Source organism: Acomys russatus, chromosome 12 (genome assembly GCF_903995435.1).
Source record: "Acomys russatus chromosome 12, mAcoRus1.1, whole genome shotgun sequence".
NCBI classification, from domain to species: Eukaryota; Metazoa; Chordata; class Mammalia; order Rodentia; family Muridae; genus Acomys; species Acomys russatus.
This window is the reverse complement of record NC_067148.1, coordinates 61947-174419: the sequence shown is the minus strand read 5'-3', so window position 1 is coordinate 174419 and position 112473 is coordinate 61947. Positions and strand designations below refer to the sequence as shown.

Here is a 112473-nt window from a genome sequence, read left to right as displayed (position 1 = left end):
ACCTTTCACTTAGGACTTCATTTACAAGGCCCCTTTCCCCCCAGTGAGACCTTTCAAAGTGTAAACTTCCTTAATGAAGAAAAGGTATTTTGTGGTGTGTGTGTGTGTGTGTGTGTGTGTGTGTGTGTGTGTGTGTGTGTGTGTGTGTGTGTGTATGGGTATATTTGACTGATAACTCCTGGCAAATGTTTGCTGAATGAATGAATCCTCTTCAGACACAGTGGACTTGATACCTGCCCTCATTTCTGACACAATGCATACTAAGGATCAACTAGGGGAAAGACATTTATCGCAAGCGCTTTCTCAAGTAATAATTTAACACTTTTAATTAACACTTCCTTATGTCTGTCTGCTAATCTTTCTTCCTTCCCTCTATCCTTCACTACCTCTCTCCTTCCCCAGCTTCACTTTCCTTTCTTCTTTAGGTTCTTGGGGGTGTTAAAGGCACCGATAACAAGGAGCCAACACAGAGATGTTTCAAGGCAAAAATTTATTTTTACAACCACGCCAGATTTACACTCTCCTCAAAAGTAGGAGAATGAAAGCAGCCCAGACTCGAAGCAGCAAATGCTTTTTATGGCAAATGATTAAGTGATTAAACAAACAAACAGAATTTTGGAGTTATTTTTTATGACCATAGGAAAGGCACATGATATGGGTAGACACTTAAAATACCATGAAACATTTTATGGTCAGTCAATTCTTTGAACAATGGAAACAATTTCCAACATGTAATTAGCAAGATTATTGAGGAAGAACAAGGCAAAAACAAAACAAAACAAAAAAATCAAAATCAAGGTAACCTCTTGCCAAAGATATGATCAAAGTCTAACACTGTTTAACTAAAAGGAAAAACGGAGTCAGCTGTTCCTTAACAGGGGGCTGGAATCCTAGGCTTTGGCCATGCAGACATTCTACCACTAAGCTACATTACTTGCTCATATTTGCTATTTTTCTAGCTATGCTTTATTTACTTTAGTTCCATGTCCTAAGTTTCAATAAAGTATACATTTTGGTGATTTCCAGTAATTGTACAATCATTTGCAGCCATCATCAAATTCTAAGGACATTTCATAATTTCTAGAAGAAACTTGTCATTCCCCTTCCTGCCTTTAACACCGACAACGGCTAACATGATTTGTGTCTATAGATTTACGCTTTTGGATAGTTCATATAAATGGATCATAGAATAAGATTTTTGAACTGTCATCTTGCACTTAGAATGTGCAAGTGTACTTTGCCTCTTCTTATCAACTCATGTTTATCACTGAATCCTATTAAACAATTTTTGTATCCATTTGCCAGGCATGGACACTTGGCTTATTGTGAATCATATTGCTACAGTGTTCAGAGAAACAGTGGTGCTGTGGTGGGAGAAGCAGAATAATTTTAAGATATTAAGCTGCAGAATAGGAAGATGGTGAAAGGGTTCCCAAAACAAGAAATGTTAGGAAGGCAGCGTGCACACACACACACACACACACACACACACACACACACACACACACACACACCCCACAAGAATGCTGCCTCAGTCCCCCACCCTTAGCGCTTTCATCAGAAACCCTGTAAAATGTCCTTAACATCAACTAACCAACCTAGGGAAACTGACTTCAGACTGTGACTTCCAGATTTTAACAATACATTTGTTGTTGTTTTAGAGATTATGTGGTATGTTTTTTTTTTCCTACAGAAGTGACATATACCTTTATTTATTAACCAAAATTTGAGTTCTACATGTACTGAAATCTATTTTTTGATGTTAAAATTTTTCTTAATTTAGAAGCTGTACAAACATGGGTAGTGGGCCAGATTTGGCCTGTGGTTGTAGTTTTAAAATGTCCTAAATCAAGGCCAGGTATGGTGCCCCACTCCTTTAATCCTACCACTCTATGACTTTGAAGCCAGCCTGCTCTACATACAGAGTTCCAGGCCAACCATGATTACCTAGTAAGATCATGTCTTAAAAATAAAGAAAGGAAACACAACAATTAAATGACCACATTGTATAAAATTCTTAAGAAGTAAAAAAAAAGAAAGAAAAAATATGAATATCTAAATTGTATGGTACCAATTAATTCATCTATGACCAAATAAATAATATATAATGAGCATGGCTTTTTACACTGTTTCAAAATTAAAATACTATTAGTGTAATTCACTATAAATGAATGCAACAAACCAGAAAAAGAAAATATGAACAGTTCCAATAGATATATGAAAAAATGCTATTTAAAGCTCTTCTTATTGATAAGCTTTTATAAATTATTATTAAACTTTTTAAATATTTTAATAGTGGCTTATCATAAGGTATAGCAACAAACTCTATTTGCATATTTATATTAGTGATAAATAAGCAGTATCACCCATCCCTGTGATGACGTTTTTAGCCATAACCCATACTTAATTATTTTCTTGATTGCAAATTCCCTTTCTTTTTTCAAAAGAGATGGTAGTACAATATGTGAAAGCATATTAGGTGCTCAATACATATTCACTCTATGAGTTCTCATTAGTGATGGTTAACTTGGTTGGGCCATTACCCAACATAAGGTCAAACATTTTGGATATTTCTGCCAGGGTATTTTTCCGTGAGATTAACATTTCATTCAGTGAACTTGGAGTAAAGCAGATTGACTGTTCTAATGTAGGTGGGGCTTATCTAATTGGAGGAGAAACATGAGTGATGGGACTAAAGGCATGTACCAGCATGCCCGGCCCCCAGCTAGTTCTTTAACTGCAATTTCAAGGTAATTGTCATTTATTTACTCATTTATAAACTGTTGTTTCTTCCATATTCAGACAAGCCCGTTAGACTGTAAAAAGAATGGTCTTTGTAGTCAAGATGCCTGGTGTATAAGGGAGAGTCTACAGGCAACCACTGCAAAGTATGGTGACTATATAACAAAGAATCAGAGGTGCTACATTCCTGAGATGATTTGGACAAAGTAGAATGGATCCTAGCTTCCACACAAAGGGAAAAACATACCAAGGCAGGAAGGAAACAAACATTGGGTGGACAATGATAGGGTTCATGATAATAAGTGATAAGAGATTTGACTAACAACAGAGGCAGAGGCCAGATGAAGGCAACTCTTGCATGTCTTATTAGAATGAGATCTGGCTGCAACTGAGTGCATAGTCATTCCAAAATAAAAACAGCTTAAAGGACAGAGAAAGGAATTTGTATTTTAAGACAGAGTCTTGCTGTCTTCCACCTTAACATGTAGCCCAGACTGGCCTTGAACTCCTGGCCATCTTCTTGTGTCAACCTCTGGAATATCAGCAGATTTCAAGAATCAAGTGCCCAGACTCTCCTTTTTCTACTCATAGATAATAACTGGTACAAAATAGACCTTTAAACTAAAGGCAGTTTTATTATAAAAATTTTTAAATGTGCTATAAAAGACAGTCATGGGAATACTGCATAAGAAGAAATACTCTGAGGTGAACAGTCACCAGTAGATTTTACATTGTTTGTAAAATTAATACTTAAAAATAACCTTTACAGTTAAGAAGTGTCTTCAAAGCACCATCATTTGAATAGAAGATATTTTGCATATCATAGTTCATCTTTAGTCTGTAATTAAGAAGAAAAATGTTATGAGCCACTAAAAATCTTAGGAATCAAGAATGCTCATAGCAGATAATTATTTTTTCCTAAAGAGAGAGGAAGGGGGAAAAAAAAAAAAACCAACCAAGTTTCTTTTAGGTGTTTTAAAGGCTCAGGACCACACTCAGATCTTAAATAACCAGGGGTCTGTGTCACACTGCACCCTGTGTAATGAATACTATGTATAAAGGGATGGGGTAGGCAGACATGCCACTCTCATTCAAAGTTCTAGCAGTTTGTGAAAGATACTGATTTGGTACCTACTCTTTCAAAATCACATGAGATAAAAGGGAAATAAAACTTCCCCATTTCATACAAAGCCAAAACAATGTGACTCTAGTGACTTTATGGCTCTTACTGCACAGAAATGGACTAGCATAGATGATATATCCCTTAGGGGATAGTGAGTTAGTAGCAAATCATTTCTCATAAAAGAAAGACAAACTTGTAAACAACTAAAATTCCTACTTATGGACTGTCACGGTGTACAGAGTCCCAACAGGCTGATAATAAGTTACCAAATTTTAACAAGCATTGAGGATCCCTGCATATTTCACAGACAGTGAGTAAGTATATTCACTGGTGCTGTCACAGTACTGGAGCCAGAAAGCTAGTCTTGTTACCTTTCTCCTATGGCATGTGCAAGGAAAGAGGTCATCCTCCGTCTGTGGCTCTACCCTCTTCATACCCTCTCGAATTTGGGGCTCACTCACTTGTAAATTGGCATAGCCCTGTTAAACAGCAATACAAAAGAATTCCTTAAGCAATGCTTTAAATATACTCAGCAAATGAGACACCCTGGAACTTACAAGTAAAGCAATCATTTAATGTATATGTACCTTTAGTGTCTTCCATATCCATTCTAAGGGCCTGATACAGGGTTCCTGATTGTGCTGTGAATATTGGCTATCAATTCCTAATATATCCCTTATTAGTGTGTGTGTGTGCGTGTGTGTGCGTGTGTGTGCGTGTGTGCGTGCGTGTGTGTGCGTGCGTGTGTGTGTGTGCGTGTGTGTGTGTGTGCGCGCGTGTGTGTGTGCGTGTGTGTGCGTGTGTGTGTGCGTGTGTGCATGTGTGTGTGTGTGTGCGTGTGTGTGTGTGTGCGTGTTGCATATGTTGATGTGTAGATGCCAGAGGTGGATCTCATATGTCTGTCTTAGTCAGTCTCCACACTATTTTTAGAGACAGAGTTTCTCACTAACTGAATAGATTGGCTGGCCTTGAGCCTCAGGGATTACAGGTAAGTTCTGCCAAAAATGGATCTCTACAGGATGTTGGGATTCTATCTTGTCTTCTTAGGCTTTCGCCGTAAGCACGTAACACATCCAACTATCTGCTTAGCCCTATCTTGTTTTACATTTTTGAGACAGGGTGTCACTATAGTTGGCCTATTGGTAAGTAGATCACACTAGCACCAAACTTGCAGCAATCCTTTGTCTTTAACTCCTGAGTGATAAGATTACAGGTTTGTGTCACTATATCTAGCATATTTACATTTTAAAAACATTGTTGTCTTTTAAATTATGTGTCTGAGTGTGGATATGTACATGAGTCTGGATAACAGCAGAGGCCAAAGGTATCAGATACCCTGAAGCTAGAATTACAAGCAATTCTGAGTGCCCTAACATGGGTGGTAGGGACTGAATTCAGGTTCTCTGCAGGATCAGTATACACTCTTAACTGGTAAGCTGTATCTGCACCTTAATATCTCAAATTCATATAAGTAAATATTTCATAATATCTGCCTTCATCTTTAAGTGTAAATGATGTTGCCCCAAATCCTCCCTATAAGGAGAACAGAGCCTGCTTCTTCTTTCCCCACTAAGGCTGCATGATTCTGAGTCACCACCTTTCTTGATTATATTCTTTTTCTGCAATGAGTATGATACTAGGCATGGCTGCTGCACATTAGCTAAGTAAATGACACAACACAATGGATCTTTAGCTGTTCAGATGATAATTCCCCTAGTCTAGTTCATTCACTTTACATAGCTTACTCTCTGTATCCCTTCACCACCTTCTAGGAAAAATTATAAAATAGATGAATACAAATCAGAGGCAGAGCAACTTTGCTCTATAGCAGAGCCCAAGATATATTTGATATCTGTAGGTCTGAGACAAGAATCTTAACTTAGCTCTATTATATCATCATCAACATCATCACCAAATAATTTAATTATGTATTCTTTTAAAAAGATAAACCTTTTAAATCATCAGATATGTTGGGGTTATAATTTATAAATTTTTGGTTCATAAAAATAATTTTCAAGAAAAGGCATGAGTTATTTGGGGCCAAAAGGCTGATTATACTTTGCATTTTTTAAAATTAAAGCTTTTTTCATACTTTTATTGATTGCCTCAGTAACCAGTACTGCCAAGCAGTCCCCCCATGCAAGTACTCAGCAGGTCCAATCCTGCTTAGCTCCCAGAATAAATGAGCCTGGGCTTGTTTGAGGACAGTATGACCATAGACCCCAAGGAGGACATAGCCTTTTCCTACCCAAGTTTGACTTACTTTCCATACATACAGTCTAGCCCCAAAATCCAGGCCCTGAGGCCTAATATCAACACTTTTCACTTGATGTTGTCTTGTTCTTGGTATTCAACTTTTTCCCCCCTCACAGTGCTAGGAACTGAATCCAATGCTCATGCATACCACATATATGTGCCACAGTTAAGCTACATCCCATACCCCAAATACTTATTACTTAGTAAATGAGCCTAAGTTTTACCAAAGTGGTATATATATGTCCTTTATTAATAAAGTTTTAGAAATTTTTATGTAAATTATTGTTTGCCTGTAACATGTCTAGTCACAAGTAATATGAGGTGCATGAGTGTGTGTGTGTGTGTGTGTGTGTGTGTGTGTGTGTGTGTGTGAGAGAGAGAGAGAGAGAGAGAGAATACTAACCTGGAAAAGTTTGAAGTAATAACAGAATATATCATCACCCATTAGATTATTTCTTGCAAATTCTTGCCCTGCTTTTGCTATCTTCTTTGCCTAAAAGAATTAAACAAGCACACAAAACCCTTTAATGGAACATTTTTTTCTCTTGCAGACACATGCAGACCTTCAGACTATATTGTTAGATGACACAGAAAACATATCCTTGAGCAAAAACCCATACCCTTATGTGGCAAAAGGTGCATTTCACATAGCATATTTGTTCAGCTCAGAGAGGTTTGCAAGTACAAGTTGCCAAGTTGCCATCTGTAAGTACAAGTCTTAGAGATAAGCCTCTCTGAAGAGAGGAGTTAGACCCAAGCAAAGTAACAACAACTTATCAACTACACAGAATATGGAGCGTTGCATGCTCTCTATTCAGTTTTTAGCAGACACTTAGTTTCAATCCTAACTTCAATGAATAATTCGTTGTTTTATTCTACAGTAGTTACTGACATCTATTGCCAGATAGGTACTGCTTATGCCAACAGCCAAACTGACTGAAAGAAAAAACACAACCAAAGCCAGAGTTTAGTAGAGAGGTCAGCTAATCTATAATGTTGTTGTTATGTTCACCTTGAGGGGAACTGCATGCTATCCTTGCTCAGGTAGCATCGCATGCACAGGTAAAAGGTCCATCTGAACACAGGTATTCAGGGATGTTTCCAATACTCCTGTGTAAGAGCAAACTGTCCAGAGACTGACCTTACCTCTGCATCATGATCTTTTGCCCACTTAAGCTTTTCTAGCAGATCGCTCAGGTTGCTCTTGATTGGAATGTAGTGTTTCCAAGGCTGCAGCTCATTGTAAAAGTGTTCATAGTAGATGGAGTCCTGCTTCAGGACCACACTGTCGCCCACCAGGAGATAGGGCAAGCGGTATGCTGCCACAGTGCCATCAATATTTATTTGGTACTTGTGCTGCAAAATAGGAGTGTATAAGAGCCTTCATTAATTTCGCATTTTTACTCATTTTTCTTTCCCTTTCTATGCACAATTTTGCCTCCTCAGACAGATTTTCCCTTTCTATTAAAACTGAATAAATATTCTTATTATATACTGTATTGACATAGAGCTAAAGGTTTATTTGATATAGTCCCAGATTTTCCATACACAGCTACACATCTAACACTGAAATAGCTAGCAAATTAATAACATGGATGTCCTAATGCTACAGCATAAAGGAAGATAGACTTGTAGCTTTGTAAGTCCTCTGCTTCCTTATTGATATAAATGTGCAGGTAATATCAGCAATTCTATGCCATGTCAACAGTATTTTTAAAATATTACATGGCTACACATATATCTTAAGGGAATTAGTAATCTCTGGGGTGAGAATATCTGTGAATAATACTGTAGAAATCAGTAGCCGCAGATGTGAACAATTCAACATGCAAGAATAGAGTCAGTGATATAATATTGCCCTTGTGTCTGAGAGATGGCTCAAGCAGTAAAGTGCTTGCCATGCAAGCATTAGGGCCTGAATTTGGGGAGTGTGAGGAGTGTGGGGAGTGTGGGGAGTGTGGGGAGTGTGGGGAGTGTGGGGAGTGAGGAGTGTGGGGAGTGTGCGGAGTGTGGGGAGTGTGGGGAGTGTGCGGAGGTGGGGGAGTGTGGGGAGGTGGTGAGTGTGAGGAGTGTGGGGAGTTGTTGAGGAGTGTGGGGAGTGTGAGGAGTGTGGGGAGTGTGAGGAATGTGGGGAGTGTGGGGAGTGTGAGGAGTGTGGGGAGTGTGGGGAGTGTGAGGAGTGTGAGGAGTGTGGGGAGTGTGGGGAGTGTGGGGAGTGTGGGAAGTGTGAGGAGTTGTCGGGGAGTGTGGGGGAGTGTAAGGATGTGAGGACGTGTGGGGAAAGAGTGGCTGGGGAGTGTGAGGAGCAGGTGAGGAAGTGGGGGAGTGTGGATGAGAGTGTGGGGAGTTGTGGGGATGGTGAGTGTAGAGTGTGAGGAGTGTGGGGAGTGTGAGAGTGGAGGAGCAGGAGTGTGGGGAGTGTGGGAGGGTGGTTGGATGTGTGGTGTGTGAGTGTGGGGAGTGTGCGGAGTGTGCGGAGTGTGGGGAGTGTGAGGAGTGTGGGGAGAGTGTGGGGAGTGTGGGGAGTGTGGAGAGTGTGAGGAGTGTGGGGAGTGTGGGGAGTGTGAGGAATGTGGGGAGTGTGAGGAGTGTGGGGAGTGTGAGGAGTGTGGGGAGTGTGAGGAGTGTGAGGAGTGTGGGGAGTGTGGGGAGTGTAAGGAGTGTGGGAGGGAGTGTGCGGAGTGTGGGGAGTGTGCAGAGTGTGGGGAGTGTGAGGAGTGTGGGGAGTGTGAGGAGTGTGGGGAGTGTGGGGAGTGTGGGGAGTGTGGGGAGTGTGGGGAGTGTGAGAGTTGAGGAGTGTGCGGAGTGTGGGGAGTGTGAGGAGTGTGGGGAGTGTGGGGAGTGTGAGGAGTGTGGGGAGTGTGAGGAGTGTGGGGAGTGTGCAGAGTGTGGGGAGTGTGAGGAGTGTGGGGAGTGTGGGGAGTGTGAGGAGTGTGGGGAGTGTGGGGAGTGTGAGGAGTGTGGGGAGTGTGGGGAGTGTAAGGAGTGTGGGGAGTGTGGGGAGTGTGAGGAGTGTGCGGAATGTGCGGAGTGTGAGGAGTGTGGGGAGTGTGGGGAGTGTGGGGAGTGTGGGGAGTGTGGGGAGTGTGGGGAGTGTGGGGAGTGTGCGGAGTGTGGGGAGTGTGAGGAATGTGAGGAGTGTGCGGAGTGTGGGGAGTGTGAGGAGTGTGGGGAGTGTGGGGAGTGTGGGGAGTGTGAGGAGTGTGGGGAGTGTGGGGAGTGTAAGGAGTGTGGGGAGTGTGGGGAGTGTGCGGAGAGTGGGGAGGCCACCCCTGCTTGAAGAGGAGTTGTAGGGAGGAGGGTCATTCCATAGAAAACATGAAGGTTTTCTACCCAAGGTGCAGCAAAGCATCTGTCATGCCCACAAGGCCCAGGCACCACATCTGGACGGGTTTCAAGTCATTCTTCAGAAGAATGCCTGATAAGAAACACCGTTTTCATATCTTATTGTACTGTATGATTTTTGGGATGAAGTGTTGCTAAAATAACTTATATAGACTTACTAATTAAAAATAAGATTTGAGCAAACACTTTTATCTTAGGGGTTATCTGGAAAAATTAAAGCTTTTTCCAGGCTCTGAAATCCCACAATGCCATTCACTATCAGTGCTGTTGGTGAACCCAGATTCAGGCTGCTGCTTCAGGACTCTCAGGTATTAATTGTGTTTTATAATACTTGTCCATCCTCTGTAACTTGTAGACTTCAGTTTCCTTTCCCCAAAGTGCTATTTATATATAAATTGGAAAGCAGAGATGGATGGGCATAGGTGATATCATACCTTGAAGAAATCAAAAAATGAAATGTGTTTCACGATGGGCCCATACAGGCTCTCATCATGTTTAAAGAAGAAGAAATTGGTGAAAGCAGCATCGATGAGCTCTGGGTGTTTCCTACTAAGCTTTACCAGCTCTAGTCTTTCTTTGCGACTGTCTCGGCCTCTCCAGACAGCTGTGGAGTTCTTACTTTCCCAGGGAGGCCCTGTGTTAGCTTGCACCGACATCATATCCAGACTTACTCTAGAAGACAGAAAACGGAACATGTCTTCCTCCCAAACCATCAATTCATGAAAGCAGATGGAAAAGAACTCACCAAAGAGAGCAAACCAAGGCTCGGGGTCAACCCTGACCATCTCTCACCGGCCCATCGTTTCTAGAACAGAGTCAGTCAGGTCATATGTAGGCATCACAATATCCTTGGAATCTGTGGAGCCACACCAGGAAAAGATCGGCTGGATGTTGGAATTGGATTTCTTTTTTTCCAAAGGCCAGTCTCCCAAATTAACAAAAAACTCCACATCTGGCATCCTCACCTAGAGGTGGAGATAACAAGAACTTATTCACAGCCTTGCATTGCACACAAACATATATTTATCAGTTACCATTAGCAGTTGGAATTAGGTATGATGGTAATGATTGTGAGGCTCAGACAGGATGATCATGGGTGGGATGCCAGTGTGCTAGTGAAGATAATGCTAGTCAAGTCTACATGGTGAGTACAGGGCCAATGTGAGCAGGACACTGCTTCAAAATATGGAAAAGGGGATCTGTGAATATATATATATATATATACACACATATATACATATATATCATTAAGTATGCTAATTTAACAAAATTAGCCATTGCACAAACAAAAGGCGCCAATCTTTCCAACTTTGTTTGTTTGTTTTTTAAGACAGCCTTTCTCTGTGTAGCCCTGGCTGTCCTAGACTTGCTTTGTAGACCAGGCTGGCCTCGAACTCACATCAATCCACCTGCCTCTTAGTGCTGGGATTAAAGGCGTGCACCACCATGCCGGTTTCTCTTCAGATTGTATAAATCTTTCACCTTTCTAAATTTAGAAAGTGACAATCATTTTGGGTTAAGCCAGAAACCTTTAAGAATATAGTCATGTGGATAAGTACCCTCAGTTTACTTTCTGAGGTGTCCAAGTTGGCCCTCAGACTTAACATAAAACCAAGAAACTGAAAAAACTCATTTCTATTATTCTAATACTGCCAAGAGACTCTAATGAGATCACAGAGAGTTAGGGAGGAAAGAAAGGTAGAGAGAAGGAGGGAGGGACTATTGTTGGGAAATATAACACTTGGGGCTTTAGCCTTGTGTTCTTGTTAATGAGCCAGAGGCATTTTCTTTCCATGTGTGGTATTGCTATAGATTGACTTATTTTTTCCTCAAAATATAGATATGTTTAAGTCCAAAACCCTATGTCTTAAAGTGACCTTATTTGGAAATCAGTCATTGCTGATATAATTAGTTAAGATGAGGCCACACAAGAATGGGCGGTGGGGTTGTTAATCCAATATGATTGGCATCTTTGGAAAAAGAGAGGAAAGGTGACAGGAGGAGGCCCAGAGACACAGATTCTTGAGGGCAGAAGGTCATGTGACAAGGAGGCAGAGATTAGAGAGACAATGCTGTGAAAAAAAGGAGCACCAAGAATATAGGACCACCAGAAGCCAGGAAGAGGCAGGGAAGGATGCTGCCAGAATCTTAGTAGTGTGACTCTTCCAATACTTTGATTTCAGATTAGTGGCCTCCAGAATCATGCTCTCTTGTTTTAAGGCACTATAGCAGCCTTTAATATCTAATACGTATACCGGGGGGGGGGGGGCTTTAGAATAGCAACATAGAAGGCACCAGAATACAATGCTTAATATTGATGTTAATGATGTTTGAAACAATGAACTATAAAACCTAGATTGACATTGTCCATCATAATGCAGAAAAAATATACTAACCTTCCTAGTCAATGAAAGTAGTATGGCATCCATGAAAATCCTGAAGCCAACATGCTCACCGTGAGTCTTGACATAAATCTAAAAGAGAATTTGACATTTACTATATGTGTAAAATCCTTGGTAGATGTTGCTGCGGAAAGGCTTGCCAAAAGATGTACATAGAATGATGTTTAACAAAAGTAGTCAGATGTAACCAAATGGTCAAAACACTACAGAGTCCAGAAAACAAGCAAACTTCAATCATATTGTACCTTATTGTCCTTTAAGGTATAGTGACAAAGGCTCTGCCTCTGTCCAAATCGTTTTGGGATTTCTGCTGCAATCTTTTTAGGATCAACAGTAGGGAAATGTGACAGATCTTTCTGAATCTGAGTGATCGTTTCTGGACAGTTCATCTCCCATAGCCAGGCTGCACTGTCTTCCAAAGGGCAGTCACAGTTCTCATGGTAAACTGGTCCTATTCACATATAAACAGCAGTACACCACAGTGGTGAATATTTCACATAACAAATTAATCATAATAAACAAATGCTCCATGAACTTCAATCATTCTTCTATCATGTCAGCTCTTCTTCCTATATTTTTCTATTCTGGTCCACTCTGCATAGGTGCAAAACAAGTCAATGGGTAGTAATATATGTTCTATGTAGATATAATTCATTACTCTTGATAATTCCTGTACCTAGGAATAATCATGGGGCTGGAGAAATGGCTTAGCAGTTAAGGGTGCTTGTTGCTCTGGCAGAGGACCCGTGCTATATTCCCAGGACCTACAACCACCTATAACTTCATGCATGGGGATCCAATACCACTCTGGCCTCTGTGATACCTGCACATGTATGAGCATACACCCATTATAGGCACACACACACACACACACACAAATTAATTTTAAAAAATTAAATCCTTAGAAACAGTAACAAAATATTGGTAAAAAAGCGAGGAATCTATATGTCTTGAAGGATAAAAGTGATATGAATTACTATTTTACTGGTTTATTATAAAAACAAGTTCTTTGGATATCTATGGGCTGGAGAGATGGCCCAGCTATTAAAGGCTAAGCTCACAAGCAAAAATATAATGTACTTCTCTCAATGGGTAAGCCATTGCTAGTAACAACACAAGTAAACAAAGGACTCCAATACTGCTTTTTCTTTTCTTTTTAGAAAAAGAAATATAAAAAGAAGTATAAAGAAGCAAAGGTAATCCCAAAAACTTGTGATCTCGTTAATATCACAATGAATTATATACATTTATAAAAATAATGTTAGCATAATAAGAATCTGAATTGTTACTGTGTTATTCCTTTCTGATACCCTCAGATTCCAATCTGATCCAGCCAACAGATGACAATGAAATTTAGAAACATTTTAATGCTTTGCAGGTTGGATTGTACCATTGGAATCCCAGTGGAATGCAAGAAAAGAATTTAGACTATTAAAAAAATCTGTAATTTTCTTGTGGTTCTGTCTCACTATACAAAGGGTAAAATGTTGACCTTGTATCACATAGTTCTCTTTTCACCCTGATGAGAGAAATCTCTGTAACAGTGGCATGGAAATGATAACCAAACCAATGGTCAATCCATTTTTCCGCTTCAAGCTACCTGGCTGGCCTGGAGCTTACAACATAGACTAGGCTGGCCTCAAACTCATACAGGTCACTTACTTCTGTACCTCCTCAGAGCACTGGGATTAAAGACATATGCCACCACACCTTGCAATCTTACTGAGGATTATAAATTACTTAATTAGTTCATTCACACAAGAATTAACTATGACTACACATCTAACTTGACTATTCTCATTTGTTTATTTTTCTGTTATTTTTATTTTCTGTATACAGGTGTATTGCTTCCATGCATGTCCTGTGGTGCCTTTGGAGGCCAGAAAGGAGTGTCAAAAAGGAGTTACAGACAGTGCTAGGAACCAAACCCATGTCCTTTGGAAAAGCAGCCAGTGTTCTTAACCACTGAGCCCTGATAATTCATTCACTCATTCTTCCTTCCTTCCTTCCTTTCTTCTTCTTCTTCTTCTTCTGTTTTTAAAATGTGCATCAGTGGTTTGCCTGCATGTATGTGTGTACGAGTATGTCAGATCTTGGAGTTACAGACAGTTGTCAGCTGCCATGTGGGTGCTGGGAATTAAACCTGGGTCCTCCAGAAGAGCAGTCAGTGTTGCTAACCACTGAGTCATCTCTCCAGCCCCTGATTAATTCTTCTTTAAAATTAAGACTTGCATACATACACACAAAATGAATAAAAAGTCTGAAGTAGTACAACATAGAGGAGAGAGTGGCTATAATAGTAAGTATGATTTTTTGAGAATTTGTTTCAATTTCATATGTGCATATACACACATCAATTACTATTTATAAACATAAATGTGTGTTATATCTCTTATTGTAAGCTGTTCCAAAAAGTTTATAAAAGCTTGTTGTAAATTATGCATTAAAAACTTCTCTAATGACAATACATTATTATAAATTATGTATGTGTGTGTATATATATATATATATATATATATATATGCACATGTGAATGCAGGTGCCTGTGGAATACAGGTATTCTCTTCCCTGAAATTCAACAGCTACCTGACATGGGTGCTAGGAGCCAAACTCTCATTCTTTGCAAGAGCAGCATGTGTTCTTCACTGCCAAACATTTCTCTAGCTTTTTTTTTTTTTTTTTTTTTTCTTTTTTTTTTTTTATTCTTTTTTTTTTTTTTTTTTTTTTGAATTTTCGAGACAGGGTTTCTCTGTGTAGCCTTGGCTATCCTGGACTCACTCTGTAGACCAGGCTGACCTCGAACTCACAGCGATCCGCCTGCCTCTGCCTCCCGAGTGCTGGGATTAAAGGCGTGCGCCACCACGCCCGGCTTCTCTAGCTTTTTAATTTAATCATTCTTACTGATGCATCTTCAGGAAACAACTTCTCAAGAAATATTTCTTGGTCTTTAGTGAATTATAATGACCATGTGCATAATCAATGTCTCCCCTTTGCCAGGCCTCCTAATTTAGCTTTCAATAAGAGAAACATCTAGTTTTTTTCTTTTAGTGAAAAAATTATGCTACTTTTTTTTTTTTATAAAATTCTTATTGATGTGTTTTTGTATTCAAATCCTATTGTAAAGTTTTGTTTTAAAATACCTCTTAAAACATAAGGAGACTTGGCGACATGTTGACCATGGTGTTTGACCTCTATCTTCAGACTTCTGTAGCTTGCATACATTCTGTATCTCACTATGAAAGATCCATCCTTTCGATCTAAAACCTGGACACCAACTCGAGTGAACTGTTCATCAGGTGCTGATATTTTAACTTGGAATGCTTTTTCACCTGGAGAAGATATAAACCTGTTATGGGAAGCAATGAGATATGAGGGTTATTTTAAGCAAATGTAAACTATTTATTCTCATCAACTTGTAAAGGTTGAGTATTTTCTTACATACTTCTTTTAATGTTTTTTTATGTTTGCTTGCTTCTCTCTTAGGCTTTTAGTACCAGAACCAATATGATGGAATAAAGATAAAAAAGAAGATAATAATAACATAAAATATTTTCATTAGACACTTGCCAAGAGATACATTAAGGGTCCCCATCTACTTGGCATACAAATAAGAACACTATTCCTATCAGCCTGCTTCTAATTCATGTTCAACACATCTGACAATTTGTCATTTGTTAAATGTTTACTTGAACGATGACCTTATTTTGAAAAATTGCTCTTAATGGCTCAAAAGAAAATTCAGTATTCTGGGGCTAGGGAGATAGCTCAGAGGTTAAGAGCAATTATTGTCATATAAAAGACTTAGTTTAGTTCTTTGTACCCACTGTCCCCAAAGCTCACAACTACCTGCAGTTCCATATGGAGGAGATCCAATGCCCTCTTCTGGCTTCCTCCAGGACATGGACTCATGTGTTAGTATATAGCCCCACCCACAGGGTTTCTCTGTGTAGCCTTGGCTGTCCTGTACTCGCTTTGTGGACCAGGCTTGAACTCAGAGTCGGGCCTCTACCTCCCAAGTGTTGGGATTAAGGGCGTGTGGTGCCACGCCCGGCTTAATTAAACTATTATTACAAATAAATATACCAGTACTTCAAATTATATTTCGCTATGGAAAAATCAAAATGATTAGTCTGCCATATTAGCAACACAAGTGTTTTGGACTGAGTATTCCTGCACTTGGGATATGTTTAGTTTTTCCAGTTGTACTATTTTTCTTGAAACAGCTTGTGGCATAGCACTGAAAAATAACAGAGATTTGTTTAGCCTTGATTCCAATCTAAGTAGCTAAGAAGAGTTGTCGTTATAGCAATATTATTTATACTACACTGAATACGTATTTCGGAATTACTTTTAAAGTTACAGAGAAAAAATGATTTGTAAGGGGAAGCCTATTATAACCAGATTTAGACAGCACTCAAAAGTTCTGGAATGTAAACATCTGGAGAAAAGACGAGTCTGGAATAGATAAAGGTGAAGGACAAAAACAAAACAAATAACAACAACAGGGGAAAATGTAATTTTAAACCACGATCTCAAATTGTTGAGGAGTCATTTCTCTACTTACTGTTCCCCTGAAGTATCCACCGCCCGAATGTAGAAGTAGCGTGCAGGCAGAACTATGTCTGCTTTCAGCCCAGGTCCCCATATTTCGCTCCTTTCTGGGCTCAGTCTCCTCTCTCCGCTGGTCTGGGCAAGTGCTGGCACAGTCCCCACAAAAAGGAAGGCAAGCAGCGAAATGCTGAACATTTACAAGACCGAGTCTCGAAAGATCCACGGATAAATGCCAAGGTGCTAAGTGGACAGAGCTAGCCTGGGTAGGTAGAGGCACGGTGGTCAGTCCTAGCAGCAATCAAGGTCCCTAAAGGGTGTTTGGAGTCTCCGCTGTGCCCAACAAAGTCACAATCCTAACGCTGGCAAGTCCAGGCGAAGGATGCCACTCGTTCTGCTGAATTGATTAAGAACAGAAGCTCCTCTTTCTTCAGACAATAACTTGTGCTATTCTTGCCCCTTGAGCATCACTTTGGGGACGAATCCGTGGCAGGTTCCAGCCAAGGTGAGAGGTGAAGGATTGGCCTGCGCGGAGGCCTGGCTTAGTAAGGTCTTCTGCTAGTGGATGAGTGGGTCAGAGTGGACACGCGTCCTAGGCCCTCGGCTCCCTGGGATATGTAGTCCACCATAGGACTAGCGGAAATCCTGCCAGGGGTCCACCCCCACTACTTTTTCTTCTTCTATTTCTTTCTTTCTTTTTTAACTTTGGATCACGGCCTTTGGGCAACGCTTAAATACTACAGTTGCGCAACTGCCATATCTGGAGTCACAGCTAAGATTTCCCAACATATTTTGTCAACGGAATCCACCGCAACTGCAAATGGCAAGTATATATTAAACGATGAAAGAAAGGCCGATGTTGTCAATGATATCCAATCACAAGGTCCCGGCGCTGTCCTTGTTGTTTAATGGGACAAAAGACTCTGGACCTTGGGTAGGAGGCGTGAGGACACCTATCTGGTGTTGCCTTCCAGCACCTAAGTTCCAGGACACAAGGGAACAGAGGTATTCCCCAGCAGGGGGCCGGGCCCAGGGGCAGTCCTGCGCCCCGCCTCTCCGTAGTGCTGTCACAGCCTCCTTGCAGGCCCACCCGGGAAGGATCTGGGTAGAGCTGAGTCTCTAAGGAGGAAGAGGTGTAAGGGATAGAATTACTGGAACAAAACTCGGCTTGGGGATGCATCTGTGGGTACCCCTGTACCCTCTCCAGGAGTGGGTGTCCACGCTGCGCTCGCAGGCCCCAGACACCCGGCCTGTGGTGGCCATCCTCCCCGCGTCCCGGCCGGGGAGGTCAGGTCAAGAGGAGTCATAGGCTCTGCCCTCCCTCTACAGGGTAAGGGGCGTGGAAAACACAGACATCCCCCTCCTAGCCCCCCAATCCCCGTCCGCCCTGTTTGGAGAGCTAAAGTCGGCCTGGTTGTGAGCCACGGCCTGGGAATTCTTTTTTTTTTTTTTTTTTTACATCCCCTACCCCCCGACCACCACCACCGCCGCTACTGTCATTATAGGTGACTTCAGCTCATCCATCCGGGCCTCCCCTCCCAGCTCCCGGGCTGTCACTGGCAGCGGGCTACCTGGCCTTCCGGCCCCACCGGGTTGGAAGCAGCACCCTGGGCCTGCGCGCTCCCCCTCGTGGCAAACCTTTTCTTCCGGCTTGGAGCGAGGGAGCTGGCCGGGAGGAGCCAAGGAGGATTTAGCTGGCCTTGTCCCGTGAGGACTGGAGACTCCCAGGTCTGGGTTGGCCACCTTGGGGCAGGAGCAGGGGTGGGGTGGGGTGGGGGTCGGGGACACAGGAAATCGGTGCGTCTGCATTTGCACTCGCAATGCCACTACGCTCCCGGGTCTCCTCTACCTGCACCACTGTCACCTTCAGATGGCCTCGGAGCCTCCAAAGAGGGGCAGTGGGAAGTCTCCTGGCTTCCTACAGCTTGAGCTCCAAGAGCGCACCCTGCTCCGCAGGAATCCAATACTAGCAGGTAGGCCTCCCAGAGTGGGACTGCTCTACTCCATCAGGCAAGGGCGCTGATAGAAAATGGGGGGCCCAGCTGCTGTCTTAGCCTTTCTTATCGATCCTCGGCAAAACACTTTTCTGTTCTGTGTCTCAGTTGCTTTCTATAGGCAATATTAATTATACTATTGTGATATGTGGAAGGCTTTACTGAGATTTTATAAGATGTCTAGTTCACTACTGAACGCGGCATACTTAGGCATGTAGACATGTAAAACACTTAACCTGAAAAAAATATAACTCAGGTGATCAGTATTGGGTTTGCAAATGGTATGTTTATTTGACAGAACTGATCATTTCAATGACTTTCACAAGTCATTTCTCCAGTGCTGTCCTGTAAGCTTGGGGTTCAAATTGCTTGTGAGATACTGTGAATAATACAGTTTGGCACTGAGCTGTATTCTTGCAAGCCTTCTCATTACCAAGTCTTAATCAAAATGAGAGGGAACAATTACAATAATGCCTGGCGCAATGTAGGCATCTAAAAAGTATTTGTTGTACCTGGCTTCTTCTACAAAGGCTGGGCCTTAGAATGCAATTTTCAGGAAAACTAGACTTTCAGGAGGAAGCCACTTGTGTGTACACACACACACACACACACACACACACACACACAGTTTCTCTGTGGTACACAAAGAGACAACCTTTCTTGTGCTACACAGATAAACAACCTTTTTTTTTTGTTGTTGTTCAGAAAGAAAGGCTCCCAAGTATGGACAGGGCACCTGGCCTAGTTAGAATAGCAAGGAAAACTTCTCCAGAAAGTAACCTTTGAAAGATGGTGAGAATGAATTACTGAGTGGCTGGGGGCTGGAAGACAGCATTAAGAAAACCAAAAAATAATGTGGAAGAACAGAGAGGGTCTGTGGGTGAGGTGGCACAAAAGAGATAGATTTTAGGCTAGTTAAGGAATTGGCCTTATGCTCCAAGAGCAGAGGGCTTTAGGCAGGGGATTTCTACGAGCATATACGTACAACAGACTTTGCTATCTGCTGTCTTTTCAGGGATCAGACTAGAAAGGAGAGTTCAAAGGATGGGTGGCATGAAATTATAAACATAAAGAAGAAAGAAGATACACATTGCAGATGCCTTCAGGCTCAGCGGTGGGCAATCAGCCAACCCTTCAGACCTCCGTTTTTCCTGAGATGCTATTGCAGCTTACTAGAATAGTCTATCTATGTCTGTAACGGTTGTATTTCAAGTAATTATGCTTTCCTCATTTTAAGAAAGCAGGCTCTGAATGAAGTCCTAAGGGTACCATAGGCGAAGCACCTTTGACTTTAATTGAAAAGGGACGTAGATGTGGGTCAGTTATGGTGTGGAAAGAAGAAAAATGCTAGCATGTGTTCTCGGTAATTAGTTAACATTTTCTGTGAAATAACTTTCTGATACTGTTGATGCCTTTCATTTTGAGTGACAATTGCTGTAAAATATATCTTCAGGTGGATAGCAGTTAGTTTGTTTTTTTAAAGCTAAAATGAGAACAAAGATTATTCTTGTAGAGTGACCATTGCTTAAACAAAACAAAACTAAACCAGAATCAGATGTTTCCATGTTTTATTAATCAAGTCATATCTTTTATTCTTTTTTCAATTTTAATTTTATTAATTTATGCAGATTACAACCCAATTGTTATCTTATCACTTGTATCCTCTTGTTTCTCCTTCCCTCCCGCTTTCATCCTATTCCCCTCCCCTATATCTTTCATTCTTAAAAGAGGCTGTTTTCCTTATCTATTTTATTTGTTTAGCTTTGGTTATTTGAGCTAGGGTTTTGTCCAAGGTGTACTACTGGCTGGCTTACAACTAGCTTTGTAATTTAGTCCAGACTCCATCTTGCAGCAGCCTTCTTGTTTCTGCCTCCTGAGTCCTGGGATTACAGAAATAGCCTACCATATTCTGTTTTGCCTATACTTTTTTTCTTTCTGCATGTTCCAAATGAGCATAAAATTGTCAAACTGTGATACATATTGCTGGTCCCACAGCCAAAATTGTATTCAAGTTGAGAAAGTTAGTGATGGTGCATTGTGATCTACAGAGGGAAGGGCTGTGATGTACTGACTTTGTCCCCTGTGCCAGCTGACCATCTGTTATCCTTTCACACCCAACTACAGACACATTTGTGCTCCTCCACCACACAGACAGGAAGGGGGAAATGGAGAATCAGAGAAGTGCAGTCTGCAGAGAAGACCAGTGTGGTCTACAAACTTCATATATTGTACTTCTCTTTGTGTTTTCCTCCACCATCACCATCACACCACAGAACGAGGAAAAAGGAGAAAACTCAGACATTATCTGTAGACACACTAAGACTTCCTTACCAAAAAGTATTCTAAATGCAGGTACCACCTTTGTTGATATGTCCATCCTTTGACCCACAATTAACTGCAGATGAGGGAAAAAAAAAAACCTACTGAAGTTGTGAGGAGAATTCATTGCTGATAGAAATGTGAACTTACTTGGCACAGATGGAGTCCCTTCGTAGATGTGTATATCCTTAAATTCCATTGATGATGTACATAGCCTTTACCCCTTTTGAGATGCTGGAGATTCACCTGTACATCATCATATCTGTTTTTTAGAGACTCAGCCATAAGCTTATGCCACTCGATACTTATATGATTGTTATTAAGAAAATCATAACCCATGATTACTTTTATGTCTAATGTTTAAAGTAAGCAAATGACAAGATATATTAATACCTAAAAGTCAAAAGGACCCCCATGGGTGGGTAGTCTCTCATGCACTGCTTGGTCACTGGAGCCTGGAAAGGCCTTTCTTGCCCTTTCTAGCACCTGCTTTGGTTTCCTGTGGTGGTATGCTTCGCTGAGGACTTGCTTCTTTGTAAGGCTCTAGCTTCTTTGAATGCCGTTAGTAGCTATTTGAACTTTACTGTTTTCTTCCTCAGTGGAATCAGGTTAGACTTGCAGCCCAGTTTTCCCTGAGACTGATCAAAAGTTAATGACAGCATCTTTAAATTGTAAATTTTATTCGTTGTACATGATATTATCACCATGTATATTTTATCCCTACATACATTTTTTACCACCTTGTCAGTGTAGTACTTTAGGCAATATTAATTAGGCTTAATTCACATGGCACAACTCACTCATTACAATTACACTTCAGTGGCTTTTTAGGATACTCTCTAAGTTGGAAGTTTACTAAACTCCTGTTTTAGTTATAGAATATTTTCATTATTTTAAAGAAAAAGCTCATCATTCTGAACCTTCCATCTCAAGGCAAGTTATACCATCCTTTGTAGACTTATCTCTCTTGGAGATTTTGTGTAAAATTGGACTCTTAAGGGATCAGTTCCTTTGTGACTGGCTTCTTCAGTAGCATGTTTCCAAATTTCATTCACGTGGTATCAGAATCAGTTGTTCTTTTTATTGCAAAGTAGTAGTTCACCAAATGCATATGTCACTTTTATCCATTAGTCAGTTGCAAGGCTTTGGTTATTTTCACTTTTTGCCATTATGAGTACTGCTGCTATTTATGGGCATGGTTTAATGTTTTTAATATGTATCCACAAGAGAAAATTTCAGACTATAAGGTAAGTGTTGAAATGCATGAAAACTGCTCTGTAAGCCCACCAGATCATTTTATCTCTAATAGAATCTTATGAAGGATCTGATTTTCTTCACACTTCCCAACACTCACTGTTGCCTGTGTCTTGTTATTATAGACATCTTCGTGGGTATGAGTTGGTAAACCACTGTGGTTTTGATTTGTGTTTCCATAGTAACTAATGATGATGAACTTCTTTTCATGCACTCATTGTTCATCTCTGTAATGTCTTTACAGATGTGACTTCCTCCTTTTCAACTGGGTAATTTCTATTTTCTTCTCATATTTTGTTTTAAACTAATTCTTGTGTGTTCATGAGCGTGTGTGTGTGTTCTGTATATGTGTATGCAGATGTACATTCATGTGTGTACATGTGTGTGGAGGTCAGAGGTCAATATTGGATGTATTCCTCATTACTCTTATTTTTAAAAATAAGGTCTCTCACTGCACCTGAAACTCACTGACTTGCTCAGACTGTTGGCCAGCAAGACTAGGGATGCTCCTGCCTCTTCTTTCACAGAGCTTGTGTTTTGGTACACCCAGCTTTTTATTTATTTGTTTTTAGTGTGGACACTGGAGATCAAGCTTGGGTCTTCATATTTACATGGTATACACTTAGCCAACTAAGCCATATTCCCTATCTCCTAAGCTAACTTTTGATATAAGATGGATGGCTAGTGATCATAACTCAGGATGTATGGTCATAAAATCAATATGCATTGAGTGCAGTTTTATAAATCATAATTTAGTATAAAGTTTACTGTCCTTCATCATTGTATTAACAGTCAGCCTTTCTCCTCTCTCTTTCCTTAGGATAACATTTGTCAACTCTCAAGGTTGTATAGAATGCTGTAAGCATTTGCTAAAGTTTTTTTTTTCCAAAAGAGAGAGAGGACTGTGGCTTCTTCTTAGGAACAGAGTCATCTGTAGTTGCTTTCAATGCCTAACATTGCAGAAGTTGGAAGATCCACTGATTCTGGACATGGCGAGCAGAAATCAGAGAACGAGTCCTCAGAAGAGGGTCTACAAGGTGCTGTACAATCTTTCTGCACAAGTGCCTCGGGAGCACGTGTGGGCCCCAGAGGAGATGGGCATTATCCTGCAAGTTGTCCAGTGACTCATACTCGGGAAAAAATTTATGCCATCTGTTCAGACTACGCCTTTCTCAACCAGGCAACCTCAATCTACAAAACTCCCAACCCAGCCCAGTCTTCTGGCCGCCCTCATAATACCTCGCTTTCTGCTGGAAATAGCTCAAGATATATTGGTATCTCAACTAATACATCAGAAATAATCTATAATGAAGAAAATAGCTTGGAAAACTTATCCACCAACCTGGGCAAGCTACCTCTAGCATGGGAAATTGATAAATCTGAGTTTGATGGGGTGACTACAAATTTGAAACACAAATCAGGTAAGAGGGACCTATGAAGTTTACAAGTGACAACAATCAGGAAACAAATGCCATCTATTGCTAAATCTTGCAATGAAATGTTTTCTATTGCTGAACAAGGAGCATTGGTACAATCTTGTCTGTTGGTGTAGTGTTTCTTCTTTCTTCCTTCCTTTCTTTCTTTCTTTCTTTCTTTCTTTCTTTCTTTCTTTCTTTCTTTTCTTTTCTTCTTTTCTTTTCTCCTTTCTTTCTTTCTTCTTTTCTTTCTTTTCTTTCTTTCTTTCTTTCTTTCTTTCTTTCTTTCTTTCTTTCTTTCTTTCTTTCTTTCTTTCTTTCTTACCATAGTTAGTCTGTGACTGTGTTGCCCACAGAAACTTCTAATCTTATGTGTGAATTTAAAGGGCTGTGAAAATCAAAAAGAATGAAATCTAAGTATTAAAGATAAGGAAACAATAGTTTAGAAAAGGCTATTGACATGGCTAGATTAATACTGTTATTTTATAGTTTTGTAGGGACATGTCACGTTTTCTAATGTAGGAGATATTAAGACATTATTGCATTGAAAAATTTGAAAGCAAAAACAACATGTTTTGATGAAAATCTTGATTTTTTTTTGTTGCTACAGTTTTATAGAATATTAACTGAAGAAAGATCTCTTTTCTTTCAAAGATCTCTTTTCTAAACTGTATTTTAAACTCCATTTTATTGCTCACATGTATATGTTTATAAGGACCTGTTTATATTTCTTTCCAAATTGATACTTATTCCAAATTTTAAAAGAAAAAATTCTTTGCTATCTCCTTACTCTGTTTACAATGATAGGTCTAAAACTTCCAGATGGCAAGGAAGTTCATTGTTCAGTTAGACCTGGCATTGATGTATTTTTGTGAAGGCAAACTTAAAAAACACTTGTCCTAAATAAGTTGATGATATGAACAGAGACAGAACAAGGTCATAAAGCATTCAAATTGCTTTAAATTTTGGACAACAGTGAACCCATAATTATAGAATTCTTTGTCATATCAAAATTTTATCAAGATTACTTAAGGATTCAACATATAATGAAACTTTCTATATATAAGATTTAGTATATATAATATATAAGCATATAAATATATATTTATATTTAGAATTTTATATAATATAATATTTTATATAATATAGAAATAGAAATAAGAATGGTTATATATAGATTTGGAAATATATGTTCATTACTATTACAGAAATATGAAAGGAAATTCTAAATCACTGGGAATAAAAGCAAACATTATCTTTTAATGACTACTTAAACAATGATAACAGCCAAATTTGAGCACCAGAAAGGCCTCTATCTACATAGAATAGCCTGTGTCCTCACAATGTAAGAGGATGGCATCACTTAGGGTGCAGTGTACTGGAGTGCTCTTGACTTAGAAGTTTACAAGTGAAAACAATCAGAAAACAAAAACATACTTTTCACTTTCCTAGAGTTAACAGTAATGCAGGGATTACATAAAGTAGGTGCCACTATTCTAATTGCATAGGTGAAGAAATTGAGGCTTAGAGGGGATAAATCTCCTGCCCAAAGTTGCACAGCCAGATAGATCAAGGATTATTTTACTGGTAGTCATTCTGATGGTTTTATAAAGACCTCTGAACTCCTGTTTGTGCCTTTCTGAAGCCAGTTGTTCCAGAGACTGTTGTGTGAATGCATAATCCTTAGAGGACTGGAACGTTTTGTTTGTGTCAGTGTTTATGTGCAATGTCTTTTTAAAAAAATATTTTGCTATAGGCTTGAGAATTAGTGCTATTCAGGTCTCTTAAAACAAGCTGGGGAGTGCGTTCTACCATTTTCTGTGGGTGTGTAGTAAGATGTAAAAATTTCTAAGTATAATAATTATGGAATTGTCTTACTGAAAATTTTGCTATCTCCTTTGGGGGCCTGAAGGTGTACTTTTCCTCTAGAATCTATTGGTAGAGTCTTTAGTGATGATTCATTCTTCACTCTTGGTCCTTTTTGCCCAACCATGCCCCTAAATGATGCAGGAACGTTTTTCAGTTGCTGGTCACTGGACTGAGGAATGAGTGTTAATTACCTTGCTATGTGTTGAAATTGACCAAAATTAAGTGTTCTTTCCTTTCTGGCCTTTCCTTAAAATGTGCTGCCCTTGTGGAAGTCTCCAGAATAGCACCCTGTCACTGTGTTTGCTGCCTTGGTAGAAAACAGCCTCCCGATGCACTCTACTCTCCATGTTGACATTTTAAAATTGTGGGTTGAAGCTCTGTTCCTAGGAACACTCACATTTGTAATCTTTATGCTTCCTTCAAGAACTGACCCCCGTTAGTCAGGCGTGATGGCAGTTATCTGAAATCCCAATACTGTGGAGGCTGAAGCAGAAGCACCGTGCATTTGAAGATAGCCTGAAATACATAGTAATCTCCAGGCTAACCCACACCACATGAGGAAACCTTACTGGGAGAAAAATGTTCCTTTTACTAATATGGAATGTATTTCAGGACCTTATTATGAAAACTGCTTTGATATTGACATGGTTGTCCCAGGTTTCTTTTGATGTTTGTGTGGTATGTCCTTTTCCATTCTTTACTTTTAGATCTAGAAATTACATTGCTTTACAGCTTCTGTTTCTCACTTGCAGAGACTTGGTATCTTCATTTATTACTAGAGCACTTTACATCATCTAGCACAGTTATAATATCTACTTCAAAACCTTTGCAGATTTCAAAATCTGGCTTAAGGTAGTAGTTGGCCTTATCTTTCCTTGAAGGTGACTCATTTTTTAGTTTTCTTCACATGCTATATTGTTTTTTAATGTATCCTGGATATTAGGACTGTTGTATCATCTCTGGTATATTACCCCAACAAGCAAGCAAGCAAGCAGATGGCAGGCAGGCAGGTAGGCAAACAAGCAAGTGAACTAGCTAGCTGGCTTTCCCTCTCTTTTCTCTTCTCTCTTCCTTCTCTTCCCCCCTCTCTGTCTCTCTGTCTGTCTCTGTCTCTATCTCTCATCTTCCCCCCATTGGTTGAACTGAAATTACAAGCTCTCTTTTAAAGAGAGTTCTGTTGTTGGGTTGGGCCCATTATCCCTGGCTGTGTAGGTTGGGGTCTACTTTGTGCATATATGGTCCCGGTCTTAGCACAAGATTTGGGCCTCTCATTCTTTGACAACTTTCCTATTTTCAGGTTCCTTCCTACCTCATTGGATGGTGCTTGGTGCCCAGAACTCTGTCATGTGCTTCTGTAAGGAAAAGCAATGGTGGATCTTCTTCCTTTCCTATCTCCCTCCCTTCTCTTTTTTCTGGAGACAGACCTCTGGCTATGTACTCCAGCTTGCCTTTTAATTCTTTTTATTTAAATCTATTTTATTTTTACTTGATGTGTATGGGTGTTTTGCTTGCATGATGTCTATACACTATGTACATGCCTCATATTCTTAGAGGCCAGAAGAGCATGATGGGTCCTCTGGAGCTGAGTTATAGATGGTTATCTATCATGTGGGTTCTGGGAGCTGAGCCAAAGTACTCTGAAAGATCAACTAGTGCTCTTAACTCTGGAACCATCTCTTCAGCCCCCAGCCTATAATTCTTAACCTCCCTGCTTCAATTTCTTGAATTCTAGCACTACAGGTGCATGCCACTGCACTAGTTCTGAGTTTTCATTTTTCTTTCTTTATATTTTTCTCTGAATAGCAGGATAGTGTGTGTGTGTGTGTGTGTGTGTGTCTGTGTGTGTGTGTGTGTGTGTGTGTGTGTGTTTTATTGGGGAGGTCCACGTAAGTATTTAATGGGTAGGGTTGGAAAAAATGATTGAGGGGTGGTGTAGAACAATGGAAAAAGTCACTGTGATCGAGTGACATGACAGAAGTATGAGGGGCTACTTTTGTATGCTGTGCTGTGATCTAGCTTCCACTTTCTTCCTTAAAGTTCAGTGACATGTCAGCTATAGAACCAGATCTGCTTGTAACATTATGGAGGTCTCTGCTTACATGCAATGTGTTTGCTCATTTAGTTCAGGGAGAATCACAGCAACATACACACCAAAAGCAGCACAGGGACAAATTCACAGAGCTCAGTGAGGAGTGACAGCAATCTGGGCCCACTGAAGCCACAGACTTTGATGTTTCATTAGTCTCACAACTTTCAGTGGCTGGGAAAAGAGGCAGAAGAGGGATCCCCAAGGAAAGTCACTTTTCTGTCTTCTCTCTGAGATTCGTTTTAACAGAGAGGGAATCTAGCCCAGTGAGATTTAGTTCACATTGGCAAGTGGTTGTTAAGCTCTGAAACATTTTGTGTTCTCTGTGTCTATATAGACATATAAAGAATAAACAGGAGGGGAAATTGTGTTCATTGTTTTAATGCTTTACAGATGCCCCTTGTGTGGCAGGATTTCCTGAGTCTTAGCTGGCTGGAGAAGCTACATGGCTATTGTTTATGGCACTGAAATAGATCTCATGATATGAGTCTGTAAGCAGGCATGTACATAATCTGTGTTTGATAATCAAAAATAAAATATTAGCCTCAATTAATTTACACATGAGATTTGATTATTTCATTTAAAATAGGTGATGTCAGGAAGATATTAGTGTAGCTGAAATGAATGTTAACATTTTAACAAAACAGCTTTAGGTATTATTAATATTTTAATATGCATATGTTAAGTGGATAAAACATCAACATGGTTCAGAAATGAATAAATACATCAAAATTAAACAAGATAAATGCTCCCTCCCGGTTTTGCCTTCTTTTGCCCACTTTCCATATCTCTCCTTCCCCAGTACGCAGTCATTTTCTGTCTTTGGAAAGCTCGTGTTTATGTGTGTGTGTGTGGGGGGCGCAGGGTATACACAGAAGGCGCCATGTTTTGCATTCTGGTTCCTAGTGCAGTGTTTTATTTTAATAATGTAGCACATGCTTCACTCTACATTCCTTTCAAGTCCCTGGGGCCTAGAGTTGTTATTGGACAAAATGTTATCATGCTGGATCCAGTGTTGTAATAGAACTATGTTAATGTGGGTTTTATTGTTTTATATGAAGGATTCATTTTGAGGAAAGTGGTCTACTTTATTCTTTCCTGTTCATAAGTTGAAATTGTAGATGTCACTAAAGATTTTGTATTGGTTATTTTAACTAGTTCTAAGATGCTCGCTCTGGACTTGGATATCTTGATTTGGGTGGTTCAAAATTTTTTTTAATTCTCTTCTTGCTTTCTCTCTCGAAGTCCAGAAGTCACAGGCATTACTTTGGGATGTTTGCAAATACTAAATTTTCAGAATGCATGGCAGTTTCTCTCTACTTCTGTTGTAATGTATGACATGGTAGCTTAGTCTATTTGAGCAGTTTTCTGCTTTATTCCTTTGTTCTTTAGGCAATGCAAAGAAACAAATTTCCAAGAAAAAAACTTCAGATAAGAAAGGGCGACATCAGAGGGAGTGTCCCCACCATTCTCCTCTTGAGGATGTTAAACAGCGGAAAGTGTTAGACCTCAGACGATGGTACGTGGCCATGTCAGCTTTTACTATCCAGTCTTAAAAATACATAATGTGACATTAATTTTGCTGAGTATAGGTTAATAAATTCTATTTATTATGAATACCTTTAGTTTCACAATTGTGTCTAAATACTCCAGGTATATCTCAGATTTTGGAAGTAGACTGAGCTCCACCAGCCCTAGCCAATCAGTCTTATTTTGTGATTCCCTTCTAGTGGTAAGCTATATTGAATGATACTTAAATTTGGTATAATAGTTTCTCTGGTTGTTCTGTGTTGAAGAATTCTCTAGTAAGTGACTGGTAAAATTCATCATGTATCTGCTTGTTTATCATGGCCCATGAATCTCAACTTGGAACCTTCAGCTTTCTCTTTTTGACTCTCTCTTTCTGGAGGATTTTGTGATTTTCTTTTACAACGTTAGTGACAATTCTGTTCTGAGGTTTCCTGCCCAGGGGTTCATGTGGATGTAGTGGGTGATAAAGGGATGTGCTTTTGGTCTGAGTAGAGGAATCTCTGAACCTCTCAACATGAGGGCAAAAGGGTTTTCTTTGTCTCTTCAGTATTTCAGAAGTTTCAAATGATCCTGTGCCCACTCAAATAGGAATTCACATAGAAATTTGAGTGGTTAGTATTAGAATTTATATATCAATAAGTTCTTTCTTGGTTTGAGTAAGATGTGTGTTAGTAGGTCACTAGCCATAATGTAGCTTTTTTTTTTTTTTTTTTTTACAAAACAGATGATTTTTCTCTCATGGATTTTTTTATGTGTTTAATTAGTAGGAAATATTTTAAACAAATGATTTTATACTGCATTAAAGTTTGTACTATGGTCATATTTAAGTCACTTATAAGATACATATTTCTGTTCTGCATATTTTGTATTCATTCAAGGGAAGGAAACTGTTTGCTTTCTCAGGTACTGCATAAGCCGACCACAATACAAGACTTCATGTGGTATCTCCTCATTGATTTCTTGTTGGAATTTCTTATACAGCCTAATGGGATCTGGAAAGTAAGTATGCCAGGTTACTGCTATCACTAAACTCCATCTCTGAAAGTGTTTGAAGGAAACCAAGTGTGGTGGTGCACACCTTTAATCCTAGCACTGAGGAGGCAGAGGCAGGCAGATCTCTGTGAGTTTGAAGTCAGGTTAGTCTACCTAGTGAGTTCTAGGACATCTAGGGCTCCATAGTGAGACCTTGTCTCAAGAAGCCAGTATGTGTGTGTGTGTGTGTGTGTGTGTGTGTGTGTATGTATGTATGTATGTATGTATGTATGTATATATATATATATATATATATTGCTTGTTTGTTTGTTTGAAGGTACCTTTTGTAATGGAATACTCTGAGAGTAGATTATAAGTGTTTTAGGTTAAAATATTTGCATGTATTCTTTTCAATCAAATAAATAAAATATATCGCTAAACTGTTTTCAAGCTAACACTGAGGGATTGGGTTTGAGTATGATTGGAACTGTGAAATTAAAGGAAGTGTTTTTTTTTTAATAGTCTCCCACCTATTACACAAGAAGACGCATTACATATTTTGGGCTTCCAACCCCCATTTGAAGAGATTAGGTTTGGCCCTTTCACTGGAAATACAACACTCATGAGGTACGGAGCTGCCACTTAGAGACAACACCTTATTTCTAATTCTGTGAAGTGATAATGCTGTGGTGTTGTGGACAGTAAAAGACAGACATTGGTGCTGGGTTCCAGGCTCCCTTAGATGTGCCATGTGTGGGCTGTGCTTAGGTTTCTGTACAATTAAAACAGTGGCCCATCTGTGATATGAAACTATTGCTATGAGCAAATCTTCTTATTTTCAGATGGTTTAGACAAATTAATGACCACTTCCATGTGAAAGGATGCTCTTATATTCTATACAAGCCTCACGGGAAGAACAAAACAGCTGGAGAAACTGGTAGGTGAAAATGAACACACACACACACACACACACACACACACACACACATACACACACACACACGTCCAAGTCCAAGCTTAGCTATAGTGTTTCCTGGAACACCAAGTAAACTCTCAACAGTTTGATGTTTTCATACCTCTTTATCTAAGAGGAAAATCATGATAGTAATATGTAGGGTACTTTCAGTATACAGTTCAATATTTTTACCCCTTCTGATATTTCTATTTAGATGTTAGAATTTTAAGGCATGTTGTAAAAACTGCTCTTAACACACTGATTGTATTGTTTTAGGACCTCATTATGTATGTGTACACATGAGAGTAAAACTTCTAGGAAAAAGCATGAAATTTGAAGCTCATTTTAAAACAGAGTGAAAACATTTGAGGACATGTAATGCTGGATTGGCATCAAATGATGACAAAAAATAACATGGTAACAAACTGTGAAGTGACAACATCCTAGTGTAAAACATTCTTGCTTTTAACAGACATATTAGGGAAGTTTGTCTTAAAGATTATTTGTTATATACTAGTTGAATTGTTTTTATTGTTTAATGATTTCAACTTTTAAATGGTCACAATAAACTTTGAATTTTATGGAGTAGACAGCTATAAGGTTCTGTTAAAGAGGAAACTTTTCTGACTTTCCTTGAAATGGAAGACTTTATTCAAGATTTTTGCAATAGAGTATTATGATAGGGATTATGTTTAGCCTTAACTTCAAAGACGATAAAGGTGAATGGAGTGACAGATGGGTGATAAATTCAAAAGTTTGTAGGACATCAAGAAACTATGGGTAGGCACATAAATTTAACAACATTCTCAAAATATAAAAATATAAGTAATAAAATGCAGCAAAATGACTCCAGAGAGCTGGTTTAGTATTCATAATTTTAAGATTTTTTTTTTTTTTACCAACTGTGTTGTCCATTTTGTTTTGGAGCATAATTTCATTAGAGATTTTAGTGTAAGCATCTCTAGAACAACAGTACTTGGTTTACTTTCCAATGGTCTAGTTCCTTCTGTTCTCCATGATGTATTTGTAAAATGAGTGGATGGATGTGAATGTTGTTTTGCAGTTTCCTGATGGACTAAGATGTGTTAGGATGTTTGGCACTGGGAGCCTCTGATTTCCTTTACTTCTGTGTGCACTTCCGTACACGTATGCCCAGCTTTATTTGTAGATTGGAATAAACTCTTTTCCTTTACAAGCTTTAAAAATTAAATTTGTAAAAAATTACATTTATTCGTGTATTTATTTCATGTTTGATCACAGAATGACCTGGTTAGTTTTCTCCTTTCACCATTTGGGTCCTGGGGATCAGACTCAAACCAGAGGGCTTGGCAGCAGGTACCATTACCTCCTGAACCATCCTTCTGACAGCCCCATTTTATTCAAAGGAAAGGTCATGGTTTCTTCAAATAAAGTTTAACAACATATTTTACGAATTTTGTTTCTTTCTCTTCTCTATCAGTGCTCTCCCCAACCTCCTGCCCCTTTTGTAGCCTGGCCCCATTTCTGAAATGTCCCTGGACAGTTTAGCCCCAGAATCCTATTACTATCTATTGGCCTTCGGTATGTGTTACCATGTGTTTCATCTTTTTAAAGTATGTCTTGCTCTGTGCCCACAGAAACCATAGCAAGTAGCCTTTTGATTCCATCTATGATGTACATCACCAATAGTTATACTCAGGTGGGTGGAGCATTGGTATTATGCATCTCTCCCTCATCTTGTCCATACTTTGTCTTGTAGAAGAAAGAGTTGCGAAGAAGGGATTTCTTCTTCAGTGGTTTCTGGGATATTCAATGGTTAAAACCATGCCAGATAGTATTGCTTATTTAACAAATACTCTGAACCACACCATTTCCCCCGTCTGTTTAGACAGATCTTCACAAAGGACTTTCAGTGTTCTTGGGAACTGCATATGCTGTACTTAGTAACTTTTTGGTGCTTAGTGATGAACTCAGTACAACTGGGCCCTCAGTAGTAACTGTAAATGGAGCTCTTTATAGATTTTTTTTTAACCCTGGAGATTATAAGAAAATTTAACAGCACATATTTAAGACTGCACATATTTTTCTGAGACTTGATTGATCACACTGAAAGCTTACACTAAATGTTGACAACAGTAGTTGTCCAGAGTCAGAGTACTGACTCATGTTGCAGTGTCAAGGTTCACTTACAAATTTAATTTAGGCTCAGGAATTTATTTATTTTTATGTTAGTGTGTTCACTACTTTGCTTAACACAATACCAACCTCTACTTTCCTCTACATATATCACACATATTTTCCCCTTGACCACAGTTATCAGTAGTCTGTAGTCCTGAGCACATCTATATTAAATCATGTTTCTCTCACCTCCAGTATTCTTCCAAGTCATATTAAACAGTTGTTTTTAACCTGCAGTGTGGCTACGCCCCGTTCCATCTTAGAAGCTCTCTAGGCTTGTGTACAGATAGAACTCCATAGTACTGATATCATGTGAAATGAATATAGAGTGGACTGTCATTGCTGCCCTCATGTGCCTGCTGTATTTAAAAGGCATCAAGTGGGAAGGGGCCTTGCAGGACAAGATATGCTGCTTGATTACTTATCATAGGTCCAGAATCTTCCTCTTACTTTCAATGTATATAGATGTATTCTCAGTTATCTTCTAGAGTTATCTAAGGGTCTTCTGCAGAAGGACAAGTTCATACTAAACCAAATCAAAGAATGTAAAGTGCTGACAGTTTATTGGAGTGAGAGTTATAATGCCAAAAGGGCCCGAATCCCATTGGCATCAAGTTGTCCACTCCTTTCAACTCTGACCCTAATTCTTATAGCTTTGTTTACATTCTGTCTGTCCATTGTACAGCTATGGAGATGGTTGTTATGTGACTTGGGTTTTAGGTTTTTAGGTGCCTTCTGGTATAGGGGTATACTGTGAACCTAGTTTCACTCAACAACATATATGTCTTCTTATCATAGATCATTTCCTTGGGTAACTACCTTATGATTAAATGCAGAACTGGTTTTTTTTTTTTTTAGAAGGTGATCTTTTCTCTGATTTTGTCCTGAAATTGTAGGGGTGTCTGACTGTAGGCTTTCTCTGTTATACCCCCATGTTCTTAACTAGTGGCGTGATGTTTCCAAGTATGTTCCCCTGCAGATTTGCCTCCCCTTATGCCCTTTCCTTTGTCTAGATTGCTGAAACCCCATCTCTTCATCAATGTATCGTCCATCTTTAATGCTACCCTTTCTTGACTCCTCTGATTTCTATACCTTTTGGTGACACTGTACTTTTATACCTGCACATTAGCTGTTTCATCTTCCATGCTAGAACTTGTCTTGTTCCCATATGGTATCTAATAGAGTTACTAGGTACTCATGAGTTACATTAAAATCTCCACGTACTCTAAACTAGCTGCTTTCAAAATACTGTCTCTGGATGTATCACCTGGTAACTTGTTAGAAATGCAAACTATTAGTTCCCAACCATAGAATTAAAAGGCATCTACTCAGACTGGGCTCCAGCCAGACCTATTGACATCTTTACAAAGTGGTATCCAGCCTCTTTACTAAGAGTTTGGTTGTGCATTAACAGAGACACAGTCATTTTCTAATTGTGCTCAGCTAAGACCTGAGGATTCTGCAGAAAGGCTTTGGAGGGAAAGGGAGAGGGTGAACAGAATTCCTTATACACCTCTTTTTTCTTTTCTTTTTTTTCTTTTTGGCTACAGCAGCTCTGCTTTAAAAATAAATTTGCTGATCTTGAAATCATCTGTAGAATGTTATGTACCTTGGAAAAACAAGAAAAAACCACCCTGTTATTAGAAATCATGTATATAGCCAGACAGTGGTGGTGCACACCTTTTATCTCAGCACTTGAGAGGCAGAAGCAGGCAAATCTCTATGGATTCAAGGCTAGCCTCATCTACAGAGGGAGTTCTGGGACACCCAAGACACACAGAGAAATACTGTATCCGAAGAAAAAGAGAAGAAATCCTTTATAAATACTATATATCATATTTAATAACCTAGAAACATGGTTCCATAGAAGGAAACCCACATCATGGTTTCTGGAAAACTAGGATATGGTAAAGGAGTGTTTTCAGCAGACAAAATTATGTGAGTTCCAAGGAGAGCAGACTTTGTTATGCATCTCCTCTGGCCCTAGAATCCTGAATATATTATAGAGCATAAAAGTAGTTACCACACTAATGAAGTTTTGTGTTACATTTATAAGGAAAGCCCTTTTCTCTCTCTCTCTCTCTCTCTCTCTCTCTCTCTCTCTCTCTCTCTCTCTCTCTCTCTCTGTCTCTCTCTCTCTGTCTCTCTCTCTCTCTCTCTCTCTTCTTTTGTCTTTCTCTCTCTCTTTTTTTTTTTTTTTTTTTTTGAGACATTGTTTCTCTGTGTAGCTTTGGCTGTCCTGGAACTTTCACTGTAGATACTGTAGATCAGGGTGACCTGGAATTTACAGAAATCTGCCTGCCTTGGCCTCCTAATTGCTGGGATTAAAGGCATGTGCCACCACTGATGGTAAAAAGCTCTTTTATTCAATATGTCTGGGTTGCCACACATATTGGTTTAGTGCCTGTAGTCCTGGCACTCAGGAGGCTGAGGCAGCAGGACTTCTCTAAGGACAAGACCAACTGATGCTTCATGTTGTGTTTAACTCTAGCCTGAATTACAGAGGTATGGCTCTGTCTGTGGCCACGCCTCTCTGCATGAGCCCAATCTTGTCTCATCTCAGAATCAGGGTCTGGCCTGGTTAGAACTTGGGAGACAGAGTGAGACTCTTGTCTCAAAAAATATAGTAAGTTATCAGAACTTACACTGTACACTCACTGGTAAAGTGCCTCTTATGACTAAAGGCTTCAAGTTCATGAATTATTGCAAAACTATAGCTTCAGTTAACAGAGAAAGCTTAATTTAAACTTAAAAAATTTCTGGAGTTTTTCAAAAGCAATGATAGTTATAGACATTGTTTCACAACATTTTAGTATACAAAGAGTAACGTTACAGATTTTATCTTAGTTTACCATCTGGAAGCTATTTATGATCATGTTTGTTAATGGAAATGAAAGACCGTGCTGAATTTATTTCTAAAAATTCTTCATCTAATCTGCCAAGGGGGTCAGCTTTTCAAGTGTGAGGGAATACAACTGAAACCTACAGAATGGCTGATTATTATTAGTCTTTGAAAAGTAGATATTTTAGTAGAGAGGGCTCCTTATCTGTGCTGATCTGCCCAGAAGTGAAAATCTATGTGGAATGCCTTGATGGAACTTCAGAGTAGAAACCAGAAACATTAACAAGTACAGAGTCCTCACCACAACTCCTTGTAGGGCAGTCAATCTGCCTCTGGGGAGCTGCTGCAGACACTGCCTGGCAGAACTTGGTAGCCAGAAGCTATTTTCAGTGTTCAGTAAGTCCAGCACTGTGAACAGCCAGTGCAAGCTTTCAGTTCTTTTTAGGGTTTCCAATTTTAATGGACTACTTGTTAATGAATAATTTAATTTCTTCCAGGAATGCAAGTTAATGAAACCTCAGTTAATGGCTTTGAGTGCTGATAAAAACTTGTTTCTTATGCTAGTACTTTGGAAATCACATGACAACTATTACAGTGATAGGCAACAGATGAGGAGAAACAGTTCAGCTGCTGCCTGACTGCAAAGCTTCTGTCTTTGATCTGTGTCGTGTGTGTAGAAAGCTGCTTGTCTTACTTAGAGTTTCTATTGATGAGATGAAATCCATGACCAGAGTAACTTAGGGAGGCATTTGGCTGATGTGTCCTGGATCACAGTTCACTGAGAGAATCCCAAGTGGGAACTCAAAAAGGGCAAGAACCTGAAGGTAGGAGTGAATGTAAATGCCATAAAGGAAGACTACTTCCTGGCCTGTTCCCCATGGCTCTCTCAGATTGCTTTTTAATAGAACCCAGAACCACCAGCCCAGGGGTGGCACCACCCACAATGGCCTGACCCTTCCCACATCAATCACTAATTAAGAAAATGCTCTACAGGCTTGCCTGCAGCCAGATCTTATGGTGGCATTTTTCTAAATTGAAGCTCCCTCCTCTCAGATGACTATACCTTGTGTCAGCTTGACATGAAATGAGCCAGCACAATGAAAACGTGTGTTATTGTGTGGCAGGTATGGTTTTTTTTTGCAGCTTGTTTTTATTTATATGCATTAATAAGCTTTAAGTTGGATGTACATGCTACATATAGACACCGGAATGTCTACAATTTAATTTCAAGTTTCTTCTGTAAATCTTCTATAGACTTTGTTTATATGTGTAGAGTTTGTAGATGTGCTTCACTTGGGAATGCTTCACTTGGGAATGCTCATTTAGAATCTGGTAATGACAGTTGTCCACAACTAGAAAAGTTAAGACTGTGATTATGTACAGTTACTGGACTTTACACACCTATTGAATTTCTTAGATAACATGGTGTATTTTTAGAAAGTTCTAGTAAGCAAGGACATATTTCACTACTAAGTTTATCTAAAACTAAAAGTAAATTCATTCTCAGCCCCTCATCAAAACTCAAAATGTCAGTGTATTCCAAATTGTGTCTTTTCTGTTTTCCAGCTCTTAACTAGTCCTCTGTGTAAAATGCAGACTTTGCTTTGTGACCCTCAGTTTGTCTGGCTTTGTCTTTCTAGCTCCAGGGGCCTTGTCAAAGTTGACCCGAGGACTGAAAGACGAGTCACTGGCTTATATCTATCATTGCCAAAATCATTATTTTTGTCCAATTGGCTTTGAAGCAACCCCTGTTAAAGCTAATAAAGCATTCAGGTAAGCATTTCCATACTTGATAAGGGCACTTCACTAGGAAAGTATGTTATATAAAGTGCTTTTGGCAATTAAACAAATTCTAGGCTCTTAGAGATTGCGGAGCTTGGTAATATGTTTTGTTCACACTGAGTATGCATATGTATTGCAGGACTGATTGCACTGAAAGCTGTTGTTCAGTCATTGTATGAGAGTGCCATCTGAAGTAGCACTTGTATAACTACTTTATAGATGCTGGGGCCTTCATATGTTATCCCCACTGTCCTCTCCATTGTCCTCCATTACATGCTCATGTCTCAGGAGCTACAACTGAGTACATTAAAAGCACTTTCTGTGCTCATAATGAAGAAGAGGGATTTGTCAAGGTTTTTCTTCAAGGAAAGTCAGGGCCATTTTTATCTCATGGTTAAATTTGCCTCTTCCTTTTCTAATCTGGTTTCTCTTTTTCTTTCTTCTTTTTAAATTATTATTATTGTTGTTATTATTATTATTATTTGGTTTTTCGAGACAGGGTTTCTCTGTGTAGACTTGGCTGTCCTGGACTTGCTTTGCAGACCAGGCCTTGGTTTCTGCTTCTTGAACAACATGTTTTCACACATACATGAACAAAACAAGGGTGCTGAGTTTGAATGTTACTCTTTCTCTTTACCAAGTTCCTTCTTGAGGGAGCTGAAAACAGAGGTTATTGTTAGCAACAGATGAAAATGAAAGCCTGTCTCACTCCACTGATTTTCTGGTTGAGTCACACTTGGCTTGGTGGGCTTGGTGACTGAGGAGGATGAAAAGATTGCTGGCCCTTGGAAGTTCTCTCTTCAGTAAGGGCCCAGAGTCTGGCTGGAGACATGGCTTAGCCTTTAGCGTAGTAGGGTTTTTATGTCCTGGAAGCCATGGGTCACTACAGACCCACTCAAGAGACCTTGGATGTGGTGCCTTAGGGAACCTGAACCAGGTGAGCAGAAACTGGAGGATTCAGGAGGCTGAATACTGCTTGTGTATGAGGAACAAGAATAACACTGCTCTTTCTCTCCAACTCCTGATGTGCTCTGTCCATTTTCTGAAGTGAGGAGGGCCCTGGTGCACTATTATGATTCAAAGCTATGATTTGACTTTCCTTCAGGTGCCTACCAAATGTAAAACACTCTTTGACTTGCACAGCTCCATTCTTTTGATAGTTGGATTTCACCAGTGAATGCCTGTGCCTATGAACCACCTGAATCTTTCTTAAATCCCCAGGCTCATTTCCTGACTCAAATTACATGAGGGATGGGACTGGAACATTGTATGTTTAAAATCATCATCTTCACCTCTGATCCAATGGGGTTAAATGTTGAAACATTTGTAATTCTAGGTTTTGAATATGGAAGTAACTAAGGTTTAAACCTAATTCCAGGATTTCTTGAATGACCCAAACCTAAATGCTGGTATCCATTCTAGATTAACAAAGCCATATTTGAGTTTTAGTGTATGTTAGTTGAAACAGCATAACAGCATAATGCGGGGAGTGAATGCCATTTACTAAGCTGACTGTGAATGTATTTTCTGTTTAGCAGGGGCCCTCTATCACCACAAGAAGTAGAATATTGGATTTTAATTGGCGAGTCAAGTAGAAAACATCCTTCCATCCACTGTAAAAGGTATGTTTCAGTAGCTTTTATTTTTTTCTTTAAGTAGAGTAATATTTCCTTCACTGAAAGCACAGATCAAAATTGTGTAACTAGGTGCATGTAGATAAATGTGCACAGCTGTGTGGCCATTACTCAGTCATAGTGCAGCCCATTCACAGAAAGTTCTGCTATGTTCTATTTCTCTCCAGCCCCACAGACAGTCTGTTGTACTTTCCCAAAACCACAGATGTGCCTTTCCTGTTTTGGAATTCTAGGAAAATGAAACTCTATTTTTTTTTTTTTGTCTGCTTTTCCTTTTAAGTAACATATTAAGATTTTTTTTCTCTAAAAATATTTAGAATTGGTTCAATTTTGCGAAAATTCTTGATGCACTTTTAATTTTAAAAATCTTGCCTGCCACTGGTGATGCATGCCTTTAATCCCAGCACTTGGGAGGCAGAGGCAGATGGATCTCTATGAGTTCAAGGCCAGACTGGTCTACAGAGTTAGTTCCAGGACAACCAAGACTACACAGAGAAACTGTTTCAAAGTACCAAAATAAATAAATAAATAAATAAATAAATAAATAAACAAACAAATAAAGCCTCTTTAGAGGCTTACCAGGTATAGGTGCTTGCATGCAGGCCTGATGATCTGAGTTTTATCCATGAATCCACATGGTAGAAGGTGAGAACCAGTTCCTGATAATTATCCTCCAAACACCACACATACACTATGGCACCTCCATCCACCTGCCTGTCCTTTCTCTCCCTGTCTGTCTCTTTTTCTCTCCCTTTCTTCCCTTCTCTGTCTTCTCCCTCATCTGTGCATACACACAGACTGATACAATCTCTAGAATTCATGGTTTAGTTTAGAGAGAATTGATATCATTATGACTTGGGATCTTGAAATGGCAAATTGGTCAATGAGGCAAAAGCATCCTGTGAACCAAGGGATTCAAGGCCAGCTTATGCAACATTTAAAAATCCAGCTCCACACCCCCTACCAAGATAATAAATAGACTTGATTATAATAGTGTGGCATGCCACTGCTTTAGCCTGCAAGATATCATCTGATAGGTTACTATGTAATAGAAACCAATTATAAACTGAGAACATTGAAAGTATTTGGATATCCCCAACTGTAACACACACAAAAGAAGCTTTTAAAAGCTAGTCTAGCATGGTGGCGCATGCATTTAATCCCAGCACTCGGGAGGCAGAGGCAGGCGGATCGCTGTGAGTTCGAGGCCAGCCTGGTCTACAAAGTGAGTCCAGGACAGCCAAGACTACACAGAGAGACCCTGTCTCGGAAAAAAAAATTAGTCTATGGATCAATGCTGACCTAGGAGAATAATCAGCAATTACTGCTGTGATATATTGTAGCAGCTTACTCTTGGAAAAAGTTTTATTACACTGGTACTTTGGATCCAAATATAGAAAACTGTTCTTTTTCTTATGATAGATGGGCAGATATTGTCACTGATCTAAACACTCAAAATCCAGAATTCTTAGATATCAGACATCTGGAGAGGGGGCTGCAGTTCCGTAAAACAAAGAAGGTAAGAACATTACTACATTGGAAGCCACTACCCAAATGACTAAAATGCAGTATTTTATTAATACTCCTGATGTGGTAAATAACAGAAACACAGTTCAAACTACCTTAGTGAAAAACTTAAACTTTAAACTCGTAGCCAAGGAGTCATAAGGAAATGATACCCTGTACTGCAGGGATGGCAGAAGCCAAGTGGCTCAGAATGCTAACTATTCTTATATTGGCTGTGTTGTATTCAGTGCTTTTTCCCAATATTAATTTCTTGCATACTAACTTTCAATTTATGACTTATATTTAGGCCTAGATTGAGACTTACCTGCCTTTGCTGAATTCTAGTCTTGGCCCAACTTGGGTAAATTATGGTCAGAAGGCAGAGCCATGTGTTCAAGCATGACTGCAGAAACAAGTTCTCAGAAGCAGATATTATATAGATTGAGTAGGCAACCTTTTTTTTTTTGTCTTAACACAGTGATAAAAGAATAAATGAAGCTGGGTGTGGTGGCACATTGCCTATAATCTCAGCCTAGGTGAGAAGATAATGACTTTCTTGCTACCCTACGTAAGCTATAGAGATTATGTCTGAAAAATATTTTTGTATACACACACACACATACACACACACACACACACACAATATGAGTATTTTAAAAGAAGGTGAGGAAAGAAAATAGACCACATACACAGAAAAGGAAAAGCATGACCTTAGTGTATGAGTCAGGTGTATGGGGCCATGACTGTGCTGAGTCTAGGCTGTGGAGAGGCTCATGGGACAGGAGTGCTCTGGTCCCTAAGGGCTTTGATACACTGTAAAGGAAAAAGTGAGTATGATAGTATGCTCTGAGTAGTGTTTTCAGACATGTGAAAGGATAACACCGTTACCCCAAGGGAGTCAATAAATTATTTTTTCTTTATTGTTTTCATCTTTTTTTTTTTTTTTTTTTTTGCTTCTCAGGTTGGAGGAAATTTGCATTGCATCATAGCATTCCAGAGACTCAGTTGGCAAAGATTTGGCTTTTGGAACTTTCCATTTGGAACCATTACACAAGAATCACAACCTCCCACACATGTCCAGGGAATTGCCAAATCTGAGAGTGAGGACAATATCTCTAAGAAGCAGCACGGACGCCTCGGCAGGTCCTTCAGTGCTAGTTTCCACCAGGACTCAGCATGGAAGAAGATGTCTAGCATCCATGAGAGAAGGAACAGTGGCTACTGCAGCTACAGTGATTACAATGGCAATGACTGACCATGCTGGAAACTGAACCACTGTTGTCACCCACACAGCTGTTATGTAAAGGACTGCATTAAGACTTCATATGGTTTTATAAAATCTATCAATAGGAACAGATCTTGTGGTACAAAGCATAACCTGTAGTTCTCTAGTAAATAAGCCTACATGGGATTACAATGGATGGTTTCCAATACTCAGGCAGGTAAACAAAGATTACTGCCCTTTTAAAGTTAAAAGTAGATAAGCAATCTGGACAATGAGTTTCACAAAATCCAACAAAATAGTAACTGCTTCAAAGCAAATACACAAAGGCATTTAACAGTATCAAAACTTGAACTACTTAAGCATGAAGTGATTTATTGAAGCTTGATTCCTAGTCATTTATTACAGTTACTTTGATTCCTAAGATCAATTTGCAAGGCACCATCTGCCCTTAAAAAATGGGGGCTGTCAAGTTCTAGTTTTTTGCTTATAGTTAAAGCTCATTTAAAGTGATCTTGCTTGTCTGGTTGTTGTTTCAGAGCTGGCAGTATCCATCTCACCTCTTTGCTTTCCTTAATAACTGTCTCAGGATTCTTGACAAAGAAGCAGAAAAATACTCAATAACCTGACCTTTTCTATAGGTGCAGATGGGTGACTTAGGGCACTGATTCTGATACGCTGAGTTGGCACATGGCTGTGAAATAGTTATGCAAAAACTAGGTCTTGAATGATGTCTGCAGGTCTAGAACAAACCTTGCTTTATGCATATAGTTACAGAGCACTTGGAATCCAGAGTTTCTATCTACATGGTAATATGTGCAGTGAGATCTGATACTTAATTTGTCTCTTAATGGAGTAATGTGTATTATGCAGTACTGAAGACATGTTGGCAATGTCCAGCTCAGTGTGAGGACAACTCTCTGTATTATCAACTCTGAGTTCTTTCCTTTTGTGAAACATTCAAACAGTTGGTTGTCTGAAGCACGTGTTAAATATTTCAGAAGTGTGAATTCAATATTCAAGCTTCTCTTTAGCTGCTGTTGTTTTATTTTTGCCAAGGTGTGACTTCTATGATGTTTTCTTTCGTGTAATAGGCTCATTCCAGGATTCAAATCAGTAACGTGGTGATTACAAGGTGCTGAGAATGTTGGAATATTGCAATACACCTCAAAGAGAAGTTTCAGATTTTTATTTTTAAAAATCTTTTGTTTTTTCTCTTGAATTTTATATGTGTATCCACTCATACATGTTCAGCATACAGCATATATATAAAAAATGGTCCTATTTCTGAAGAGATTATTTAGCTTGAATGCAAGGGACTAAAAGACTTGAAGGTTGTTGATTTGTTACTTCATACTGGAGCTTTTTAAATGGTTTCATTAAATAAAGTTTTGTTTTCTACTTTTAATTATGAACGTTAATGTCTATGTTTTAGTTAGGATGTTTCCTCAAAACTGTGTGAAGCATATGATAATTTGTTAATTCTATATAATTAGTGTCACAAGAAATATCTTGCAACTTTTATAATCAATGAAACAAATGTGAAAGTTCACTGACTTCTATTCCAATTCTTGCTATTTCACCAGCGCTTGCATACTGATTCTCTAGAACTTCATTACAGGATATGGAAAAATTTTCATATTAGTTTGAAGAAAGTGAGGTTGCAAATTTTGTGATCAAGTGTGTTTTCAATGTAAACTGTTTTTAAAATAACTTTAAAGAAATAGGCTTGAAGAGCTAAGAAGAAAAAAATCCAAATGGAAAATAAAATATAAACCTTAAGAGCAAAATGACAGTTGGGAAAACAGGAAGAGTTTATTTCCTACATACCAATTATATGCTTTATAAAAATACTGACTAACATGTGATCACTTAAAACTTCTGCTTACAAATTAAAAAGTTACTTAGAGCACAGAATTCTTGAATTCACTGGGAGGTTTTTTTTTTTGTTATTGTTGTTTTTTTTTTTTGGAGAGGGCACATGGGGGTATGTAGATAAGAAAGTATGCATATTTACTTTAGAAAACTATTTAATATTCCAGCTCTATTTGATTTGTTAGTCAACCCTTCTTAGAAATACTCATAGACTTTTAAAAAATGAATGATAATGATTGTCTCTGAGATTACTGGCTGTCTCACCTGTGAGATTATGTCTTTTGGTAGTGGTTTTCAAGAACAGATATACTAATGAGTATAGTATTTAGAATAGTGGTTAGGGGAAGGAAAGCTCTTTATATCCTATAATTATTATTTTGAACATTTGTTAGTTGATTAGCTTATAGTGTTTGTTAAATTGAAAAGAGTAAATATGTCAACTATAGACTCCTTGGTTGCTATTCTTCCAAAAGCATTTCATATTCAAAATGTACTGCTCTGGCTTTAAAAGCATGCCTAGTACTCAAATAGGCACACTGGCAATTTTTTTTTCTGGCTCTCAGAAATTTAAAAAATCCCTTAATTATTCCTTTACTCACAATAACACCAGTTACAGGGCTATATCCCATCATATTAAACAAGTGTAGCAACTGTAATGTTTTCCAATGCTTTGCTTCAGGCATGGGATGAGTGTAGGCAACTGCTCCAAGATCTACGGTACTATTTAACTCAGTTTCACTCTTAGCAGTTCTACTCTGCCAATCTTTCACTTAAAATTAAAACAAAAATCCTGCTCTTAACACCATCAGTTACTAGATGTTTTCATGTGAAAACTCAGTGCAACCTCAGAAGTTGGTGGTATTGACATGTGCCAGCTAAAATTGAGGCTTTCACTGATGAAGCATCTTGCCTAGGATTACAGAGAATATTGCTTTGCTAGAACTTTCATAATAAAATACTGGGTTGCTTAAAAACAAGTGTTTCTTCTCCTCCTCCTCCTTCGTCTTCTTTCTTTCCCCTCATGTTCGGTAGGCCAAGACAAAATCTTGGCAAGTTTGGTTTCTTGTCTCTTAGACTTGCAGATGGTCACCCCTTTTGTCCTCCCATGGCCTTTCTTTTATTCATGGGCATCCTTGGAGTTTGTGTTCCAACTCCTTCTTTATATAAGGATAGCAGTTATACTGGCTTTAATGCTACTTTGATAGTCTCTCAGTGTGCATCTATATGGCGATAGGAATCAAATCTGTGAACTTAGCGTGTCTGAATGTTTGTGGTCTCTCACTGATCATGACTATGTTAAACACAATGGTTTTGCTAAGTACCCCCAAATGGCCTTATTATTATGAAAGTCACTTTCTAAACATCACTTTGGCTAAGGCACATTCTAAAGTACTTGGAATTATGTATTCAACATGTGCATTTTGAATTCAACATGAATTCTGACCTGAATTCCATGGTCCAGATAAGATATGCCTGACCTCTAATCCAAATATTTTCCACAGGAGACAAAATGTTCTGGAGAGCATCAAACAAGAGACTTAAGAGGCCATTTAAGCAACATTTATGAACTTCTACAAGTGCTACATGTACTACAAATAAGGGATGTAACAGTCATCAGTATTGATACTGATTTCAAAAAATTATAGTCTACTGATGGAAGTGATAAAAACTAAGTAGGCAATTATATTGCCCTAAGTAAAATACAACTGTACTAAAATGAAAAATTCATAATTTTACACCCTGAGGAAATGCTAAAGGTACTTTGTGAGACTTATGCCCAGTGGAAAATAAGATGAGACTAAGACAAGTAAACATGGCTATTGTAAACCATCTGTTTGGACATATATGTTTTTGCTAAAATTTGATTTCGTATACACTTCTGTTGCAAATGATTCTTTTAAGAAATTATCTACTTTTATTCCCTCTTTTTTCTCAGACAGGCCGTGTGGGTCACTACTTGTAATATCCCTGCCTGTCTCCTAGATGCTAATGACACCAAGTCTGGCTACCTTACTTCTTATGGATCTTTTTACTGGGTTTGAATATAATTCTAATACTGTACATCAAATCTGAACAACTATATGCTGTGTGCTTTGCACACAAACTCTGCTCAGTAAAATATTGTTCTTTTTAACTTTTTCCAGATGATGGGACAGAATATCTGAAGACACGTGATCTCCACAGTGCTAATCAAAGGCTTAGGGCTGGATTTGATTTAGCATGAGCGTATTTGGTCTTTCCTAGACCTACTCTGCCAAAAGTCATTTCTTACTATAGCAGTGCAATTCTAAGTTTCAGATGCTGGAGGAAAATCAAAGCTAAACACTGCGTTGTGCTGCCACCTAGTTACTGCATGTTGTAACATCACCTTTCTCTTCTTTTCTCGTCTAACCCAAAACCTGGCATCAAATCTGCAAAGCTGGAGGGGAAATGGGGCGACTGATAGTGAAAATGCACAGAGGGGACATCGCTCCATTAAGAAAGCCAAATACCTTTTATGCCTAACAGCAAGCCGAATAGAATCACTGAATGAAAATTGGGTCGCAACCCTGCACTGACTTCCGGAGTGCTCTGGCGCAGGATTTATATGTCAAGTGTCAACGCGGGACTCCTAAACCTCACATTCAGTTAGACGAAGGCCAAGAGGTTTCCTTTCGTGTGGTCAGCAGGAGGTTGGCGGCTAGCATCGCCGGCACAGTTCTTCTTTTAGGCATGCCAACATTTAACTGAAGGGTTACTGCTCCTCCTACCGCCGCCACGTTTACAGCGCGCCTTTCTTCCGGGAGGCCAGGTCCGCTCCGGAAGTGACAGCGGGGTGACTGGTGTTTTTCTTTCATGCCCCTCCTTGTAGACGCGGTTCCGGCTGGAAAGCGGTGGGCTCTGCGTGAGTGGAGCGGCTCTTTCCGCTTGCGGTTGAGGCTCTGCCCGGGCGGCTCCGCGCGCCTGGGCCATGGGAGTTCAGGGGCTCTGGAAGCTGCTGGAGTGCTCCGGCCGCCCAGTCAGCCCGGAGGCGCTGGAGGGCAAGGTGCTGGCCGTGGGTATCCTTAACGCAGCGCCGGTGCGTGGCACGAGTGCCTGCACGATGCCTAGGGCAGACCCTCGCGTTTTACTTCTCACTGCAGAGTGGCTTCTGCCGAAGAGAATAAGGAAATTTAGATAATAAAATTTGGAATAGCGTTGCGCTCTGTAGTACTGTAAATCTGAGAACTTATTCTGTGTGGGCGGTCAGCGTAGAGAGAACAAGGTACTGAATTCCGAGGTACTGCCTGTGAATAGTTAACTCTTGGGGTTTTTGTTTTGTTTTGTTTTTTTGTTTTTTTTTGGAATAAAAATTAATATGGTGTATAGTGAATTTGTCTCCTCCAGCTCCTGTGATGAATGCTTAATTTTCTGTCTTTGGAGTTATTTTGTTTTGTTTATGTGATAGTAATTATGAAATTTTGTTATTTTCATTTGTTCCACGACTTTTTTTTCTGTGTAGCCTTGGCTGTCCTGTACTTGCTTTGTAGACCAGACTGGCCTCGAACTCACTGAGATCTACTTGCCTTAGCCTCTGAGTGCTGGGATTACAGGCGTTCATAACGCCTTTTCGCCCGGTTTCCAGGACTCCTTTTACGATGCCTCTTTCATCTCAGAAGCCGGAGGTACCTTTGCACTATTTTTTTTTTTTTTAATGAGAGCTAGAGAGATTCGTAAATAATTGTTGAGGGTGCATGCGTGCTTGTGAGTGAAGGGGTCATACCATGGTATTCTGTAAAGTATAGTAAAGAGGCCACTGATGAATCAGTTATTTACTGTGTACCCAGCTTATAAATAAAGGAGAACGTATACTTTTGGAGAAATCACGTTTTATGGCAAATACACCAATGACAAAAAATAAAAATTTGTCTTAGCAGTTTTTACACGTGGTACAGTAAGTTGGGTAACCCGAAGAGCTTTGTAAACGCACCCTAGTGGTCTATCGTTGTCACTGCAATGTAGGGAATGTTGAATTATTTGTTCTTTAATTTTTAGTGAGGAAATTCTTAAGTTTTCATCAAAGGGTTTCAGCTTAGTCCTGGTAGAGCACTTTCTGAGGGTGTATGAGACGCCAGAATTCCATCTCCATCTTTGAGAAAAACTACTGCTGATAACACCATCAAGGATTTAAGTTATTTTCTCTTCCAGCACCTATAAAGAATTAGGAAATTAAGCGTTTTATCATTCAGGCATGGTGGGGAAAGTAAGCCATGTAGATAATCTACAAATGGCTGAGTCTCATTTAGGGTTTAGAGTTATTTTTATGAGGTTATTAAGCTTTTCTGAAATAATGGGTCCTTTAAGTAAAGTGTGAAGGATTCAGCATACAATCACATATGTGTAATGTACTTATCCAATTACTTCTGTAACAATCTTCTATATTAATATTATAACATACTGATAATTAATATATTATCAATGAGAGGATTATGATATCTGAATTAGGTGTTTTTGTTCTGTTTGCTACTACGGAGCTCATCCACAATTATTTAATGCTTATTAACTTACAACTTTCTCCAAATAAACTGTTTGGGTTTTAGACTATGTAGATAGCTGAGTGTCCTATTTAAACAGTTTATGTCTGTGTCAATAATTTAAGAAATGATGGTTTTGTGTTTTTGTTTTTTCTTACAGACCTTAACATACAATAATGCATTACCAGTATCAGGGAGATAATACACTAAATGAGCACATACCAATATGGATTAACATAGCTTTTAGTCACACTCCTCCAGGACTAAGGAAAGTTCCCTTGTGTTCTCAAATATTATTGAGTCTTTGAGTTTTAGCTGTAAAGCAAGCCTTGACTTTGCTTCAGACTTTAACTTTTCTAGCTCTTCAAGAATTTAGTTTTGTCCCATGTGTGATGAAGTTTGATGAATCAAACTGTGTAAAACTTTCAGCCTGTCTGATTTTATGTTTTGTTTTTTTGTTTTTTCCTAAGAATTTCATGTTGGAACTCTCAACCTTCCACAAGAAGTGATAAGCCATGGTTAATTTAAATGTGAAAAGGGATTAATTACTTCAATGTGATTAATGTTTCAGGAATATGGGGTTTAATCTTTTCTTAGAAGCTTTAGGTCCTAGACTCACAGATAGCAGAGTTAAGAGCTATCTTAACTCTGATATTGGGTTTCTCTCAGTTATAAAGGGTAATACAGAGCTGACTGGTGGAGCAGGGGCAGCTGTCAGGGTAATACAGAGCTGACTGGTGGAGCAGGGGCAGCTGTCAGGGTAATACAGAGCTGACTGGTGGAGCAGGGGTGGCTGTCAGGGTAATACAGAGCTGACTGGTGGAGCAGGGGCAGCTGTCAGGGTAATACAGAGCTGACTGGTGGAGCAGGGGTGGCTGTCAGGGTAATACAGAGCTGACTGGTGGAGCAGGGGCAGCTGCCAGGGTAATACAGAGCTGACTGGTGGAGCAGGGGCGGCTGTCAGGGTAATACAGAGCTGACTGGTGGAGCAGGGGCAGCTGTCAGGGTAATACAGAGCTGACTGGTGGAGCAGGGGTGGCTGTCAGGGTAATACAGAGCTGACTGGTGGAGCAGGGGCGGCTGTCAGGGTAATACAGAGCTGACTGGTGGAGCAGGGGCGGCTGTCAGGGTAATACAGAGATGACTGGTGGAGCAGGGGCGGCTGTCAGGGTAATACAGAGCTGACTGGTGGAGCAGGGGCGGCTGTCAGGGTAATACAGAGCTGACTGGTGGAGCAGGGGCGGCTGTCAGGGTAATACAGAGCTGACTGGTGGAGCAGGGGCAGCTGTCAGGGTAATACAGAGCTCACTGGTGGAGCAGGGGTGGCTGTCAGGGTAATACAGAGCTGACTGGTGGAGCAGGGGCAGCTGTCAGGGTAATACAGAGCTCACTGGTGGAGCAGGGGTGGCTGTCAGGGTAATACAGAGCTGACTTGTGGGGCAAGGGCAGCTGTCAGGGTAATACAGAGCTGACTGGTGGAGCACTTCGTCTAAGATGGATGCTGGTTCTGATCACTTTTGTCTGACACATGCCATCATGATTCCCTCCTTTCATGTGAGCTGTTGTAACATTCTTTAAAACTACGTTCCTTGCAGTTGATTCTTTGCATGTCTTCTAAAGTCTTAAGTCATTTCGGAAGCTATATATCATCATTCAACCCCTCCCCACTCCCTCCGCCCCTCCACGCCAGAAGAGAAAACCTTCGTAGAAGTGGCTCTGTATTTGCTGCTCTTTCTATCAGGTTTCTCCTTGAATACTTTGATCATACCAGCCCTGTTCTTGATATAGGCCTTCTATAACTGAAGTGCCAAACCCACGATCACTCTTCTGTCCTTTTTTCTTGACACTAAATGAAGTTTCAATTCTTTTATTGTCAGTTTTCCTTTTAGAATATGTGCATCTAAATATGTGAATCACTGTGGGTGTATTTGTCTTGTTCAAAAATGTATTGTTTGATGCATCTCTCTAGGGTCTTGGATATACTTTTTTGCATGGGAACACTCTAATATATAGCAATAAATATGTTTCTTTTGTCGACTTGGCCTAAGAGTCATCTGAGGAGGGGGCGTCAAATGAGGAAATACCTCCATAGGATCAGGCAAGGGTGTAGGGCATTTTCTTAATTACTGATTCATGGGGGAGTATTGAAGGATATTATTGAATTATTATTTTAGTGAAATCAGTGGTTTTGCTTTAACCAGCTTTATACCCAAATAACCACACAGAGAGACCAGGATCTATTTAATTAGCCTATAGTACAGTGCTGTACAATAATTACTCCATCTTAAACCTTAATGGTAGAATACTTTCCTCCCATTCTGATTTCCCACTTTATACTTGTTTTTAAATCATATCCTAGGTCGAGTTCATTTCTCCTGATGTTTTCTGGTCTTCTTTTGGCTTCATCCTCTCCTTCCTCCTCTTTTTCCTCCCCTCACTGGGTCAGGATGTCCCACTCTATTCTCTGTGTTATTGCTCAGCATGGGTTAGTTTGTTTTATTGGCACCACAGAGAACAAATGGTGACATGTTTACACAAACTGAAACAGGAGATACTTAGGATAAACATCACAATGCAATGTCTGGATTGATTCAGATAGCGAGGTAGAGAAATCAGCATTTGAATGAATAGGGGCAAACTGTACAGAGTCCACAAGAACATTATGCCAGCAGGGGAGGGCCCAGTCTATTGTGTGCCATCCCTGGGCTGGTGGTACTGGGTTCTATTAGCAGGCTGATTGAGCTGTGAGGAGAAAGACGCTAAACAGCACCCTTCCATGGCCTCTGCATCAGCTCCTGCCTCTAGGTTTCTGCCCTGTGTGAGTTATTGCCTTGATGTTCCTCAGTGATGCACTGGCATTTGGAAGTGTAAATCACATAAACTCCTCCTCAACTTGCTTTTCGTCATGGTGTTCTATCACAGCAGTAGAAACCCTAGCTAAGATAATAAATATTGCCCTAGTACACAAATTTACAGGTAACTTTGTGGTAGTGATAGACAATGTACATACTTTTAAAAAATAATATATATTGTCTGTAATATGTTAAGCCTTATAGAGGGAATGCATTGCAAACAGAAGTGATTTACATAAACATGGTTACTCACAAGCTTTGTGTTTCCTCTATTGGACAGTATACTCCATAAAGGTACACACTTTTGTTGAGTGATAGATGCTCATATTTCTGCCATATACATCTCAGAAAGGGGAAGCCCTCCTCCCTTTTCATCTGACCCCAGCCTATCAAGTGTCATTTGGACTGCCTGCATCCTCTTCCTCTGTGGACTGGTAAGGCCACCCCACCAGGGGAAAAGTGATCGATGAGTGGGTACCAGAGTCCAAGTCAGAGGTAGGCCCTACTCCCTATATTAGGGGACCCAGAAGGGGACTGTGCTGCCCATCAACTACATCTGAGCAGGGTGTCTAGGTCTTCTACATGCATGGTTCTTGGTTGGTGCCTCTCCCCTCCCGGTCCTGAGGACTAGGGCAAGGGGGAAGGGGGAAAGAGGGAGGGAGGGAGCTTTAATCAGGATGTAAAGTGAATAAATTAAAAACATATATAGAAAGAGGTCAACTCAATATTATGACATGGGAAGAAATCCATATTTTTTAATTTTGAAAATTAATTTTAAATATTCCTATTATAGAATGTCACATTAAAATAGATATCCTTGCTGGAAAAGAAATCATACGTCTCATAGAGGTATAGTTCTGGAAGTGCTAATTGAGGCCAGGGAAATATCACATAATTTGAGACTCAGTAGGACACAGTGAAGTCCTTTGTGGTAGGAAGGAGCTGAGTAGTTTCTAACATTAGGAATGTAGTGGCTTAACATGTGACGGGATATGAGCACAGGATAGATCATTTACAGATTTTTTTAGGTCATGAAGGATCTGTGTGTGTTATCTTAAAGGCAATGAGAAACATCAAAAAGTTCTTCTTAAAAGATGTCTTGGCAAACCTCAGTGTACTTTTAGGTCTGGTAAGCCTACAGGCGTCATGTACCTATAATAGCTAACAAGTTCGGTCAAATTCCAGAAATGTGTGATACTTTCCCTAACATTCTCTATAGAACCTTGACTTTTTGTTTGTTTGTTTGTTTTTGAGACAGAATTGCATTTGCTGTGTAGTCCAGGCTGGATTGTAACCCACAGTCCTCCTGAGTCTTGAGATTACAGTTGCATGTCACCAGTCTTGCTTAACTTGTTTGTTTTGGAATGCTAACACCTGAAGCCAGGGCTTTGTGCATAATATGTAAGTAATCTGCTCCATCTCCAGGTTTGGTGGGAGGACTTTCTTTTTAAAGAAGGCATTTTCATTACAAAATCCTTTAAATTTTTTTGTTAGTATTTAAAATAGTAGGTTTCCTTGACATATTCTGATATGTATGTCATTGTACTTTGTTCGTATTTTCTACCTTCTTCCAACCTCCTTTTCCCTCCCAAATACTATTTTCATGTCATCATACATACATATGTGTGTAAACTCATACAAATGTTAAATTTAGATTAGGCATATGAAGAGGTTATCTTTGCCATTAGAGTTTTCAAGGGGTGCATCTGTCCATGATTTTAAGGTTCAGTATGTGAAAGTAGTGAGGAACCAAAGAAAAGCTAGCTGACTTGGGGTAGATTGTATCATGGCCAGTTGTGTGTCAACTTCACACAAATGATGGTGTGTTCAGTCAGTGTCTTGGATATTAAAATTTTGAGGATGAAGTTGGGAATTCCAAACTGTTTTCCTTTACTGGTTCTCTCAGATATTAGTATTTGGCTAAACCAAGCACTTAAAGGAGTCCGAGATCGCCATGGGAATGCGATAGAAAATGCTCATCTTCTCACGTTGTTCCACCGGCTCTGCAAACTCTTGTTTTTTCGTATTCGCCCTATTTTTGTCTTTGATGGTGAAGCACCACTGCTAAAGAAACAGACCCTGGTAAATATCATCTGATTTTATTTTCTCTTTTGACATCATTAGCAATTTTATTATTGTGAAATTGAGTTGCAACATTTTTCCTTCCTCTTTCTTTCTCTAAACCTTTTCATATTATCCCTTGCAGTCTTCTTCAAATTCTTGGCCTCTTTTCCCCTGAATTGTTATTCCATGCATAAATGTATATGCATATGGATATATTTTTAGACTATAATACCTGTTCAGTCTGTATAAGTATGCCTGTATGTACGTTTTCTTTTTTCATTTTGGGAAGGCGCCATTCAGCACAGGGTTTCTCTGTGTAGCTCTGGATGTTCTGGAACTCACGCTGTAGACCAGGCTGTCCTCCAACTCAAAGATCCACCTGTCTTTGCCTACCGAGTACTGGATTAAAGGTATGTGCCACCACTGTCTTGCTTTTATTTATGTTTTCAATGAGAAGTTTTGCCATGTAACCAATTAATTACAGTTGTTTTTTAAAAACTTATCTTTAATAGTTTGTTTATTTTATTTTATTTTTTGAGACAGGGTGTTTCTATGAAGCCTTGGCTGGCTTGAAACTCCCTACGTATAACCAGGTTGGCCCTGAACTCACAGAGATCTACCTGCTTCTACCTGTGATTAATAGCATAGGCCACCATGCCAAGCTTATAACAGTTTCTCTTTTAAAAACATTTACATGTGTCTATAATACATGTAATGATCAAATTTAACTATTAACTGAAACTACTAGAATTCTTAAAATAGTTTCTTTAGAGTATCTGCTTAGGTTGGCCTAGGCTGCTGTTGCTCATTAAGGACCACCTACTTAAGAGGTGTCTCTCTGAAAGTGCATTTGAGGTTCTTTGGTGACAGGGAAATACAGTGAATAAATCCTCCAAGAAAGTACTTTCAGAACAACAACAAAGACCACTTGACCAGACTATCCTCTAAAATGCATTCCACAGAGCAGCACTGTCTCTGTGAAATTGTCCACTCAGCTAGACAACTATTAGAATGTCATTTATACATGCTAAGGATTTCTTCTAATATTATCTTGAATTTGGGGGGACAGAATTATATATGTGTACTGCATTTTTGTGTTATTTTAAGTTGATTTTGGAATAATTTGTATAAAGTTTAGATTCTTGGTGATATTAAAGTATATTTACAAGAAACTGACAATAAGCTAATAACTTATCAGATATGCTGTGTATAGGTGATATTTAGGCAAGTGCTCTGTGTGTCCTGTACAACCCAAAACTTGATGATGGTTATTGACAGCACTAAGAAGGAAACACTAGAACAGCTGTTGTCACTAACGTCAGATGGTGGAATGTTCTTAGGAGACCATCGTCAGAGTTGAAACCCCCCACACGCTTCATTTTCTTAGGCAAAGAGAAGGCAGAAGAAGGATTCTGCATTCATTGACTCAAGAAGAACTACAGAGAAGCTTCTCAAAACCTTTCTGAAGAGACAGGCTCTGAAAACTGCCTTCAGAAGCAAAAGGTGAGTGGTGCGCAGTGGCTGCAGACACTTACTGGCCTCTGCTAGTCTCTCTGTTTGCCTCAAATAGGAGGAAGTCAGGAGAGGGGTAAGCCACTGGACTTGGGGTGTGGAATTCTCACATTTCTTCCCCTTTTAATTAACTAGTTTACTGCTTTTTTTTTTTTTTCTTTTCCGTTTTGTTTTCGAGACAGAGTTTCTCTGTGTAGTCCCTTGGACTCGCCTTGTAGACCAGGCTGGCCTTGAACACACAGGGATCTGCCTGCCTCTACCTCCCGAGTTCTGAAATTAAAGGTGTGCACCACCATGCTAGGCTTTATATATATATATATATATATATATATATATATTTTTTTTTTTTTTTTTTTAAGCGTTCTAGGGAATTGAACACAGGGCCTCACATGCTGTGGTAGGCACTCTACTATGTGGCTCACTGCTTTAGAAAGCTTTCTTTTCCCCTCCACGTGGTTGTTAGCTGTGACGAGAGACTCAGGCTAGGAGGGGTTGGGCACTGTCCTTGAGCTGGGTTTGTATAGCTGGTGGGAAAAGAGGAATGACTCAAAATGCATTTCATATGATTTTGTTGAAAGTTATGTATTCTTTCCAGAAATGAAGCACTACCCAGTCTTACTCAAGTTCAAAGAGAGGATGACATGTATGTTTTGCCACCTTTACAAGAGGAAGAAAAACATAGGTAAATGTTTAACTGCTAAGGAATATCACTTCAGGGGCTGGGCAAATGGCTTAGTAGGACAGGGCTTGCCACTCAAGTATGAGGAGCCAAATTATATCACCAGCACCCACATGAAAAGCTGTGCATACTGGCACCAAATGCTTGTAATCTCAGCATTAGGGAGACCTCTAGGGCTTCTTGACCAAGGTATTCCTTATCTGCACTGAGATTTTTTTCTTTAATATTTCTGTCTTCTAGGATGACTGTCCATCCATATGGACTATCTATGTTCAAACTCCTATTTTTTAAAATTACATATTTAAACTAACTTACAAAGTACTGTGTTTTGAACACCTTTAAAAAAAGATTTATTTGTTTAATGTATATATAAGTGCTCTATCTACATGCATACCTACATGCCAGAAGAAGGCATCAGATCCTAGTATAAAGATGGTAGTGAGCCAACATGAGGTTTCTGGGAATTGAACTCAGAACCTCTGAAAGAGCAGACAGTACTCTTAACCACTAAGCCATCTCTCCAGTACCCTAGTACTAAGTTTCTATATGATTCTTTTTTTTTTTAAAGATACCTTTGGTTATCCTACCTATACCCTGACCTTTTCTCTTACCCCCCGCCTACCCATGCTTAAACCCTTAACTCTCAGTATCCCTCATTCTTCATATCATATGTGGTTACGCCTTTTTGTATTCATCTTGACTCTGCCTGCTTCTTAGCTTCCTTTCATCTCTCTCACCACCAGGCTAAATTACCATATACGATGTCCTTGTTGATAGACAAGTGGACACTTATCATTCCTCAGTGTTCTTGACTTCTGCTCGTGTGACTACTTTGTCCTGCTGACCTGCATTCCTGATAGCTTTCTAGTTGCTTCTTTATAGTTTTTCCATGAGTCATGCTCTGCTGGTGGTTAACCCTCAAGGTGTCTGTGTTGGGAGTGTTGCTGGAGGACCAGAAGTCAGACAGCTTTTCTTTGACTCGAGCCTCTCAGTCTTAGTCTTTTTCTCTACATTGTTGTCATCACTGTCTCCTCTCAGGTATCTTAATAGTGCCAAAATTTATTTCCATTTTGTTCTTGATCCTATGCGTTTGTCACAACTCTCCACCTCCTACCACAGTCTGCTTGGCCCTCTATAATCTACTTAAAGCCAAATTCTGATATTGTCATGTTTTTTCTTATAAAACTTCTTGAGTTATTTTGTTGTTGTTGTTGTTTGTTTTGCCGTGTTTTTTCGAGACAATGTTTCTCTGTGTAGCCCTGTCTGTCCTGGAATTCACTCTGTAGACCAGGCTGGCCTCGAACTCACAAAGATCCACCTGTCTCTGCTGGGGGTAAAGGCGTGCACCACCACCTGGCTGATTTTTTTTTCTTTTTAAAATAACAAATTCTCAGTACACATCCTATCTGGCCTGGAATTTGCTGTATAGTCCAGGCTGGCCATGAATTTATAATCTTCCTGCTGTAGCCTTGTCAGTGTTGGGATTACAGGCCTATATTGCCATGCCTGGCATAACTTGTCATTTCTTCAGCATAAACTTTCATACCTTTAATCACTCTTCTTCAACCTCATCCTCTGGTCTCCTCACTGTCATTGGTGGGTTTTCCTTTCCTTGTTTCCAGATGGTTGTAGAACTCAGTTCATGGACCTAGAACACTTTTCTTTATTCATAGCAAATCCACCAATGTCTTTATTAGTTACTTTCTATTTCAGTGATAAAACACCATGACAACTGATAAAAGAAAGTGTTTAATTGGGCATAGGGTTCCAGAGGGTTAGAGTGTATTAGGGCAGAGTGAAGAGCTGAGAACTCACATCTAGAACCTTAAGTAGAAGGCATACAGTGTACTGGGGATGGAGGATTTAAGGTTTCAAACCCTGACCCCTGTAACATGCCTCCTCCAATGAGGCCACACCTCCTAATCCTTACTAAATAGTCCCACCAACTAGGTACCAAATGTTCCAACATATGAGTCTTTGGGGGTTAATCCCATGGAAACCACCATACTTTCTGAAGCTTTTTAAATGACTTACTCCTTAACTTACTTTTAGCAACCTTCTCTTCCTTGTGGAGGGAGTTAGTTGTTCTTACTGCAGTTGCTTGTTTGCATGTGTCCCTGGCCAGACAGTGAGACCCTGGAGCCACAGTCTTCTCCTCGTGCTCACTGTTGTAGACCTTGAGCTCAAGAAATGTTTGTATTTGTTAAAATTCATAGATGTTAAAATTATTTCCTTGACTTATAGTTCAGAAGAGGAAGATGAAAAACAATGGCAAGCAAGAATGGATCAAAAGCAAGCTTTGCAGGTACTCAATAACATGGGAATTCAGAATGGGTTTCATTACCTAAAATGACAATGACTGATCCTTATGAGTTATGATGGTTTCCCAATAAGAAGTAAAGATAGTGGCCTCTTTTACTATGTGTGTTTCTGGTTGCATATATGTACATGTATAGGATATATATGCTGCATATATATGTATGTATGTATGTATGGATGTGTATATGTGAAATCTACATTTACCCATGCATTCCATGTACTGTATATTGGATTTGGCATTATGTGCTTCTTTCTTTCTTCCTGTTATTATTATTGTTATTATTATTATTAATTATTTTGAGTTTTTTTAAGACAGGGTTTCTCTATGTATTCCTGGCTGTTCTAGAGCTTACTATTGAGACCAGGCTTACCGCGAACTCACAGAGTTCTGCCTGCCTCTGCCTCCCATGTGCTAGGGTTAAAGTTATGTAGTACCATGTCTAGCTTCATTATACATTCCTGTATATTTAAAGTAATCTATTCTTTTAGATGCAACTGATCACTCAAGAAGTAAATAATAATACATGCTCATGCAGATTATAATAATATTTTCTTGGGGGCAAGAATGCAACTTGGTGATAGACTGCTTGCTTTATATGCATGACACCCTGGATTCAATCCCCAGTGCCACAAAAAAAAAAAAAGCAAAAACAAACAAATGAACAAACAAACAAAAAAATCCCAACTGTCTTTATATTTTAAAATAACTTGTAAATTTTTGGCATATTTAAGGCCTTCCCCTATGTAAGATGTATATGCATGCATATACTTGTGTATATTCATGCCTGTGCATATGTTCTGATTATATTTTTACAATGTAACTTAGTGGTATGAAAGTGGCCATTTTTTATCATATCTGTCACACTCTTGGGGTTGATCAGGCCAGGCTTCTGTTTGTCTCTTGGGATCTTCCATATAGATGCTTTTAGGATATAGCTGGGACTAAAGTCACTTCTTGGGCTCCTTCACCTGTATGCCTGGTGATTGGCTTTGGCTGTCAGCTAGACTTCAGTGAGGCTGCATGCTACAATTTCATGTAACCTGTATGTGGCCTGTGCTATTTCCTAGCACGGGGACTGTTCCAGGGGGAAACATCAAAAGGAGATCCTCGGCAAGACCTGTGTTGCCTTGTTTTGGAGTTTTATAGTTTCCATTCCACCACATTCTTGGCTACCTGTTTTCAGGGCAGTACCTACAAGGGAAGAATGTTAAGAAGAGAGTCAAAGACCCTGCTCATGTGATAGATCTTTAAACACTGAAGTCACACAGATTGGAATGTGCAGTCCTTCTACCTCCATCTCTCAAATGCTGGAGTTATATATAAAGCACTACACTCCTGGGTCTTGAACAAGCTTTGTTTTGGTTTTTTTTTTTTTTCTTCTTCTTAGATTTATTTACTTTTTTTTTTTTTTCTCTAATGTGTATGTTTTGCCTGCATGTACATCTGTGCACCACAAGCATGCCGAATCTGTGGAGGTCAGAAGAGGATATCACATCCCTGGGAACACATGTTTGTGAACTATCATGTGGGGTTCTGGGAATCAAGCCTAGGTGCTTTAGAAGAGCACTAGTACTCGTAATCATTGAGCCATTTCTTTAGCCCCCATTGTACAAGTTTTTTGAATGAACATTTGTTTTCAAGCTTGTTATGGTAGTAGATAACAGTCTTTGACTCACCAATGTCTTATTGTTTTGGTATGTCTGGTAGAAGACTTTTCAGCTAAAACCTCATGTTCTTTCAATTTCCTGAGGCTCTGCATTATCTGTGTAGCAGGTGTCAGCAAAGTGGTGTTGTTTAAGGCTGTGGATCTTGTGGTTAGGAGTTCATTGTTCACAGGCTGTGCGATGTAGACAAATTCATTTCTTTAAGGCATTATTTTCTTTAAAAATATTAAACTGATGTCATTATAAGAATGGCTTATATCCACAAGTCTTGTCCTTGTGTCATGATACTTACACGTATTCTTTCTCAGCCTAGGATCCCCATACCCATCAGCTTCTTGGTATTTTTCAAATCCCTCCTAGGACATCTGTCTGGCAGAGTTTTCCCATCTAACCTATAAGACTGTTTTCCTTCTTGTTTCCCTGATTACTTTCATCAGATCAGCCTGCTGGATGTTCTAACAATTATTTTGCTTATTTATTTACTTGTTGATGTGCCTTGTTCTGCTCCTAAGATTAGGGCACTCATGCACATAGTTACTACAGTACTCAGAGTCTTAGAGCAGGGTGGTGATAATTACCTTTTAAGTGGTTGGCTTTGGAGTAAATGAACAAATGAAAGGATTTATTCCTCATCTGTTTATTTACTATGATGCCTATTACAGAATTATACTTCTGTCTGTTGATTACATAGAGCTGTTTTATTGTATAAACACAGTGAGTGTTCATAACAGTGAATAAAACTAAATGAGTAAACATAAATTTAATGATGTTAACATTTTATTCCTTATAGGAAGAATTCTTTCATAATCCTCATGCCATAGATATCGAGTCTGAGGACTTCAGCTGCCTGCCTCCAGAAGTAAAGCATGAGATCTTGACTGACATGAAAGAGTTTACCAAGCGAAGACGAACATTGTTTGAAGCAATGCCAGAGGTAAAACACCTAGTAGTGCACAGTAGCACACAATGCTTAGAATTAAGAACTTCAGCAAAACTTCACAAAAAGAAGAGAAATTGATAAGTGGTGCTTAGAGTCTAAGTCTCCACTTTAGACAGTATACCAGTTGCAAAGATATAGCGTCTATACATCTCAGGTCACATGAGGCATTGTTTGTTTATATATTTGTTACAACTCATAAACACTCAAAGAAATCTTCTGCACTCCCTATCCAAGACGAGACCTTCAGCACTTTGTTACGTGGTATTCTAGTTTTTGGCATAGAACATGCTTGTTTGATGTGGCTACACTCTCAGCAAGTAACTCAGTATCTCACATAGTAAGTGCCCAGCACGATATGATTCTTGGGCTAGTTCAAAGAAGTCACGTTAAGCCAAATCATACATATCTACAAAAAGTAACTAGCATGGAAAATACTTCTGACTTTAAATTATGCATGTTCTTCTCCTTTGTGAATAGTGGGAACAGGGTGGCCTGAGTGTGGTAACTTCAAAGTCACAGGAAGCTGGTGCACATGGTTCCATGTTGTTGAATGTGTCCTGATCATGTTGCTGTTGATTACTTAATTTATACCCTGCCCCCACTGAACACTTGCTGTTGTTAGTTCCTAATAATGTGAGTTCCACTTTTCCTTCCTTTTGCCACCACTTCCTGTTTCCAGCAGTTCTCCTCAAACACTGAGGTAGAATGTAAATTTACAGCAATGGATGTAGTTGTTTGTCTGTTTGTTTTATTTGCTATAGACTTTAGAATACTTTTTTACTTTGGTACCAGAAAGAAGAAAAAAAAGCCGAATATATCACTCATTTTTGGTTTTCTGTGTAGTTAGTACAAAAAAGTAATAAGGTTCTTGGAAATGTTATCATTAGGGTTTTGGGTACAAGAAATAAATTTGTTTTTATTTCAGGAGAGAACCAGTCCAGGCTCTGTCTATCTTCCAGTCTTGCTTTTTCAGGGGTGTAAATAATTTCTGAGTATGACTTATAGAAATAGGATTGAGTGGAGTGAGAAGAAAAGGAGAAAGATAGCTTTTAGTGGTTTTCTCTATTTTTTTTTTCTTTGCAACCATGGTGTTGCTAGGGCTGGAAGGCTAGGGGTGGTTCCATGAGCAGGGAAGTTCTGAGTAGTCCAGGATGGACCTTGGTATGACTAAATCATCATGCACATACGATGTTTATAAGAGAAGATCCATGTGCTAGTAGCAGGGATAATCTTGAGACTGTTAATAGACTCAGTTGTAGTAAGCCATCTGTCTGAGGTCTCCCATGTGAGCGAAGGTTGAAGTCTCAAGCTCATTTGGAAAATCTCTCATTAGATATTTGTGAAATAAGTATAAGTAGTTAATATAAAAGTACCTAGAATGCCATCAGTGAGAAAGGCTTTTTAAATGTTAACTATGATTATTAATACCTCTAGTTGATTTACTTTGTGTGATCTGTGGACCAAGGACAGGGAAAGGCACTTCACTTGTATTCTAGAAGCCACCATCACAGGTCATACCATACATTTTTAAATGAATGATTAAATAATAAAAAGATCTTTCATAATTTGTTTTTTTGTTTGTTTATTCAAGATGGTTTCTCTGTGTTCCTTGACCATCCTAGACTCACTTTGTAGGCCAGGCTGGCCTCGAACTCACAAAGATCCACCTGCCTCTGCCTCCCAAGTGCTGGGATTAAAGGTGTGCACCACCACTGCCCGGCTAATTTATTTTGCATAATTCTTTCTGTTTCAAATATTTTTTTAAAGGCTGTTATAATGCCATGGGTGCTAATCTCAGTACTTTAGAGGCGGAGGCAGGAGGATTTCTACAATTTCAAGGCCAGTTGATATATATTTATGGAGTGAGTTCCAGGCTAGCTTAGGCTACATATTGAGAGATTATCTCAACAACAACAAAACAAAAAACATAAAATGGAGTTAACAGTGGAATCTCCTAAGTTTTCAAGTTTTATTGATATGCTATAAAACTATACCTTTTGGCAATAGTTTGGACAGTGTCTCAGTGTAAAGCAATAATTTTGTTTATTTTGTCCCTAGGAATCTAATGACTTTTCACAGTACCAGCTGAAAGGCTTGCTTAAGAAAAACTACCTAAACCAGCACATAGAAAATGTTCAAAAGGAAATGAACCAGCAGCACTCAGGGCAAATTCAGAGGCAATATGAAGATGAGGGAGGCTTTCTGAAGGAGGTGGAGTCAAGGCGAGTGGTCTCTGAAGACACCTCCCATTACATCCTGATAAAAGGTACCAGGCACCATCATTGACTTGACAGCTAAAACACGTGATAGGGATGCAGTGTGCTCCTGTTGTCATGCCTTTGCTGCAGTGATGAGCTACATTCTTCTGTGTTAGTCAAATCAGAGACAGAGAATATAAGATCTTCTATCAAGAGAACTGTACTCTCACTTGTTAGGTCTTATGCAGGAGATCACAGCTGCTGTGTGCTTATCATTCTGATGGCCATCCCGTATTTGGAATACAGCATTTTGTAGGGTTTCTTTCATCTTCATGCTCCTTCATTGTTTCTTCCCCATCTCCTCTTTAGCGATATTCTCTAGGCATTTGTGTGTGTGTGTGTGTGTGTGCGTGTGTGTGCGTGTGCGTGCGTGTGTGTGTGTGTGTGTGTGTGTGTGTGTGTGTGTGTGTGCCATAGGAAAGTCTCATTTAAGGCTTAGCACTGAGCAGTTGTTTGTTATAGAATCCAGAATTGACTGCCACTCACTAAGGAGAAGAGCTTCTCTGGCCCAGGCTAGCAGCAGCAATAGCTTTAGGTACAAAGGTGAGTGTTTAAGGAAGCAGTTGAACTGCTTGTTCACTTAGAAAAATATCAGCAGTACATTCTCCCCTAGGGCCTGTGACCACTCTTTAGTCATGAGTGTTGACTGGGCTTATAGTCTCAGACATGTCTTCCCTCCTGTGCAGTGGACCTCAGAATCAGTTGTGTGGCATGTTGACTGACCCCAGAGTATTCTTTCCACTGTTGCACTAATGTGCACATCTTGTTTGTCAGATCAGAGTTATAGCACACAGGATTCACCACTGGGAAAGACTATAATTTCTCACCCTCAGCAGCCTGTCTAGTACCATTTAGTATTGTGGAGGATGGGTAGCAGAGAGGAAGTTTCCAGTTCACTTCTAGCTTCATTTTTCTGTGTCCTGTGTCCAAGGTGTCTAGTGTCCTTTGCAGTAGAATTTTACCATCTAGTTTGGTGGATAAGCAAGAGCAACAGCAATGGCTAATATTGATTTGGGAGCTTCTTGGGGCTTTCTGGTCACAGACTCATGGGGAGTATCTTGCACTTGGCACCAAGGTTTTTGTTCAAGACCCCATACCTACTGGGAGCAACATTGTCAACTCATACAGGGGATGTACATTCAAACTTTTTTTTTAATTGTATTTTTCAGTTTATACAGTGGTGCATTTTATGTGGTTTTTGCATGCATCTGTGGTTTTGATAAAATGACCTTCCTACCTACAACCTTTACCTTGCTCATATTCCTCCAGTTCCTTCCTTAGTTAAATCTTTCTGCCTCCTTTTCATATCATATGGAGAAACACTACTTTTCAAAAATGTGATAGAGTAAACAGAAGTTGAAATCATAGGATTTAGAAGCAGATATGGCCTTGATTTCCAGTTCTGCCACTTAATTCTTGACCAAGTGTCCTAACCTCTGTGACTTTTTATTTTCACGTTAGGCAGGTTGAGAACATTATTATTTCTGATGCAGGCTTGTTCTATGGGCTGGGTCAGATCTTGTCTGTAAAGTGTCTGGGAAGTGGTTGCTTCTGTTATTTATCAATTTATTATACACATTAACTACATAAGGTACAGTTTTGTTCCCACTGACAATAGAACATTTCCTTAGATTTTTTTTTTTTTTTTTTTTTTTTTTTGGCTATTTTCCTTTGTGATGGGTTGAAATGTAATGTCTATTTTAAGAAGATGTGAGAAGAAATATGTTACATCAATGTAATTTTTAAAATAGGAAGTTAGCATTAAAATGTACATGAAGAAGCTTCAGATACGGCTTAAAAGTTAAGCTCTTATGCTGCTCTTTCAGAAGACCTGGGTTCTAGATCACCTTCATGAGTGGATCACAAAAGTCTATAACCCCAACTCCAAGGGACCCAACATCCTCTTGTGGCTTCCCCAGGCATGCACAAACACATGAAATTCATACATATACAGATACATACAGATACACAATAAATAAATAAAATAATAAAAATAATAAACTCACAACCTAAAAAGCTAGGTTTGATTCAGAAGGCCATCTCACATTGCCTCGTTACTCCACACCAGTAGTAGTTTCTTTTCTTTTCTTCTTCTTCTTCTTTTTTTTTTTTTCTTTCCTCTTCTTTTGAGACAGGGTCTCTTTGTGTAGCCTTAGCTGTCCTGGACTCATGTTGTAGACCAGGCTGGCCTCAAACTCACAGAGATCTGCCTGCCTCTGCCTCCCAAGTGCTGGGGTTAATTAAAGGTGTGCACCACCACCAGCTGGCTCACCATTAGTAGTTTCATCAACTGTATCAAATATATTTCTATTTCCTTTATTGCTGCTTTTTCTTGGGAGGGAGCATTCAAAGTTTCATTTCAGATTTTATTATAAAGAACTTAGGTTCTACAGCAGTTTTGGACTTTATTAGTCATTTAGATAATAGATAAAGTTCATTTTATAAGTTTAAATTCACGTATGTGAGCACTAATACCAGGATTAGATTTCTTTCCTTCTTTTTTTTCCTACAGAAACAAATAAGAAACAATCTAAAATTATGTTTTATGAAATATATAAAAGCACTTGCTTTACTTTTGCCTGTGTTCTGTGTCAAAATAAAACTTTAAATTAAAATCTAGGATATTTTGTGCCTCTTGAGTTCTGGGAAAAGACATGAATGAAAGCCAGTGGAATCTTGCTTAGGTTATAATAACAGTTGTACTTAGCCACTAATAATTAGCTACTACAGAGCCAACCGCTTTAGGATTAGTGAACGGATTTAATAAAATTGTATCATTGTATTTATGATTCAGGACTCTCTTGTTCATCTTTGCAGAAATACGTTGCTATACTATGAATTGCATAGTGAGAAATGTTTTAATTTCTCTCAGGTATTCAAGCTAAGAAAGTCATGGATGTGGATTTAGGATCTCTTCCTTCTTCCAGCAAAATGCACAGTGTGTCCTTCGACCTGAAGTCATCACCCCATGAAAAAGTGAAGCCAGAGAAAGAGGTAGAGGCCACACCTCCTTCTCCAAGAACTTTACTGGCTATTCAGGCAGCCATGCTAGGAAATAGCTCAGAAGAGGAGCCAGAGAGTGGAGAGGGAAGGCAATCTAGGGAGAAAAGCTCTTCAGCCACTGCTGGTGCAGGCTCCATATCCCCACACACCCTTGCAGCTATTCAGAGAGCTCTGGGTGATGATAAAGATGGAAAAGTGTGTGCCAGGAGTGATGAACTGGCAGTAAGAACAGTGCTTAGAAATAATCCAGACCAGGAGCACACTGATGGAGTTGTAGTAAGAAGTGGAGACATGCCATTAACCACAGTTCCTCCTTTACCCAGTGAAACTGTGGTAAAGGAGTGTATGGCCAGTTCCAGCAGTGAGGAAAAACAGATAGCTTATTCCTTTAGTACTGCTTGTCATCAGTGTGATACTCCAAAAGAAGAAATGCCACTTATTGATGTGGTGAATGGAGACTCTCAGATAAATCATGAATGTGAGGTTGAGAGTAGACAAGCTCCCCTTCCGTCAGCATCCACAGAAGTTACCTGCAGTTATTCCTCTGGGAACCTCAATGCAAGGAAATTGACCCTGGAGCCTCCAATAAGAATATATTCTGATCAGAGGATGGGCACACTTCCTGAAGAGCCTGAGATGCAAAAAGGTCTTTACCCACCTGAGAATAAGTGTGATTCCTCCCATCTTTCAAGTAATGATGAAACAGAAGGTGGACAAAATCCTGCTTCTAAAGCGTGGACTATCGTTCCTGTCCCGTCAGAGGCAATGGGTAACCTAGAACATGCATTATCTTCTAATTCTGAAGAACATGGAGATTTCCTGAAAACCATCCAGCAAAGGGAGATGCCTGAAGCTGCTGCCAGAGAGTTTATTTTGGTCCCAAGTCCCATGGGACCAATGGAAGTGGAGTCTGAAGAAAGTGAGTCTGATGGTAGGTACTCTTTTAAGGGCATGGATAGGAGGATTTTATATCTGTAGGAACTGACAGACCCTATAGTGTAGCCTTGTTTTGTCTTATAACCAAGGAACCAGGAATAAAAGAGAATCATTTTTCTAAGAACACACAGTCAAGATGGGGATGCCTTGCTTTGATGAGCTGTCCTTGTTGTCTTTAAGATTTTATTTTATTTGACATGTATGGGTGTTTTGTGTGCATGTCTGTGCATATATGCATATAGTATACACAGAGGCCAAAGGATGGCATCAGATCTTCTGGAACTGAAGTTACACACAGTTGTAGTCTGTGCTGTGGTCATCAGGAACCTAACACTGGGCCTTTGCAAGAGCAGCAAGTGTTTTTAATTGTTGAAACATCTTGTCAACCTCTGTCCTTGGTACTGTTAAAGGAGTACAGTGCCACCCTTGGAGAAAAGAAAGCTGAATTTCCTTTAGCTTTTGTTAACTTTTTACTTTGACATAATTACAGAAATTATAAGATTGAAGAAATATTATAGAATATTGACTGGTTCACACCTAACTTTAGAGGCTAGTATTTTGCCCTGTTTGTTTTATATTTTCTGTCTTTGTCTCTGTCTCTCTCTTCCTACTCCCTCTGCCTTTTCCTCTCCACCACTTCTTCTCTATATCTCCTCAGTTTCTCCCATAAATTTTTCCCATGTATATGTCTCCTTTCTCTCTATCTCTGTATTTTTGTATACACATATGCAGTGATCCTCTCATTGCTTTTAGTTTATTTATTTATGCAGTTGCATATTCGCTAAAATTTGACTCCAGAATCAAAGACATTTTGGTTTCTTTAATGGGCATTTATCAGGGACATGCAGTGCCTGGTTTCAGTGCACCCACAGATACAACCAATGACCGTATTTGGCAGGATAGTGGAATCTTGAGTGGGAATCTCTAGCTGGGAAGCCTCCCATTCTGGTACCTTACTATTGGTACTCTCAGGCAAGTCACATAACACTCTGAACCCCATTGCATAATGAAAGATTGTGCACACAAGTACACACATTTGTACATATGTGTGTATGTGTTTGCTACTTTCGTATTTGAAATGATTTTATAGATGTCTCAAGTAGTGAAGATAACTGTGTGCATCCATCTATCTATCTATCTATTTATCTTTCTATCTATGATCTATCTAAGACTCATGTAACCTAGGCTGGCCTTATACTTGCTTTGTAGCTGAGGCTTGTCTTGAACTCCTGACCCTCCTGCCTCTACCATCTGAGTGCTGAGATTACAGGTCTGAACTACCATGTCTGGCTTGATTTTCACATTTTTACATTCTCCCTTTGTCAATGTTTCATGGGAAGGAATTTGGGGCCTGTCAGAATATGCTTGTACCCAAGCAAACTTCCTGCCAATTATTTCAACATCCTTTGGTGAAAAGTGGGGGGAGTGAGTTTAGGAGGGATGGTCTCTGGTATCCACAGGAGATATAGGGGGGTTGTTAGTAGGGAAAGGAGGTTGCAGCTGGTGTTCTCTTACAGCACTAGGAGGGACAAGCCTAAGGGAACAGAGAGAGCTGAGAATTCTGCTGGAAGGCATGAACTGTGGTTGAGCAGGGAGAGTCCACCTGAGTTGGGGGGAGGGAGGCCAGGAGTGGATGATCTGTAGGATCCATAGGAGATGTGGGCAGTGGAAAGGGAGGCTGTAACTGGTGTTTAGGCTCTGGGAGAACAGGTTAGAGAAGGTCTGCAGGCAGGTTACTTGGTCTTCTATGCCTTGGCTATTATTGATTGTATTGCTATGCTGGCAACCAGGAATCCGGCATTGGTATGGTTATATAGGTGCTGCTTTCTGGATTTGTTTTTGTCATATGGGTGCTTTGTTTCTTGGTCTCTGTTTCCTGTCTGGGTTTTCAGAGAGTGTAACAGCTGTATGTTGCCTGGTAGGAAATTTCCTTTGGAACTGATAGTTGTAGCCACTGGCAGTTCCAAGTGTTAATGTGTTTCTGTATATTAGGAGCTGACGCTTAGGAGTAAGAATGGGCCAGAAGTCTGAAAGCATTCACACGAGGGAAGCTAGCATAGTTTTCAACTAGGGTCTGCTTATTTTGTCTGTTTGGAGAGGAGAGACTGTGAAGAGGCTTCATCCCACAGGGTCTGCTGTAGCACTGGTGATGAGACTAGAGGCTTGGATCTAGAGCAGTATGAGAGCAGAAGATCTACATATGGCTTATCTCCATCCCTGGCAGGAGTGGTCTGTGGGTTAGCTGGGAGTATCTGGTGGAATTGGGGACTGGAAAGAGGAAGATTAGGAGGGAAACGTTTTGGGATCCACAGGAGATGTCGTCAGAGGTTGCAGAAGGTGTTCTGTTGCACAGATAGGGACGAAATTGGGTTTGGAAGAGAGGAGGGAGAGGTGAATGTCTTAAGTTAGCTTACCTGTTTCCCTGGCACACTCAGCTAATGTTTAGAAGTGATAGGTAGTATTTGGGAATAGCAAGCTAGTTGCATGTTTGTGGTTACACTTAAATCCTTTGCTTTGGGGGTCTGACATTTTTTTCAGGACTGTTCAGAAAGCTTTGATGACTTCAGAGTGACTCTAATGTTCTCATTGTGGATGAAATAACAACATTATTTTTTGGACAGGAAGTTTCATTGAAGTGCAGAGTGTGGTCAGTGATCGTGAACTTCAAACAGAGTCGGAGGCTTCTGAACATCTCTTTGAACAACATGCAGAGGAACCAAGGAGACCTCTGGAGGAAGAAACCCCTCCGGACACAGAATGCCTCCTGTGGGACAGTTCTGACAGTGAGGACTTGGCTATGGAACAACACAGGAAAGCTGACAGAGATGCTGAGGACTCGCCCAACGAATGGGAAGATATTAATTTGGTAATTGTGTAATACTGCATTTTAGCTCTGTGCCAAGGAAGCCAGGCCTTTGACTTTTGAGATTTTAAGAGTTGCTAGATAAATATTTACTAGCTGTTTTAAATTCATCTTCTTGTTACTCATAGCTCCCTTTTAAAATGTAAGTTACACCTGGGGTTTAGATATGTTTCCCATATGATGTAGTGAGGCCACTGAATGGGACAGTGTTGCCTGGAAATCCCAAGTGGAAAACACTGTAAGGAGAAACAGTTTATTGGTCATTTCAACCAGAGGAAATACAGGCTTTTTTGTAACAAATAAACATAATTGGATTGCAACTGTCATTACCGGTGGATGGAATATGTTTTATAGGAAGAACTAGAAACCCTGGAGAATAACCTCTTAGCGGAACAGAATTCACTGAAAGCTCAAAAGCAGCAGCATGATCGGATCGCTGCCTCCGTAACAGGCCAGATGTTTCTGGAAAGCCAGGTAAATATGTATGGCGTTAGCTTGGTCTTTCTTAGACTTCTTACTCTTGGAAGTGCGATAATGTTATACATGTGGTCAAGGTCCACAGTGTTTCCCTACATGTGGTTCCTCTTACTACAGGAACTCTTGTGCCTGTTTGGCATTCCCTACATCCAGGCTCCCATGGAAGCAGAGGCGCAGTGTGCCATCCTAGACCTCACTGATCAGACTTCTGGAACCATCACAGATGATAGTGATATCTGGCTGTTTGGAGCTCGCCATGTCTATAAGAATTTTTTTAACAAAAACAAGTTTGTAGAGTACTACCAATATGTGGACTTTCACAACCAATTAGGTAAGACTCAGAATGTGGTCACTTCCCACATTTCACCCTCATGTGGGTGGATTTGCCTCATGTGGTTTTTCTTTTCATGGAACTAATTTGATTGATGATTGGAAATGGGAGGTCACAGCATATTAAAAGCTGGATTTAAGAAATTAAAATTCTACTATCTGTCCTAGAGTTAAATCATTTGACAAGATTGATTGAGTACTTACCTGACAGTGAACCAGAGATGTTCTCACAGGGCCGGGTGGGAGCATTGCTGCTTTTGCCACTTTGAGTGTTCCTAAGGTTGACCACATCATTCATTTATCCGTTCAGCTGGGAAATGCGCACTGACACTCATATGCTAGTTATTCTTGACAATGGGAAAATAGCAAAGAGTGAAACAATCTAATTGAAGAGAAAGATATTGGCATAAGTCATAATTTGACAGTTGGTGTGTGCCATGGGAAAAAAACAAAGCAGAGTGAAGATGAGGTGCAGGTGCAGGAGACCACGTGTTGTTCCTAACTTAGGTGTCATCTGGGAAGGCTTTGTTTGTGGCCACCTAGGGCAGACTCCTTAATGAAACAGTAAAAAAGCTGTAACGACATATTTGACTAAGATCCTGTCAGAGGGACTTAAAGATTTCAAGGCCTTGAGGCAGAAGCTTATATACATGTTTTTGGGAACCAAGGAGGCCAGTGGGAATGAGGGAGGGGAGTTAACATCAGAGAGAGGAAACTGAAGCCTTGAACTGTCTAGTGCACCAGAGAAAGCAGTGTGCATGTCCTGGATGTCGGTATGGGAGGAGGGATTCTTGCTTCCTGGTTCTGGGCCTGTAGTGGAATGGAGCAGAAGAACGGAGGGTTGAGTTGGGATAAGCTCAGTCTGAGAGGCAAGGGCACTCAGTTGGTAATTGAATGTCTATGCTTGTGGTCAGAGGAAGCAGGCTGGATAACCAAATGCAGAGGGCAGCATTTATAGAAAATTTAAAATAGGAATGTTTAAAACTTAAAATCTCAACAGAATGATTCTTAGTAGAAGAACCTACTTTTAAATAAAACATGTGTCTTTGGATGCTGGTTTAGCACTACACTTTATATAGTAAAATATTAATGCTATATACGTTTTATAAAAATATTAAATCTAATTGTTCCTATTTATACAGGACTAGACCGGAACAAATTAATCAACTTGGCTTATCTACTGGGCAGTGATTATACTGAAGGGATCCCGACTGTCGGTTGTGTAACAGCCATGGAGATTCTCAATGAATTTCCTGGACAAGGCCTGGACCCACTCCTAAAATTCTCGTAAGGCTTTTCCTCATGCCTTTAATTCAGGCATTTATATAAATACTCAGATTAACAAATGGATTGTTGTTTTTAAGCTGAGCTCTTACAGTATTACCTAGGTGAGCTCAAACTTGGAATCCTCCAGCCTTAAGTTCCTATGTAGCTCCTACTGTAGGTGTGTGCCACCACAACTGGAGATCTGTTTCTAAAATCATGCGTTGTCCCAAGTCATTGTATGTTGTGGTAGCAGTGGTAGATAGTGGCTGTGGTTTCTAGGGCCCTGGAGAGTCTGTTTTTAGTTTGTTTTAGTGTCATTTCAGTCATGCCTGGCTTATCCTAGTCCAGGGACTCAAAGCCAGTTCTGCAGTGGTCTTTAGTGCTTGAGCTGCCTCTGCCTTTATTCATATGGTTGTAGAGTAACTGACATGAGTCAGATATACAGATCTTAGAGATGGGAATGATGAGTAGTTGCAGTCTACCCTCAGGGTTCCTTGTGGGATTGAATAATGCCTTGTGGATTGTTTTCACTGACCTACGTTTATTGTATTTCTATAAGAAGCTGAAAATTACTGTTCAAGGTCTGTGAAGAATTGTGTTGGAATTTTGTTGGAGAATGTATTCAATGTGTAGATTGCTGTTGATGCTAGTTTTTAAACTATTTTGTTTGGGGTATTTACTCCTTCTACCTCCCTTCTCCACCACAATCTCTTCTGACACTCCAGTCCTAGGTATAAGACAAAGAAGATTAGTGGGGGGAGGGAGCATATACCACTTTACTTCTCCTGGCTGTTTAGGGTCAACTGAAGCTTCTCTCTGGGAGTACCATCCTCCAAGAATTCCTCAAAGTCTTCTCTCTGTATGTCTCTTCCAAGACCTCACCTTTTCTCTCTCTGTCTCTCTGTCTCTGTCTCTCCTCTCTAAAGTGCCACCCTTTCTCTCTCTCTGAGCTCTCATATTTGTACCCCTCAGCATCCTCTGAGTTAAACTAACTGCAACTGGCAAAGACCATGCCCCTCTCTGTGCCATGAGGCATGCCATTACCAGTGGCAAAGACCACACCCCAGAGACCACACCCCACATTTATCAGCTGTGGACAAACTAAAACTCAAACTAAAATCCCACACCTGAGATTAAAACAAAAATATATTTATATAACATAATCGAGTTTTTAAAGAAATCAAAACTTCCATTACAGATTGCTTTTGGTAGGGTGGCAATTTTTACTATAAGTAAGTCTACCAATCCATGAGATTGAGAAATTTTTTCATTTTCTTCAGTTTCTTTCTTCAAAGACTAGAAGTGTTTATCATACAAGTCTTTCACTTGCTTTGTTAGAGTTACTCCAAGGTATTTTATATTATTTGAGGCTATTGTGGAAGGTGTTGATTCCCTGATTTCTTTCTCAGTCTATTGGTTGTACATAGGAGGGCTACTGATTTTTGTGTTAATTTTGTATCCAGCTGAAAGTATTTATCAGCTGTAGGAGCTCCTGAGAGGAATTTTTAGAGTCACTTATGTATACTATCATATCATCTGCAAATAAAGATACTTTGACATCTTCCTTTCCAACTTGTATTCTTTTGATCGCCTTCAGTTGTATTCTTACTTTAGCTAAGCCTTCAAGTACTATATTGAAATGATATGAAGAGTCGACAACCTTATCTTGCTCTTGATTTTAGTGAAATTACATTGAGTTTCTCTCCATTAAAAGCTGATGTTGGCTATGGGTTTGCTATCAACTGCCTTTATTATGTTGAGGCATGTCCCTTGTATCCCTAGATTCGTCAGGACTTTTATCATGTTGTGTTTTGTAAAAGACCTGTTAAGCATCTAATGAGATGATCATGTGTTGTTTTTCTTTCATTTATATGGTAGATTACAGTTATTGATTTTTATATATTGAACCATCCCTATATCTCTGGGATGAAATCTATTTAATCATAGTGAATGAACATTTTGAAGTGTTCTTAGATTTTGATTGTGATTATTTTATTGAGCATTTTTGCATCTATGTTTATAAGGGAGATTAATCTGCTATTCTCTTTCTTTGTTGGGTCTTTATGTAGTTTGGGTATCAGGGTAACTGTAGCTTAATAAAAGGAGTTGGGCAATGTAGTTTCTATTTTTAATTTTGTGGAATAATTTGAGGTGTATTGGTGTTATCTCTTCTTTGAAAGCCTGGCAGAATTTTGCAGTAAAACTGTCTAGCCTTGGTCCTTTTTTAGTTGAGAATTGTATATATAAAGAAAATTGTCCTTTTCCAATTTGGTGGCGTACAGATTTTTAAAGTATGTCTTTATGATTCTCTGGATTTCCTCAATGTCTTGTCCTTGTTATATCCTTTTCATTTCTTATTTTGTTCATTTAGATTTTCCTTCTCCACCTTTTTATTAGTTTAGATAGGTGAATCTGATCTTTTTTTTTTTTTTTTTTTTTACATAGGCACTTAGTTCTATGAACTTATCTCTTTGAACTGCCTTAATTTTTGTCCCATACATTTGAGTATTTTATGTATTCATTTTCATTCAATTCTAGAAAGTCTTTAATTTCTTTCTTATTTCTTTCTTGACCCAGTGGTCACTGAGTAAGGAGTTGTTTAATTTCTATAAGTTTGTATACTTTCTGTTATTTTTGTTGTTGTTGAAGTCCAGCCTTAATCCGTGGTGATATGATAAGATACAGGCCGTTATTTCAGTTTTCTTGTATCTATTGAGACTTGCTTTGTGACCTAGTATACGGTCAGTTTTGGAGAAAGATCCATGATGTGCAGAGTAATACCTAATCTTTTGTATTTGGGTGAAGTATTCTATAAATATTTGTTAGGTTTATAATGTCAGTTAGCTGCAGCATTTTTCTGCTTAGTTTTTATCTGGATGACAGACAGTCCAGTGGTGAGTGGGTATTGAAGTCTTCCAGTTTGTGAGGGTCAATCTGTGATTTAATCTGTAGTAGTGTTTCTTTTACAAAGGTAGGAGCCCTTGTGCTTGGTGCATAGATGTTAGGAATTGCAATGTCCTCTTGGAGACTTTTCCTTTGATGAGGAAGAACAAATGTTCTTACCTATCTCTTCTGATTAGTTTTGGTTTGAAATCTATTTTTTTAAGATATTAAAATGGCTACACCAGCTTGTTTCTTAGGTCCATTTGCTTGAATATCATTTTCCATCCATTTACCCTGTAAGGTGATATCTATATTTAATGTTAAAGTATATTTCTTGGAAGCAGCAGAAGGATGGGCCCTTATTTGCACCTATTTTATTAATATGTTTCTTTTACTGGGGAATTGAGACCATCGATACGGAGAGATTTCAATGAGCAGTGTTTGTTGAGTCCTGTTTTTGTTTTTGTTGTTGTTTCTGTGTGTGTGTGTGTGTGTGTGTATTTCCCCTGTTGATTTACTGGTCTGGGATTAGTTTATCCTTGTATTTTCTAAGTGTGGATAATCTGTTTAAGTTAGAGTGTTCCTTCTAGCACTTTTTGTAGGACTGTATGTGTAGATAGATATTGCTTAAATTTAGGTGTTACCATGGAATGTCTTATTTTCTCTATCTATTATGAAAGTTTTGCTGGTTATAATAGTCTGGATAGGCATTTTGTTCTCTTAGTCTGTAACATCTGTTTAGACCCTTATTTTCTTTCACTGTGTTTTCAAATATTTCTTTAAGGGCTTTGCTAATTTTTTCATTAAGGGCCTCTGTCATATCCATAAAGGCTATTCTAAGGCCTTTGTCTTGTGCTTAGCTATGTTTCAGTACTCAGGGCCTGCTGTGTTAGGATTGCTGAACTCTAGTAGAGACATACTGTCCTGTCTGTGATTGTGCTTTTACTGGTTAGTTTGGGTTTGAAGTCTATTCTGTCAGATATTAAAATGGCTATACCAGATTGCTTTGTAGATCCATTTGCTTGGAATTTCTTTTTTCATCCCTTTACCCTGAGCTGATGTGTATCCTTGATGTTAAGATGTGTTTCTTAGATTCAACAGGATGGATCTTTTTGGTTTGTTTGTTTTTTCCTATTTTATTAGGTTGTACCTTCTTATTGAGGAATTTAGACCACTGATGTTGAAAGATATCAATAAGCACTCTAGGCATCTGGGTTTGTAAAAGTAATTCTAGGTCCTGATGTCTGGTCTTGTTTTTCTTGAGTGTGTGTTTTGTTCCTTGGTTTCTGTTGTTCTCTGGTTCTTAGGAGAGTATAGTAGCTGAGTGTTTCCTGGTAGGAAATTCTTCTGGAATCCTGATAGGTATAGCTATTGGATTTCTGGGTGAAATATGTTTCTGAGTATTGGGAGCTGACACTTTGGAAAGGGAATTGACTTGTGGATGGAGATAGGGCTGAGGGACCACAGGAGGGGGCAAAGCAGGGTGTTCCACCAGGATCTGCTTAAACCCCTGGAAATGGCACAGAGAGTGAGGAGAAGCCATACGTAACTGGGGATGAGACTGGAACATTGGATCTGGAGAAGAGGAGGACTAGTGAAGACCCGCAGCTTGCCTACCTGCTTCCCTGCCAGGCTTGGCAAGGTGCTTCTCAGAAGCCTTCTGGGACCTGGGATAGCAGGATGAGTGGGAAGGAAGGTTGGCGAAGAAGATCTACATGATGGAGGCATGTAGGAGGGAGAGACTTCAGAGTTGTGGAGAAGAGGGATTGGTGAAGATCCCTGATTGATTAAATCCACAGTTAGGCTACCTTCTTACCTAGCTGTAGTAATCTGTGGGTTCTTGGGAAATGTTTTCTGGGATTGGGGCCTGTGATAAAGCCATGAGTGGGGAGAAGCAAATTTAGATGGTAAGATCTGTGTGATCCACTGGAGATGGGGCCAAGGGGGAAGGAGACTTCAGTAGGTAATCAGCGACAGAGCTGGGGATGAGAATGGGGTATTGGATTTGGAGGAGCAGAAAGAGTTAACCTACCTGCTTCTCCAGCTGGAATGGCCTGTATGCTATGGAGTTCCCAGGGACTTCTTGCTGGGATAAACTAATTAGTAAGGGGAGGGAGGTTGCTCATATGTGACAGACATACACATACTCAAAACCAAACCAAACCAAATGAAACAGACAAGAAAACTTAAAAAGAAGAGAAAGCATTATTTTCCCCATGATTTTGGTATTTATGAAGACCACTGATAGACTTTTGAACTCTAGATGGCGCTTCTAAGTTGCTCACTGAAGTGGACTACATCCTGGAACCTAGTTTCTGTTACCAATAATACGTGAAAGGGAGGGTAGGCATTCTTCAGGATCCACTGAATGGCTGGGTAGGTGAGGAGCGTTTTTGAATTTTGATGGTGTTTTCTACCAGTTTCCTGTTGGCATGTTGCAGTTCCATACCATAAAGCTCCAAAGCCTCTACCAGCAGCATGTGGTGGCTTTGCTCCTGACTCTGAAGCTTGCTCAGCAGTCTTTTGTTCCTGTTCTCTGTCTTGGAACAGCTCCAAAGCTCAAGAACCTGCTGAGTGTTTCACACAGTACAGTATCAGTTAGAGACAGACAGGATGCTGGCAGGCCTTGGATCTCTCTGTCTAGACCTCTGTGTGAGCACAAGTTCCTCAAGAAATGGTGGCTGCTTCCAGTGGCAGCTTTTTCCAGATACAGGAAGTGGACAGGTTTGTTTCCCACTCCGTGGCTGCCACTTCTTAATCATTATCCAAAGTCACCAAGATAGACTGACAATTTTTTTCATCAGAGGTGTTCTATTAAAAGAAAAAAAGTGTGGCTTTCTTTAATTTGCCACAATAAATTATCATTAAGATGGAGAAATCCAAAAACAGACTTAATATAAAAATGTCAAAATTAACAGTCTGGTAAAGGATAAAAAAATAAATAAAAAAATAAAAACTAACAGTCTGTTTTTACTTGAACATTGCCCAACACACCAGAGAGCAATAGTTCTTGCTATAATTTATAATTTAAAAGACCTATTTACTATCTCAATCTATGCACATATGTTCCTATCAGTTTTAGATCTATTCCATTTCACTTACCAGAGGTCTGGAGAAGTTGTGGCTTTGTGCTACTGTGGTTTGAGCAAGGAGCTACTGGGAGATTTGTCATCTGACAGTGCAGCTCCACTTATGAAGTCTTGAGCAAAGTATTTCTATGTGAGTTTATTTCTTCTTCTGAAGAGGTACCTGTTCTGAGAGGTAATGACAATACACACAAAATATTTAACATGGTATAAGATCTGTACCGTGTAGCTTAGTATTCAACACCACATTCATTTGTGCTGGAATTAGGATGTGAATTACATTTCTGAACTTTATATTTAGCTCTTTCCCTCCAGTGTGGCAACTGTGAGATCTCTCAGTCTTGTAAGTAATGGTTCCTGTTATCTTATAGAGAGTGGTGGCATGAAGCTCAAAACAGCAAGAAGATTGCAGCCAATCCCCACGATACCAAAGTTAAAAAGAAATTACGGAAGTTGCAGCTGACACCTGGCTTCCCCAACCCGGCAGTTGCAGAAGCTTACCTCAGGCCTGTGGTAGATGACTCCAGGGGATCATTTCTGTGGGGCAAACCTGATGTTGACAAGATTAGAGAATATCCTTTCTTAAAATTTATGGGAATATTAAGTAGCAGACTTGTTGGGTTTAAAACTTAGGGAACCTGGCTTGTTTTTTGTTTTTTTCCTTCTCCAATGTTCTATTTATCTGAGGCCCTCATAGTTTTTTTCCTCTGTATTTTTGCTGAGGGCTCCCTTCCCTCCCTCTGCTCCTTCTCCCTCAGTGCTAGAGAGTGAACTCAGTTTCATGCATATGAGGTGAATATCCTTCAGTAAGGATCTTAATTTGAAACAAGCAGCTACAGCATGCATGAGATGACCACATGTATTCAGCCTTAGGAGGTTGACCAGAACTTACTGCAAAATGATCTTGTTTGAGTGGCTTATTTTGCAAGCCTTTTATCTGACCACTTCACTTTTAATTAATTATACTGAGAGATATTGGGAACGGCATCAGTGGTTGGCTCTGGGATTTTTTTTTTTTTTAAACTTGTTAAGTCTCTTAAAAACCTTTTGTAAATCTTAACTGCCAGCACATTTTGTCAGAGGTATTTTGGCTGGAGCAGGACGAAGACAGATGAATCCTTGTATCCAGTACTAAAGCAACTGAATGCCCAGCAGGTAATTGTGGATTTTCTTTATGTCCAGAGTGATGACTGCAGTTACTAGGGTGGTAGCTGTTAATGTCCAGTTAACGTTTATTTCAGGGCATGTAACTGAAGACTTGAAACCATGATACTTTAAAAAACAGAGTAAAACTGAAAGGGGTGGGGATTGGTTCCTAAGTCCATTTTTTTAAGGTCACTGTTAGTGCTGCAATGACATTATTTATGTTGACGTTGAAAAAAATTCTAATCTAATGATTCCATAGTAAGATGTTTGAGATAAAACATATTACTCCTCTGGAGCTATCTTCAATTTTTTAAGCCCAGGAAATATTCACTCCAAAACAGTTCTAATCACTTAAGTTTTTTAAAGCACTGACATTTTAATTTACAACTTAGGATCTGGCTTTATGTTAACATTTTTACAAGAGAGATTTTTTTTTTAGGAGAAAAATACCATGTCATATGGCCATCAGTTCTTCTAATAGGAATCTGTGCTTGTCTTATCCATGTATCCTGTTCACATAAGACAAGCCTTCGCCCATTTCAGAAGCCACTCATGAAAATAGAAATGAGACTACAGTTTTTAAGACAGTGAAATGAATTTCTAATAAATTAGGGTAATTTAGGAAAAAATCTTGTACAAGTAATTTTAAACAAATACTCCCAGGGCTTTCCTTTTGTTTGCTTGATGACATTTACCTACCAGCAGTAGAAGCCAACTAAGAATGAAAATACTTTCTAGTGACCTTCATTTCAGATAAATGTCATTGTAGTATGTTTTCCCTTTCCATTATTCCTTTTTTCTCTCTGAAAAGTAAAGATAGTAGATTAAAACTGCTACCTCTCCCCTAATATGTTGACGTGGGTTTGGTTTCCATTATTTTCCATGGTAATTTGCTCCTGTACATGAATACCTTCTGGTAGAGTGGGCCTCCTCTTCCACTTCGCTCATCAGTGTATACCATCTTCTGTGGACTGCATTGCTTGTTATAGTTCTAGAGGACCAGCTTACATTCCACGAAAGTTCACATTGCCTGTTTCTATGTTGCTGGTCTTTTAGTTTTCGAGTAGTTATGAATAATGCTGTGATAAACCCTAGATTTAAGAGTGGATTTATTGAAATAAAGGTTTGACTTTTGTTTCCTGTGTGGCTTTTAATGGCTCCTGATGTATCAGTGAGCTTATCCTTTGAATCACTGTATGATGATAATGCTTTAAAAGAAAGACACTGGAAAAAAAAGAAAGACATTGAATGACTTAGGCATAGACTCTGTGAAAATCTGTTGCTGTCAAATAAAAGGATACACTTGTTAGAAAAAACAGAGCTAGAACTGCCTTCTGAGAGGCCATGAATCCAAATTTTTGGCACTAGTAATCCAGTGTGAGCAATCAGAGTTGAACTTGTTGATTTGGTCTAGAAACTATTCACTTACCTGACTTATTGTTTTATTTTATTTTAGACCCAGCTACGAATTGATTCCTTTTTCAGATTAGCTCAACAGGAAAAACAAGATGCCAAGCATATAAAGAGCCAGAGGCTGAGCAGAGCAGTGACATGTATGCTAAGGAAAGAAAGAGAAGAGGCAGTCAGTGAGCTGGAGAAAGAGATTGACACCCTGGATGAGGTAAAAGGAAAAACCCAGAAAAGACACCTACCAAACTCAAGAGAGACATCAGTCCCCAAAAGAAGGATGCCTTCAGGAAATGGTGGATTTTTAGGGGACCCCTACCTCTCTGAATCACTCCAGGAGTCTTCAGGTGAGGATGTAGAAGGTTCATCTGTGATGAGCACACGGCAGAGAAGATCAACTGAGCCATCAAAAGTCAGCTGCCCAAATTTGCCCGATTTAGTGAGAGATTCTCATAAGAGGGATGACTGTATGTCCACTAGCAGCTCCAGTGAGGAAGGTGGGGACAAATCTAAGGATGTTCTCGTGACTGCTAGACCTGTATTTGGGAAGAAAAGGGGGAAACTAAAGAATATGAGGGGAAGGAAAAGGAAAACCTAATGTTTAACAACCCAGTGATTAGGAAAAACAGTGCTTGAAATGAATATGTATTGGGAACATATGATTAAATTTTTTTTGTACAATCTGTTTTGAATGTGTTTTGTTTTTTTTTTGTGATTTTTACAGTTTATTAAGACGCACACACACACATATATATATATATACACACACACATATGTACATGGTAACCAGACAAGTTCATTTGGCTTACCATTACCAGGATAGTCATGTACCTATACCTGTGACTAGAACCTGAAAATGCACATCTGCAGGTTGGGTCACTTGGAATAGTCCTAGAGTGGTTCCTTAATGTACATACAGTCAGTATTGCTAATGTATAGAGAATAGTACATGCCTATGGATCACTATTCATAAATATTCCTTTTTTTTTTAAACTTATTTTTATTTAATGAATATTCTTTAGTAACATGTCCACAATTTAAATAGTTTTAGGTATTTTGGGTGATTCCAGTGCTGCAGACCTAGGGTGCTGTTCTCCTCTAGAATGACTCACAGAATCAACAGCCCCACAACAGGCCTGACAACAGAGGGGCAGACTGTGTAGTTTTAAAAGCATGGATACTAGACTGCACAGTGCTTCAGTGTGCTACAATTTTCCTGGTGTTTTCTGCTTTATCACCATTTCTATTACCTTACCATGTCTGAAGGTTTGAGACCACATTAAGGAAAGTTATTCTATTGATGAGTGCTCAGCCAAAAGGTGTTCCTTCTGACTCAGACCTGGATGAGAAGAAAAATATCCTTTTTTTTCAGTCCACAATCTCACAGTTCCAGGAACTTAGTCCCTGCCACCTACTGTTGTTCCAAGGCAGACAGCAGGAGTGGGCGTCATGCCTGGATCATGGAGGAACATTGTGTGGTCTCAACAGGTTACTACTAAAAAATGTCCAGGGTGCTTTTTACTTAGAAATAAATTAGTATGTTTGAGACAATAGCAAAATCAATTTATTATTTAGAACAAATTGGTATCTCTACAGTTTAGTTATAGAATGATGACCATCGTATAATTCATAAAGTAAGCTTTTAGCTCATTAATTTTTTCCTTAGCTTTATATGCATTTTACTAATCTATTCAGCTCTTTATTTTTGTCATCTTAAACATAGTTCTTTTAAGGTCTATGTTTGGGTCACCTACAAGTTTATGCTATTTCTTAGTTTGTCTGATGAACTTTGGCAGCCGGACTTTCTGTGTTAAAAGCTGGAGAAATTTTTTTGGCTTGCTGACCAGAAGGTCTGTTGAGGGGCAGTAGTGCTGAGGTTACCTCTTCTATGGTTCAGGTCTGGTTTGCAGTCTTGTTAAGATTCATACTTTTGTTTTCTTATCATGCCTAGGAAATGGCTTCCAGGGGAACCCACAAGAAGCCTGGATGTTTCTCTCTTCCCATTTGTGCTTTTTGTCTCCTTGCACTTTGGTAGTAAGCTGCACTCCCTAAAAGGTTTAGTTAGCAAACCCTGAGTGTAAGTTCAACACTGAGGGCTTTTATGGCTACACATTCTTTCTGAAATCCTGGGTTTTCATGTCAGCCCCAAATGTCCCTCTTTTGTCTCCCTAGTGCTGTGAGGTTACCCAGAGTTGTCTGGGATGCTTGTGTTTCTCTGGCTTCTCTTAGCCTTTTTATTTTACCAGAGTAGGAGTTAATGTTTCTTATTGCTATTATAAAATGCTTAAAGGATGCAGGAGGAATTATTTATTGGTATTTATGTTTGACTTGGTAACGTTATGCGCACCATGTGAGTTCAGGACCGATGGGAGCCATAAGAGGGCACTGGAGGTTGCTAGGAGGCTGGGAGTCGTGAGAGTGTAGGTCCCAGAACTAGCATCAGAGTCGTCCAGTCTTGCTGCAAGAAATCTGTCTGCCTAGCGCCCGCCCCTACTCTTAAGGAAGGAGTCAGGTTCAGAAGGGGCTTCCAAAGCTGTCAGCCCAAGCCGCTGCCAGCATTCTGGTGCGACCCCTATGGTTGGGCTGTGGCGGGGCATCTATAGGGTGGTAACTCATTTAAGCAACCATAGGAAGTCGCTTGAATAATGACTAGGTGAACCTGGGGCTGACCCTGGGGGAAGCGAAGGAGCATCGGGTACTGATGAAGACCAGTGAAAGGCCCTGTTTCACCTTCCTTTGGGATCCAGGTCAGGAGTGGTGGTCTGGAAGCCTGAATGGGGTGAGAATGCTCGGGTTCTGAACTGGATTCTATGAAGATATCGCACAGTAAACTACTCCTCGGGCTTGTTGGAATACTTTTAAAAGCAAACTTGAACTGCATTCTGTTTCCACAGCTCAGCTTCCGGTGGGGCAGTCCCATGCGTGCTAAGCAAGTGCTCTTACCATTCAACTATACCCCCAATGCAAGAGGCTCTACTTCTGAGCACGGATCCTCTAAGTCCTCTCTCATTTAATGCCCTGCAGTTCTGAGACCAGAGACCTTATTTACTTTGCATACTACTACTGCTTTTTATGGTTGCCTGGGAGACCTGGACCAAACCTTCCTTCACTTCCCCAGAGAGTCAACCCCAGGTTCTCTTAATGAGGTTGTTACTCAGCCTTTAAACCAAATATTTATTCATATTTCTTGTGAAACTGTCATTTGGCGCCTGCCAAAGTTGTGTGGTCACCATACTGAACTTATGAGGAAAGATTTGTTTTGGTTCATGATTTTTCACAAATTTCATCCCATAGTAGGATGGCTTTGTTGAGGAAGAGCATCGTGATGAGAATCATATAGTAGTTGCCCAAAGGTTCGCATTTAATGGTTACTGGGAAGCAAGAAGCAGGAGAAGCCGCCAGTCACCTTTAAGAGCACCCCCCCCACCCCCCGCCCCAGGTTTCACCCCCTAAAGCAGTAGTTCTCGACCTTCCAGGTCACAACCCTTTGGGGAGATTTGAGTATTAGATATTTTCATTATGATTCGTAACAGTAGCATAATTAGTTACGAAGTAGGAACAAAATAACTTTATGGTTGGGGGGGGCTCACCACAACATGAAGAATTAATTGTATTACAGGTCTCACCATTAGGAAGGTTGAGAAACTGTCCCGAAGATGCCACCATCTCTTAACAGCGCTAAAGGAGCCTTTCCAGGCCACTCAAGACCCTAACATAGCATGCTCCCAGCTGCTGAACATGCAGTACTCCACTGTGCTAGGGATTTGCAGTTGCTGAGATAAAATGAGATGTCCAGTGTACTTGTGTTTACTTCCCAGTTAGATGAGATAGACAATAAACAAAAATACACTAGGTGGTAAGAGCTCTGAAAAACTGGGCGTGATGATTGAGAATGAATGGAGACATCTGTTGGGTTCAGACCCTGGACAAACATCTGAAGTGCCCCCCTTTCTATCCTGAACTCTCCAGACCAGGAGTAAGGCTCCTCTCCTGGAGGCTCCTCATTATATAATCCAGGCATTCTGGTTCCTCTGCACGGTGACTTCACCCCTTATTGTAAAGTTGGTGAACCCGCCAAGAGCTGCCTCCAATAAACCTGCATTTCTACTCTAAAAAAAAAAAAAATAATAATAATAAAATAAAATTTAAAAAAAGAGGGCACTGGAACTGGAGATACACTTGATTATGAGCCAGGATATGAGTACTGGCAACTAAACCCTGGTCATCTGCAAACCAGTAACAGCTCTTAATTGCTGAGCCATCTCTCCAGCTCCAGATAGGATTTAACTTAATTTCAGATTTTGGGGAGATAATAGTATATCATTGTGGACTAGGCCTGATGGCGTTTGCTTACATTGAGGCTACTAAGAATGCTGGAGTTCAGCCTAGGCTGTTCAATTCCCATGCCAACAACCTATTTCCTCCATTGGGAACCCACCTCTCTTTCCTTCCTTCTTTCCTTCCTTCCTCCCTTCTTTCCTTCCTTCCTTCCGTCGTTTCTCTTAATTTTAATTCTCTCATATATTAAATCTTGACTGCAGTTTCCCCTCTCTCCCTCTCCCCAGTCTCTCCCACCTTCCCTCTTCCCCAGACCCACCCCCATTCTGTCTCCCCTCAGACAAGAACAGGCCTTCCAGGAACATTAACCAAATAGGGCATAACAAGCTACAGTAAGACCAGGCACATGCCATCACATCAAGACTGGATGAGGCCAGTAGGAAGAACAGGAAGAGACCCACTGAAGGTTCTACAACTTCCCTCAGACAGTATGACCAGCTGAGGACAGGTGTTCAAGCACAAACCTGTGAGGGGACATCATACATCCAAACCCCAGCAACTAATAATGGGCAATTTCTACAATTTGTGGCTCCTTTGATAGCTCACTGTTATCATGAAACGGAAGTGTGTGTATACGTGCATGTGTGTATGTATGTGTGTATGTGTTTAACATTTGCTTTCCTAATAGAGTAGAAGCCTTTTGTAAGGCACAGCCAGAGGCACAAATCTCCAAGTATTCTAGAATATAACAAATGATTATTGTCACGTTGGTTAACATAATTGATTTTGGAGTTCTGTACCTTGTAAATCTAGCACTGAGGATTTCAAATAACTTGCTGAAAAAGGTAAACAATTTTATTTATCCAGTCATGATTCATTTTTGCTTTAAACTGTCAAAGGGGAGTGTGTCCTCTGACTAAAATTAATTGCCTGTGCAAATTAGTGTGCATTCTTCAGAGTTTTAGAATTCCAGGAATGTTTTACCTATAATATTTATCCCCCAAGTATATATTATGTGATTTTTTTATAATCCTGTTTTATAAATGAGGAAAACTAAGAAATACAGTAAGGAAGTGGCCCCAACCATTAAACAATTGTTGATGTGAATAATGAAAACTGAGCCTTGTGACATGTAGACCTCAGGTCTGCTCTATGTACATCATGGTATAAAAGTATTTCATAGAAGTTGTACTCACACTTCTGAGTGTGCAATCTTGCTTGGCTTTGATTTTTTCTGCAACCTGAAGCCTGGTATTATTATTGAAAGGGAATTTTATGTGCCCTGAGGCATATGCCTATATGCTGGTGTGAAGATGCTTAGAGAACCATATCCCAATCTGCTTGTTCAGCCCCAGTGAGAAAGAATCTATGTTATTTAATTCTTAGGTACAGAGTAATACTACACACACACACTGGTGTAGTTGTTGAATTCCAAAAACTGTGTTTACACCCAGATAGGTGGCATAAGAGCTACATGGTCTCTATTTCATAGGATATGATAAGCACAGAGTCTTAGAATAACTCTTGGAATCGGAATTGAAAACTTGATTTGCTTCCTCTAGGTTGCCTATGTTCTCACTGCAGAAGCAGTTTGTATTTATAAGCCTGTGTTCCCAGGCAGTCATGGAACATTCCTACTGTTCTTCAAGCTTTGCTTTCTGGGCTTTGCAACGTCACTGTTGTACAGCCAGAGGCACAGAAGCTGCAGCTGTTGAACTGTAATCCTTTCTGCTTGGATTTTTTGCCAGGGTATACAGTAGTGAACTACAAGCTCTGGGGACAGCCTTGCAGGCACTACAAGAGCTTCAGCAGCAGATCACTAGCCGTGGATGGTACTGTTTCACCTTCTGTAAAGTCAACTAACACCTTTAGGTATGTCCGGCCTTAACATTAACCAAATCCTCATCCCTGGGCAGACAGGTATAATAAAGACTGCTTTCTTTAATGAAAGAAGTGGAAAACTTGGAGAAAAATGTCTTGCTATTCTTTTATCTGTATGATTTTGATGATTTTATTTAACTTTAGGTTTTTATTGTGCATAAACTGTAGGGAAATGGTGTGGCTTCTAACTTATAGAGGCATACTACAAAGAAAATGTGGTAGCTGGGGAAAGCACATGGGATCTTTGGAAGGGAGAATATTATTATGGAAGTAGTGGAGTTATTTGTCATGTAAAGTCAAATTGAGAAGTGGAAACATCTAATTGTTGTTTTCAGAGACTAACAGCGTACTTAACCGGATTCCAATTACCTGCTCTAAATGGGTGTCATATAATACTTGTTGTATTGTTGTAAACCTTTGCCTGGGTGATCTGAACTAATAAAGTAGATGCTACCCAAAACCACCACCTGATGGGTCAGTTAATTGCTATTCTAATTTGGTAATTATATTTTACTCTAATTTTCTCAGCTATATCAGAAGTTAACTATGTATAAGTACACTTACTACATATTTTGAATTAATTATTGGCATTTGATATTTTAGTGCATTATTCACTTATTGTTGAACACATGATCAGGAAACCCCAACATATTGCTATTCATTAATTCAGCAGTTGATGGACCCAGAAACTCAGAAAGGTAAATAATTTTGTTTCTTCTTATAATTTGACCAATCCTAGGTAGACAGACTATGAATAGAATATAAAAATCCTTTCCTTTGTAGTCTTCGTTGATGCCTTAAAGGGAACTAGAATTTATTTAATTGCATATTATATTTTAGCTTGTGTTTAATAACCTGAAAATACCTCCAATAATTTTAAGTGAATACTGATAAACACCAATGGTCCTGACATTATGTTATGTATAATTTTGGCTGACAATAATAAATTAACATATAGATATAAAAAGATTCTAGAGTTTTTCCTTGATCTGCAAAAATGGACATTTCAAAACAGATTCTACACCAAACACATTATTGTGATTATTTTTTAAAAGTTTGAGAGAGGAATCAAAATAGTTTGTTATAAAAAACTAAATATTTTAATGATGTTTGGGTGAAAGATAGCCTACAAAATATCTCCAACATGTATTTATCATCTTTTTTGACTGTTGATTCAAGGCAAAAATATATATTTGGCTTCTACATGTAAGAATGTAAATTTGTGTATTTGAAATTGGCCCACCTATTTTACAGTCATGCATATGAAATATGGCTTTACATGTGTTACTAAATATAATGATCTTCATTAAGATAAAAGTGCTAACTTTTGTGGATAATTCAAATATCTTCTATTTTCTTTCTGTCCCTCTTATCTATACTCATTGTACATGTTTTCAAATAGCCATAGACCTGGTTTTGTTTGGTTTTTGTTTTTTGTAGAGCATCCTAGGTTTAACAGGTGGCTTTTACCCTAGGTGAGCCTATCTGTAGGCAGACAGAGTTGGGTACAGGCCTATGGAATGGCAGCCTGCCTAATTTAAATGCCAGTGCTTCACAAACCTGAAGGTGTGAATTGTAACTTCATAGAGCATCCAGCTCCTCAGATAATTTGAATGCAGATGTAATTTCTGTGTGGTCAAGAATGTCATTTTCATTGCCATTAGTAACAATTCTTGTTTTCAAATGTGCACATGATTTGGCAAATTACAATGGAACTGGAAGTAATTCAAGCTGAGTTTGAGACAAAGCAAATAATAAAATATTTAATAGCAGGAGTAAATGCACCTCATAATCATCTATGTAGCTCTTTAAAAATTTTAAAGTAGGTTCAGGTGCAGAGTGCTGAGGGGATAAAGTATGTGCTACTGCCACCAAGCCTGATGGCATTTTGTTGGCAAGGCTTCTACCAAGTACAGGAACACTGGGTCACCAAGTAGAGGAACACTGGGTTCCCAAGTAATGTTTATCTGTCTTCTCCCTTTACACTTAGTATCTTGGGCTTGGAAAAGACCAAAGTTTAGTCCTCATACTGCAGTACTTGCAAGAAAAATTGGGAATTTTAAGATCACACACACACACACACACACACACACACACACACACACACAGTGCACAAACATACACATTGACAGTAAGAATAGGATAAGAACTCAAAAATTCCTCCCTGTGTATGTCTAGTGCTACATTGTGATCTAAGTTTTCTAAAGCTTCATTTATCTTAATTATTCTAAATACATCATGTCACCTGCCTCATGCCTTAGTCCCATGTGGCAGAGTGTTATAAAATGGCAGCTCCTGAGAATCTTCAGCTCTAGGGCAGACTCCACATCCCCACCTAATGTTATCCAGAAGTAATACCAAATTGGGATTAGTTATGCAAGGGATTTACTTGGGATAGCTGTTTTTTGGCGGGGGATAAAGGAAGGAACAGAAATAGAGAAAGCATTGAGATCACACTCTAAGTGCTCATGTGTGAGAGTAAAGGGAGATGGTTAGTACATAGGAAGACTTGTCAACTGTATAAACTGTAATATAGAGCCAGAAAGCCTCAAGTGGCCTGATGCAGGATTCCTTGAGCAAAAGTTGATTGCTTGAGAAGGCATTTAGAGTCTGGGTGAAGGCAGCAGCCAAAGCGGAGAAGCCAACTAGGAAACATGTACTTTTATAGTGGTGGTATACATCTCCCCTTGGAGATGGAAACTGGCAGTAAATAGTGACATCCAATGGAGACATTTGAGGTGAATTGGATTGGTAAATTTGACTTGTTTGACATGTACGAAATTAGTTTATCATATATTTATTCAGGTTGCTTCTTAAACCTTTAATATGTGTTAATGAGTGACTCTCGTGTTATCATTTAATATCTCCAGGTAGTATAGTAAATATTGCCCCAGATTGCAGCACTACATCCAAACATGATAAGGCCAGCTTTGTACAAGGTTTCTCTGAGTACAAATGTCATTTTCCTAAGGAGGCTTCTCTGGATTCAACCAACCCTGGAGTACATTTTATATGCCTCTTTTATAATTACCAAATTTCATTGCTACTTATTTAGTATCTTTCCATTTGCATCCAATTGTTAATCTCATTGCTATAATTTCTATTGCTTTTTGTTTTCTACTTGCATCTGGAACAATACAAATAAGAATTGTTTTTTCTCTTCTGTAAAGACAAAATATAGCATTGTCTGAACTGTGTAGAGGTATTTGTGGAATCTTCTCAGGATTCCATTTTCATTAAAAAAAATAAGACTTTGATGCTGCCAAATTATTTAGAATCATATCTTTTCTGCTAGCCTGTGACAATTTACTAATCTGGAAATATCTTTAACACTTTTCCAAAAAGTCTCCAGGCATTCCTCAAAAGCCTGTGACATTCTCTGAACAAAGGATTCAGTTGAATGACTGTCTCTTTCACTTAGTCGCAGTGTTTAGTTTAAATTTTGTTGACAGGTTTTCATGATAGCCCCAAATATAAGCTTGTATTCACTTGTCATAGCTAACTTGTTTTTCTCTTTTGTGTGGCTGTGTATGTGTGTGTGTTTGTGTGTGTGTTTCTGTGCTCTGATTGTCTCACATTTTATTGTTCCTATTGACCTTAAAGGTACAAAAGGGAGTATAGACAGATCATTGCTTCTGAAGGCTACAGGACAGTAACAGAGATGATTCACTGCTGAATTCTTCTCAAGAAAAGCATCAATAAAATGTTGTAGAATTTTGTGATTTTTCACTTCACATTTGTGAAACCTTTTGTTCTCAGGAGAACAAGAACACCTGGTAGATTTTAAATACCTGTCATCAGAGATTAATAGCTGCAAAATGGCACTGACTATTTTGTATCTTGGGTTTAAAATAGGTACACCCAGGATAACAACATAATTGTAAGACAATTTCTTGATTATGTCCCTTTTTTATGACTTTGCTACTTTGGCAAGCTGGTGATCCTCTGTTTCTTGAGCACTGGGATTGAAGGTGAGCTACTATGCCTGTGTTAACATAGGTGCTAGTGGTCCAGACTCTGGTTTTCATGTTTGCATAGTAAACATTTTAGTAACTTCTATCTCGCTGGCCCATATTTTAAATTGCTATATATGATGGGTAGAATTGTTCTCTTTTAGAGTCTTCAAACAATTAATAGTGGTTATAGTAGTTGTTTATTAAACTCTCTTTGAATGTCTTTATACTGGAATTTAATTTTCAATTATAAGAGAGCATTCATATATGTTGTTAAAATTTCATTTCCTTGTGGTGGTGGAGTTATCACTATCAAAGAGCAATGATCTGCTCTTTTTTTTCCAGAAAGAAAAAAAATGAAAAGTCAGAGACATATTTACTGTCACCTACTGGTTATGCAACAACAGTAATATGGCCAATTAACCTTTACATAATAATGATAATGTACAAATTCAGATACATCAGACCCTACAAGTAAAGTTTCATTGGTAAAGTTTGTATATCAAAGACTGGAACTCACAGAGACTCCCCTGGGATTTGGTATGCTCTAACATGTATTGATCCCTGGTACCTTTGGTGGCTTGTCAGAGGAGTATGACATTTTTAAGGAGAAAGTAAGGAGGCTCAAGAGGAAAAATTCTGTGAAAGCTCAAGGAAGCTATTAATGTCTGCTTTTTTCTAAAGAATTTTTAAAGCAAATGTAGACACTGTCACCACATCAGTTTCAGCAAACCAAGTGTATGTAGTAAGATAAAAGTTAAAGTTCAAATAAAACATATTACCAGTGTTATTTGGTTCCTGGGTGTGAATGCTTATGGTTGCTTAAGGAGAGTTTCAGAAACATGTATTAAGAGCAACCACTCTTGCTGAAGACTACCCACTGTTCATCTTCCTGCTTTCTGTGCATCTCTGAAGGCTAATGTTTATGGGACAGGGAGAGTGGAGTAGTAGATGTTATGATACTATGCATAGGACCAAATAACAACATAAAGACGCATGCTTATAAACAGCACAGGGGCATATTATTGGGTAGAATCTTTGTTTTTCTGAATTACCAGAGGTCATAACGTATACTTACTGTATATTACCAAGATATTTGGATTTGTACTGTGTAGTTGCTATTGAAGTTGAAATCTTATATTCTATCACCAATCTTTCTTTTAATCTAGCTAGTGATGGCCCCCAAAGTTAATGATTTTTTTTTTTAATTTTAACTATATCAGTTATTTTGTGCTTCATTTAGTGTCACAGAAATAGATGGTGGTGACATCAACTTCTGTAAACATCAGAGGTGATGAGGCCCTTCCATATCAAAAATTAGCTTAAATTATGAAACATTTTTATTATGTATTTTTTATTGTTTTATTTTTTTCTTTTTACGCTTTCATACCTTATTTTTCTCCCTCCTCTCTTCCCAGTCCTACCCTTCCCCCTGTTCCCTCCTCCCCTCTGCTTTCCCCAAAAAGGGTACCCCCCCGTCCCATCAACCTACCCTCACATCAAGTCACACCAGTAGGGAGCATTTCCTTCTCTGCTGAGGCCTCATTTTGTAGAAGTGATAAAAAAGCAGGCAACAGAGTCCACATCAGAAACAGCCCACTGCTCCACTGGCCAGGGGAACCACATGAAGACCGAGCTTCTATTGGCCACATATGTGGGTCCAGCCCATGTACGCTCTTTGGTTGGTGTTTAACTCTCTGTAAGCCTCCATAGGCCAGGATAGTTGACTCTATTGGTCTTGTGGAATTCTTGTCCCCTTTGGGTTCTTCTGTCCCCCCCCCCCCAATCTTCTATAAGACTCCCAGAGCTCCACACCATGTTTGGCTACCAGTCTCAGCATCTGTTTCAATCTGCTGTGTGGAGCTCCTGTCTGCAAGCAAAGGAGAGTATTATTAATAGTGTCGGGGTTTGCTCTCTGCTGTGGGGTGGGTCTCAGGTTGGGCTAGTCATTGGTTGGACATTTCCTCAATCTCTGCTCCCTCTCTGAAGCAGGGTAAATTTTGGGTCAAAGGTTTTGTGGGTGAGTTGGTGCCCCTTCCGTTTACTAGGAATTCTGCTTAAAATGACCACTTCAGTCTCCATGTCCCTCGCTGCTAGGTTCTTAGCTAGAGTCACCCCTATATCCTCCCAGAAGCCTACCCTGTCACAGGTCTCCAGCTTGTTTCAGAGATGCCCCCAGCTCCGGTTTCCTATCACAGTCCACGCTGTTCTCCCCACATCTGATCCCTACCTTCATTTCCCATGCCATCTCTTACCCTGTTCCCTCTCTTCATATGCTTCTGATGTCTATTCTGTTTCCCCATATGAGTAAGATTCAAGCAGCCACCTCTGAGCCCTCCTTGTTAATTAGGTTCTTTGGGTCTATGGTTTGTAGTATGGTTATCCTCTACTATGTGGCCAATATCCACTTATAAGTGAGTACATACCATGTGTGTCTTTCTGAGTCTGGGTTACCTCACTCAGAATGCTCTTTTCTGGTTTCATTAATTTGCCTGAAAATTTCATGATTTCCTTGCTTTTAATAGCTGAATAGTATTCCATGTGTAAATGTACCAATTTCTTTATCCATTCTTGAGATGAGGGACATCTGGGTTGTTTCCAGTTTATGGCTATTATGAATAAAGCTACTGTGAACATAGTTCAACAAATGTTCTTGTGGTATGGTGGAGCATCTTTTGGCTATATGCCCAGGTGTGGTATAGCTGGGTCTTGAGGTAGAGTTATTCCCGACTGAGAAAGCACCCGATTGATTTCCAAAGTGGTTGTACAAGCTTGCACTCCCACCAGCAATAGAGGATCATTCCCCTTTCTTCACATCTTCACTATTATGTGCTGTCCTTTGACTTTTTGATCTTAGCCATTCTGACAAGTGTAAGAGGGAATCTGAGTCATTTTGATTTTCATTTCCTTAATGACTAAAGGTGTTGAGCATTTCTTTAAGTGCTTCTCAGACATTAGACATTCTTCAGTTAAGAATTCTCTGTTTAGGTCTGTACCCCATTTTTAAATTGATTATTTGGTTTGTTGATGTTTAATGAGGTTTTTAAAAAATATATTTTGGATATTAGCCATCTGTCTGATGTAGGGTTGATGAAGATCTTTTCCCAATCTATAGGCTGCTATATTGTTCTATTGATAATGTTGTTTGCCTTTCAGGAACTTTTCAGTTTCATGAGGTTCCATTTATTAATTGTTGATCTTAGAGCCTGAGCTGTTGGTGTTTTGTTTAGGAAGTTGTCTCCTATGCCTATGAGTTCCAGACGTGTCCCCACTTTCTCTTATAATAGATTTAGGTTGTATGGTTTTATGTTGTGGTCTTTGATCCACTTGGACTTGAGTTTTGTGCAGGGTGCTAGATATGCATATATTTGCATTTTTCTACATGCAGACTAGTGCCATTTGTTGAAGATTCTTTCATTTTTCCATTGTACAGTTTTGGCTTCTTTGTCAAAAAGCAAGTGTCTGTAGGTGTATGAGGGTTTTTTTTTTTTTTTTTTTTTTTTTTTGTCTTCAATTTCAGTCTTTTGAGCAACATGTCTGTTTCTATGCCAGTAACTATCCAGTTTTTATTACTATTTCTCTGCAGTACAGCTTGCAATCAGGAATGGTGAAACTTATAGAAGTTCTTTTATTATAAAGAATTATTTTTAGATATCCTAGGTCTTTTATTTTTTTCATATGAAGTTGGTGATTGCTCTTTCAAGGTCTGTGAAGAATTGTGTTGTCATTTTGATGGGAATTTCTTTGAATCTGTAGATGGCTTTTGGTAAGATGGCCACTTTTACTGTATTATTTCTACTGATCCATGAACATCTAACATCTTTAATTTCTTTCTTGAAAGACTTGAAGTTCTTGGCATAGAGGTCTTTCACTTGTTTGGTTAGAGTTATATTATTTGTGGTATTGTGAATGATATTGCTTCCCTAACTTATTTCTCAGTACATTTACAATTTGTATAATGAAAGGGTACTGATTTTTTTGTTTTGTTTTGTTTTGTTTTAGGTGCAGTGAACTTTATTGATGGTATTCAAGAGAGTAGGGTTCCCTGGACCCCTCCCATTATTCTGGGGTCTAGGATGGAGACTGTGAGGGGAGATTCTCAGTGTCAGGGGCAGAGTTGGAACAGGGACTCCTCAGCAGCCGAGGGCCTCTCTCTCGCTCTCGTGTCCTTGCTGGAGTGGGAGGTGGGGTCCAGGGCTTCTTACTCCTTGGAGGCCATATAGGCCATGAGGTCTACCACCCTGTTGCTGTAGCCAAATTCATTGTCATACCAGGAAATGAGCTTTACAAAGTTGTCATTGAGGGCAATGCCAGCCCCAGCATCAAAGGTGGAAGAGTGGGAGTTGCTGTTGAAGTCGCAGGAGACAACCTGGTCCTCAGTGTAGCCCAGGATACCCTTCAGTGGGCCCTCGGATGCCTGCTTTACCACCTTTTTGATGTCTTCATACTTGGCGGGTTTCTCCAGTCGGCATGTCAGATCCACGACGGACACATTGGGCGTGGGAACACGGAAGGCCATGCCAGTGAGCTTCCCGTTGAGCTCTGGGATGATCTTGCCCACAGCCTTGGCAGCACCAGTGGATGCAGGGATGATGTTCTGGGCAGCCCCACGGCCATCACGCCACAACTTTCCAGAGGGGCCATCCACAGTCTTCTGGGTGGCAGTGATGGCATGGACTGTGGTCATGAGTCCTTCCACAATGCCAAAGTTGTCATGGATGACCTTGGCCAGGGGCGCTAAGCAGTTGGTGGTGCAGGAAGCATTGCTGACAATTTTGAGTGAATTGTCATACTTCTGGTTCATGCCCATCACAAACATGGGGGCATCGGCAGAAGGGGCGGAGATGATGACCCTTTTGGTTCCACCCTTCAAGTGGGCCCCGGCCTTCTCCATGGTAGTGAAGACACCAGTGGACTCCACAACATACTCGGCACCAGCATCAGCCCATTTAATGTTAGCGGGATCTCGCTCCTGGAAGATGGTGATGGCCTTCCCGTTGATGACAAGGTTCCCGTTCTCAGCCTTGACCGTGCTGCAGAACTTGCCGTGGGGTAGAGTCACACTGGAACATGTAGACCATGTAGTTGAGGTCAATGAAGGGGTCATTAATGGCAACAATCTCCACTTTGCCAGACGTGAAGGCAGCCCTGATAACCAGGCGCCCAATACGGCCAAATCCGTTTACTCCGACCTTCACCATCGTGTCAAGGGACGAGGCTGGCACTGCACGAAAAGATGCGGGTGTCTCTGGAACAGGGAGGGGCAGAGAGCCGGGTACTGATTTTTTTGAGTTAGTTTTCTATCCAGCCACTTTGTTGAAGGTGCTATAGGACTTCTCTGGTAGAATTTTGGGGGTCACTTACGTATACTATCATATCATCTGTGAAAAGCAATATTTTGATTTCTTTCGATCCAATTTGTATCCCCTTTATCTTCTTTAGTTGTCTTATTGGTTTAGCCAGAACTTTAAGTACTATATTGAAATGATATGGAGAAAGTGGGCAGCCTTGTCTTGTCCCTGATTTTAGTGGAATTTCTTTTTTTTTTTCTTTTTTTTTTTTTTATTAATTTATTCTTGTTACATCTCAATGTTTATCCCATCCCTTGTATCCTCCCATTCCTCCCCCCCCCCCATTTTCCCATTATTCCCCTCCCCTATGACTGTTCCTGAGGGGGATTATGTCCCCCTATATATTCTCATAGGGTATCAAGTCTCTTCTTGGCTACTTGCTGTCCTTCCTCTGAGTGCCACCAGGTCTCCCCCTCCAGGGGACATGGTCAAATGTGAGGCACCAGAGTACGTGAGAAAGTCGTATCACACTCTCCACTCAACTGTGGAGAATATTCTGACCATTGGCTAGATCTGGGAAGGGGTTTAAAGTTTACCTCCTGTATTGTCCTTGGCTGGTGCCTTAGTTTGAGCAGGACCCCTGGGCCCAAATCTGCCTATCATATTGTTCTACTTGTAGATTTCTAGGACCCTCTGGATCCTTTTATTTTGCAGTTCTCCCATGCGTCTCTCATTTAGAGTCCCAATAGGATGCCTTCCCCTCTGTCCCAGTTTCCTGGTAAGTGAAGGCTTTCGTGGGACATGCCCCTTGGGCTAGTATGCAGATATAAGTGAGTATATACCATTTGATTCTTTCTGCTTCTGGGTTAACTCACTCATTATGATCATTTCTAGCTCAATCCATTTATCCACAAATTTCGGGAATTCCTTGTTTTTAATAGCTGAGTAGTATTCCATAGTGTATATGTACCACAGTTTCTTTATTCACTCTTCTACTGAGGGGCACTTAGGCTGTTTCCATGTTCTGGCTATTATGAATAAGGCTGCTATGAACATGGTTGAGCAAATTTTCTTGTTGTGTGCTGGAGCATCTTCTGGATATATTCCAAGGAGTGGAATAGCTGGGTCTTGAGGAAGCCCTATTCCCATTTTTCTGAGATAGCACCAGATAGATTTCCAAAGTGGCTGTACTAGTTTGCATTCCCACCAGCAATGAAGGAGTGTTCCTCTCTCCCCACATCCTCGCCAGCATGTGGTGTCGCTTGAATTTTTGATCTTAGCCATTCTGATGGGTGTAAGATGGAATCTCAGAGTTGTTTTGATTTGCATTTCCCTGATGACTAAGGAGGTTGAGCATTTCTTTAAGTGTTTCTCAGCCATTTGATACTCCTCTGTTGAGAATTCTCTGTTTAGTTCCAAGCCCCATTTCTCAATTGGGTTATTCGGTTTGGTGGTGTTTAATTTCTTGAGTTCTTTATATATTTTGGATATTAGACCTTTGTCAGATGTAGGGTTGGTGAAGATTATTTCCCAGTCTGTAGGCTGTCGCTTTGTTCTCTTGACAGTGTCTCCTGCCTTACAGAAGCTTCTCAGCCTCATGAGGTCCCATTTATTAATGGTTGACATTAAGGCCTGGGCCGTTGGTGTTCTGTTCAGGAAGTTGTCTCCTGTGCCAATATGTTCCAGGCTCTTTCCCACTTTTTCTTCTAAGTGGCTTAGTGTCTCTGGTTTTATGTTGAGGTCTTTAATCCACTTGGATTTGAGTTTTGTGCAAGGTGACAAATTTGGGTCCAGTTTCATTTTTTTTACACATAGACCTCCAGTTAGACCAGCACCATTTGTTGAAGATGCTATCCTTTTTCCATTGAATGGATTTGGCTTCTTTGTCAAAAATCAAGTGACCATATGTGTGTGGATTCATATCTGGGTCTTCGATTCGATTGATTTTAGTGGAATTTCTTTGAGTTTCTCTTTGGGCTTTTTGCCAACATGATGATAAGAGTAAAGAAGGAAGCTCCTGCCCCTCCCAAAGCTAAAGCCTTGAAAGTTAAGAAGGCAGTGCTGAGAGGCATCCATGGCCACAAAAAGAAGAACAACAAGTCACCCTCCTTTCAGTGGCCCAAGACCCTGTGACTCCAAAGGCAGCCCAAATATCCTTGAAAAAGTGTACCCAGGAGAAACAAGCTTGACCAATATGCCATCATCAAATTTCCCCTAACCACTGAGTCAGCCATGAAGAAAATAGAAGATAACAATACACTAGTGTTCATTGTGGATGTCAAGGCTAACAAGCACCAGATCAAACAGACTGTAAAGAAACTCTATGACATTGATGTGGCCAAAGTCAAGACCCTAATAAAGCCTAATGAAGAGAAGAAGGTGTATGTCCAGTTGGCACCTGATTGTGATATTCTGGATGTTGCTAACAAGATTCGGATCATCTAAACAAAGTCCAGCTGGCTAATTCTAAATATACACCTTTTTCACCATAAAAAAATTAATGTTGGTTATTGGTTTTTTTTTATGTTGCCTTTATTGTGTTTAGGAATGTGCCTGTATCCCTGATCTCTTCAAGACTTTAAACATGAAGGGGTATTTTATTTTGTCAAAGGACTTTTCAAAATGTTATGAGATGATTGTATGGGTTTTTTTCTTTCAGTTTGTTTATATGGTGGATCATGTTGATGGGTTTTCATATGTTGAAATATCCCTGCATATCTGAGATGAAGCCTACTTGATTATGTTCTTGGATTCAGTTTGTGAATATTTTATTGAGTACTTTTAAAAAATCAATGTTCATAACGAAGATTGGTCTTAAGTTCTGTTTCTTTGTTTGGTCTCTGTGTGGTTTAGGTATCAGGGTGACTGTGGCCTTATAGAATCAGTTTGACAATATTCTTTCTGTGCCTGTTTTATGAAATACTTCCAGATATATTGGTATTAGCTCTTCTTCGAAAGTCTGGTAGAATTCTATGCTGAAACCATCTGACTCTGGCCTTTTTTTGGCTGGGAGACTTTAAGTGACTACTTTGATTTCCTTAGGGGTCTATTCAAATTCTTTACTTGATCTTAAGTTAATATTGGCAAGTGATGTCTATCAAGAGACTTGTCCATTTCATTTGGATTTAAAATTATTGTGGCGTACAGGTTTTTGAAGTTAGATCTAATGATTCTTTGGAGTTCCTTGGTGTCTGCTGTTATGCCCACCTTTTCCTTTCTGATTTTGTAAATGTGTATACTTTCTCTGTGCCTTTTAGTTAGTTTGGCTAAGCGTTTGTCTATCTTGTTGATTTTCTGAAAGAAGCAGCTCTTGGTTTTGTTGATTCTTTGTATTTTACTTGTTGTTTCTAGTTTATTGATTCCTTTCCTGAGTTTGATTATTCCTGCCATCTACTCCTCTTCTTGTGTATGTTTGCTTCTTTTTGTTCTAGAGCTTTCAGGTGTGCTTGTAAATTGCTAGTATGTGAAGTAAAAGTTTCTGGTTTCCTTAAAAGCTCCATTGTGTCAAGTGATGTTTTGATGGAAGCTGCCTTCTGAGAGGGCACATGATATTTATCTGGAAGCTGCCTTGTGAGAGGGCATGTGATGCTTTGCTAAAAGCTGTCTCATGTGGTAGGTGGCTTTTTTTTTTTTGCCAGCTTCAAAAAATAGAAGTTAAAATAATGGCATACATGGAAAAGGAGATACAAATTAATGCAGGAGAATCACTCAGCTGTTATTGTTTCCTTACATCAAGGGTAAGGCCACTCCTGTAGAATGAACAGAAACATTTGGGAGTACTGTATAACCTGTGTTCTTGCAAATAGTGGTTAATGATCAGAGACCCAAAATAATGGTACAAATGAATGTTGATGAAATAGAGGGTTTAGTGGGTATAGGAGCTAATGTCATATATTTTCACAAAATTCATAGAATCAAAATTGGTCACTTCAGAAGGCTTATATACCGTTTATATGAATTGGTAAGTTTATCCCCAGTAAGACAATGTGTCCTATGGATTAACTATGTGGAACCAGAAGGTCAAACAGGGAAGTTTGGATCTTATGTGTAAATTGGTGGTGAAGGGATCTTTTACAACAGTGGAGTACTAAAATTAATATTTCTGCAATCCCAGGGACAGCAAATGAGGAAATTAGGGGTGATATGGTAGCTGCTTCTTGCAAAGACATTGATCTGGGTGACTGAGAACAATCACAAGCGGTGTCCAATGTCCAAAAAGAGGACATCACAGAGATGGAGTTTCCACTGCAGACATACCAACAGCCTTGCCCCTAAAATGGTTACGGAACAAACCTGTGTGATAAGAGCAGTGGCCCATAACAAAAGAAATATTGCAAGTACTTGAACAACTGGTACAAGAGCAGCTGGAGGCTCAATATATAGAAGAGTCTACTATCCCTTAAAATTCCCTATGTATGTTATAGAAAAAAATCAGGAAAATGAAGGCTGATAACAGATTTAAGAACAGAGAATAAAGTAATTCAACCAATGGGTACTTTACAGCCTTCCTTTACAGCCTTCCTTTACATTCACTGTTACCCAGATCAAGGCCTACTATAATACTTGACTTGAAAGATTGCTTTTTCTCAATACCCTTGCATGAGCTGGATAGGGAAAGGTTTGCTTTTTCAGCAACTACTGTGAATAACAGTGGCCTAATAAAAAGATACCATTGGAAAGTACTTCCATAAGGAATATTAAATATTTCAATTTCCTGTCAATATTTTATGCAACAACTGCTAGAAATAATTCACAGCCAATTTCCTCACTCTTCCATTTATCATTACATGGAAGATATTTTGTTGGCTGACTTTGACACAGATACTTTATGGAAAATGTTTAAGGAAACACAAAGAATTCTGCCATGCTGGGGGTTACAGATTGTTCCAAAAATTTTTTTAAAGGAGAATAATTTAGTTATTTGGGTTATAAAACCAGTCAAGGGTGTTGGAGAGATGGCTCAGTGGTTAAGAGCACTGTCTGGTCTTCCAGAGGTTCTGAGTTCATTTCCTGGAAACACATGGTGGCTCACAACCATCTATACTGGAATCTGATACCATCTTCTGGACTGTAGGTATGTGTGCAGATAGAGCACTCATATACATAAAATAAATGAATAACTTTTTAAAAAGTTTAATCTCTAAAAAAAGTCAGTTAGCAGAAAAGTCAATCTCAAAAGGCACAGATCCATAGGGTCCAATTGCAAACTCTCAATGAATTAAAAAAAAAAGTTAATGGGAGATATTAAATGGTTGAGGCCTACAACTGTATTAAATACTTATGAGTTAACTAATGTTTGTTTCAAACACTGTAAGGAGATTCAAATTTAAATAGTACAAGATGTCTAACAGCTGAAGCAGAAAAACCAAAGACTGCAAGGTGCATATGTGGATTGAATTGATCCTAAACTTGATTGTATTTCGGTCATTTTGCCTTCAACTCATTCTCCTGCAGGGCTCATTGTGCAAAGGGAAGATAGTATTATGGAATAGATATTCTTAGCTCATAAACAAAGTAAAAAAATTAAGACATATATAGAAAAAACTTCTAAATTAATTATAAAAGGTAGAATGAAACTACATGAATTATCAGGAAGAAATTCACCTTTAATTGTAGTTCCTTTTACTAATACAGAGATTATGTCATTATGAGTGACTAATGAAGATTGCCAAAGAGCTTGTAGTAACTGCCTGGGAGACATTAATAACAAATATCCAAAAATCAACGTATACCGTTTATAAAAACATCTAATTGGATTCTTCCACATATTGTAAAGAGAATATCTATTCCAGAGGCACCAACATTCTGTACTCATGCAAACAAGATAGGGAGGGAAGATCAGAAGTCATACAAAATAGGCAATGTGGTCAAAAGTCCATATATTTCAGCTCAAAAATCATAAATTGTATGCAATCCTTATGGTATTATTAGATTTTCCTGGATCTCTTAATATCATTAATGATTCTTTATATGCAGAAAGAGTTGTTTCACATATAGATACTGCTGAATTTGTCCTGATAACTCAGAAGTGACTTCGTTGTTTATACAACTGCATCAGACCATTTGAAGAAGAAACTATCCATTATATATTACTCATATTTGGTCTCATACAGGTTTTCTAGGACGATTGTCACAAGGAAATGAAGAAATTGACCAGTTACTGGTAGGAAATGTGTTAGAAGCTAAAAATTTCATGAGAAACATCATGTTAGTGGAAAAGGATTAAGGAAAAAAATTTCTATCACTTGGCCAAAAAAAAAAGAAAAAAAAAATGTCTTACATGTTCTATATGCAACCAAACCCCATTACCTGCTGGTAGTAGCCCTTAGGGGCACAAAAAATGGCATTTGCCAGATAGAGGTTTTTCACTTTGCAGAATGGGAAACAAAGGTATATATACCATAGCATTGACATGTACTCAGAGTTTCAACGGGCAACTGCTAAAAATTCTGAAAAGGAAAAAAAAAAGTTCTGAAAAGTCTGATTGTGTAATTTTACCCTTATAGGAAATAATGGCAATTATGGGCATACCTGCAGAAATTGAGACTGATAATGCTCCTGCATATGTATCCAACAATATGAAGCATTTCTTTGCATATTACAGTATAAAGCACATTACGGTATACCACACGATCCTACAGGACAAGCAGTTGTAGAAAGGACCAATCTTACCTCTAAAGAGATGCTTATTAAACAAAAAGAAGGGTAACCCCCTACCCCCAAGGGCAGATCAAATAATGCTTGGTTAACTCTAAATTTTCTTACTATTGGTGAGAGACAGTGGGTAATCCAAAAAACTGAAGAACTAGGCCAACCAATATACTATAAGGATGTATTGACATTAGAATGGAAACCTGCAATAGTTTTTGAGATGAGAAGTGGTTATTTACTATGTATCTACAGGTAATGAAAAATATGCCTACCAACAAAACTTATAAAGATTAGACCTGAGCAGGGGAAAACACTTTTCAGCTGATACATGAATATCTTCACAAAGCAAATAGCCCAGGTGATTCACTCTCACAGACTGTCTCAATTACTAATTTCTCCAAATTTTGCATACTAATCAACTTCAAGAGTTAGCCCACATTATTGATCACACAGATACTGGACGGAGAACACATACTGGACAGATAACACAGAGATTGAACAGAAAAAGATACAGGTAGCTTCCCCTGGTCTTAGCCAATATCCCAGTTTTCCTAGGGTAATAAAAAGGTATTTTTCTCTCCAAACAAGTAATTTTAAGAACATGACTATCCCATTCCAAACAGATGGATGGTTTTCGTCATTTTATATCTTATGGTTATTTTGTTATCATCTACGGTGGTTGATTGTTACTGGTTATGGTCAGGAAAGAAACAAAATGTTTAAGTCTGAGACCTCTCTATTTTTCTTTTTCTCTTATCTTTCATATCTAATCATGGAGAAAAAGAGAGGATGGGGAATGATAATAATAAACAAATAACAATAAATGAATACATAATAAAATTTTAAAATAAAAAGTATAATCAACTAGTCTCAAATATTTTTCATTGGTATGGGTTAATGTGTATTGATAGAATTTTAAGGCTATTTGTTGAACTATTATATATTGATAGAAATTTAATGTTTTGTTTAATTATTGTATTGTGATAAAATTTAAGGTTTTCTGTTTGACTATTGTTTTCTTATAGAAATTTAAGGTTGTTCTGAATGACTTTTGTTTATTGATAGAAATTAAGGGTTTTTTTTATTTTGTTTTGTTTTGCTTTGTTTGGCTGTTGTTTGATATATTGCACATAAACAGCTCATTTAGAATGTGATGTAAAGCTCTAGTTTTATGGTTCTCATAATTATTTTCACTGTGTATAGATTGTTAATGTTAGAAAAAAAGACATTTAGAAAAACAGAAACAGGGATATGAAGTGGAAGTTTCTGGGTTCTTTAAAAAACTCAGTGTGTCAAGTGATATTTTCCTGAAGCTGCCTTGTACGAAGGTGTATGATGTTTTTGTTGAAAGCTGTCTTATGCTAGGAATGTGGTTTTTCAGCTGCAAAAGCATTGTTGTGTGGACTCTGAAAATATAAACAGAAGCCCACAGACGATGAGAATTCTTTTGCATCACTACCCTTTGCAACAGTTTACATTGCATCACTTGTCTTCAATTCTCAAAGAGAACCACTCCAGAGAACTTCTTGTAGTTAGTACTTTGGCTGATTTTGGCTACTTCTGCTGATGTGTGTCGATTGAGCAGAGCCTTGCTGTTTCTGCTGCACTGTGTTACTGCTACTGATTTGTGTTGCTGTTCGCTATTGAGGTGGACTGCTGGGATCCTGACAACACAGAATAGAATCACCCTAAGGAACAGTATTTAAAAATGTACACATCCCCTGACCCTAGTAACCTTCATTTTCTCCTGCATTTGTTTGCTGGGTTGGAAGGGAAGTAGAAGCATTTAAGAACCCTAAATAATGTAGGATTCTTAAAAATCTAAGCCTTACATGTATGAGATCTCTCCAGTCCTTTAGAAAGGTACTTAAGTGCTATGAACTTTCTTCTTAGTACTGCTGTCATTATGTCTTATAACTTTGGGTATGTTGTGCCTTCATTTTCATTGGATTCTAGAAAGACTTTAATTTTCTTTATTTCCTCCCTGATCTGTCATTGAGTAGAGAGTTGGTCAGTTTCTATGGGCTTATGAGCTTTCTGTTGTTTCTGTTTTTGGTGAAGTACAGTTTTAATCCATTATGGTCTAATAATCCTATAATGAGGTGTTATTTCCATTTTCATGCATCTATTGCTTTGGGACCAAGTATGTGACCAATTTTGGAGAAGGTACAATGAGGTGCTGAGAACAAGGTGTATTCTTTTGTTTTTGCATGCAATGTTCTGTAGATACCTGTTGGTCCAATTGACTCATAAGACTTGTTGGTTTCATTATTTCTCTGTTTAGTTTCTCTCTGTCTCAATATCCTGTCCATTCCTGAGAGAAGGGTGTCTAAGCCTCCTACTATTAATGTGTGAGGTTTGATATGTGATTTAAACTTTAGTAATGTTTCCTTTACGAATGTAGGTGCATAGTGTATTTTCCTTTGATGAGTATGAAGTATCCTTTCCCATCTCTTTTGCTTAATTTAGGTTAAAAGACTATTTTATTAGATATTAGAATAGCTGCTCTAACTTGCTTCTTGAGGCTGTTTGCTTGCAAATCCTTTTTCTAGCCCTTTATTCTGAGGCAATGTTTATCTTTGTTGCTGAGGTGTGTTTCTTGTTATGCAGCAGAATGATGGATCCTGTTTCACAACTATTCTGTTATCCTGTGTCTTTTTATTGGTGGTTGAAACCATTGATGTTGAAAGTTTAATCACCAAAGATTGTTCATTCCTGTTATTTTGATGTTGGTGGTATTAGTGTGTATGCATTTGTATGATCTTCCCTTATTTTGTTTTTGTTGCTGTGGAATTATTTATTTCCTGTGTTTTCTTGGATGTAGTTCCCCTTCTTGGGATGGAGTTTTCTGTCTAGTATTTTCTGTCAGCCTGAATTTGTGGATAGATATTGTTTAAATGTTGTTTTGTTGTGGAAAATCTTATTTTCTTCATCTATCATGAGTGAGACTTTTGTTGGGAATAGTAGTCTGGGCTGACACTCTGGCTGTAGTCTGTTAGGGTTTGCAAGACATCTGTCCAGGACCTTCTACTTTTAGTCTCTGTTGAGAAGTCAGGCTTAATTCTGATAGGACTGCTTTTATATGTTACTTGGCCTTTTTCCCTTGCAGCTTTTAATATTCTTTCTTTGTTCTGTAGATTTAATGTTTTGATTATTATGTGGCAGGAGGATTTTTTTGTCTGGTCCAATCTATTTGGAGTTCTGTGGGCTTCTTATATGTTTATGGACATCTCTTTCTTTAGGTTGGTATTTTTTCTATGATTTTGTTGAAAATGTTTTCCATCCTTGGAGCTGGTACTCTACATTTTTATGTTATTATTATTCATAGGTCAGCTCTTTTCATAGTAACCTAGATTTCCTGTATGTTTTGTGTCAGGGATTTTTTTTTTAGATGTAACATTTTCTTTGATTGGTATCAATTTCTTCTATTGTATCTTCTATATACAAGATTCTCTCTTTTATCTCTTAGAGTCTGTTCATACTTCTGCCTGGTCCTGTTCTCTTCTCTAGGGTTTCCATCTCCAGGGTTCCTTCAGATTGTGTTTTCTTTATTGCTTTTCCTTCCATTTTCAGATCTTGGACAGTTTTATTAATTTCCTTCATCTGTTTATTTGTGTTTTCCTCTATTTTTAAAGGGATTTATTCATTTCCTTTTTTAAAAGTCTCTATCACCTTCATGAGACTGGACTTAATGTAATTTTCTCAGTCCTCAGCTGTGTTAGCATATCTTGGGCTTTCTGTAGTTTGATAGTTGGGTTCTGGTGTTGTCATATTGCCCAGGCTTTTTGTTATTTGTGTTCCTATGCTGGCCTTTAGCCATCTGGTTGTCTCTGATATTGGTAGGCTTCAGGTAATAAAGGGTGAATTATGGGTCAGAAAATGGAGTATTGGGGAGAAAGCACAGCTTACATGTTTTGGGGGCACTTGCTGGCTGGGGATTGGGATGGGGTGGTATTTGATAGTCTGAAACCTCTGGGAATGCAGGTATGGCTGTGATTCATGAGATAGAGCAGGCGGGCAGAGGGGGGTGTCCTAGCCAACTGATGCTGAGCTTGCCCATGTCCCCAGTGCAGATAGTGGGCTGCCATGTTTGTCCCAGGTGGCCACACAGCCTCTGGATGGGGGGCTGCAGTTTTGGCTGGGAATTGGGTGCTCAGGGGACTGGGTGGGGTTCTCCACTGCTGTTTGTTTGGAGGACAGGGTAGGCAGGAATTGTGGTCTAATGGTTCTTACCAGGTGTTACCTGGGGCCTGCCAGCCTCTGGGAATGCAAATAGGGGTGAGGTCCAGTAGATGGAGCATGCAGCAGACAGGGCATAGTCATTGATGTCTATGTTTGCACAGTGACTTGGTGCGGGCAGGAGGCTGGCACATAGAGGTCTCACCTGTTCTGAGTGGACACCGCAGGCTTCCAGGGATTGGGGCTCTGGCCTTAGAATGAGATATGCAGGGGATAGGACAGGGCTCTCTGCTGCTAGATTTGCTGTGAAGACATATTATATACATATATATATATTTTTTTAATTGAGGGTAGGAGTGATATGAGTATGCCACAGTATAAGGGTGGAATGTGTGAAGTTACTTACATAAGAGGACAACTTAAGAAGTCTGTACTTTCTACCATGTGAAAAAATTTAGTTCTTCAGAGCTGGGCATGGTGGTGTATGCTTTTAATCTCAGCACTCAGGGAGGCAGAGGCAGGTGGATTGCTGTGAGTTCAAGGCTAACCTGGTCTAGAAAAGCTAGTCCAGGGCAGCTAATGCTACACAGATAAACCCTGTCATGAAAAACAACAGAAGAAAACACAACAAAAACCCAAACCAAAGCAAACAAACAAAAAAGAATTAAGGTCTTCTGCTTAGCCTTCAGTTCCTATACCCACTGAGCTATTTTGCCGTCCCCATGAATTATATGAAATATGTTTAAATAATTGCTAGTTTATTTTATTTGATGCCAATGGGAATTGAGAAGGGCTGTATTTTTTTTCCAGGATATCTATATTTCACTGACTTTTACTTTTTATAGGACTTTAAGATATTTTTATAAGCATGAAAAATAATGTGTTTCTTTATAATATTTGCATGTCGCACAATATGCTACTCATCCCCACCCACATCACCTTTCCTTACCTCCCTTTGCATATTTATTTCCTTTTATATCCCCCAAGCAACCCCACATCTGCATTTTAAAATCTAGGCTCCACATATAAAACATAGCAAACACTATTTGCCTTTTTTTTTTCATTCTTTTTCTTTTCCACTCCTATTATCCCCTCATCCTTATACACAGTCCTCCTTCTACTTTCATATCTAAAAATCTAGAAATTTTAAAATCTTGGTTAAATCTTGAACATAGATTCTTCACATGAGGAAAACATGATATTTACTTTGTGGGCCTATTTCATTTAGCATGATTAAGACCACTATCTATTTTTCCAGGGACCACAGAAGATGATGATGACAAGCAGGTGGTTGCAGAGATCATGGCAAGAAGTTTTATTCCAACTCTGATAACGACGGTTTCTTGGGAAGGCTTTCATTTTGCTGGGCATGAGATTAGGATTACTGAAGCCAAGGATTGTTATGGTGCATTTGTCTGGCCATCGGTATAATTTCTTACAAATTTGCTGTACCCAATTACTTCTCAGATTTATTCATTGTTATATTCTACTTGGTGTAAGGAAACATGCCGCAAGACTCTATTTTATGATCTTAGACAACACTAGAATTTAGTGTTGGGAATTTGCTTCCAACAATTAAATTTGTTTCTGACTTTGTCAACATTTCTATACTAAGTAAAAATGTAGATGTCGTCAGTTTTTATTACTATGAGAGATGAGAAGAGTAAATGTTTTCATTTCCCATTTAGTGGCTCTCTTTGAGTTAAGCAAGTACAAAGGATGTGTATTTGAGACTCCCAGGCAGGATACTCCTAAAGTCCCCCACGCCTTTAACAGTAATTTTATGAATGGTGGCAGACTTCTACTACTCCCCACCACAACCTCACACATTACTTATAACCATCTAGTATTGTTAGAAGTTTTAAGATGATCAATTCTTAAACAACTGCACTCTGTATTTTTACTTGTTTCTGTCTTTCTTTACAAGAAGAACTTTTTCTACCCAGCTGAAATGTTGAGCTTCTCTGTGGATGTACTTCTGATGATAATTTTCTGGAATGACGTATATGAACATCCACAAATTTACTCATACCCAGATGTCCACATATGCAGATCAATGTATCTATGGCATATTTACTAATAGGGTATAGTTTTAACTATTATTATTTCAAACACCCTTTCCTCTCAATTTTCATAGGCCCTTGTTCTATGCTATTTCCTGGAAACACATGCCAAGCAATATAACATGATTGATAAAAATGTGATTGAAATTGGAGCAGGGACAGGGCTTGTCTCCATTGTGGCAAGTTTACTTGGTAAGTAGGTATGTGATTATTGGATAGAGTTGGTCAAAAAACTAATGACCAAATATAATTTGTTACTTTTGCTTTCCAGTGTATTATGGTCTAGGCTTATGTGTAATTCCTTAGTTCTTTACAGTAGACTTCATCAAGAAAGTCTACTAATGTTAATATCTCTTTGTTGGTTTCTTTCCAGAATTTTCGGTGTAAGTAGTTTTAAGTCTTCCTGTGGAATGTGAACTTAAAAGCCTAGGTAGGAGGTTAAATTAATCATCCTGATTGAGATTCTTTGGAGATTTTGGAGTCCTATGCTTTTGAACATGCACCTGTTAAAATAGGAAAGAATATCAGTAATCACACAAAAGACATAACTCAGCTTTGATTTTTTTTTTAGGGATTTGTCTTTGGACTTGGATTTTATTTTTATAATTTCTGTTCTTCCTTTTATAACCTCTAGTTCTCTCATTAACATCTTTTCCAACTGAACGTACAATACTATCTCCCTGCATGACTGCCAGTATTTTTTGTTCAGCCCAATATTTTCTCTCTCTCTCTCTCTCTCTCTCTCTCTCTCTCTATATATATATATATATATATATATATATATATATATATATATATATATATATATATATATACATTGCTTTCATTTGGCTACCCTCTCTGAAGTTCACTACCTCAATATATCTCAATTTCTTTGAATATCATAAGGACAAACGTATAGCTTTAAAATATTGGGAGGAATTTAATATTTAGTAACTTATAACCTTTATATCAGTGTAGAAATATAAGACCCTGGAAGTTCCTCCCAATACTGAAATGAAAAATTTCCCCTTTCTTGATGCTGTTTCATCTAGTGATGTTAGAGTCAGAGACTCTGTTCAAAATCTGTTGAATCTCTCTTGGTCTAGGTGCAGAGTTTGTGTTTTGGGAAGCCATTTGGTTTGTTAAGAAGAATTCATCCCTTTGGTGTATTTGTTTAACTTGATACAAACATAAAAAAGATGAGCTTCATTTGGTCAGTATCCTGAAAGTGGTAATGTTTGTGTCTGTAGACACAAAGAAATTAAATACAGTACTTGGGTACTTTCAACAAAATATAGGCAGGATTTATTCTTTATCTTGGGATTTTAAAAAGCTTTGTTGAAAATTAGATTTACCTACATAAAAATATGAAGGTTGATTTTTCTAGCAATGATAGGCATATTTCCCTTCTGTTTTAATTTTTATATGAATATTATTGCAATTGATCTGAAGAGATATCTGACATGTGACTGGTGAATGGTTCTGGTTTGTTCTGAGCTCACTTAGAGTTCTTATCTAGGAATGGGTTCCCATTCCTTATCCTAGTTTGTACTGTCTGATGCCATGGATTTAGCCAATTCTATCTTTATTTATAGATTATTTTCAGATTCTCTTACTCTTCAAAGTTCACTTTAAGATCCAAATTTCTAGAAATTAGCTGCTGCCAAGGTCCTTCCTGAAAAGGGTACTACTCTTTGCTCACAACTCAGAAACTGCTTCTGTTTTCTTCCTGTAAGCATTCTGTCCTGAATACAGGACCTTTGGCTTATTAATGTATACATAAATATCTTCTGATAGGAAAATTTATGGTTAGAATTCAGGCAAGGTAAAACTGGCCATAAACATCCATGCCACAGTACTTTCCATGGAATTAATTGATAAAAAAAAAAATCTTTTCTTTCTCTAATCACTTCTTGTTCAACCCCAAAATACCCAATATGACATATACTCAATTGGTCCTACATAAAAGGCTCAGAATTTTTTCTTTCTGACTCTTTATGGTCCTGTTTATGGGATGGTTGGAAAAAATAAAAATGTAAATCAACTTTTGTCAGGGTTGGAGGATCAAGACATTTATTAATATCAACATGTATGCAGACCCCTCTTTTCAGATGTCTTACACATTTAAAGAAGCTATTGTACAAAGTTTTCTATTTCCTTGCACAGGATAAATCTTGTGCTTCAACCAACTCTTAGTAGAAGGATGGCTATTAGAATACAGCCTCCGTGGACAAAGTTTATTGGAACATTTTACTTTGTTGACTTACGTATCTTTTCATATGTCTTTGCATTGATTTATATAGTAGACACAATTCTTTACAAGTCATCCAGTACCATATCCCAATAGTGTTTTAGTGAGTGTGCCTGTATGTCTTCCATCATTTCTTCACCTAGATTTGCTCCTTCAGATTGCACTGATGAACTGTAGAAGCTTCTTTGTAATACTTGGCCTAGTTAGGTTTTGGTTGCTGTGAGAAACCCCATGACCAAAATCAACTCGGGGAGGAAAGGGTATTTCATTTACAACTCTGAGATCACATTTTATCACTGAAGGAAGTCAAGGACCAGGAGCTCAAGACAAGAAACTGGAGACAAGAACTGATATGGAGGCCATGGAGAAGTGGTATTTATTGGCTTGGTTGTCCTAGCTTGCTCTGCCTGCTTTCTTATACAACTAAGGACCACTTACTCTTGGGTACCACCATCTGAAGTGGACTGGGCCTTTGTACATTAGTCATGAGTCAAGAAAATGTCCCCACAGACCTGCCCACAGGACAGTTTGATAGAAGCATTTGTATCAATTTGACAGAAAACTATCCAGTGTAGTATTGGTAGTTTGTTGCTACCCTACATCATTCATCAAGTTTCAAAGCATGCAAGGCTTGGGACCCTTTTCAGAAAGTACGTTACCTTCAGCAGTTACCTTAGATTATTGCCATGAGGTATTCTTTTCCTTATGGTCATTTTTCTCCTCGCTTGTAATAGCTAAATGACAAACAACAATGGTGAGCTAGACAAAATCCCAGGGGGTCAGTAGAATGCAGAAGTGCTATGAGTTTCTCTTTGGTTCTTTAAAAAAAAAAAAAAAAAGAGGGACAGAGAAGTGTTTAGTGTCTGTTCTGAAAAGCACTGTCCTGTATGTGCCATCCAGTCTTAGGGCCTAGCAGTTGTGAAGAATCTCAGAGTGCATGTTGGCTTAAACCTGACATTATTCAAGGAGGGTCACTTTCCTACAAACCTTTTTTTTTTTTTTAAACAGGTGCTCGTGTGGTTGCTACAGACTTACCTGAATTACTTGGAAACCTGCAATATAACATTTCCAGAAACACCAAAATGAAATGCAAGCATTTGCCTCAGGTTAAAGAGCTATCCTGGGGAGTAGCATTAGACAATAACTTCCCCAGGTCTTCCAATAACTTCGACTACATCCTGGCAGCAGATGTTGTCTACTCCCATCCCTTCCTGGAGGAGCTTCTCATGACTTTTGACCATCTTTGCAGAGAAACTACTATTATCCTCTGGGTGATGAGATTCAGGCTAGAGAAAGAAAATAAATTTGTAGATAGATTTAAGGAACTGTTTGAGCTGGAGGAAATTTCTAGTTTCCCTAGCCTGAATATTAAGTTGTACAAAGCTATGAAGAAAAATCGGAGGAGTGCATAGTGTTTGTAAATTAGGACTTGAGCATACCAAGGTAGTTTCTAGCAGATCATTACTGCTAGGCACACACACACAGACACACACACACACACACACACACACACACACACACACACACGGTGCATCTGCTGTAGGATTAGGATAATTAGTTCCCAAATCTGCTCATCACTCTAATTCCATGATAACACAATGTTTAGTAATATCACACTGTGTCCTCATTGCAAAACAGTAATCTCTAGTGATTGTTATTATAATCTTCAGTGATTGCAAAATGGTAAATTTCATTGATTGTTATAATAGCCAAATACCATTAGATTTATTTCTTTTGGAAAATATATCTTAGATTACCCTTAAACTTGATATCTTCTTACCTCAGCCTCCTGAGTTCTAGGACTATAGATGTGTAGCACCACATCCATCCATGTTTTTAATCCTTTTCAATGTAGGATTAAATTATTATTTTTTAGAAATCAAGGAGCTGACAATAGTACAATTTGCAAATAAACCTGAAAAGGCACATACATGATG

The 112473-nt window shown here is 39.2% G+C and overlaps 5 protein-coding genes, 1 long non-coding RNA gene and 1 pseudogene across 9 annotated transcripts; 5 read left to right on the top strand and 2 right to left on the bottom strand.

The window, feature by feature from the left end:
- Positions 1–3357: 3357 nt before the first annotated feature.
- Positions 3358–17528, bottom strand: Poglut2 (protein O-glucosyltransferase 2). Its single transcript, XM_051153762.1, has 10 exons — positions 16433–17528; positions 15009–15214; positions 12114–12319; positions 11863–11940; positions 10259–10431; positions 9901–10138; positions 7268–7477; positions 6525–6614; positions 4237–4344; positions 3358–3580 (listed from the first exon to the last, which is right to left on the bottom strand). Exons 1-10 carry the CDS (start codon positions 16612–16614, stop codon positions 3563–3565), a joined length of 1509 nt encoding a protein of 502 aa, XP_051009719.1. The 5' UTR covers positions 16615–17528; the 3' UTR covers positions 3358–3562.
- Positions 17529–18013: 485 nt separating this feature from the next.
- LOC127196225 (uncharacterized) lies at positions 18014–22868 on the top strand. The gene is made up of 4 exons (XR_007831460.1): positions 18014–18389; positions 19426–19524; positions 22228–22252; positions 22804–22868. It is a non-coding gene; the product is annotated as an uncharacterized LOC127196225 (long non-coding RNA).
- A 22-nt stretch (positions 22869–22890) lies between these two features.
- Positions 22891–43361, top strand: Bivm (basic, immunoglobulin-like variable motif containing). 2 transcript variants are annotated; one of them, XM_051153761.1, is made up of 9 exons: positions 22891–23404; positions 28746–28872; positions 29787–29882; positions 30378–30482; positions 30698–30792; positions 37450–37582; positions 39130–39213; positions 40648–40744; positions 41693–43361. In XM_051153761.1, the coding sequence occupies exons 1-9, from the start codon at positions 22930–22932 to the stop codon at positions 41984–41986; spliced, it is 1506 nt and encodes a 501-aa protein (XP_051009718.1). In that variant the 5' UTR covers positions 22891–22929; the 3' UTR covers positions 41987–43361. The 2 variants fall into 2 exon arrangements, with proteins under 2 accessions (XP_051009718.1, XP_051009717.1); XM_051153760.1 differs by having other exon boundaries at positions 39127–39213.
- A 3287-nt stretch (positions 43362–46648) lies between these two features.
- On the top strand, positions 46649–80675 carry Ercc5 (ERCC excision repair 5, endonuclease). 3 transcript variants are annotated; one of them, XM_051153757.1, is made up of 15 exons: positions 46649–46853; positions 53080–53255; positions 54625–54740; positions 55345–55431; positions 57673–57733; positions 60203–60346; positions 62411–62618; positions 65483–66544; positions 69171–69415; positions 69767–69886; positions 70007–70220; positions 71362–71506; positions 77826–78028; positions 78527–78609; positions 80057–80675. In XM_051153757.1, exons 1-15 carry the CDS (start codon positions 46664–46666, stop codon positions 80603–80605), a joined length of 3603 nt encoding a protein of 1200 aa, XP_051009714.1. In that variant the 5' UTR covers positions 46649–46663; the 3' UTR covers positions 80606–80675. The 3 variants fall into 3 exon arrangements, with proteins under 3 accessions (XP_051009714.1, XP_051009715.1, XP_051009716.1); XM_051153758.1 differs by having other exon boundaries at positions 46684–46866; XM_051153759.1 differs by lacking the exon at positions 46649–46853 and adding an exon at positions 51922–52574.
- A 5159-nt stretch (positions 80676–85834) lies between these two features.
- On the top strand, positions 85835–112147 carry LOC127196221 (protein-lysine methyltransferase METTL21E). The gene is made up of 5 exons (XM_051153755.1): positions 85835–86157; positions 86770–86864; positions 107499–107665; positions 108378–108495; positions 111545–112147. Exons 2-5 carry the CDS (start codon positions 86843–86845, stop codon positions 111946–111948), a joined length of 711 nt encoding a protein of 236 aa, XP_051009712.1. The 5' UTR covers positions 85835–86157; positions 86770–86842; the 3' UTR covers positions 111949–112147.
- LOC127196219 (glyceraldehyde-3-phosphate dehydrogenase-like) lies at positions 94125–95375 on the bottom strand (annotated as a pseudogene).
- On the top strand, positions 97400–98078 carry LOC127196222 (60S ribosomal protein L23a-like). Its single transcript, XM_051153756.1, is given in 1 exon segment — positions 97400–98078. A coding segment is annotated over 1 exon segment (456 nt). The 3' UTR covers positions 97856–98078.
- Positions 112148–112473: the final 326 nt, after the last annotated feature.

Coding starts and splice junctions, on each gene's coding strand:
- Bivm (XM_051153760.1), top strand. CDS start 22,930: ATGCCTAACATTGCAGAAGTTGGAAGATCCACTGATTCTGGACATGGC. Junction 28,873..29,786: donor GTGTTAGACCTCAGACGATG/GTACGTGGCCAT, acceptor TTGCTTTCTCAG/GTACTGCATAAGCCGACCAC. Junction 30,483..30,697: donor GGAAATACAACACTCATGAG/GTACGGAGCTGC, acceptor TCTTATTTTCAG/ATGGTTTAGACAAATTAATG.
- Ercc5 (XM_051153757.1), top strand. CDS start 46,664: ATGCCCCTCCTTGTAGACGCGGTTCCGGCTGGAAAGCGGTGGGCTCTG. Junction 60,347..62,410: donor TGTTTGAAGCAATGCCAGAG/GTAAAACACCTA, acceptor TTTTGTCCCTAG/GAATCTAATGACTTTTCACA. Junction 66,545..69,170: donor TGAAGAAAGTGAGTCTGATG/GTAGGTACTCTT, acceptor TTTTTTGGACAG/GAAGTTTCATTGAAGTGCAG.
- LOC127196221 (XM_051153755.1), top strand. CDS start 86,843: ATGGACCCAGAAACTCAGAAAG. Junction 86,865..107,498: donor GGACCCAGAAACTCAGAAAG/GTAAATAATTTT, acceptor CTATTTTTCCAG/GGACCACAGAAGATGATGAT. Junction 108,496..111,544: donor CATTGTGGCAAGTTTACTTG/GTAAGTAGGTAT, acceptor TTTTTTAAACAG/GTGCTCGTGTGGTTGCTACA.
- Poglut2 (XM_051153762.1), bottom strand. CDS start 16,614: ATGTTCAGCATTTCGCTGCTTGCCTTCCTTTTTGTGGGGACTGTGCCA. Junction 10,139..10,258: donor GTTCTAGAAACGATGGGCCG/GTGAGAGATGGT, acceptor TCTGTCTTCTAG/AGTAAGTCTGGATATGATGT. Junction 4,345..6,524: donor ATTACTTCAAACTTTTCCAG/GTTAGTATTCTC, acceptor GCTGTTTAACAG/GGCTATGCCAATTTACAAGT.